This window comes from Dromiciops gliroides, chromosome 3 (assembly GCF_019393635.1).
Source record: "Dromiciops gliroides isolate mDroGli1 chromosome 3, mDroGli1.pri, whole genome shotgun sequence".
In the NCBI taxonomy this organism is placed as follows: Eukaryota; Metazoa; Chordata; class Mammalia; order Microbiotheria; family Microbiotheriidae; genus Dromiciops; species Dromiciops gliroides.
The window spans coordinates 50,835,367-50,979,545 of record NC_057863.1 but is presented as its reverse complement, the minus strand read 5'-3'; the positions used below and the strand labels follow the sequence as shown (position 1 = coordinate 50,979,545).

At 36.7% G+C, this 144,179-nt stretch overlaps 2 protein-coding genes and 1 pseudogene across 2 annotated transcripts; 1 reads left to right on the top strand and 2 right to left on the bottom strand.

Moving 5' to 3' along the window:
- The first annotated feature begins 20,705 nt into the window (after positions 1–20,705).
- Positions 20,706–21,693, top strand: LOC122751705 (annotated as a pseudogene).
- A 10,709-nt stretch (positions 21,694–32,402) lies between these two features.
- LOC122750185 (phospholipid scramblase 4-like) lies at positions 32,403–96,731 on the bottom strand. The gene is made up of 9 exons (XM_043996863.1): positions 96,676–96,731; positions 66,891–66,918; positions 65,614–65,709; positions 62,714–62,940; positions 59,995–60,037; positions 52,562–52,788; positions 49,832–49,993; positions 42,383–42,541; positions 32,403–33,582 (listed from the first exon to the last, which is right to left on the bottom strand). The coding sequence occupies exons 2-9, from the start codon at positions 66,895–66,897 to the stop codon at positions 33,526–33,528; spliced, it is 978 nt and encodes a 325-aa protein (XP_043852798.1). The 5' UTR covers positions 66,898–66,918; positions 96,676–96,731; the 3' UTR covers positions 32,403–33,525.
- A 20,674-nt stretch (positions 96,732–117,405) lies between these two features.
- On the bottom strand, positions 117,406–143,744 carry LOC122747127 (phospholipid scramblase 4-like). The gene is made up of 7 exons (XM_043993334.1): positions 143,654–143,744; positions 138,324–138,502; positions 132,841–132,883; positions 129,515–129,753; positions 127,498–127,653; positions 120,579–120,728; positions 117,406–117,509 (listed from the first exon to the last, which is right to left on the bottom strand). Exons 1-7 carry the CDS (start codon positions 143,742–143,744, stop codon positions 117,414–117,416), a joined length of 954 nt encoding a protein of 317 aa, XP_043849269.1. The 3' UTR covers positions 117,406–117,413.
- Positions 143,745–144,179: the final 435 nt, after the last annotated feature.

Below are 144,179 nucleotides of genomic sequence, written 5' to 3'. Positions count from 1 at the left end.
AACAACAACAACAACAAGGCAAAGAACTTACACTTGAACCAAATCAAGACAATTCTCCTTTTTCTGGTTGGTCTCTGACTCCCTGGCATTTATATAGCTCTCTCAAATGAGAATCTTATCCCTGCCATAACTGACAAAGAGCACAAGAAATTTGGAGTTGCTAAAAATTCAAGAATCATACACTTCTTGTAATATTCACCTCTCAGAGACAATACTATACTTTTTTAAAAAACATTTTTTTTTGTTTTTTGGTGGGTCAGTGAGGGTCAAGTGACTTGCCCAGGGTCAGACAACTAGTAAGTGTCAAGTGTCTGAGGCTGAATTTGAACTCAGGTCCCCCTGAATCAAGGGCCAATGCTTTATCCACTGTGCCACCTAGATGCCCCGACAAATATTATTTTTGAGGCTTGATAATTTCATTCTTCTTCAATTGAGTATTATTACTTTATCAGAAAATTAGCATGCTTTCTTTGAGTCTGTGATTAAAAACACTCTGGATTTCAAAGTTTGGTTTGTATTACATCTTGGTGACCATAGTCTCTGGAAGAATGTATTTTTGATTTTTATAATGAGAGTCAATAAGCAAAAAGGAGTTGATATAGATTAATTTTTCAGAGAATTTCTTAGGAACATAAGTTTTCTCCAAAGGAGATGCAAAATAATTGTACATGTTTATAGAGTTTTTTTATGGTTAACGGGTCATTCATCTTTTCTAATTTCTACAGTTCAGAATTAAGTCAATTATGCCTTTTAAGATTCAATAATTAGGGGGCAGCTAGGTGTCACAGTGAATAGAGCACCGGACCTGGATTCAGGAGGACCTGAGTTCAAATCTGGCCTCAGACACTTGACACTAGCTGTGTGACCCTGGGCAAGTCACTTAACCCTCATTGCCCTGCAAAAAAAAAAAAGATTCAATAATAAGGTAGCAATTATATAGAAAGATTTAAGAGATCTTATCAGTTCTGCTACTATGAGTGGGCCACAACCTCGCTGTACTCTTCTGAAACTTTTCAAATCCATATTTCAATCTGAAATGCTTATTATTAAAGATTAAATCAACTAGGATACCTGAAGACATTTCTAAAGGCAGTGGCCTGGATTAGTGCCTCTGAAAAATTTTCCTGGGAGTAGGTAGGCATGAAAACTATTGGTAAAATCCTGAATTTTATAATGTGTTGAGAAGAGGCCTTCCTCAGTGCTGACATATGTCTCTCTAAGAGATAAATGTAGTTTTCTCACAGTGCAATCACTTTAATTGTTTTCATGATTTAAGTAAAGTCAAAGATAGGGGTAGATTGGAAGAATATCATGGCAGAATTGAGAAGCATTTGAAAAACTCAACGCTCATCTCTATGTAACTTCCACTAGAGGAATACAAAGAATTTTGTTTAAGCGTTTGGAATCAATGTTTATTTGTTATATCTGTCAACAAACTACATGAATTATCTATGAATTCCTATGAAGATAACTTGTTGATCTGACTCAAAGCTTGGGCAATGTTAATTCTTCCCTTTTAGTGCTTAACATGTACAAATCAAGGTCTTTAGTTATATACAACAAAAAGGCTAAAAACTTTTCTCAAGGTTCGTGTAAGGATAATTCCTCATGATGTCCTTTATTGCTTCCCATAATCTCCCCCCTTGTGGGAAGGGGCCTCAGAGGTCATCTAACTCAACCCATACCTATACCCAAGAATACATCTGATCACATATGACAAATATGCTCATGCTGTCTCTTCTTGTCAACCTCCAAACAAGGGAGAACCCACTGTCTTGGAAGTAGCTCAGTTCACTTATCATCCCTTATATCAAACCTAAATTAGCCTTTTTTGCAGATGCTACACATTTTCCCTAACTTTGCTCTTAGAACCAAACAAAACAATGAGAATCCCCTCTTCCAAGTGACAGCCTTTCAACTACTTGATTGTTCTTGTTTGTCTTTCATTCCTGAAGAAGACCACGACATCAGGGTTCTATCATGATTTGCAGTGAATTTAATTTAAGCAAGGGAGGGCTATTCAAGGTCACCAATCTCATTCTCTCCTCCAGAGTCATGTTGGTTCACTGGCAAGATATATATAGATAGATAGATATTGAAGGCAAATGGGTTAAATGACTTGCCCAGGGTCACACAGATGGTGTCTGATGTAAGATCTCAACTACCTAGGCAATGATCCAAGACAATTCCCAAGAATTCATGATGGAAAATATTCTCCACATCCAGAAAAAAGAACTGTGTATCCTGAATGCAGATTGAACCATACAGTTTCTACTTTTGTTTTTGGTTTTTACTTTTTTGAGGTTTTTCCTTTATGCTCTGATTCTTCTTTCATAAGATGACTAATGTAGAAATATGTTAAATGTTATTGTACATATATAACCTATATCATAATGATTTCTGTCTTGGGGAGGAGGGAGGGAGAAAAATTTGGAACTAAGCATCTTATGAAAACAAATGTTGGGAAAAAATCTCAACTACTTAAAGACAGTTATCCTATCCCTCAGCAAGGCTTCTCTTGTCTAGACCCAACATCCCCAAGGCCCTTTAGATGATCATCATGGGTCATGAACATGAGGTCTTTCACATCTCCCAGTCTTATCCCCACCATACCGAAGTCTAAAATGTAGTACTCCTAAATAAGCACAATATTTTGGCTGTGAATAAGGCCGAACATGATAAGTTTATTATCTCCTCAGCAAAATGGCTAAACCCCAGGAGTACAGGAGAGCTGAATCTCCCATCATATTTTATTCTAATTCATTTACAATGTCAAGTGATGAATAGTTTGATTGACATAACTTCCTCTACTATATACAGTCCTACTCCAAAGCCTTACTATGGCATTCTTAAAATGTTACTAATATTTGTAGGTTCTCAAAATAAATTTAAGTAGAATGAAAGTTCTGACAGGTCCAGACAAATTGGAAGGGCCCATGGATCTTCTGCTGTACAAGGATTAACCTACCTAAATTCAGAGTCACTCATCTCTGAGTGAATTTTTCCGCTGCAGAGACTCTTAAATAACCATCTACTAAATTATAGAGAGGTTGCTGTCTGTTTTGCTGAAGGGACCACCCATATTGCCAAAATTATAGATTCTTGAAGTTTTGAAATAATTAGTATATAGCTTTCTTAGATGAATGGGGTGAAGCTTAAGATAGGATGATATGAAAGAGATTTAAAATATGATATTTGCTTAATGAAAATTTCCCTTTCATGGTTATACTAATATTTTCTTACCTTTAAAGATTTATGAGACCCACTGTCTGAATTTCAAACAATTTCTCTTATAAGGATTCTAAACAGAAAGTATGTCTGTGTGTGCATGCATGTGAGAGAAAGAGAGATGCATATATATATATATATATATGTATATATGTGTGTGTGTTGAACACAATAAACGTTAATTTAAGAAATACTTATCAAATCTGGCTTCAGAAACTTGACACTTACTAGCTGTATGATCTTGGGCAAGTCACTTAAAGCTCATTGCCCTGAAAAAAAATTATATATATATATATATATATATATATATATATATACACATCTACAACTACATCTACATCTATAGCTATATCTATATATCTATATCTATATTTATCTATATGAAACACTTATCAAGTGCCTCTTATGAACTTAAGCATCACACTAGCTATTGGGACACAAAGACAAAAACAAAAGCTTCCCTGACCACAAGTGTCTTACATCTTTCTTAGTGGAAAGGATAATACATGTACCCAGATTTCTAAAGGCAAAAGGTCACTTGAGAAAAACGAGAGAAATAATAACTTGGTACACCAGGAATGGGTTCACAAAGGATGTGTTATCCAAGCTGAAGAGGGAGACAAGGTAAAAATTCTGAGAGGTGTAACTGAGGAGCCCTGTATATTTACTCCATGGAAGGCAGTGGCCTTGGCACAAGAATTTCATAAATGAAATAGTACCTACCCTGTCCAAAGGACATTTATGGTCTGAGGAACAGGAGAGAACATACACAAAAGAAAGAATGTCTATAGAGCCTGTAAAACTTCAATTAGAGGCCTAAAAAAAGTACTAGGAAAATCTGGAGGAAGATACTCCTTTTAAGTAGACTAAGCAGCAAAGGCTTCATGGAGTAGGTATCACAAACAAACTGTACATAGGAGGTATACAAATCAAAGCTAGCTAGATATAATAAATTGCAGATAATCATCAGAAAGAATGCATTGTCATTGAAGGGATAGGAAAAGACTTCCTATAGAAGGTGAGATTTTAGCTGAGACTTGAAGGAGGCCAGGGAGGCTAGGAAGGGAAATGAAGGGGGAGAGAGTTTGAGGCATGGGGTTACCAATGAAAACTCCTAGAGTTGGGGAAGAGTGTCTTTGTGTCAGGAACAACAAGGAAGTCAGTGTAACTAGATGCAGGAGGACAAGTACATAGAGTTTAAGGTATAAGAAGACTAGAAGGGAAGGAATGGACCAGGCTATGGAGGGCTTTAAAAGCCAAACAGAAGATCTTTTATTCCATACTGGAGTTTGTTGCATGGAGAGAGAGCTGACACCATCAGAATTTAACAGCTAAATGGATGATGGATTGGAATGGGAAGAGACTTGATGCAGGGAGATGAATCTACAATAGTCCGGGCATAAGAAGGCCTGCACCAGTATGGTGGGCATACCAGAAGAAAGAATTTCTATACAAAATAAGTCGAAAAGATGGAAATGGAAATTAATAATGGATATGCAGTTGAATGAGAGTGTAGAGTCAAGTATAACATTTAAGTTGGGAATCCAGTGACTAGGAGGATGGTGATATACCCCCACACTAATAGAGAAGGTAGGAAGAGGGTAATTTTGGGGAGAAAAACAATGATTCCAGTTTTGGACATGTCAAGTTTAAAATTTCTATAAGATGCTAAATTCAAGATGTCTAATAGACAGTGTTGGAGCTATAAGTCTGGAGGTGAAGTGAGATCTTAGGACAGGAAAAAAATAAATCCAAGAATCAACTGTAGGGAGATGGTAGTTGAATCCCTGGGGACAGAATGGAAAAGATATCAATAGGCAATTGTAGGACTGGAGGGGCACTCCCATGTAGGAATGAAAGGTTTTTGAGCATAGAAAATCACCATTTGAAAGTAACAATTATATTTTGTCCCCCCCCCCTGCCAAAAAAAGAGTTTAGTTGATTAAGATAATGGCAAACCAGGGGGCTAGTTAATGGCATAAGAAAGGACTTAGGAACAAAATCTTATATTTCCCAAAACAAATAATAAGTTCATGGCTCCTGCAAATCCCAAGAGGTAGAAGGATCGAGTGTCCTGAAGATATCATTCATAAACAATTATAGGCCTGGAGATAAAAACCTGCAAGAGATTTCAGAGGTCATCTATTCCCATGTGGCAAAACATGAACCAGAAGACAGGGAAGTGCACACCATCTGAAGAAGCAATTAGAAGATGTACAAAGTATTAAGAGGCAGCATGTAGAATGTCTAGGGACCCAGCCTTGGAGTCGGCAAGACCTTGATTCAATTTTTCACTTCTCATACAAAATGGCTGAGTGACTATGGGTAAATCCCTCATGATGCTGGAACATACATGCTGCAATAAGGATTAATCTTTTTTTAAAAAATTTTTTTGTGTGGCAATGAGGGTGAAGTGACTTGCTCAGGGTCACACAGCTAGTAAGTGTCAAATGTCTGAGACCAGATTTGAACTCAGGTCCTCCCGAATCCAGGGCCTGTGGTTTATCCACTGTGCCACCTAGCTGCTCTTCAACCAGGATTAATCTTCAGGTATCTTATGGTCCAACTGGAGACCCATTTTCTCATGTAAAGGAGGTATAAGGAAGATGTTTAGAACTTTAAGTATTGCATAACAAGACATAAAGGAGTTACCTAAATCAAATGATAAAATAGTACCAAAAAAGCATGATTGTATTGTAAGCTATGACTCTTTGATGAAGGAGACCAGCTACATGTCAGTCCTGGGTGAAGGAAGTAAAGGAGCATTTACATAAATGCCTACTATGTTCCAGGCTCTATGGTAATTGTTTTTTATCAATATTATCTCATTTGATCCTTACAACAATCCTTTGAGATAGGTGCTATTATTATCCACATTTTACAATTGACAAAACTGAAGTAGATGGAAGTTAAGTGACTTGCCCTGGGTCACATAGCTAGAAAGTATCTTAGGCTGGATTTGAACTCAGGTCTTCCTGAATCCAAGGCCAGTGTGCTATTCACTGTACCACCAGTTGCTGGTAATAGTATAGGCAGGGTGCAGCTAGATGGCTCAGTGGTTAAAGCACCGGCCCTGGATTCAGGAGTACCTGAGTTCAAATCCGGCCTCAGACACTTGACACTTACTAGCTGTGTGACCGTAGGCAAGTCACTTAACCCCCATTGCCAAAAAAAAAAAAAAAGAAAAAAAAGAAAAAAAAAGTAGTATAGGCAGGATGGACTTTAAAAGGAAGGTTGGTCCCACTCTGACTCATACAAAAAGAGAACCGTGGAGAAAGAACCCATCTCTCAAGGACTTGCTTCTGCCTCTTAGAAAGCATTGCAGCAACAGAAGCAGGGGCTAGCTCCTCCAACCCTCATCACCCATGTCATCTTAGATCAGAAGCACATGACAGTATCCAGTGCACCAGAGCCAGGTCCTAAGGTACAAGTTCTTGTTCTTCCTGAGAGTGCATGGCAGTTCGGCCTGAAGCTGGAGGCAATGGGGATTATAGCCAAGCACTGAAATAACTGCATCACATCAGCATCCATTGGCATACCATGCAGCAGCGGCTGGCAGAGACTATGAGACTAAAGGGAGCAGGTGCCAACCTAAATGGCCCTGAAGCCTGGCAGCAATGGAAGGATGGGTTGCCTCTTCTTGCATCTGTCTTGGATACGGGTGTTAGCTAATGTGTTCATCACCATTTGAGAACTCTCTCTGTGTCCATACTTCCCACTGATATTTTGTGTATTTGTGGGATAGGGTGCTCCAAATTTATAGAAGAGATTTGTTCTTACTAATGTATATTTATGGAGGTAAAAATTTTCAAAAGAAAGCAGTAACATATAAAAAGTAACATAGCTCAACTAAGCCTCAGACATTGTTATTGGAATTTGAACTCTAATTTCCCTTACCAAATCTTCTGTCTAATTTTCAAATGTGCACCCAAAGACTTACAAAGGCATAAGAAAGGATCACCACCCACCCACACACTTATCCTCCCTATCAGCTTAACAGTAGAAGGAGAAATCGTTCAACCACATTTAGCACCTACTTCTAGCCAGGAATAATTTCTCTGCTTCCAGTTTTTATAGTAACCGCTTGCAACTTGCATTTGCCTACTTGGTGAGTTTACTCTCAGATACTGGAGGCTGCTGTTAGGGGAATGTGAACAGTGTCCTTTTCCGTATCTCTTCATGAAGTGTCACAGCCAATACCCCACCCTCAGACATGCCAGGCAGGGAGTGGGAATGCCCAAAGGGTTCCCATTGTGCAAGGCTTTCTCTCCAAGTGAGATGTTTTGTTGCTACTATACTTCCTATGACATTTCAGTAAATGTATTTTCTTTGAGTTATTTTTGTCTTCTGTCTTCTGAAAGATAAATATGCTGGTGGGGGCTCATAAGCTATAGTTTTAGGACTACAGAGCTGTTGAGTACTTTGAACCTGAGGTAGGTACACCATTCCCTATAATTATTCCCATGATTCCAAGTTGTGAGATAGAGGATCCAGAAGTGATATCATACTGATCTTGGGCATGTGATTAAGCATTTCCTGTAAGTTTAGAATAGTTCTTTTCATCATGGTTTTAGAAGTAATCTCAGTCAGGGGTGATTTTAACAGGGTAGGTTTCAGGCTTTCTTGGGTTGGCTTTGGGAGTCCTAATGACCCATGTGAAGTTTACTTCAGAAATTATGAGAGGAAGAAAGTTCTAGTTTAGAATTGAGCTTAAGAACAGTGTCTACAAGTAGTGAGAGGGTTAATGTTATAGCCCTGAGGAGGTAAGCATGACACGATATCTGCCTCATGGGACCATTGGGAGAAAAAAAAAGTGCTTTATAAATCTTAAAGCAAACTTTAGAGATGAGTTGTTATTTTTCCTTTATAATATTAAGGTTGGTCTTTCAGACCAAGCATTATCTGGGTGACTTAGCATCTAGGAAATGACACTTAGAAAACCTAAGCACTTAATAAATGCTTTTTCATTAATTTATTTTTATCAGATTTTGATGGCCCTCCATTAATATCCTTACGGATTCTGGTTTTGAGTAGACTTCAAAAATTAGTACCATCTTTGAAGAATGGACTGAGAACTCCAGGGTGAAAGGTCAACATCAGGAGTTAGAAGATTTAGGTTTAAAATATATCTCTAGCACTTAGTCCCTTTGTTGTTGAGTTTTCAATCATGTGAAACAATTCGGGTTTGTTTGGGGTTTTTTTTTGTTTGTTTGTTTTTTTTGTTGTTTTGGCAAAGATGCTGGAGTGGTTTGCCATTTCCTTCTCCATTTCATTTTATAGATGAGGAAATTGAGGCAAATAGCATTAAAAGACTTGCCAAAGATCATACAGCAAGTAAATGTTTGAGGATAGATTTGAAATCAGGTCTTCCTGACTCCAGGCCCAGCACTCTATCCACTATGCCACTTAGCTGCCCTTGCTACCCTGGACAAATCATTCAATCACTCTAAGCCTTGGTTCCTCCATTTATACAATAATGGTGTTAGAACCTTTCTACATGGGGGCAACTAGGTGGCGCAATGGATAAAGCACCAGCCCTATATTCAGGAGGACCTGTGTTCAAATCCAACCTCAAACACTTGACACTTACTAGCTGTTTGACCCTGGGCAAGTCACTTAACCCTCAGTGCCCCGAAAAGAAAAAAAAAAGAACCTTTCTACATCTAAGTTTGCCTTCCTACAGTTTTTAAATCTAAAACTTTTTAGCCTCTGGATAGTCACTATCTTCTCTGGCAGTTCTAAGAAAGCTCAAGGCCTTAACTAAACTATTGGATAGTCAAATATGACCCTTATTCGAAGTCAGCAAACCCATCATAGGGTATGCTGTATAGCTACAACCCTTTGAAGTAGGAGTTATTTTTATTTTACACATAAGGAAACAGAAGCTAAGAGAATTAAAATTACATTCTCAGGGTTGGTTAAGTGTATGAATCAGAATTTGAACTCAGGTTTTCCTGACTCCAAATCTAACACTCTATCCATTTAGTGTTCTCCCCTAGAACTGACTTTCTTTCCTAGCCCTCTAATCTAGAAACTTTGGGATCATCAGTCAGTCAGTTATAAATGTATTAAGGGCCTAGCATGTCTCAGGTGGTGCATTAAGATTTAGGGAGACGAAGAAAGACAAAAACATGGAGTCTATTCTCATGTAGTAGCTCACATTCCAACAAGAGAAACAACATGAAAACAAATCTGTCTGCACACAATAGGTACAGTATAACTTTACTCAAACATCATGGAAAATGATTGCACTACTGGGGTCAGAGAGGCATTTCACTCTTTGTGAAATAGTCAAGTCATCATCAGAAAAAAGGTTAAGTGAAAATATGAGCATTATTTGAGAATCCTCAGCCTGTACTTGAGACCTTCTTTTAAGAAGCCTCTGGGATACAGGATTCTGGGAAGTTATAGTTAACAAGCCTTTCCCCCAGGCTAAGCAGAATGGTTGAGATTGGGTCCCTACCTGAAACCATGTTGACAGCTAAAATGAAAGTGGCCAAGTTAGTTAGGGACTGACTGAAACTGGATATGAGGGCTCCAGCAAAGGAAGTTTGCAGAGTTTGAGGGTTACTTGATGCCTATCCCTTCACAATTAGTGAGACCCCCAAAGATAGAGTTTTATGGGTCCTAAGAACTAGTAGGAGATAGCATCAAGCTTCTTAGGAAAGACAGAAACTGGTTTCAGCAGTTCAGGGGACATGGATAGATTAGATCAGTGTTTCAGTGGGGCAAGAAATCGGTCCTAGGGAGCCTTGAAGAAACAAGCAGATTGGGAGAAGCCAAATTCCCCACAGCTAGGCTTCAGAGAATAGACACAGCAGGCATGGGTTTCTGTGGTTCCAGAGAGACAGAGGTAGGCTTCAACAAATCAGAGTCATGATAAGTATAGGGTTTGAGGTTTCCAAGGCATAAACTTTATTCTTCCAAACAAAAGCTTGTCTGTGTCAGACACTGACTTGGTTATCAGATCAGCTGGGATGAGTCTCTTTAAGATCAGAGGGAGTGAAAATGTATAAGGTTAGGGAAATGCTTGGCCAGTTCTAATTGTCCCTGACAGCTAACATTTCAGGAATCTGTTAAGTCGGCTTGCCTACTCAGTGCTAAAACTTGGCCTGAAATTGCAGATTTCTAACTCTGGATCTGCACTTTAGCTTGTTAACTGGGAACCCCACTTCCCTCTCTTCCTGGACCTCCCTGGTTCTCTTTTATTTACCAGCTGAGTGACCCTGAGCTTTCTGGTTCCTGGTTTTCTCATCTGTAAATGAAGATAATAATAGCACCTACCTCACAGGGCTGTTAGGAAAATCAAATGAGATCATGATTAAAAACAACACTTTGCCAACTTTGCTACATAAATGGAAGCCCAACATGGAGACGGCACTACCCTATACAAAGAGAAAAATCAACAGACAGAAGCACTGCCTTATGGGTTCAGACTGCTTTCTTAAAAGCATCTCTTACTATCTGGGTCTCAGGTACCCAGTCTGCTCCTCTAGCTATCTGCCCCACTTCCCAACCAAAGCTGTAATTAGAGTGGGGTAAACAGGGCTTTGCACCGGAGTACCATATTTTGAGGGCTCTGAAATCACTGGTAGCTTTTTAGCAACATAGGAACATAGGAGATTTTGGCACTTCATTATTTCTCCTCTTGCATTCCCTGCCCTACTCAAAGCCTTTGTGGAGCCTCAGAGTCTCCATCCATAATTGCTTAAAAAGTTAACTTGTGGGCACATTTAGGTCTTCTGACCTGGATGGGGTTTGTGTAGCCCCAGGCACACAAATTGCTAGTTATCCCTTTGTTTCCAATCACTGGGTGCTCAGAATTTAGGAAGTGGAAGATTCCAGGGCTTTGGACAGTTTCATTGACTTGGCTTTTACCAATTGGGAGAAATCCATGCTTGTCCCATCTCTGTCCCTATAATATTGGAAACAATTAAAATTTTTATGCAGACAGAAGCTGCTGAATTCATTTGATTTCTCAAGTAATTTTTGCTCATTGCATAAAATCTTGTGTATATCACCGTTTATGGAAGTGCCAATGTAATTATCCTGTAGGCTAGTACCTATATAAATTAGCACATATTTTTTATTAGAGGAGCCTGGATTAGTATTTATTATACTCTATAAACAATATAGCATATGGATAAAGATACTTCAATGCTTCTAGGACCACTTAATTTTTTCACGTGGGTATTTCTTCCAATTCTATCAGGCTGCACACCCTCTTGCAACTTACTAGATGGTCTTTGAGATCATCCTGGGGCTGAAAAATCCATCACCATAAGGTGGCTGACTTGGTGATGAGTCAGACATGAAACTGAAAATGGCTTTACCCAAATCTGTGAATACATGTAAGTCATACATATTTTTCCCCATTTAAGTTACTTGACCAAATAGCTTGCTGGGAGCATCCTGGAGTTTTTGGACCTGACATACTTTAGCTTCAGATGACTTAATGCTACGGTGTAGCCAAAGGAAGGGGAAACTGCTGTTTAACATAGCCACGATTTTCAGCTAGAATGCCAGAGGCCACAAAAAGGGATACTTTTGTGGATTGGCTTTTGATTCTATTCTTTTGAATAAATCAGCGTGTATATCTGGTCTTCTAACCAGGGCTTCCTTTCATCCCTTGAGGGTATTCATGGGTCAGTTTAGCTGTGATGGTTCCTAATATACTCCTCAACTTGGCACTTGAATCCCTTGTCTGGCTCTAGCCTACCTTTTCTGGGCTCATTTCATCCTATTCCCCTTCATATACTTTCGGCTCCAACTGGACTGGCCTACTTTCTATTCCCTGGACATAGGATTTCATCTCCTGATTTGGTGCCTTCTTTGCCCAGGCTGTCCTGCTTCCCTGGAATGCACTTTCTTCTCATGTATGCCTCCTGGAGTCTTTCATAATCTTCAGGGCTCATCTTAGGAGTTCCCACCTCTTGATTCCTTTAGTTACATGAGCTCCCTAAATACAACCATATTGATTTAGTTATGAAATCCTCCCAACCCCCCAGAAGTGTATAAGCTCTGGAAGGATAGAGTCTATTTCATTTTTTGTTTCTTCATTCTTAGTGCTTTGCACAGTGCTTGATGCATAGGATGTACTCAGCAAGCTTGTTGAGTTGAATTGGCATGATGCTTCAGCATTGTTCTTTTATATAAACTATCTCAAAACCATTTCATTCATTTCCTAGATTTCTTTTATCTAAAGGGAAAAAAACCAACCTTTCTTCCCCACTCCACTCCCCCTGCCCAGATACTAACCAACATGGTACCTTCTTTCTCCTCATTCACCTAGTTGAAGATGAAATCCTAATCCAGATTTTATCATGTGTTCCTCATGTGTTTATCATGGTCCTTAATCTTGTTCTATTTGTGATCAGGTCATCCCAGGGAAAATTTATAATTTGTGTGGTTTGTTTTTTGGAACATATCTTCTAAAACTTGTCTCCTTCTCTCAGCTCTAAGTGTAGCTCCCCAGGGATCTCCAGTGCTTTGGGCTGGGGTTTCACTCTACTATAGAGTTCTTATATCTCCACCATAGGTTATACCTGTCCTATGCCCCATTTACTTTCAGCAGGCTAATCCATTGTAAATCATTCTAAACATTCTTATTAAGAGATATGGGCAAGGGGGGCGGCTAGGTGGTGCAGTGGATAAAGTACTGGCCCTGGATTCAGAAGTACCTGAGTTCAAATCCGGCCTCAGACACTTGACACTTACTAGCTGTGTGACCCTGGGCAAGTCACTTAACCCCCATTGCCCCGCAAAAAAACAAACAGACAAAATAATTAAAAAAAAAAGAGATATGGGCAAGTAATAACTACTTCATTTCTTTCACAATTCAATTGGGAGTCAAATAACTCCTGGAAACAAAAAAATTCTTAATCCAAAATGGAGGTGATTTCATTATTGTGGGGAAGCACTCTTCCTCAAATTACAACACAATGTACTCTGCTAACTAATGCCAATGTATAAAGTTTCCATCTATCTACTGTTTTTAGGGAGAAGAACAAGATCTATGATTTCATTGATGTTGGGAATGCCCAGATGAGGAAAATCCATCTACTAATATACATTGGCAACTTCCCTGCAACTTTGAGTATTAGAAAGTTGCCTAGAGCACCAAGGAATTAAATAACTTGCCAAGGTTCAGTGGGTTTTTTTTGTTTGTTTGTTTGTTTTTTTGCACAGGGCAATGAGGGTTTTTTTTTGTTTTGTTTTTGTTTGTTTGTTTGTTTGTTTTTTTGCACAGGGCAATGAGGATTAAGTGACTTGCCCAGGGTCACACAGCTAGTAAGTGTTAAGTGTCTGAGGTCTGATGTGAACTCAGATCCTCCTGAATCCAGGGCTGGCTGGTGCTTTATCCACTGTGCCACCTAGCTGCCCCCCAAGGGTCAATGTTAATATGTGTCAGTGATAGAAAACCAATTCTTAAATTGTCATTTTGGATATTCAATGTAAATTACAGGAGAAGATGATCATAGAATTCCAGATTTGTGAATGATTGGTTAGCAAGTTCAGATGATGGCAGTGCAGAAGTCATGGATAGTGTTGCAGTAAAGATGAGAGGGTAGTTAGAAAGCGAGAAAGAAATGGAGAGGGAAAGAATAGGGAAGAAAGAGATGGCTAGAAGGAGAGGTAGAGTAGAACCATCTTGTAGATGACAGTATCTTTATGGGTTCATCCAAGATCGAGTGTGGTCTTCATTGTGGCAAGTTCATAAAAAACAGGTTTATCAAATGACCCAAGGGGGCTCAGTCCCTAGGAAAGCAAATTCGAATGCCAATTTTTAAATTTGCAGCGAGGGATATATACCTTTTGTAAGAGCCAAATTTGGGAAGAGGTAATTGGGCGGCTCGCCTTAATATTGGAGTAAGAAGAGAAACAGCCTCTTTCAAAAACACAAAACACAAGTTTATTAATAGTAACAAGTTTAAAACACAAGTGAGATTAATAGAACTAGAAACAATGTATAAATATCTGGAGTAAAAAGGCCCCAGGCACCTGAACGTGCTTCTAGCCTAGCTAGCTCTGCCTAAAAAAACTCACAACTCACCAATACCCCAAATCCATAGCTCTAAAGAGAATTAGCTCTAGTCTCTTATGTTTTTGTCTGAAGGTCAAATACCCACAGCTCCTCTAAATGTCTGCCTTCCTTCCCCATTTCCCTCAGACCTCTCCCTAACTGCCTCCTTAACTGTATCCAACTGAATCTAACTGACTCCCCCACAGGAAGGAGAGGGGTGGTTCTTAGTCATGCTGAGTCTCCAATTTGCTCAGCAAACCCACATGGGCTGTCCATTATACTCTGGCCAGACCTAGTTACTTAGTTTCAATAAATGTTCCCTGTAGTCTGAGTTCCTCTTGTTTGTTCAATTATCTCCCAAAGTACACACCCAAGCTTACATTTTTTCATTCTGACCATAATGAAGCAAAGATAGGGTTATGAAAACCCCAAATCACAATTAATTCCTTACACTTTCAAGTGGCAAGAATATTAGCATCATGTCACCTACCATGTTATACCTTCTGTATAACAAAGTACCTGGAAGTGGGAAGAAGCAAGGCATATTCAAAAGACTGGTCAATATGGAATTGGTGCAAAGAAACTTAAGTGGTTCTGTGGTCCCTTACTTTTATCTAGTAGAGGCTGAGAAACTAGTTATGTTCCAGGATTGAGTTTGCTTTTTTGATAACCATAATACTTCTTTCCCACTTTGGACAGTGTTAGACATACCCTGACAAACTTTTATTCATTAGCTCTGTTTTCCTTGGCACCATGAGGAATTTAAGCCTTATGTTTGTTCTTGTCACTCACTAGTATCATCATATCTTCTTAGCTTCCATTTCAGATGGTTGTGTTTACTATTCTTGTTCATAAAATCTAGAGGAAACTAGGAGACTCAGCGGATAGAGCTCTAGGCCTGGAATCAGGAAGACCTGAATTCAAATATGGCCTCATACACTTACTAGCTGTATGACTCTGGGCAAGTCATTTAACCTCTATTTGCCTTAATCTACTGGAGAAGGAAATGACAAACAATTCCAGTATCTTTCCCAAGAAAACCCCATGGATAGCATTGGTCTGTGAAGTCACAAAGAGTCAGACATGACAGCAACCAAACAGCAACAATAAAATCTAGAGGTGTACCATATTTAGAAGCTGCTGATGCAGGTAAGCTTTCCACAAGCTGTTTTTTTCAGACATCCATGTCTACATGCCTCACTCCTATGTAAGTCACTTCTGGGTTCCATAATCTTTTTTTTTGGAGGGGGGTGGGGACAATGAGGGTTAAGTGACTTGCCCAGGGTCACACAGCCAGTAAGTGTCAAGTGTCTGAGGCTGGATTTGAACTCAGGTCCTCCTGATTCCAGGGCTGGTGCTTTATCCACTGCTCCACGTAGCTGCCCCCAGTTCCATAATCTTTTAAAGGCTGCCTGTCCTGTTTGCTTTCTCCCCTGGCATTGCTGGCTCAGCACAAGATATTCCAATGCCTCTGGCCAAGACTGAGCCATTGACTCCCTGGGTAGTCAATTCCATTAACTAATAGCTCTCACTGACAACAAATCTTTCCGGGGTTACTTAAAGTAAATATATGTGTGTGTATATATATATATATGTATATATATGTATATATATGTATATATGTGTGTATATGTATATGTATATATGTATATATATGTGTATATATGTGTATATGTGTGTGTATGTATGTATGTATATGTATATATGTATGTATGTATATGTATATATACATATATATACACACACACACACATATATACATATATATATATTTAGTTCTTGAAATAAAGCTTCTAACTTCCAATTCTAATTCATCGCTCAGTGCCAACTTTAATGTTTAGAGCATTTTTTATTCTATTTATGTTAAAGGCCTTGTAATTTAGGTTTGAAACTAATGTTTATTAATCAAAGCTGACAGGAGCTGAAGTATACAATCCTGAGCTTGGGAAACTGTGAGGAACTTCAATTGTGAAGTAGGAGCTGAAGCTATTATTATAATTATCTCATAGTGAAGCCACTGTGATTCAGAGAGGTCCAGTGACTTGTCCAAAGCCATACAGCTAGTAATTGCTGAGGTAATATTCAAACCCAGATCTCCTGATAGTAAACCCACTAATTTAGCATACTCTGTTACAGTAGATTGCTTCCATTAGCATTTTCTCACATTGCAAGGAACAGAGGATGCATAGATAAGTGGTCCTTATCTATGATAATCTATAATAATAATTAGACTATAAGCTTCCTGAGGCCAACATTCCACACCCCTTTGCTCAGTGCCTGGTAACATGATAATTGATCAATAAATGTCTAATGTTTTATTGATTCATCCATCCTTCATTTTCTGACAACTCCAATTGTTAGGGAAGGTTTTATTTTTGGTTTTTGTTTTTCCCCTTAAGTTGACATCTACGACCTGATGTAATGGTTCTCCATCATAGGAATTTAGAATTAAAAGGGACCTTAGAGTACATTCAATCCAACATCCTCACTTAACTCAAGATCCCACAGGTACTAAGTGACAGAGCCTAGATTTGAACTAAGGCCCTCTGACTCCAAACCTCTTTCCACTATTCATGTTAATTTCTATTTTCACTGAAAGGGATTTGAGATATTAACATTAATTATTTGGTAAAAAAAAAAAAGTCATATATATCCAAGTCTATACCCATGGGCAAAGCTGCTGCATTGGAAAGATATTTTCCCCTCAGTTGGTGAGAGGAACCCTAATTCTGCTATGCCCTTATAACCAAGGACAGCATTATCTAGAATAATTTGGCCTCAGAACACTTTACCTTCTCTCTTTATTTATTTGGGGGTGAGGGGAAGTGGACTGCATAGTGTGTGAGGAATCAAGGTAGAAGTGGGAATCCCAGGTGAGGAAGTCAGTAGACATCATAGTATAGTGGAAAGAGGATTAACCCTGGAGTCAAAAAGCTGGCATTGTGGTTAGGGTGTAGGATGACTTGTGTCAGGAGAGTCATGAGTTTGAATCATGCTTCAGATATTCCCTGTGACTCTGGGTAAGTCACTTCTAGCCTCACTTTACTCATCTGTTAAAAGATAGCACCTGTCTTATGGCTTGTTGAGGACCAAATAAGATATAGAAAGTACTTTACAAATCTAAATTAGCTACTCTAGTTACAACTGCAACAGGAATGTCATATTTATCTTGTCTCAGATTACACTTTCTTTTCAGTGACTACTACTACAGCCTTGATTTGTTGATTTAGAGTTAGCTCTGAGGCACTGGAGGGGAGAGAGATCTGTGACCTAGAACTGAGCTCCCTTAAGATGGTACTCTAGAATGACTGACTGGTGGGGAGAGGTAGTTCAATAACTACACCCTTAGTCCATTATCATTTTCTCACATTGCAAGGAACAGAAGATGCTAGGGTAGAGGACATACTTGATGGGCAGAGTCATCCTGTAATGGGGGAAATAGGTACTCCTTAGGTGTTCATCTTTAAAGAATTTAACTCTTGCACACAATCCAATTAGAATAAAATGGTCTTTTATTTGGGTGCTGGAGAAAATGACCAAGAGACAAGTTAAAGACTTCCCCTTGAGGGGAGTAGATGACTTAGAGACATCTTTCTCCTCCAATGGAAGACAGGCCAAAGCTTTTATAGAGGATCATGAGGTGACCACCTGACAGTGGAAAGTTCCTTTTGGGGATGGGGAAAGCTTGAATGAGGGGTGGTGGTCCTGACTTCTGGAGTTATCTCTGTCCCTTGGTACCGATCAGGTATCAGCCATGCCTAATCTCCTAAGGGCTTATCTCCCTTACTTCTTAGGTATGTCTGTCCTTTGGTTTAGCTAGTTGGCCAGTTTAAACATTAATAGTCCCTTAATTCCTAGATATGTCCCAACGACCATGTTAATCCCCAAGCAACATTTAAAAGTAGGTGAAATTTTTATTGTCTGCCTCTCATCTTCTTAGCCATTTATCTTCTTCTTACTTGTCTTTCTCTGTCCCTATATCTCATTCCCCACCATGGCCTTCTGGAAGCTGACTACAGAGTTCTGAATTTCCGCTAAAATGGTCACCCGAAATGGCATAAACCTTCGAAATCCAAGCTAAGGACACTGTCGGCGGAATTTCTTGCCTAGGATTCCTACCACCAAATCACACTACATAGGCACCCATCAACTTTCCCTACTAACAACGAGCCTGATTTTAAAGCAAGCAAAGAGAATATCTGTGGTACTTCTGCAATTTGGACAATGGATAGGGAATCATTCACTGTCTTCCTGCTGTCAGTAGGTCATTAAATAAAATTATAAAGGTGATGAAAATTGGCAGAGGAACAGGAGAGAAGGAGTTGAAAAAATGCATGCTCCTCGAGGACAGGATGTGTTTTGCTGTTGTGGTTTTGTCTTAGTATTCCCAGCATAAATCGAATACCTTGCAATCAAGCAAGATGAACACATTTATTAAGTGCCTCTTGTGTTTCCGGGACTGTGCTAACTAAGCACAGAAGATAAAAGGACAAATACAAAGCCATCCTTGTCCTCCAGGAGCTCACTTCTAAAAGTGAGGAGGGGAGAGATGATTTGTACATTTATAAACCACCAACTTATGTGCATGCATATAACACGTACAAATGTATGCACAATAAAAACAAGGAAATTTTGTTGGGGAAAAGAGTAAGCAACAAAGTGATCACTAGACTGGAATGGAGTAAAAGAAAAAAAAAGAAACAAACACTGATTCAATAGGATAACAGTCAAAGAGAATTGGGAAATAAAAATATCCACGGTTCTTTTTTATATTTATGAATGCAAAATCATTTAGCAAATGATAGGCACATAAGGGCAAAACACCAAGCATTTGTTTATATTTAACATGTAATATATCTTTAATGATATGATGCTCTAGAATAAAAGCTGCTAAATATAAATGTGACTACTATATTTTAAAAGTTCCTAGGTTATATTTACCAGTTGTTTATCAAGCATATTTCAATTAGGATCACTCATCTCATGATTTATATATTTAAATGACATATGGGTATTTTTACACTTGGAAATATATAAATTTAGTTCTTGGCATGGGAGGAAGGAGCGAGAGAATTTTTAGTCTAATCCATCAGGCAAGTAGCAAATGAGGAATAATGGGAGGCAGTGAGGGAAATCTGTATTTCCTTTCTCCCTTCTCGATCCCACCAAGAAGGTCATCCAGGCCAGACCTCAGAAGGAGCTGCAGGGACAGAAGGAGAGAAATCTGAAAAATGCCTGGGCTGGGGAGGGAGACTCTAAGCCCCAGGAAGCAGACAGGAGATGGGGACATGATGGAGTAGTATTTAAGCAGTGGAGCTGTAATATTGAAGTAACTCAAGGAAATGAAGCCAAGGGCATGTCTGTGCTGCTGGGTAGGCAGGTGTGAGCTTCGAGGGTGTTGGAGAAGAGAATCTTCATCTGCCTAAGTCTAGTCTGATTAAACCCTGAATTTCACATGCACACACCCATTCATGCACATTACCTGCTAGTCAAATGAGCAGAACACGAATCCCTTAAGCACAGATTTAAAAGAACATAACATGTTTCATTTCAAATTGATACTTTTTTCTTCACCTATTTGTTCTGATTTTCATTGTATACCATGACCATCAAACCCTACAGGCAGATGAACCAAGCAAAACATGATAACCTTTGTTCTAAAAGCTAAATATAAGGGAACATGTATGTGGCACAGTGGATAAAGCACCAGCCCTGGATTCAGGAGGACCTGAGTTCAAATTTTGCCACAGACACTTGACACTTATTAGCTGTGTGACCCTGGGTAAGTCACTTAACCCTCATTGCCCTGCAAAAAAAGGGGGGAGGGAGTTATGCATATATTTTATTAAGTGAAATAATGACTTAATAGTATCAATGGGAAAGTATTAAGATAAGGGGAGCATAGGGAAGCTGGGATAGATTAATGAAATTAGTTAAATTATATTCCAAATTCATACATATTTAATTTTAATTTGTTTTTCTCAATTAATAAAAAGCTGTTTTCTCTCTCTCTCTCTGTCTGTCTCTCTCTCTCTCCTACCTTTGCCATTGACAAAATAGAGAAGGACAAAATTCTTGTGACAAATATATATGTTTAAGCATAACCAATTCCCAAATAGACCATGTCCAGAAATGGATATAGCAATCACTTAGCTTTCTGTGGCTCTTCTGGAATCAAGGTTGGTCATTGTGTGTTGATCAGAGTTCTTAAGTCTTTCAGAGTCTTTTGTATTTACAATGTTGCTGTTTACATCAATATTTTATAATTAAGTTTCTCTGAGTAAGGCAGAACTACTTTAAAGTGATAGGACTGGACCTTGGAAAACAATCCGCGCGTCCTTGACTGCCCCTTTTGTGGCTCGGTGCCGCACTGGTGAGGAGCTCCGGCTTCTTTCACCACCACCGCCACCTCCGCCGCCAACCCCGCTCAGAGACTGTGCCACCCACCAACAGCATGCGGTCCAACGGGCCTCTCCAGTCCGTCCAGGTCTTTGGGCCAAAGAAAACTGCCACTGCTGTGGCCCACTGCAAGAGAGGCAATGTGCTGATCAAGGTAAACGGACGCCCTCTGGAGATGATTGAGCCTCGAACCCTGTAGTACAAGCTGTTGGAGCCTGTCCTCCTGAGAGGGACATAGGGATATGACCTTCCACTGAGATGGAAAGTGCCCCCCCACTTCAGCCTAGTGATCTGATCTCAAAGTCTTAAAGCCCCTTAGAGCCCCCTATTTCTCTCTCTCTCTGCTTTTTCTCTAGAGAGAGGCAATAATGGGAAGCTACTATCCCCCTTTCTAAATATAGGCATATCAACTTAAAAATTGCTTCATAGAGTCTGCACCGAGACATTATGTAGACATGATACATTGTTGCAGAAACAGAAAATTTTACAAAATAATCTAAAAACCCAGGAGAGACTTATCGCTGAACATTCCAGGAGAATGATTTATTGCTGATCCCATTTACCGCACTTTGCTCAAATTAGATGTCTGTAAAGAGTATAAAAACTGCTTGGTTTCCTAATCCCGGTGTGTCACACCTCCTGGTTGTCCCAGTGAGTGTGGGGCACCTTTCTTTCGAAAGAAATAAAATCAATGCTTTGGCCTCCTTTCTCCTCGAGTCTCTATTACAGGGGTCAGTGGGTGTACTTCCCATCCCTCTCACTCCTACTGGGCAAGGAACGGTTTACTGGCGTAGATAGCTTGGTCCAAGTGAAAGGAGGAGGCCACGTCACTCAGATTTATGCTATGTAGCAGCCCATCTCCAAAGTTCTGGTGGCCTATTATCAGAAATACGTGGACGAGAAGGAAATTTTCCAAGAAGGAAATCAAAGACATCCTTATCCGCTATGACCGAACTGTGCTGGTGGCTGACCCTCATCGGCTGCGAGTCCAAGAAGTTTGGTGGACCTGGAGCTCCGGCTCCTACCAGAAATCCTACCGCTAAGGCAACTGCTAGGATTGTGGGTCTTTTTTGCAATAAATTTGGTATATGACCTTTTAAGCAGAAAAAAAAAAGCGATTGAGTGATAAAGTCATGGATTTCAGAGGTGGCCCTTGAGTGAGTTTGGTGAAAGAAGGGAGGGTTGGTAATGACTTAGAAAAGATTTCAGTATTTTCATCTTACTTTTTCTAATATTTTTGTAGGCTAGCAAGGATATGATTGTCTATCCAGCAATACCACTGATAGGTTTCTATCTCAAAGACATCTCCCAAAAAAAGAAAAAGACCTATCTGTAAAAAAACAAAACAAAACATTTATAGCATATCTTTTTGTGGTGGCTAAGAATTGAAAATCAAAGAAATGCCCATCACTTGGGGAATGGCTAAACCAACTATATTGTGCTATAAGAAATGACAAGCAGGATGATTTCAGAAAAGTCTGAAAAGACGTATATAAAATGATGTATAGTGAAGTGAGAAGACCCAAGAAAACATTGTGCACAGAGACAGCAATATTGTTTGGTGAAGAACTGTGAATAACTTGACTATTCTCAACAATACAATGATCCAAGACAATCCCAAAGGACTATCGATGAAACATACTATCCACCTCCAAAGAAAGAACTGATATTGGTGGAACAGACTGAAGCCTGCTAATTTTCACTTTTTTTCATTTTTTCTTCTAATCAAGTTTTCTTGTACAAAATGACAAATATGGTGATGTTTTATATAATCATACATGTATAGCCCATATCTGATTACTTACTGCCTCAGGGAGGGGGGACAGAAGGGAAAGAAAGAGGGATAAAAATTGGAACCCAGAATTATAAGTAAAAATGTTTATTGCATTTTTTAAAAAAAGAAATAAAAAAGATCCACAACAATACAGCTCTCTGAGAGACAACCAAACTGTCTCTTTGACACTGGGCAAATAATTAAACTCTCTGGCAATTGTAAAATTAGAGAGCTGGTCTCATTATCCTTAAATGTTTCTTGCATTCCCCCGAAATTCTGATTCTAAATGAAACTTAGTTCACATATGAAAACTCTGAAAGATACCACGTGGTTATGCTGCCCCCTATTGAGAATTTTATTTATTTAGAATGACTTGGCTTGGATAAGAGGGGATAAAGGGTTGACTGAAGCATCTATTTTGCAGAAGCACGTAAGTATTCATTTTTGTCATACTAATTGCTTCTCTAATTATCTATTATGACATAAATATGTTTCTAAACATAGTCTTTCCTAAATGTGCTTACTTACTTTTGCAGCAATGTAAAAAAATACATTATGTATAACAAATTAGCTGCCATTCATTAACTATTCCCCCCCCCAAAAAAAATGCTTTTCATGAGAAAGGAATTGTATTTGTATAATTTACTCAAATTGATTTTCTCTGTGGATGGATTATTGCTGGCAGCAATATCCTGCCATTGGAACTGATTGTTTTACATCTCTCGTGATAATGACAGAAACAATGAAAATGTTTTTTTGCTTTTTTAAGAAAAATGGCAATTGAATAATGTGTTGATGTAATTGCTGTGTATGCCACTGATGAGAAGATGAAAAAGAAAGAATTAAGATAGAAATTAGCACCCCCAACTAGGAATATTTCACAAGTTCAAAATTATTTAACTAAATTTAGATTTTCAAAAATTATCACATGGGTGTCAAAACTTGAATGTGTGTCTTTCACAGATGTTCTTTTTCATCACAAATTCACAGAATTTTAGAACTGAAAGGGACCTTTAATCTAACTCATACCAAAAAAGGAATTTATATTATAACAAATCATGTTGTCTGATGAGAAGTCATTAAGCCTCTGCTTGTAAACCTCCAAAGTAAAGCATAGGCCTGACCATGTCATGTTCCTTCTTATTGAGCCCCAGTGATTCCCTATTAAATTAAAGACAAACTCCTTCGTCTGTCACTTAAAAGTTTTTTTGTTTTGTTTTTGTTTTTAATAACCTGGACCTCTCCAGTCGTCCTCATCCTCCTCCTCCTTCTTCTTTTTGTTTGTTTGTTTTTTGGCCAGGCAATGAGGGTTAAGTGACTTGCCCAGGTCCTCCCGAATCCAGGGCCAGGCTTTATCCACTGGACCACCTAGCTGCCCCTCCCCTCCAGTCTTCTTACACAGCTCCACTAGCCTTTTTTTTTTTTTTTTTTTTTTTTTAGTTTCTCAGACATGATGTGCCATCTTCCAGCAGTTGGCCATTCCTGGAATGTTCTACGCCTTTGTCTCTGCTTCTTCCTTTCCCTGATTCTTTCAGGACTTACTTCCAGTCCCAGTAATTATAGAAGGCCTTTTAACTATTTCCCTCACCCCTTCCCTATCCCCAGATGCTAATACCTAACTCTCTCAGAGTGCTTCCCATCCATTTCTTTTTTCATATTAGATGACTTGTAATTTGTGGGTAAATAGAAAAGAATGTAGTAGAACCTTATGACCAGACTCAGTAACCAAATTCTGATAATCTTCCAAACTCCAATAATTTTTATTATTTAAAAAACGTTTTTTCTTTTTCTTTTTTTCTGTGAGGCAACTGGGGTTAAGTGACTTGCCCAGGGTCACACAGCTAGCAAGTGTCAGGTGTCTGAGACTGGATTTGAACTCAGGTCCTCCTGAATCCAGGGCCAGTGCTTTATCCACTGTGCCACCTGTTTTTAATGAATTACAGAATTTGTTCAAAGAAACCTCAGTGGAGGAAAAACAAAATAAAAACTGCTTTATCACATACCCAACAAGGTGTCATTCAGACTTTGCCTCCCCTTGTACATCTATCTCACTTTTACAGAGCTCTTGTTGGAAAAAATTTTTTTTTTCTTACAGAAAGCTTAAATTTGCCTCTTTACAACTTTTGTTGCTGTTGTTGTTCATCTTTCCTTTTGAAGAGGATGAATGACATTATTAGGGTAAAATCTTGACTTATTTGTAAACTGGATATGAATTGACAATGCTGCACAAAGTCCTCAGCCTCATTTTCTCCTCCAGAGTCATCAAAGTCCAATTTGGCGAGACATGGATCAAGACAACTGGCAATGGCTCAGGATGACCTCAGGGTGACCTTGGTCTTTATAAATTAGGGTCTTTCTCAGGTCTCATTTTATCCGAGGCCATGCCCAAATTCTACCCTGGATCAATCACCATACTGGAAGAGATTCTAAGATGCTATGTTTGTTCTCTTCCAAAAATCAAAGGATTGGGCCTACAAAAGCTCCTGAAAGTTATTTGATTGGGCAACCTTATTTACGGATGGGTTCCTTGAAACCTAGAGAGGTAAAAACATTGACCCAAAGTCTAGAGCCCCTCATACCCAGCCCCTACTGTTTTCAGCACACCACACTGGAACATTAGCAATTGTCATAATGGAAGTAGTTCCACTCACTTCTTATATTCCTACTACCTTCTCAGTCAATTTAATCAACAGGTATTTATGCGGTCTACTCCAGTCACTTGGCTAGTTGCTAGAGACACAAAAATACAAATGAAATTTCCCTGCCTTGAAGATGCTTATATTTTATCAGAGAAAATAGTTTGTCAAAAATAATTTATAGATAGGAATAGGATGAACAAACTTGACTAAGAAGAGGGAACTAAAGGCCAAGATTAATCTAAGGCTCCAGGTCCTGAAGAATCCCATAGTATAGCTGCAGAAGCATTAGTGATAATCTTCCTTTTAAGTAATGTATAATTTAAAAGCTTTGTTTTTTTTCCTCAATTAATGTCTAGATTTCCAAATAATTAGCCTGGAATTATTTTCTAAATCTGTATTCCTTTTTCCTTAACTCTCTTTATGGGAATACTACTTTGTCAACTGTGTAAACTTGCTAATCTTAAGAATTAGAAAAATTAAGAATATATATATTACTTTTTTAATTAACATTTTTTTAATTACCAGAAATCTGTTTTTCTCTCCCTCTCTCCTTGACCACATTGGGAGAGAAAAGAAAAAAATTCCTTTTTATAAATATGTATTGTCATGTAACAAATATTCATAGTCAAGCAAAACAGATTTCTTAATTGCCTGTGTCAAAAAAGATGTCGCATTCTGCACTGTGAATCCATCACCTTTCTGTCACAGGAGGTGAATAACATGCTTCATCATCAGTCTTCTTGAATTAAAAATTAACTGACAGGGGCAGCTAGATGGTGCAGTGGTTAAAGCACTGGCTCTGGATTCAGGAGTACCTGCATTCAAATCTGGCCTCAGACAATTGACACTAGCTGTGTGACCCTGGGCAAGTCACTTAACCCCCCATTGCCTGCAAAAAAAAAAAAAAAATTAACTGACAGTGTTTGATTCATCAACCTCTATGAGGTCAAGGAAAACAATGCAATCTCCCAGCCAAGTTTTATGGCCTAAGGTATACTTTTCTGCCTCAGCTACTTCTATGAAGAAGCCTTTCTTCTGACTTCCAAAGACCATTGGAATACCCCTGCAGACATCATCCAGACATCTAGGGGTAAGGACACCAATGAATTCATTTAACTTCCTCCAATGCCACGGTTAATCTTAGTCTTTCAATAATGTGGACCATTTTATTCAAAGTTTAGCTAAGCAAATGATTAGCTTCAAGCAATATGCATCTCTGTTGTGATCCCACATATGTTTATATTCCCAAGTGTATATTTATATTCCCCATGTGTAAAGGTCATCTGCTGCTAATAAATTAATTGCTCACACATTTTCAAGTTCATGCTTGGAGAATCTGTCTCTAATTCTCCTGAAACAGACACTGTTGCAACTGAACTGTGAAGACAAATAAGCACCAATAGATAGTCTGAATATCCAAGGGATGCTGTCCAATGTCCTCCAAGTCTGCATTTTGATAAATACTACAGTGTGTATGAATGAAAAAGTGAATGAATGAATGAATGAATGATTGATTGATTGATTGGCCCCATATCATCTACAGGCCTTACTACCAGAAAAGGGTCTCTGACTTTCATGTGGATTGAGTTCAATTAGGGGTAGGAATGTGGGTAGAGACCAACCCTAAGGAGAAGAGATCAGGGTTTAACTAATCTCTCTGGCTCACAATGCTCTCTCCTCAGAGTCCCAGGGAAATGCTCATCTACAAAGCTTAAATGTGGCTTATATTAGGATCTCCCCTAAAAGGCATGAACAAGGTTTCTTCTAAAAAAATATTCAATATACAAAGTGAATCTCAGGCAGACAAGGGCCTGTGATTTTATTGGTATAGAGAACTACATCAATCAGAAAATTTCCTCTATCAATACAGGATCAATGTTATGTATCAAAATTTTAGTGCTTTGTGGGACAGAGGGACAGATATTTTATTTTCACCTCAGACCTTCCTGTCTGAGTAAATCACAAGAAATTCACCAAACCTGCTTGGTTAGGTCAAATGAAGCTTGGGCTTGGTTTTGCTTTATAGATGCTTTATAGATCCTTGTGATAGTGGTCATCTCCTCTGAGAAGCAGTGTGAGTTGGTCAAGAAACATTTATTAAGCACCTATTTTGTGTTAAACACTGTACTCAGCATTGGGGGTACAAAGAAGTTAAAAGATAGACCCTGTTTTAGGAAATTCACAATCTAATAGGGGAGGCAATATAAATATAATTATGTACAAACAAGTGACACATAGGATAAATTAGAAAATAAGCAAGAGGGAAGGAACTAGAATTAAAAGGGATTAGGGAAGGCTTCTTGTAAGAAGGAAGGATTTTTGTTAGGACTTCAGGGAAGACAGAAGGCAGAGATAAAGATAATACCAGGCACAGGGGATAGCCAGTGAAAATACTTGTATTCAGGATATAGAATGTCTTATTAAAGGGACAGGAAGGAGGTCCATACAACTAGATTGAATGGTAGCTTTCTGGGGGAGGGAGGGGAAGATTAGGGTGGTTAAAGTGTAAGAAGGTTGGAAAGATAAGGATCCAGCACCAAACCAGGAATGCAGGGACTCAAAAACTTTTGGAGTAGATGCCAAATCTTGGAATGTTGATCTCTGAGGATCACTGAAACAACTAGGTCATGAATTGGAGAGTACTATGAGCCTGGAGTCAAGAAGACCTGAGTTCAAATCCAACCTCAGATACTTACTAGCTGTGTGACTCTGGGCAAGTCATTTAATTTCTGTTTGACCCAGTTTCCTCCCTACCCTCCCCTACCCTCCGTTCCCTTCCCCTCCATCCCCACTTCTCTCCCCTTTACTCCTTTCCCCTTCCCCTTCCCTTTCCTCAAGTTTTCTGTGGTAAACAAATTTGAAACTTGTAATTAAAAAGAAAATCTCATTTTTGGAAGTCACAAAACCAGGTTTAATAATCACCACTGGAATTTAATTGGATATCTGTTGAGAGACAGTGTCTGTGTTAAAACAAAATATGTCAATTTTAAAGAAAAGATCACAATGACTATTTGTTTCAGCTTTTAGATATGAAAAGATTCCTGAATGGACATTCTAAGAAGAATGAACTCACAGTTTAAATGGGAGAGAAAATATCCATAAAGAAGATATGGGAGCAGCTAGGTGGTACAATGGATAAAGCACCAGCCCTGGAATCAGGAGGATCTGAGTTCAAATCCAGCCCCAGACACTTGACACTTACAAGCTGTGTGACCTTGGGCAAGTCATTTAACCCTCATTGCCCTGCCCCCCCCAGAAAGATATGATAGCCATATGAAAAAATTCTCTAAATCACTATTGATCAGAGAAATACAAATTAAAACAATTCTGAGGTACCACCTCACACATATCAGAGTGGCAAATATAACAAAAAATGAAAATGTTGGATGTTGGAGGGGATATGGGAAAACTGGGAGGCTAATCCACTATTGGTGAAGTTGTGAACAGATTCAACCATTCTGGAGAGCAATTTGGAACTATTCCCAAAGGGCTATAGAACTATGCATACCCTTTGATTCAGCAGTTTTATATCCTAAAGACATCCCCAAAAATATTAAAAGTCCTATTTCTACAAAAATATTTATAGCAGCTCTTTTTGTGGTGGCTAAGAATTGGAAATCAAGGGAATGCCCATCAATTGGGGAATAGCTAAACAAACTGTGGCATACAATTGTAATGGAATATTAGTGTGCTATAAGAAATGACAAGCAGGATGATTTTAGAAAAATGTGGAAAGACTTATATGAACTGAAGTATAATGAAGTGAGCAGAACCAAGAGAACATTGTGCTCAGAGACAGAAATACTGTTTAATGAAGAACTGTGAATGACTTAACTATTATCAGCAATACAATGATCCAAAACAATCTGAAAGGACTCATAGTGGAGGACACTATCTGCCTCCAAATAAAGAACTAATATTGATTGAACAAAGACTGAAAAATGCTATTTTTCACTTTTTTCTTTCATTTGTAAATTTTGTATTCTTATACAAAATGGCTAATATGGTTATTTTTTACATAATTGCACATAAATAGCCTATGTCTGATTGCTTACCACCATAAGGAGGGGCAAGGGGAAGGAGAGAAGGAGGAATAGAATTTGGAACTCAAAACATGAACTATAAATATTTATTAAAATAAAAAAATAAAAGTCTGAGACACTAACCATAAAAAAAGAAGAAAAAGAAAGTATGGCATACCAACTACTTGCCAAATTGTATATTCTTTGAAACAAAGAATTAACTTTCCAGATTATAGGAAGAGAGGTACATGATGTAGAGGTCATGAAAGAGGTTGTATTTGAAAGAAATAAAGAAGATAAAACATGAAACTGAATTTCAGAGAATGGAATCCAATTTTTTTATTCCAAATGAGCAATTCTACATTTATAGCACACAATGAGAAATGAATATATGGTTGGTATTACACAAACTGCCATCATACACATGGAAGTACTTTGGAAAGCAATGGTAAATCAAAGGATAAGTCATTATAATAATAGTGCATATAGATTAAAAATCTCACATCTTCTATAGAGAATGCCACAGGGCATTTAGAATATAAGGCACTAGCCTCTGGTGAGGAATATCAACAATAAAATCTCAAGTTTTATTGATATTGTTACTGCAAAATTATCTTTCCCTTTAATATATCATTATTACAAACAGTAGCATGTAAATTTCCCAAAGCTTAGTAATATACAGTTAAACATACATTACTATTCACTGATTTTTAAAAGAAATATATGATGAGTTAATTTCAAAAAATTAAAGAATAAAATATAGTTTATATATAGTATTAGGTATGGTTGATATGCTGGTTAGTTTTATTGGAAAGCTATTTTTGGATTGATTGTACATTCAAGGGATGGCTCACTGGGTAGGGTATAGGGGAGGACATGAAAAGGAAGAACATACTTGGATGTGAATGTGGGATATAAAAATAAATTTTATCAGTGAAAAGCATTTAAAAGAAAGAACTTAAAATATTATAAAACTGTAATATACTATTCTACAGTAAACAGAAAGTATTTTTGAAACCATAACTTTTTATTTTACTTTTTTTAAAAAAAAGGAGGGTTATATTGTAGTGCAATGGGAAGCCCAATGAACTTAGCATTACAGGGCCTATGTTCAAATTTGAGCTTTCCCACTCTATGCCTGTCTGACGTTGGAGCATGTCTCAGTTTCTCTGGGATTCAGTTTCCTCATTTGTAAAATAGATGTTACATTAGATGACCTCAAAGGTCTTTTCCCACTTTAGATCTAGGATTTTATTATTATATTCTAAATAATAGCAGTATTAAAGGTAAAGTGTCTTTATCTATATTCAGACCACAATGTAGAGTAAATGAATTCAGGGTAAAATGTCCCCAGTTTGTTCAGTATGGTTTTTATTGTTTGATATTGACTGTACAGTTGATAAGGATCAGGGGCAGCTAGGTGGCGCAGTGAATAAAGCACTGGTCCTGGATTCAGGAGTACCTGAGTTCAAATCTGGCCTCAGGCACTTGACACTTACTAGCTTTGTGACTCTGGGCAAGTCATTTAACCCCCATTGCCCCGTAAAAAACAACAACAACAACAAAAAAAACCAAAACCCAATTGATCTTTAAAACTATTGATCCTACATGATCCTCCTATGGTTTAGATCTCCTTTAGATCCTCTTATAGTTTAGAGATCATCTAGTCTAATCCCTTAATTTTTTCAAATGAACAAACTGAATGTTGTAGAAGTAAAGCAATTTGTGCAGTGAGCATAATTTTCTAAAGTTGTTTTTTTTTTATGATGTTTTTATTGTATAAATAGTTTTTCTGGTTCTACTCACTTCACTTTGAATCTATTTGTTATCTAGTTTCCCAAGTATGCTTCAGCAACTTAAAAGTAGTCAATGCAGATGAAAGCCTGAAATAGCAAATGACAAATTCCACCAGCCATGAAACTCCAGAATTATTCAGTAGAATGTAGAGACTTAATTACTAGACACGATCAATCCCTCTTAACAAGAGAACATTATTGAAAAACCTTGTCTAAATGAGGGATGACTGACAGATTGTATCTTAATTAATGTATATAGATTGTTTCTGATTTTAAGCAGAAAAAAAAAGAATATAGATGGATAGTTCCTACATGCTGTTAATTCTATGAGCTCCCACAAAATGTAAGCTTTGATGTTTAAAAAAAAAAAACAGAAGAAAGAGGAGGAGGTGGAGAAGGAGGAAGAGGAGGAGAAGGTAGAGAAGGAGAAAGAGGAAGAGGAGGAGGAGGAGGAGAAGGAGAAGGAGGAGGAAGAGGAGGAAGAGGAGGAGGAAGAGGAGGAGGAGGAGGAGGAGGAGGAGGAGAAGAAGAAGAAGAAGAAGAAGAAGAAGAAGAAGAAGAAGAAGAAGAAGAAGAAGAAATAGTAGTAGTAGCAGCAGCAGCAGCAGTAGTAGTAAAGCACTTTGCCCAAGATCAAATAAATGATAAGTGGCAGATCTAGGATCTGAATTCAGGCCATTCAATGTCAAAGACACTGGTTTTTTCCCTCTATTCTACACCATTGCTAAAAGTGGTAAAACAACAAGTGGTTTTACTGAGTTAAACTGTTGTATTTTGGTTTTATTGTTGTTTTGGATGACTTTTTTTGGTAGGGCTAGAAGGAACTTTAGAAATCATTTGTTTTAACCCTCTCATTTTACAGAAGAGGAAACTCAGGCCCCCAAAGGAGACATGATTTGGCCAAGTTACAAAGCTAATTAGTATCACAACCAGGATTCCTAATTTCTAATTGAACACTCTTTCCATTATGCCATCTAACCTCTAATCTAGATATAGACAATGTTTAAGAAAAAAAATATTTATATATATACATATGTGTATGCATATATATATGTATTTATATATCTATATGTAGGTTGCATTTTTATCAAGGGTTATATAAAATTATAGATTTTAAATTGGAACATAAAATAAAACTTGCTTTCACTTACCATTGTGATTGGTGGGGTTTCTTGATAAAAAGGGAACAAATGAGCTTGCTTGTTTCCTCTCAAATGAGGAACAATTGGCATCATGGAATGTTCCAGTTGTAAAACCTTAGAGATCATTTCATTAAAATCCTTCATTTTATTTGTATTGTATTTATTTGATTTGGTATATGTGTAAATATTTGTGTCTATTTCTGTGTGTGTATATATGTGTGTGTGCATGTGTGTGTATGTATATGTATACATATCTGCATTTGTGTGAGATATATACACATGTGTGTATGTCTATACATATGTTACACATACATACATGCATACACATATGTCCAACAGATACCAAGTGATATGTGTGTATGCATGTATACATATATATATAAGATGAAGAGGCTACAATTTTTACCAACAAATTTATAGGATAAATGACATAAATAAGATCAGAGAGATGCATAACTCAAAAAAGGGGTAAGCTGCTAATTAGCAATAGTACTGTCACTTACACCAGTCAATGTTATAAGACTTAGAAAGCCTCTAGAATATTAAATCGAATCCCTGTAGAGGATTTTTGGGAGAGTCATGGGATTAGGGTTCTAGAGCTGGAAGAGGTCATCTAATACAATCCCCTCATTTTACATATAAAGACACAGGAAATGGTTGGCATCCAATGGAGAGAGTATGCCAATCATAAAGGCAGGCTAGTATAATATACAACGGATGACAGAATTATATATTATGGTAGCCATAGAATTAACTTTCAGGAAACTCCAAAGAAAAAGCATATCATGTGGCAGTGGTAGGGAAGTAAGGAGTAAAGCTAGTTTCATGGTTATCATTTAGAAATACAAAGTCTCCATTTCCCCCCCTAAACATCTCATTTCAAAAAATATGGAAGGAGAATAAAAGAAGACAGATGTAAGAAGAGTGTTATATACCAAGTCACTTGATGAACTACTGACAATGGGTACATTAATTATGTTACCAAGATGACAAAGGAGTCTGCTCCCCAAACTGGGCATATATAGGACAATTACCGTAATATTATAATGTTGCTTAAAAGAAACAGAGGCGAGAATATGCAGGAACCTTGTTTGGGGAGTTCAAGGAGGTGAGATTGATGTGATAGCTTTATTAAAGTATTTAAAGAACTCTAGGTTTCTTCAGGTCATTTGGAAGAGAGATTGGAGTTGTTTTTCTGACTGAGAATAATAATAGGAGTATTGAGTAGAAATTACAGAGGATCTAATCAATCTGATCAATATTCAGGCCCATATAAGAAACGAACAAACTTGTTAACCATTAGAGCTGTTCCAAAATGAAGTGGTCTGTTCTTGAAGGTACAAAGTTCTTTATCACCAAAGGTCTTTACATGGAGATGAGATAGCCATTTTCAGGGAATGGTCTATCTGATGATTCTGCTTATGAATGGATTTCACTAAATGACCAATAGGACCCCTTCCAACTCTGACATTCCACTATTCTTACTCGTATGATCATCAACGTTAGTGGGAGCGGTTGTGGTTGGCGGGTTGTGGACGACTTTCAAAAAACATGAAATCCTAGAATTAAAAAAAAACACACATATATTATATAAACAATTAAGTGTAAACAGAAAAATACTGGCATTTAGCCTCCTAATTTTTATTAACTATACTAATAAAATAAAAATTTAAAGTTACTATTTTCTTCTGAAGAAATTTGAAAATATTTATTACACTAGGTGGTGAGAGTTGTCAAATTTTTTTTTCTTTCTTTTTATTTTAAAAGACTATGTAGGGGCAACCTAAAAATTATTTTATAGAGCTAGAAAAAATAATAACAAAATTCATCTGGAAAAACAAAAGGTCAAGAATATCAAGGGAACTGGGGCAGCTAGGTGGCATAGTGGATAAAGCACCAGCCCTGGATTCAGGAGGACTTGAGTTCAAATATGGCCTCAGACACTTGACACTTATTAACTGTGTGACCCTGGCCAAGTCACTTAATCCTCATTGCCCTGCAAAAAAAAAAAAAAAAAGAATATCAAGGGAACTAATGAAAAAAAATGCACAGGAAGGTGGGTTAGCTGTACGAAATCTGAAGCTCTACCATAAAGTGGCAGTCATCAAAACTATTTGGTACTGGCTAAGAAAAGAGGATCAATGGAATAGGCTAGGCACAGGAGACACAATAGTAAATGACTTTAGTAATGTACTGTTTGATAAAGCCAAAGACTCCAGCTTCTGGGATAGGAACTCAGTATTTGACAAAACCTGCTGGGAAAACTGAAAGATATGGCAGAAATTAGGCATAGACCAACATCTTACACCTTATACTAAAATAAGGTCAAAATGGGTACATGATTTAGACATAAAAGGTGATACCATAGGTAAATTAGGAGAGGAAGGAATCATTTACCTTTCAGATCTTTGGAAAGAACAGTTTATGACCAAACAAGAGATAGAGAATATTATGAAATGCAAAATGGATGGTTTTGACTACATTAAATTTTAAAGTTTTTGTACAAACAGAAGCAATGCATCCAAAATTAGAAGGGAGGCAGAAAGCTGGGAAACAATTTTTTATAGCCAGTACTTCTGATAAAGGCCTCATTTCTAAAATATATCAGGAATTAAATCAAATTTATAAGAATCCAAGTCATTCCCCAGTTTAGAAATGGTCAAAGGATATGAATGGGCAGTTTTCTTATGAAGAAATCAAAGCTATCTGTTGCCATATGAAAAAAATGCTCTAAATCATTATTTATTAGAGAAATGCAAATTAAAACAACTCTTAGGTACCACCTGACACCTATCAGATTGGCTAATATAACAAAAAAGGAAAATAATAAATGTTGGAGAAGCTGTGGAAAAAATTGGAACACTAATGCATTGTTGGTGGAGCTGTGAACTGATCCAACCATTCTGGAGAGCACTTTGGAATTATGCCCAAAGGGCCATAAAGCTTTGCATACCCTTTGACCCAGCAATGCCAATATTGGGTCTTTTTCCCAAAGGGATCATAAAAAAGGGAAAAGGACCCACATGTACAAAAATATTTATAACTGTTCTTTTTGTGGTGGCAAGGAATTGGAAATTGAGGGGCTGCCCATCAATGGGGGAATGGCTGAACAAGTTGTGGTATATGAATGTAATGAATTTCTATTGTGCTGTAAGAAATGATGGGCAGGCGGATTTCAAAGAGACCTGGAAGAACTTGCATGAACTGATGCTGAGTGAGATGAGCAGAACCAGGAGAACATTGTACACAATATCAACAACATTGTCTGTTGAACAACTGTGGTAGACTTTATTCTTCTCAGCAATACAATGGTACAAGATAGTTTCAAAGGACTCATGATGGAAAAGACTCTCTAAATCCAGGAAAAAAAACAACCAACAACTGTGGAATATGGATGCAAATTGAACCATATTATTTGTTTTTGGTGCTGTTGTTTTCCTTTTTTGAGGTTTCTCCTTTTTGCTCTAATTCTTTTTTTATAATATGACTAATGTAGAAGTATGTTTAATGTTATTGTACATATATAACCTATATCAGACTACTTGCTGTCTTAGGGAGAGGGGGAGGGAGGGAGAAAAATTTGAAACTAGAAATCTTATAAAAACAAATGTTGAAAACTATCTCTACATGTAACTGGAAAATAATAAAATACTTTTTTAATTAAAAAAAAAAGACTATGTAGGAGCAGCTAGGTAGCTCAGTGGATAAAGCACCAGCCCTGGATTCAGGAGGACCTAAGTTGAAATCTGACCTCAGACACTTGACACTTACCAGTTGTGTGACCCTGGGCAAGTCACTTAACCCTCATTGCCCCCCCCACACACACACACACATAAAAAGACTATGTAAGAGTATTGCTCATAGGACCATAGAGTTAGAGCTGAACAGAAGCTTAGAGAACATCTCATCTATCCCTCTCATTTTATAGACAAAGAAACTGAAGCCCAGAGACATTAACTTGCTTTCCCCAGTTTACACAATTATCAACTGGAAGAGGCAGGATATAAACAGTGGTCCTCTAACTCTAAATCCAGGACTCTTTCCATGAAAAGAAAAGCATAGTCTGTATTCCTGTTTCTCTCAAACACAATATTTTTCCTGTTCTTTTTTATTCCTGAAGTATATTTAAAATAATTTGCATAATACATATAGAAAGGTCAAAAGTAGTGCTCGAATTGTCTCCCACCATATTATGGTTAAGCCTCTCCCCAGGTTTTCATTCACAGATTCATACAATCATAGGTCTAGAGGTTAATTGGATCTTAGACCTCAACTTATCCACATTGGTGAATTTACAGGTAAGTAAACTGAAACCTAGAGAGAGTAAGTGACCAGCCTAATTTACACAGGTAATAATTAGAAGAGCCAGCATTTTGTTGTTTCTACAATGCAATGATCTACCATGTAAGCATAAATGTAATTAATGCCATATGAAAAGAATCTCTTAATTGCAGCATCAATTAAACAAATATTAAATTTCCTACATTAAAGGGTAAAGAGTTATTTCCCCACTTCAGCAATGCTGGAATTCCTATATGCAACATGTTTCCAAAAAGCTAGTTAAATTAAGCAATCCTTGCCATTTCTAAGGCTATGGCTCAGAAGAACTTATTTCATGTCATGATTTCAAAAGTCATGATTTTGTACATTTGTGGGAGACTTCTAGTCAAGATGCCTTCCTAAATAGGATGCATACCACCTAGCTCCCTGTAAAGTTATTATCTGTAATGTGGCTAAAATTCTGGCTAGACTGTCTAAAAATCTAATGAGTGGTCACCAATAAATTAGAAGCTTTAGCAATGGTTTAGACTTTTTTTTTTTTGGTAAGGCAATTGGGGTTAAGTGACTTGCCCAGGGACACACAGCTAGTGTTAAGTGTCTGAGGCCGGATTTGAACTCAGGTCCTCCTGACTCCAGGGCTGGTGCTCTATCCACTGTGCCACCTAGCTGCCCCAATGGTTTAGACTTTTAAGCATTTATTAAGGAGCATGAGAATTTGGTGAGGAGAGAGAAAGAGGTCAAGATGCCTTCCCCTATCTATCTGAGGGAGCCAGTGTCTCTGCTCCACTCCACATGAGGTCCCGATGAAAGAGAGAGGCCCTCAACCCCTCTCCATCACAGAAGCCTCCTCTGAAACAGGAAACAGGGCTGTCCATATACAAATAGCTCCAAGCTGATTGGCTGGTAGCTCTAATTGACAAGTCTAACAAGTGATTCTACAGAAGTAACCTCTGGATGCCGGGCTGACCTTTGAAATCCCAGAAAAGGTAAGTTCTTGGATGCTCAAGCCACATGGCCATTTCTCAGGCCAGCAGGGGGCACCATTTCAACTCTCACATCCCACTTGCCTCTTAAGGAAAGAAACACGAAATATGCACAAGACAGATAATGATGAAGGGAGGAATAAGGAAATACAAAATTTCTCCTACCTAGAACTGCACAGATAGGCAGAAGGCCATAGGAAGTAAGGAAAGGGGGCTACAAGGAAATCTAGTGCCAGCACACTTCAAAAATCAAAAACAAACAACAAGGGCAGTTAAGTGGTGCAGTGGATAGAGCACTGGCCCTGGATTCAGGAGGACCTGAGTTCAAATTCTGCCTCAGACACTTGACACTTACTAGCTGTGTAGCCCTGGGCAAGTCATTTAACCTTCATTGCCCCACAAAACAAAAAGAAAAACAAAAAACCCAGCAACAAACAACAATAAAACCCCCAAACCAGTAGTCTCTAGTATGGAAGGTCAGATATATATCACCTGTAAGGGTCTGAGGCCAAAGATAAAAAGAGTAAAAGTTTTCTGGAGAAAGCCCTAGAGTGTTCAGAAAGTCCATCCATGGTGTAGACCTTGAAAGCCTCAGCGAAGGGAGGTAAAGAGAGCTATATGGCAGCAATGAGACTTGGCCCACAGAGACTCTAAGGTCCTTAAAACTATTGTAACAATTGGAATGATGCCACCTGCTGGGGAGTTACTGTGGGAAAGCTCCACCATGAGGAGAAGGTCTCTGAGGGCAAGCCAAGCGGTCAAATCCTTGGCGTCAGGAAGTGATGTTTGCTCATGGGTACTGTCAATCAAAGCTATCAGCCAATTAGCTTGGAGCTGTGTGTGTGGGGACAAGATATTTCCAGTTTCACAAGAGGCTTGAGGGATGAAGGAGGTGTGGCTCAGGCTCTTTCATGAGGACTCTCATGGAGAGTGGAGCTAAAATGCAACCTCCTTTTGATAGATAGATAAAATCTAGGCCTTTTTCTCTCTCTTCACCAAATTCATATTCTCCTTAATAAATTCTTAAAAGTCTAAACTCTTGCTAAAGCTTATAATTTATTGGCGACCACTCATTAGGTATTTTAGACAGACTAGCTAGAATTTCAGCCCCTTACACTATCCTGAAATGACAGAAAGAACCCTGAAATTCCAGTGCTCTGACCCTCAAAGATCCAGGGGGCTGAACCTTCAGAAAAGGTAGGGGTCAGGTCAGGAGTCAAGGAAGAGAACTAAGCAGGGCTAACTACTCCAACCAAAAAAGAATACATGAAAACTTTGGCAGGAAGCCCCAACACAAGAACTAAAGTTAAATCAATGAAGAAAAAAATTTAAATGGCTAGTATAAATAATGATTATAGTTTTACAGGCTCCCCAAAAGAAGTAGAGTGTAACTTAAAAATAGTTGCAATTAGTGATTCAAAGGGGGAAAAATGAATTTTCTATGATGACTACATAAATATATAGAAGAAATAAAGCAAGAGATGGAGGATTAAATAGAGCTCTTGAGGAATGAAATAGAAGGAAAAGAATAGGTTAAAGAATAAATTCATATCTCACCCATGTAACAGACACTCTGAAAACTAGAATAAATCAAACAGAAATCAGTGACTCCATGAATGAATAAGAAAGAATAAAATCAAAAGATTGAAAAAAATAGAAGTAAATTTAAGCTATCTGGTATTATAAAAAGCTAACGCAGGAAACAGGGCAAGAAATTAAATTTGCGAATCTTTAGACTCAATTTTTAAAAAAATATCCTAGACAGCATACATTAAGAAATTATAAAGAACCCAGCAATGTGACTTCTAGGTTTGTATCCCAAAGAGATAAAAAAAAGGGGGGGAAGGTCATATATGTACAAAAACATTTATAGTAGCTTTTTGTGGTGGCAAAGAATAGGAAATTATGGGGATGCCCATCAATTGGGGAATGACTGAACAAATTGTGGTTGATCATTGTAATGGGAAACCATTGTGCTATAAGAAATGACAATTAGGAGGGTTTCATGAAAAAAAAATGGAAAAACTTATATGAACTGATGCAAAATGAAGTAAGCTGAACCAGAAGAACATTCATTGTACATAGTAAAAGCAATATTGTATGATAATCAACTATGAATGACTTCACTGTTCTCAGCCAATGCAATGATCCAAAACAATTCTGAAAGACTTGTAATGAAAAATGCTATCAACCTCCAGAAAAAGAACTGAGGAGTTTGAATGTGGATCAAAGCATACTTTTGCTTATAATTTATTTTTCTTGATTTTTATTATTTTTGGGGGGGTCTATGTTTGCTTTTGCAACATGGCTAATATGGAAACATATATTGCATTACTGCACATATATAATCTACTTCAAATTGCTTGTCTTCTCATGGAAGGGAAAGAGGATGCAGGTAGGGAAGGAATTTGGAACTCAAAACATTTTTGTATGAATGTTGAAAGTGTTTTTACATGTAATTGTAAAAAATAAAATATAAAAATGTTTAAAAAAAGAAAGTACAAATGAAAGTTCCCCAAATATATTAGAATTGGAAAGCAAAATGGAGATAGAATGAGTGAGTCCAACAATCACCAATTGGAGTAACACGAAGATCAAAACAACAACAACAACAAAAAAAAGGGAAAACTTCCAGGAATGTCATGACCCAGACCCCAAGCTTTCACATCAAGGAAAAGAAAATATTTCAAGCATCCAGAAAGAAATAGTTCACATGTCAAAGGAATAAAGATTGCACAAGACCAGGAGTCCTTGGAATACAATATTCCAAAAGACAAAAGAGTTAGATTTACAACCAGGGGTTCCTTAACCTTGCAAAGCTAAGTTTAATCTTGTGGGGAAATTAGTGACTCTTCATTGTAAGAGAGGACTTCAAAACAGTGATGAAAAGACTAGGGCTGAATAGGAATTTTGAAATAAAAACACGAGAGTCCTGAGAAACCTAGAATGGTAATTTTACTTGAACAACTGGAAAGGACTCAATGAACATATAATCCTATCATTATGATAGGAGAGAAGAAATGTGTCCCTTTGGAGCCTTAATGTATGCACAGATTATTGAGGGAATTAAACAAGAAAAATAAAGTACTCTTAAAGGTTTTTGGAGTTTTTGTTGTTGTTGTTGTTGTTGTGGGGATTTTAGAAGGGAAGGTAAAATGAATATACTTGTATAGAAAGGAAGGCTTATGTGATGAGAAATGTATAGAAACACAGAGAAAGGAGTAGGGAGACTGAACATCAGATGAAACTTATTCTTATCTGAAAAGGACAAATGAGAGCTGAATACACACAAGCAATTTGGTCTAGAAATACAACAATCACAATGGGGCAAGAAGTTGAGAAAGATAAGGAGGGGCATGACATGAAGTGGTAAGAGGAATATAGAATAGCAGCCAGCAAAACAGACTTCCTGACCTTGAAGAAGATATTAAAAGGAGGGAATGTTTGTTTTTGTTTTTTTTTTTAAGCTAACCTAGAATCCAAGGAGGCGGGGTTTGTGTGTGTGTGGTGGGGGTAGGATGCATCAATTGAGAAATGACTGAATAAATTATAAGAATATAATGGCATATTATATTTAAAAAATGAAAAAAGATTATTTCAGAGTATCCTAGGTTGTATGAACTGATGCAGACTGATGTGAACAAAAGCAAAACTACTTTTGTAGAAGCTTGACAACATTGTAAAGAGAAAGAGCCATGAAAGACTTCAGAAATCTGATAAATTCAGTGACCAGCTACCTCTACAGGGAACCTATCATGATCAAGGATGTTATCTATTTCCTGACAGGAGGATGATAGACTCAAGATATAAGAAGAGACATAGAGACATACTTTTTTTGGACAGGGCCACCGTGTGGATTTCTTTTGCTTGACTGTGTCCAACCTTCCCCCGACTCTTCCTCTTTCTCCTCCTTCTCCTCCTTCTTCTACTTTTTATTTTTTATTTTTGGTGAGGCAATTGGGGTTAAGTGAATTGCCCAGGGTCACACAGCTAGTAAGTGTCAAGGTCTGAGGCCGGATTTGAACTCAGGTCCTCTTGAATCAGGGCCTATGCTCTATCCACTGTGCCACCTAGCTGCCCCTCCACCCTTCTTTTTGATTTTGAATAGGGATGGGGTGGGGTTGGGGCAGAGAGGCAAGGTTTAGCAATAACAATCCCTAAAATGAAAGGCATTGAAGTACCATTTTATTTTTATTTATTTATTTATTTTTTAGTGAGGCAATTGGGGTTAAGTGACTTGCCCAGGGTCACACAGCTGGTAAGTGTTAAGTGTCTGAGGCCAGATTTGAACTCAGATCCTCCTGACTCCAGGGCCTGTGCTCTATCCACTGAGCCACCAAGCTGCCCCTGAAGTACCTTTTTTAATGCACAAAAGGAAGTTCAGAAGGAAATCTAAACAAACTGCTTTGAAACTACTATGTTAAATAGAAAATTTTATGTATACATTGAGAACTACAAATTCACTGAGAACTGACTGATCCCCACCTACTCCCCTTTCCCAGACAAATGAATTGTCTGGGACTAACCAATCTTTGTCAATTCCAGACTCTTGATGGACTTATGGACCTCCCCCACCTTCCCTCAAGCAACTTATCCCCTCCCAATGTTTCCTCACGTTAGTCCCCCATCCATCTACATTAAGTAGTTTCTATTTAAAGACAGTAGCATCTATACTTAACTTAGGAGCAGTTCTATTGTTTCTTGTGTTAAAGGTTCATTTACATTAAGTAGTTGTACATGACTCTTGGAGCAATCTTTTGGTTCCCTTTTTGTTCTGTTACCCCATAAAAAACCCTGTCTTCTGTTCCCATCTTTGGGTATTCCTAGCTTCTGAGCTTTCAATACCATGAGCTATAGCTCCTCTGCCCTGATTAAAGACCTTATTTCTCCTATATTGATTGTTTCCTTAATTTCCAGGTTAACAACATATATGTATGTATGCATATATTTAAAGCAAGTAGTATGAAAAAAGGAGATTGACGGTTCCATATATAGTCATCTCTTTGTATTCTCCTTTGCATATGGAAATGCTCATTTTTCTGGTGCTTAAGTTTGGAGTTTCAAAAATATTTAAAAAATAAAAGTAAAGACTCACAATGAGGAAGCAACCCGCAAAAATCATAGCTTTCATCGTTATGCTGAGGTCTAATGGAAAAGTGATCTCAAAGTTGTCAACATCTGCTATTGATGCTCTTAGAAAACCAGGCCACTGTCTACAAATTCTTCCAATATCTTTTCCATCCAATGATTTAACCTGAAAAGAGAAAAATATGATATTAGTGATTTCCTCCAAGGTATTTTATGCTGGAATAGGCAAAAATCCAATGAGTTCAATAAGATAGTAGAGTCAGCCACTATACGGGTTGATTGTAGGGGTACCTTTTAAAAGGTTATCCTATCCCATTGATTTGTGAAATTTTCTAAAATTCTTCTTAATGGAGATTTACTCATTTTGGGCTAATGACATTATTTCAGATAACAATTCAGATTAATTAATTAATTCAGATTAACATTCAGATAACAATAGGAGTCACTTAATTTGTCATACATTCATGTCTTTACCAACTATCAATATCAGAACAGATTAGTTTATCTAAAATTAGGCAATTAGTCATCCTATAAATTCCAGATGGAGCAAAACACAGAACAGGTATATTTTTAATGAAGGAACTGTCTAGAACAAGAGTTGATTAATTTTTGCCTTGAATAACTTTCACAGTTTGGGGAAGCCTATGGATCTCCTTTCAAAATCATTTTTAAATGCGTATAATAAAATATACAGGATTACAAATTGTTTGGGACAAACTGCCTCAGTTTACCCAAATAACTTGAGGAGACCACCAAATCAAGCAGAGACAGGTTTATTACATCCTCACGAGGACCGGCAAAACCCAATTACACATTGAAGTCTTGTAAAGATAGGCCCAATCCTCTAGGTTTTTATAGTAATCTTGAAAAGGACTGTCCCCACGTACACCTAGGGTAGATGAGCTCACAGTCTTACATCCAATCCTGTCTCACCCAATGTGCGAACCCAGCTCATGATCCTTGTATGGAGACATGTCCAAGAACAAAGGGGAGAAGGGGAAGGGGTACAAGTCTGAGGAATGTCAAAGAAAGAGGGAGGCAGAAATCACTCCCTTATCTGACTGCAATTAATCTATGACAGGGACTGAGGTTTTGACATGTGAGAGAGGAGTAAGCCGACTGGTTTATTACTAGCCATAAACTAAGGTGTAGCTGGCATTTGGGAACTAAGCAGAAGTAAAGTAAATAGTGCTAATTGGTAGAACTGTGACAAGAAATAAAACTTACTGGGGGACTGGATATCTCCCAGATCCCATCCCCAAAGTTTACAGAAGTGTCCCAAATCCATTATCTCAACAATAAAACTTAAAGGAGACAGTGAGAATTTGACAAGCAATTAACTTTTAGGCAAAGCAAGAAGCTAGCTATTGGGGGGGGGGGAGGGGCTAGGTATCTTTCAGACTCCATCCTCAGAGTTTAATCTGACTTAAATCCATAATTGTCCCACACACAAATGAAGCCAATTACATGGAATAAAGGTGTATTTTTTCTAAGTTCACAAGACCTTCAAATCTACCCAGTGAACCCCAGATTAAGAATCTTTGATATAACGGTGATCTCTAAACTTTTGTTTTCATACCCCACAAGCAAAAAAATGTTTATGTATTTTATTTATGTTTATTCACATCTATCATTTATTTATCTATCTATGTATCCATCCAAACATCCATTTATTAATTCATTCAGACAGCTAGGTAGCACAGTGAATAGAGCACTGGGCCTTGAGTCAGGAAGACCTGAGTTCAAATTCTATCTAAGAAATTTGTTGTGTGACACTGGGTAAATCACCTAACTTCTGTTTGCCTTAGGTTCTTAATCTGTAAAATGGAGATAATAGCAGCAGCTACCTCCCAGGATTGTTGTTTGAATCAAATGAGGTAATAATTGTGAAGTGCTTAGAATAACGCCTTGAATATATAAATATTATTTACTGTTGTTTTTAAATCATATTAATATTGTATGCATTTTAAAACACTCAAAATATAAATTAAAAATAAAATAAAAGTTAAATATATATTTTAAAATAAAGATTTTATTTATTAACAGTATATTAAAACCATTTCATTCCAACTAAAACATTACTTATTTTTTAATAATTATATTTTATTAAAAGTAGCACAATTGGTCATGCTTCATTATTTTTTTAATATTTTCATTTAGCACTTTGTGATACAGCAATCTCCACATCTAGTTCTAAGATCAATTCACTTCAATATTTGTTTTTTAATGACAGTTATGGATGAAAGTTATGTCACAAAGATTGTTGTTGTTATTCAGTCATATCCAACTTTTTGTGACCCCATGGACCATAGCATGCCAGGCCTTTCTACTCCCTATTAGGGGTAGCTAGGTGGCTCAGTGGATAAAATACTGGCCCTGGAGTCACTTAACCCCAATTGCCTCCCAAAAATAAAAAAAAAAAAATTAAGGGGGCAGCTAGGTGGTGCAGTGGATAAAGCACTGGCCCTGGATTCAGGAGTACCTGAGTTCAAATCCAGCCTCAGACACTTGACACTTACTAGCTGTGTGACCCTGGGCAAGTCACTTAACCCTCATTGCCCTGCAAAAAAAACCACACAAACAAATCACATATCTTCCAAAGTCTTTCCAAGCTCATGTTCATTCTTTCCAGAACATTATTCATCTCATCCTCTGCCATCTGCTTCTCTTGGTTTCAACATTTCCCATTATCAGTGACTTTTCCAGTGATTTCTATCTTCTCGGGGCAGCTAGGTGGTGCGGAGGATAGAGCACCGGCCCTGGATTCAGGAGGACCTGAGTTCAAATCCGGCCCCAGACACTTAACACTTACTAGCTGTGTGACCCTGGGCAAGTCACTTAACCCCAATTGCCTCGCCAAAAAAAAATTAAAAAATAAAAAAAGATTTCTGTCTTCTCTTTATGTGGACAATGGATTGAAACTTCAGCTTCAGTATTTGACCGTCCAATGAATAGTCTGAATTAATTTCTTTAAATATTGACTGATGGGGGCAGCTAGGTGGCACAGTGGATAAAGCACCGGCCCCAGATTTAGGAGGACCTGAGTTCAAATCTGACCTCAGACACTTGACACTAGCTGTGTGACCCTGGACAAGTCACTTAACCCTCACTGCCCCACAAAGAGAGAGAGAGAGAGAGAGAGAGAGAGAGAGAGAGAGAAACAAAAATATAAATATTGACTGATGTCCTTGCTGTACAAGGATCTCACAAAAGTCTTCTCCAGAACCACAATTCAAAAGCACTGATTTCTTGGTGCTCAGGTTTCCTTATAGTCCAAGTTTAAGCACCATACATTGTTGCTGGAAAAACCATAACTTTGATTATATGGCCTTTTATCATCAAGGGGATGTCTCTGTTGTTTAGTCTGCTGTCCAGATTTGGCATAGCTTTTCTTCCAAGGAGCAAGTGCTTTTTAATTTCATGGCTGCACCCACTGTCTGCAGTAAACTTTGAGCCCAAGAATATAAAATCCAATGCTGCTTCCATTTCTTCTCCCTCTATTTGCCAGGAAGTGATGAGACCAGTTTCCATGATCTTTGTTTTTTTTTTTTTTATCATAAGCTTCAAACCAGCTTTTATACCCTTCTCTTTCACTTTGAAGAGGATTCTTAAATTTTTTTTTTCATTTTCTGCCATCAGGATGGTTTTATCTGCATATCTGAATTTGTTGATATTTTTCCTGGCAACTTTAATTCCTTCTTTTGATTTGTCCATCCTGGAATTTCACAATGATCACTGATCTCTCTCTCTCTCTCTCTCTCTCTCTCTCTCTCTCTCTCTCTCTCTCTCTCTCTCTTTCTCTCTGTCTCTCTCTCTCTGTCTCTCTGTCTCTCTCTCTCTCTATATATATATACATATATATATGTGAATATATATATGAATATATATGTGTATATATATATATATATATACACACACACACATATATTCATGTTTATGTTAAATAAATAAGGTCATGATAAATAACCTTGTCACATTCCCTCCCACCCCAATCTTAAACCAATCAGTAATTCCAAGGTTGGTTCTAACTGTTGCTTCTTGTTCCACATTCCTTTGAGGACTTCCCATATTTCAATGTGATCCACACAGTCAAAGACTTTAGTGTAGACAATGAAGCAAAAGTAGTTTTTTGTTTGTTTTTTTTCTTGAACTCTCATGCTTTCTCCATAATCCAACAAGTATTTGACATTTGGTTTCTAGTTCGTCTTCCTCTTTGAAAACCAGCCTGCCTAACTGGTCACAAAGATACTCTAGACTAAATGGAAAAATGCATCATGGACTGCACTCAATAAATCATGATACCCAATTTCAGTATCATCTACCAGTTATACAAAGATTTTTTTTTAAATTGGCTAATAAATTTGCATCTTCCCTACTGTTAATCAATTTAGTTGCTCTTGCAAAGTAATCAGAAGGTGTTGAGTTTTAATATTTTATCAAACAATGGGTATAAAGTATATTTCAATTATTCCATCTGACTGTCTTTTTGACTAATTTCTTTGAGATCTTATTAGACGACCATGATTTTCACCACATGAAATGACTGACAAAGAGCTGACACTAGAAGCAGGAAAAGCATCAGTTCTGCAAGATTTTTATCTTTCAGTTGTGCTTATTATTAGTACTATCTTCAATGTATGGTTTCATTGCAGGAATCTTTTCAAGTTCTTTGTCTATTTTGTGAAGGTTAGTTTGTTTAAAACCAGATCACATAACCTGTATATCTACTTCACCAGGCACATATAAGCTATAATAAATCACAATTTATTGAAAGTAAACACATAAGTGAGGGTGCCATCCATCTAAGAACATTTTTCTATGCTTTGTGGTGCTATGCAAATTTGAGTTATTATGAATATCCTCAAAAGGCACCAATGTAAGTACTGCCTTAAGATCGGTTAATTTGTCTAGTGTGAGTATGTAGGACTGTTAACAGGGGAAATTTGGTGGCTACAATAAAATTCTAGGAGTAAGGTAATTAGGACATTAGCTACAGAAGTGTCAGGGAGAATGGAGAAGACTTGACAAATCCTAGGGACTGTTTAAAGAAAGAATTAGTAAGGTATGGTAATGGATTAGACATAAGAGAGAGGGGAGTCAATGGCAACAGGTAAATAGTCTGGGAGTAAAGGATAATGATAGTATCAATACCAGAAAGTAAGAGGAGAATGGTAGGGGTAGAAAATTTATTGGGAAAGTGGAAGAACCTATTTTGTAACATGTTGAGTTTGAGGTGATAGAGTGCAGAAGTTCTATGAGCATTTGGATATGCAGGGTCAGAACATAGGCCAGAGGCTGAAAACAGGTCTGATAACCATTTGCAAGGAGATGAGAATTGATACCATTTGAACAGAGGAATTCTCTGAGTCAGAAAAAAAAGTTAAGAGGGGCATAAATATAGCCATCATTGGGAGTCTGGAGGAAAAACGGCCATCAAAGGAGAGACAAACAAGCAAGAAATTGAGGAGAACAAAGCAAGTGAAGTATTATAGATTGTAAGCGGTGAAAGTCTCAAGAAATTGGAGGTGATTCACTATGTCCTATGTTGTAGAGAGACTGAGTAGGATGGAAACCTCTGAATCATTATTTGTTTTGGATAGAAGACCATTGGTGATCTTTGATAGAGCAATCTCTGCAGAACAACAGGAGTAGAATTTAATTAGTGAGGAGATTTATACACACACACACACACACACACACACACACACATATATTGATGTCAATGTCTATAATTATCTATATCAATATCTTTAGCTAAATAAATTTCCAAAAATTTCTTTAATTAGACTTCTGGAGTTAATGAGAAAAAAGATGAAAAAATAAAAGATAAATCATTACTCAGGGTTAATAGTAGAGTTAAAGTTGGAAAGCAGTACTTCTTCCTCTAATGAAGTAGAGGGATGGAACCTTAGAATGTGGGCCTTAGCTTACTTCAAAAGAAAAAGATGGTTGGGTTTTCTGCTCCAGCTTTCTCACTCTAGAATCTTTGGAATAAAAGCTGGTCAATTAGATATACATATACCAGCTTAGGTCAGGATGTCAATTACCAGAGTATTTATTGTTTTAAATAGTTACTGAGGGATATTAAATTTAGGTAATACTAAGATTATGTAAAAGGGTAAGCTGACATTTGAGATGGAAATCAATAATACACTCTACCCTCGCTACTCCCAAAGTTTTTATTTCAACTGATATAGAATTACTTTTTCCTGTGGCTACACTAACAGCCTATTAAACAGTACACAATTGTTCACAACTATTTCCATATTGTCATTGTTATGAATTCCATTCCCTTTTATCTGGGCAGCTAGGTGGTGAAGTGGATAGAGTACCCATCCTGGAGTCAGGAAAACCTAAGTACAAATATGACCTCAGACACTTACTAGATTTGTGACCCTAGGTGAGTCACTTAATCCCATTTGCTCATATTTCCTCATCTGTAAAATGAGTTCAAGAAGGAAATTGCAAATCTTTGTTAAGAAAACCCCAAAGAGGGTCATGAAGAGTCAGCCTTGACTGAAAAGGAATGAATAATAACAAGAACCAAATTCCCTTTACCTCATAAAAAATTTCAAGCAATTCATCTGGGGGTGTACAGTCCAAAAAGAGATAAATACTGGCAATATTCAATTTAACAAACATTTATTAAATACCTCTCAGGTTCAAGGCACTGTGCTAGGTGCAGGGAATACAAAGACAAAAAAGAAATAATGCTTATCTTCCTCTTTCTGGCTATTTCCAAACCATGTTTCCTGTATTCTGGTTTTTACCCTTCCACTAGACCTTGAACTCTGACCCTAGGATACTAGGTTCTAATAGGAGAGGTTAAAGTTTATCTTGCCCAATGCTAGGCCTCCATTCATCTCCCTGGCCATTTCCAAGCCATACTCCTGTTACTGTGAACCTCCTTCTCCTCCTCCTAGAAGAACTTACAACTTGAACCCTGGGACTCTGGCCTTTCATACGGGAGTTTTTTCCATATCTTTTCTAGAACCAGTCCACCATGCAACTTCCAAAATGTTTTTCTTTTTTTTCTTTTTTTTCAGGGCAATGAGGGCTAAGTGACTTGCCCAGGGTCACACAGCTAGTAAGTGTCAAGTGTCTGAGGTTGGATTTGAACTCAGGTCCTCCTGAATCCAGGGTCAGTGCCTTATCCACTTTGCCACCTAGCTGCCACTTCCAAGCTATTTCTAAATCATGCCACCACATTCATACCCTCATCTCATGAGGTATCTCATTTTTTCAACTTTAGTTCTCCTCTTTGTGTTGTCTGTCTTTATTCCAGTTTAACATCCTAGAACACAGGGACTATCTCGATGGCTTATATTTTTTTATGCAGATGCCTATGGCAGTGTTTTCTATATGGTAAGTGCTTAATAAATGACTTTTCACTTATTTATTCATCTCTTCATTCATTCCAAGAGTTTTTACATTCTTGCTTATATCTAGATCTTACCTGATAAACAGTGTCTGAGCCACAGATATCAGGTACACATGGGCCATCTATGTTCAATATATGCTCTTTCTTCTCATTTTCAATCCTGAATCTTGTCTTGCAGAAGCCCCAGTATTGAATGATATAGCCAAGACACACACCAGGAGGAGACTGAACCTCAAGCTACAAACCAAAGGGATGAATAAGGTTAAGCTACAGAAACATAAAAGCATTCTTGAATTGTATGGGCTCACATGAATATGGCCACAGAAGATTATATATATGAAGGGACATTCCAAAGACCCCATGCTTTGTAGAATAATTTGGTCTTGTTAAATACCGTTTTCTGAATAATTCTAAAAGATTCTCTACTAAAATTTTCCAATACATAAATCTGTGCAGTGTACTTTTGGGGTAAACAGCGGACATCCCCAATGAAAAAATCCAAAGTTTAAGTTTTCTTATTCAAGGGATTTTTGTATCGAGAGGAAATACTACACACTATTTTCAGGGCAAACAAAATGAAGCCTGAAGCTTGCTCTGAGTTGGCAAAAGAAGGAAAAGACAAAAGACAAAAGAAAAAGAAGAAAAGAAAAAGGAAAAAAATTAAAAAATAAAGTAGGGAAAGGCAGAAAAGAAGCCTTCAATATTGTAGTTTTATTCTTTCTAACTAATTACTATTGGTCAAGTTGTTTCCATGCTGCTGGAGTGTAAGAATAATCAAAGACTTAGGGCAAAGCTTTGATCATCCTATCCTATTTACAGCTTCTAAATGGATCTTCTATAATCTTTTCCAGTTGGTTTATATAAGCAGACCTTTTGTTTTAATTTAAATGGGAAAATCAGGCTCATAACAGTAGTGTCTCATGGACAGATATAAAGCAGAGAAAGAGAATACCATGTGTTATGCTCATATAAACTGTGGCAGGACCCTAAATGAGATTCAGGAAATAATAAGTATGTATTTAATGGCAATAGTTCTTTGGTCAGGTGATATCAATTGTGCATAAATTATCAAGCCTTTGTGGTACTAAATGATATCCAATGAGGTTATTCTGGTCAACATCCTCTGGTTCTGACAATCCATCTTCTTTAGCAGTCTCCTATAGCACTAAAGTCTCACAAAATGTCAATCTTTTGATTCAAAGATAAGAAATACACTAGGGATTCTGCTAATTCTATCCTCTCCCCCAAAGTTTATGCAACCCTGGAAAACTGTGGTTACAGAACCTCAGAAGAGAAGTTTTTCATTGATATTGAGATGTACATAGAATTACCACAATGGACCATAGGGCTGTAATTGTAGAGCCAGAAAAGAATTCATGGCACCATTTAGTTGAATACTCATTTTACAGGTGAGAAAACTGAGGCATAGGGAGATTAAGTGACTTGCCCAAGGTCCCCATATAGGTACATCATAAAAGGCAGAGTTTGAATCTAATTCCTTTGACTGTGGAGCCAATGAGCTACAGTATTAAAGAAAGACCAACAAATTCTGTGTTAACTCATCAAAAGAAAATGCTTTTCTGGGTCTGTTTGAATCTAGTTATATAACTTACAGTAAACCTCACTGTACTTTTGATCTGGTGACTTATTGACATGGTTCCAAGTAATCTGAGAACAGGCTATTCCTGTCATGTGAGAGGCCCTTGTTCATACATTCCTGGATATACTAGGCACAAGTAAATCAATGGTGATCATAACTATCTGGGAAAGTACTATCATATAGGCTGTGGATTCATCTATTGTCATGGAAAGCCATGAAGACAATAACAATGGGGATTCTCTAAAAAAAACAACAACAACAAAAACAAAAAAAAATTATATTTATACTGTATCCCCCCCGCCAGTGGAGCAACTATAGTCCCTTAAGTCAGAAATTCTCTTCTTTTTGTCCACAGGGACCTTTTTGGTGTTTTTATATTTTTAAAGACTTGGTGTTTCTTGGGGGCAGCTAGGTGGCATAGTGTATAAAGCACTAGCCCTGGATTCAGGAGGACCTGAGTTCAAATCCAGCCTCAGACACTTAACACGTCCCAGCTGTGTGACACTGGGTAAGTCACTTAACCCTCATCGCCCTAAAGAGAAAAAAAAAAAATACTTGGTCTTCCTTACCTAGGCTAGAAGTATAGGGGCCACTCATGAGTTTGATCCTACTACTAATTGGCACACAAATTTTTTGCCTGTCCCATTTGGCCTTGGTTGGCTTACTCTTTTTTTGGCTCCTGGCTCCTAGGAGCTCGCCATACTTCTGCTGAATTTAGGGCAGGCACCCACCCTATGGCCCACCAAAGATCAAAACTCCTGAGCTCAAGACATTCCCACAGCTTCACTCTTACCAGTAGCTGGGATTAGAAGTGTGTACTACCACACCTAACAATGACTTCTAAAAACAAAAACAAAAACTGGAGGGAGGTGGCCATTGACCAATATACTGTGGCAGTGAGACAGCATTTTACCTAGTATACTTACTTCTCTCTTATGCCCATGACTGACTCTTTTAGGCTTCTCTCATCTTGATTCCTAAGTAGCACCACCCATAGAGGAAAGAAGGGACCTTCTTATTAAAATTATTAACTCTAAGTAGCTCACTCTTAGTTTGAGTCTTTAACCTATTGAATGACTGGTGATCAGAGAACATCAGCCTACAGGAGCAATTTCTCTCTGATTTTCTGCAAGGGTGAGAGAACTTAACTTCCCAAGAAGATATCATCAAAGATGAAAAAATGGCATGGGACCTGACCCACTAACCTCTTGCATGGCACAAGAGCAACAAAAACAGCAACAGGTACACCTAAAGGGCCTCTGCAATCTCATAATTTCTCGACTCATGCAGTCAATCACCCGAATGACAAAGGGACGTAATGATGAATATGCATTTCTGGTAATGTCGTCAGTGTCCTCAACAACCATGTATACCATCTGTCCCATGCTGTTTTTAACTTCATATCTGTTATTACTTTCAAATCGTGTCATCACTGGAAAATAAAACAAGAAGAAATTTTTTAGTTAAGATTAATTAGCTTTAGCATAAATCCATAGAAGCAGAGTTAATAGAGACCTGTCTTGGAGTCAGGAAAACTGGGTTTAAGGCCTTTCTCTAACACAAGCTAGCTGTGTGATCCTGGGCAAATAATTTAAGCTCTCAGTGTCTCAAGAAACTCTATATGACTGTAAATTATAGAAGGTCCAGATCTCCAGTGGAAGAGAAGCCTCATTGGAAGTCTCCTATTCAAAAAAAAATCATAATTCAAGAAAAAAAATGAAAGAAACTTGCTCCTTTAGTATACATTTCTCTTAATTTTTATTTTTTTTTAAACAGGGCAATGGGGTTAAGTGACTTGCTCAGGGTCACACAGCTAGGAAGTGTCAAGTGTCTGAGGCCAGATTTGATCTCAGGAACTCCTGAATCCAGGACTTTATCCACTGTACCACCTAGCCACCCCTTTAATTTATTTTTAATTTTCTCTTATTTTTTGTGGGGCAATGGGGGTTAAGTCACACAGCTAGTAAGAGTCAAGTGTCTGAGGCTGGATTTGAACTCAGGTCCTCCTGAATCCAGGGCTGGTGCTTTATGCACTATGCCACCTAGCTGCCCCTTTGGTATACATTTAAAACAAATTTTCTTTATCAAATTTGAAATGAATAAAATATTTTAGATACTTTTCTTACTAGCTTATTAATATATAATTTCAAAAGCATTTTTATTCTTTGTGAATGAATTTGTTTATTAAGTTCAGGACAAATAAGAAAATATCTAAAAAAAATTAAGACATTGTACTTCTTCTTATGTTATCATATAACTGAAATAATTTTACCTAGCATCCTTACTTCACCTTTATGCCTGAGGCTGAATCTTTTAGGCTGCCCTCATATTAATTCCCCAATAGTGAGGAAAGAAATGCCTTTTCTATAAAGGTGATTGACTATATAAGTAGCTCCCTCTTAGTGTGAGGCTTCAACCTACAGACTGACAGAGAAGATAAACCTACAGGAGAAATTTTCCTGATTTTCTGCAAGAGTAAGAGAATTAAGTTTCCCAAGACCATATCATCAAACATGAAAAAAAAATGGCACAGAAGTTGAGCCACTAACCTCTTGCACTATATAAGAGCAACGGAAACACCAAAAGCTACACCTACAGAGCCTCTGCATGCTCAAACACAACACATCTAAAACAAGAACTTATTATTTCCCTCCAAAACCGTCCCTCTCTCAACCTTCTCTATTACTATACCACCATTCTCCCAAGTACCCACACTCAAAATGTCAATGCCATCCTTGACTCCTTACTCACATTCATGTCACATATACAATATCTTACTGAGTCTCATTGTTTCTTCTTAGCCCAACATCTCTCACATATGTTGCCTTCTCTCTACCAGCAGAGCCCTCATCACTTCTATTGAAATTGCTTTTACATTGTTCTCCCTGCCTTAAGTCTCTTTCCATTCTAATCTATCCTCCATTCAAATGCCAATGTGATTTTCTTCTTCTTTTTTTTTTTCTTCCAAAGCAGATTCTTCTAAAGTATAGGTCTGACTATGTTATCTACAGTACTCAATGATCTCCAGGAACTCCCTGTTATAGACAAGATCAAATACAAAATCTTCTAACATTTAATGCTCTTTATAACCTGACCCCTTTCCTACCTTTCCAGTTTTCATATAACTTTCCCTCTTCTAGAAATTCTATGATGCCCCAACAAGTAGCTTCATTTGAAACAAAATGGATTTCTAAAACCTGTTTAGGACAACAAGTACATTTGTTCCAGATGTTTTGGCCTTCAATGACTAGAGGAAATAATGAATCAGATGATTTTTTGTAGCTATTCCTTATTTAAGGCCAATTCATATGCAAGCCAAAACATCACCCTTTGTCATGTCATTAGTCCTCTTCAAGAAGAAAGGATAGGGGGTGGAGCCAAGATGGTGGAGAGAAGCCAGAAAGTTGCCTGAGCTCTCTTTCGGTTCCCTCAAAAAGAATATTAAATCAAGCCTCTAAACGGATTCTGAAACTACAGAACCTACAAAAAGACAGAGACACAATCTTCCAACCTGAGATAATTTAGAAGACATCAGGAAAGGTTGATTTCACTCAGGCAAAAGGGAGTTGCAGTGCACCTCAGCATAGCACAGTGTGGAAGGGGGTCAGGGCAAGTCAGCAGGAAGCTCTAGGTCACAGCTGAGCAACTGAGGCCCCTTGATCCTGGCTCAGCAAGCTCGTGGCTCAGTAGGCCAGTGGTGAGATCCACCAGCACCAACTAAGAGGACAGGCTGCCAGCTAGAAGGCCACCCACAGGATAGGCGCAACCAGGTCTGGCCATCCCAGCCAGCTGGGAGGAAGTACAGGGAGCAAGCCCAGGGTGATGAGAAATCCACAAGCCATAGAGGCCTCAGAGTAGAAGGCCAGTGACACAGCCCCTATACCCCAGCACAAGAAGCTTGACACAGAGATGCTGATGCCCCAGGAGCAGACTTTAACTTTAACAAACAAACAAAAAAAAGCTGCAATATGAGTAAGGAACAAAAAAGAGCTCTTACCATTGAGAGCTTCTGTGTCAACAGGGAAGAGCCAAACACAAACTCAGATGAGGACAATACTCTCAAATTGCCTACATGTGAAGCCTCAAGAGGGAAGATGAATTGGTCTCAATACCAAAAAGCCTTCTTGGAAGAGCTCTAAAAGGATTTTTTAAATCAATTGAGAGAGGTAGAAGAAAAAATGGGGAGAGAAATGAAAGCAACACAAGAAAGTTGTGAAAAAAGAATCAGCAGATTAGAAAAAGAAGCACAAAAAATCAGCAGCTTAGAAAAGGAAGCACAAAGATTGAGTGAAGAAAACAATTCCTTAAAAAATTCATTTGGCCAAATGGAAAAGGAGATGCATAATCTGACTGAAGAAAACAATGTCTTAAAAATTTGAATTGGACAGTTAGAAGCTAATGACTCCATGAGACACCAGAAATAAGTCAAATAGAATCAAAAGAATGAAAGAATAGAAGAAAATGTGAAATGCCTCATTGGAAAGACAACTGACCTGGAAAAGAGATCCAGGAGAGACAAACTGAGAATTATTGGACTGCCTGAAAGCCATGATCAGAAAAAGAGTCTAGACACCATATTCCAGGAAATTATCCAGGAGAACTGCCCTGATATTATAGAAACAGAGGATAAAATCATCATTGAAAGAATCCACCAATCACCTCCTGAAAGAGACCCCTAAAAGGAAAAGTCCAAGAAATATTGTAGTCAAATTCCAGAATTATCAGGTGAAGAAGAAAATATTCCAAGCAGCCAGAAAGAAGCAATTTAAATATCATGAAGCCACAGTCAAGGTTGCTCAGGACTTGGCAGTTTCAACATGAAAGGATCACAAGGCTTGGAATATGATATTCCAGAAGGCAAAGGAGCTTGGATTGCAGCCAAGAATCTAATACCCTGCAAAACTTATCACTCTCTTTCAGGGGAAAATATGGATATTCAATGAAATAGGGGACTTTCAAGGTTTCTTGATGAAAAGACCAGAACCGAATAAAAAATTCGATCTTAACATACAAGACTCAAGAGAAGTTTAAAACGGTGAACAGGGGGAAAAAGTTATTCAATAAGGTTAAACTGTTTACATCCCTACATGGGAAGATCATACTTATAACTCTTGAGAACTGTATATATATGGGCAGACAGAAGGATTATTCAAAGAGAGTATAAACATAAATTGTCTTTGATGTGACAATATAAAGAAAATTAAAGGGTTAAAAAACTAGTTTATGGAGAGTAGAGGAAAGGGGAGGTGGAATGGGGTGAATTACATTATATGAAGAGGTGCAAAAAATCTATTACAATAGAGGGAAAGAAGGGAGAGGTGAACATTCTTTCAACCTTGCTCTCACTAGATTTGATTCAAAAAGAGAATAACATAAACATTAATTTGGATAAAGAAACTTATCTTATTCTTTAGGGAATTAAAATGGTAATGTTAAGGGTTAAAATTCTAGCTAGTCTGTCTAAAACATCTAATGAGTGGTCGCCAATAAATTATAAGCTTTAACAAGAGTTAGACTTTTAAGCATTTATTAAGGAGAATAAGAATTTGGTAAAGAGAGAGAAAGGCCTACATTCATCTATCTATTAAAGGGAGAGCACGTTTCTAGCTCTGCTCTCCACCAGAGTCCAAAGGAAAGAGAGTGAGCCCGAGCGCCAGTCTCTTCCTCCTCCCACTAGCCCGCGTCACTTCCTGACACCAAAGAAAAGACTCCTGGTCTTGCCCTCAAAGACCTTCGCTGCATGGATGGAACTCTTCTACAGTAAGTCTCCAGCAGGTGGTGCTATTTCAATCATTACAGTAAGGGGAGAAGGGGGACTGATAGAAGGGAGGGCAGAAGCAGGGGAGAAAGGGATAAAGAAAAGAGAGGGGGACTGATAAAAGAGAGGGCAGATTTGCGGAGGGAGGGGTAAGAAGAAAAATGTTGGTGAGGAAGAATAGGGTGAAAGAAGGGGGGGAAAGTATAAAGAGGGTAAAGAGATTGGAGAGGAATAGACAGTAATAATAACTGTGAATGTGAATGGAATGGACTCTGCCATAAAACAGAAGTGAATTGCAGAGTGGATTAAAAACCAGAATCCTACAATATGCTGTTTACAAGAAACACATTTGAAGCAGAGAGATACACATAGAGTAAAGGTAAGAGGTTGGAAAAGAATATATTATGCTTCAACTAAAGTAAAAAAAGCAGGGGTAGCAATACTGGGTACATGATTTAGACATAAAAGGTGATACCATAGGTAAATTAGGAGAGGAAGGAATAATTTACCTCTCAGACCTTTGGAAAGGAGAACAGTTTATGACCAAACAAGAGATAGAGAATATTATGAAATGCAAAATGGATGGTTTTGACTACATTAAATTAAAAAGGTTTTGCACAAACAGAAGCAATGCATCCAAAATTAGAATGGAGATAGAAAGCTGAGAAACAATTTTTATAGCCAGTACTTCTGATAAAGGCCTCATTTTTAAAATATATTGGGAACTAAATCAGATTTATAAGAACCAAGTCATTCCCCAATTGAGAAATGGTCAAAGGATATGAACAGGTATTTTTCTGAAGAAGAAATCAAAGCTATCTATTGCCATATGAAGAAATGTTCTAAATCACTATTGATTAGAGAAATGCAAATTAAAACAACTCTGAGGTACCACCTGACACCTATCAGATTGGCTAATATGACAAAAAAGGAAAATAATAAATGTTGGAGAAGTTGTGGAGAAATTGGAGCATCAATGCATTGTTGGTGGAGCTGTGAACTGATACAACCATTCTGGAGAGCAGTTTGGAACTATGCCCAAAGGGCTTTAAAGCTGTGCATACCCTTTGACCCAGCAATACCACTATTAGGTCTTTTTCCCAGGGAGATCATAAAAAAGGGGAAAGGACCCACACATACAAAAATATTTAAAGTTGTGCTTTTTGTGGTGGCAAGGAATTGGAAATTGAGGGGTTGCCCATCAATTGGAGAATGGCTGAACAAGTTGTGGTATATGAATGCAATGGAGTACTATTGTTCTGTAAGAAACGATGAGCAGGTGGAGTTCAGAGAAACCTGGAAGGACTTGCATGAACTGAAGATGAGTGAGATGAGCAGAACCAGAGAACATTGTACACAGTATCAACAACATTATGTGTTGATCAACTGTGATAGACTTGATTCTTCTCAGCAATAAAATGGTCCAAGATAGTTCCAAAGGAATCATGATGGAAAATGTTCTCCAAATCCAGAAAAAACAACAACTGTGGAATCTAAATGCAGATTGAATCATACCATTTCTATTGGGTTTTGTTGTTGTTGTTGTTTTTCTTTTTTGAGGTTTTTGCTTTTTGCTCTGATTCTTCTCTCATAACATGACTAGTGCAGAAATATGTTTAACATGATTGTACATATATAACCTTTGTGAGATTACTTGCTGTCTTTGGGAGGGAGGGGAGGGAGATAGAAAAATTTGAAACTAGAAATCTCATAAAAACAAACGCTGGGGGCAGCTAGATGGCGCAGCGGATAGAGCACCGGCCCTGGAGTCAGGAGTACCTGAGTTCAAATCCGGCCTCAGACACTTAACACTTACTAGCTGTGTGACCCTGGGCAAGTCACTTAACCCCAATTGCCTCACTAAAAAAAAAAAAAAACCAAATGCTGAAAACTATCTCTAAATGAAACTGGAAAAAAAGAAAATATTTATATGGGAAAAGAAGAGAAAGAAAAAGAAGAAATGATGAACAACAAAAACAACAGCATTCAGATCCTTGAACATTACATTCCATATCCTATCTCCAAATTAATAAGAGGAATAATAGCTAGCATTTATATAGTATTTACTATGTAACAGGCATTGTACTAAGTGTTTTACAAATATTATCTTATTTGGTTCTCACAACACCCCTGGGAAGTAGATGCTACTATTGTGCTTATTTTCCAGTTGAAGAAACTGAGGCAAACAGAAGTTAAGTGACTTAGCCAGAATCATATATTTAGAATGACTGAATTTGAACTCATTTCTTCATGACTCCAGGCCCAGTGTTCTATCCACTATACTACCTAACTGCCTTCATGTCTGGCTATGGTCCATGCCTGAAATGTGCTGCTCTCTTAGCTTCCCTGACTTCCTTCAAGACTCATTTCAAGTCCCACCTTCACAGGAAATCTTTCGCCATAGTTCTCACTGTTTGTGAGAATTTTCCTCTGAATTTACTTTCCATCTACTCTGTATATATCTTGTGTCTAGGTAGTTATTAACATGTTGTCTCTCCCATTAGAATGTTATGTCCCTTGAAAATAACAACTGTTGGGGGGCAGCTAGGTGGCGCAGTGGATAGAGCACCGGCCCTGGAGTCAGGAGTACCTGAGTTCAAATCCGGCCTCAGACACTTAACACTTACTAGCTGTGTGACCCTGGGCAAGTCACTTAACTCCAATTGCCCTACTTTAAAAAAAAAAGAAAAGAAAAGAAAAGAACAACTGTTTTCCCCTTTCTTTGTTTCCCCAGGGTTTAGAACAGCACCTAACATGTGGTAAGCACTTAATAAATGCTTAATATCTGGAAAGCACTTAGCACAGTGTCTGGCATATACTAGGTACTGGATAAATGTTATTCTCCTCCCTTTTCATTGTTGACTGACAAAATATACTTACATTCTAGAACTTCAATCTGCTGATGAACCATTATTTTGTCTAGCTGTTGGAATAAAACAAAGTGTTATTAAAGATAAATAAAATAGAATTAAATTAAAATTCAAACTAAAAGGTCAATTTATGTTGTCCAGTTAGGCACTTCACTCAGAGGAAAAGGAAGATGAAGATATAGATAGTTAGAATAAATAATGAATATCCAGGAGCACAATCCTAGACTAAAAGGAATTCTACCATTCTTTGTATTTAAGTGATATATTCATTTAAAAAAAAGAATATTCAGAGGCAATGGAAAATTCTCCAGCCTTCTAACATCTGGGGATCATCTGTAGCTAGTTAGCTAAGTGAGACTAAGCTGGTTTCTTGGGATTTAAGTACCTACACATTGGGCTTCACTTCTTACATTCTTATATAAATATTTTGAAAGACAAAATCAGTGAGAAGCTTTTTTTTTCCACACTAACCCAAATTAGGGACCTCTGAGTGTCATAGGGGTGCAGAGGATATAAGCCCTTTTCTCTTTTTTATGAGTATTTCCACTGAATTGCTTTGTATAGGATCATTAAAGTCTGTGATTATATTGACTTAGTTTGAGGTTTTGCATGGGTTGACTGAAATACCTTAACCTGAACAGCCAAGAAATCAAGAACATGAGTGATTAAATAATTTATCATATTGTCCCCCAAATTTTCATTAGCGTAATTTTTATACTGATTTACATAATTAGTTTTTCAAAGAAAATTTGCCAAAAATCCAGCTTGGTAATGAATGAAATAATCCTCTTGTACTATTCATTTATTTTTCTGCTTCTCTCTCTCTCTCTCTCTCTCTCTCTCTCTCTCTCTCTCTCTCTCTCTCTCTCTCTCTCTCTCTCTCTCTCTCTCAATACACAGTAGTTGTCCACATGACAACAGGAGGCAGAACCTTTTCTTTCAAAACAAAGATTAAATCTTAAAATGCTAAAACCACAGGAGAGATAACACAATGCTTTAAATTCAAAATAAAGTATAAATGATTAATACCAAATCCATTCTTCAGGCCAGGTTTTGATAGGGAAGAAAGAAGAAAAAAAGAGTGAGTTGAATGAATATGTCCAAATGTGAGAAAGCAAGAAAAGAGGAAGAGAAGAAGGAGGATGAGAGGGATGGAAGATCCCAATGTCAATTTTTTCCTGTTTCAAACTTTAGCCAAGTATTAGTCCTGTCATCATCTTCAACATATGTAAATATTCAAACACATCCATTCTCTATCTGAAGTGAGCATCAAATGGTCCCTAAGGCCCGGGATCAATTTATATATAAAGAGCTAGACAGATAGATAGATAGATGGATACATGGATGGATGGATAGATCAATGAATTGATGGATCGATGGATGGATTAGTGGATCAATACATAGATAGATCAGTTGATTCATATATATTTCTGTATATGTATGTGTATGTGTATATGTATGTGTGTGCTTATGTGTATATCTATATCTAAAACTATATCTACATTAATATCTATATCTATCTCTATCTCTATATCAATATTATATCTATATCCATGTCTATATCTATGTCTATCTATATATATATATATATGTGTTTTTTCTATCTATCTATCATTTATTGTCACCTAGAGAACCTAGAGCATAGAGTTTGGCCTATAGCTAATAATTGGTATATGTTGAATGAATTAATATTGACAAATGTAAAAGCACCTGTCTCCATTGCTAACTCCTTTTCCTCCTCCTGCCTAATGCAGATGTTCCCAAAGTCTCTATTTTCATACCTCTGTTTCTCTTTCTCTAGCATCTCACTCCCTTGTCTTTAACTGTGCTGAAGTTGTCTACCCAGTCTCTATCCCTCACCCTGATTCACAATCTAGGCCAATATGGCCATCTATCTATCATAACACTTCAAAATCCCCATGCCTCAAACAACAGCAGCAACAATAATAACAATAGCTCGCATTCATGTGCTTTTGGCTTTGCTAAGCACTTTATATATGTTATTTCTTTTGATCCTCACAACAACCCTTTGAGGTAGGAGTTATTTTTATTTTACACATAAGGAAACAGAAGCTAAGAGAATTAAAATTACATTCTCAGGGTTGGTTAAGTGTATGAATCAGAATTTGAACTCAGGTTTTCCTGACTCCAAATCTAACACTCTATCCATTTAGTGTTCTCCCCTAGAACTGACTTTCTTTCCTAGCCTTCTAATCTAGAAACTTTGGGATCATCAGTCAGTCAGTTATAAATGTATTAAGGGCCTAGCATGTCTCAGGTGGTGCATTAAGATTTAGGGAGACGAAGAAAGACAAAAACATGGAGTCTATTCTCATGTAGTAGCTCACATTCCAACAAGAGAAACAACATGAAAACAAATCTGTCTGCACACAATAGGTACAGTATAAATCTTGAAGGAAAGGAATGGGGAAAGAAAAAAGAGTGGAGGCTAGGAATCCTTTCCTAGAGTAGCTGGGGTTTGAGTTGAGTCTTGAAAGAAGTCAAGAGGCAGAAGTGAGGGGTGAGAGCGTGCTGTGTACGGGGGAGAGCTGGGGAAAAGTCAGAGTTGTTTTTTACTTTCCCTTCTTCCTTACCTCCTGTAATTAATTTCACCAAGTCCTATCATTGCTTCCCACAAAATGTCATAACATTGAAAACCAATGCATATATTTATCTAGTGTATACATATTAGAATGTGAATGAACTAAGGATTGAGCAGATTCAACTACCTGTAATAGATATTCCAGACCAGGCGGGCAGTTTGGGAGTGGAGGTGGTACCGGCATCCATGATACTGGGAGAGGATTTGGGTTCACATTGATTCCAGGCTGATACACAACTGGAGGGCCACCACTTTGATACATGGGAAAGCCACCAGGCTGAGTCAGGCCTGGATAGCTTGTAGGGCCAGGGCCTGGATAGCCTGTGGAGGGATATCCAACTGCTGCAGGAGGCCCTGAGTAAGGAAGAATTCGAGTTTTAAAATGAAAGCATTAAAGTCATTTTGAAGGTGATCTCTATACAATTTTTCAAAATGTACAATGCATTTAAACTCTGTAATGACACAACTATTTTTACACAGTTATAGAAAGGGTCTATATCAACATGTCTCTTGCCCTCCTTAAGAGTAGAACCATGGCTTATTGATCTTTCTAATTCTTCTAATGTCTAACATGATGTTGTATGCATCATAATTCTTTAGTGTTTGTTAATTGAATTAATGAATGAAATAATATGCAGATGTCTCTATTTTAAATTACTTTATGGGTCTATTCAAATTTGGGAGAATCAACTATATAAAGAAATAGTTATAACAGAAAAACAAAAAACAAAAATAAACAACAACTTTGGGCTTGGAATGAATCAAAGGGCCTTAGTTTAAATACTGGCTCTCCCATTTACTACCTAAATGGTCTTGGGGAAATCATTTATATTCTCTGAGCCTCAGTTTTCTTACCTGAAAAATGAGGAGAGTTGGATTAGATGATTTCTAAGGTTTATTTCAGCTCTAAGATTATATGAAATACCTAACTTGGAAAATAATATATTGTGCAAATATTTTATTTAATGTAAGTTGAAATCCCAGTTGTAGAAAAATGCAATCACTTATTATCATTATATTTAGCCAATATTGTTATATAAGCTATGAAAATTAAGCATTCTGGAATAAATGAATAAAATTTTAAAGGATACCAAAAGGCTAAAAGTCAATATTTATTTTGGGTTCAGAATTATGCTTCTTTGTATAGTAATTGTGTTTATTAGTTTAGTTTAACTCCCTTTCTTTGTTACAAACAGAGATTTAATATTGGTGGAGTGTATTGGGAAACCACTGCATGTGATCAACAAATGGCTTCATCTTTTTTCCCCCAAATTGTTCTTTATGTTCTGATATTCAGACTAATTCATTTGGGTTAATCACTAGGCATCCCCATCTGTTTCTGCTTGACTACTAAAAACAACAACAACAACAACAAAAATTCCCACACTGCTGAAAAAAAAATTGTATGGATATCATTGCTTTTCATGAGTCACCAAGAAGTTGATGACTTGTTTACTATATACAGTTAATATCAGATAATATAGTTTATCTTTGCATACTTTTAGCTGTTATCACTGGAAATTGTGACAAAAGGGTTTTGTAAACCTTAAAGAGATATACAAATCTGTGTTATTATCACACATGTACATTTGTAGGCACATCACATTTAGAAGCTCAATCTGATAACCTTCACATGGTCACTCTTAGACCACTATATTATAGGTTTGACTGGAGGTTAAAAGAATGAGTCATACAAGCCAGAGAGCCCGTTTCTCCTTCATGTAGAACTAAATTTCAGTAAAGTACATTTTACTACTCATTTACTACTATTTTAATATTTTATTAATGAATTATTAGTATTTTCCCTGTTAAATATGCTACTTAATTTCTTTCATTCTGGTGTGATTTTGAATATTTTTTGGGGGGAGGGGGAAGCATGGAAACACATCTCCAGATCTTGAATTCAAATCAATGAAAAATATAATTACAAAAATTAACTTTACCAATTTTTAAAAAGAATGTATATTCCAAAAGATGTCACATTTGGAATTACAGATAAATACCAATTTCTACCACTAGATGGTGAACACAGTGAATTTTTAAAAAATGAAATCTCAGAAGGAAATTCACTAGACAACAAATCTATGTTTTTAATGGAATTCTTTACAAAACAGATTTTTTTAAAGCTTGTAGAGCTACAGTTCAGATACTCATTTCTCTAAAAGTTAAATTATCATTTTAAATAAAAGGATTTATCAACTGATAATTCTAAAATCTCTATATAGAATTAATTAGCAGTTTCATAAGAAGACTTTTTGAGCTTAATTTTATATAGACAATGTATGTGACATACAAAGCTCAATAATTCATCCAAAAAGAAACATAAAGTTGAAATGAGAATCCCAGGAGCATCAGCTCCATCTGCTGACATATATAGTACTTTATATATTAATATAAATGTCTGAATGTTATAAACAACTATCGTTGTTCAAAAATTGAGAAGGAAATGAGTGCTCCACCCTGCACAGCTTCATTGCTAATCTAACCATCACATCTGCTTTCATGCATTTCCTTCTTTGCTGCCTGCACCAAATAGAGCATATATTATTGTTTTATTAAGAATAACAATAATATACATTTATACTGTGCTTTAATTTTTACAAAGTACTTTTCCACACAAAACTTTGTAAATTTGTCACAGTATGTATTATCTATCCATATTTTACAAAAATAAGAAATTGAGTCTCAGAGTAACTGACCTGTCACAAAGATAGATTTCCTGTTCCAATTTGAGTCCTTTTTATGACACCAAAGAGAAAAAAATGAATTATGACTTATACCAATGGATTCTACTCTAGAAGTATAAGGAGAAAGTGGAGGCACAGGAGGGTGGGATGGAGCTAGCAGAGAATCTGGGATAACTATTCTCTGGGCTAGGTATAACTTGATGATTATGACAGGTAGTTGAGGATAAAACGTGGAGGTTGTCTGGGAATGAGGGTTATGCTGATTATTGCCTGACCATGAATCCTAAAATAGAGTCAAGAGAAGACAAAAAAATGTTACCTTTCTGAAGACTGAACACACCTGGCTGATAATGAGAAGTGTAGGGAGGAGGATCTCCAGGTCTTGGACTGGATGATTTTCCTGTATCATCTATAGGTATAGTAGGAGCAGTGGGGGCTAGAGAAAAATACAAAGTGGAAAATAGAATAGTATTGTATAGTCAACACATTTGGAGAATTTTTAGTCTAAACTTCTAGGAAAAAATGTTTATATAAAACATATTGTGGTATTTTTTAATTTAAAGAAATGTGCCATGGGATAGAATCTAATATAAACTACTCATTTTAGATACTTTTCGAGTGCTGTTTCCAGGAAAAGCAAAGCAAAGTAGAGAACTGAACAATTCTATGAATTGTATTAATACAACAAAGCTGTGTCTTGGATAGGTTGGCATGAAGTTGTGATTTATTACAACCAGCTAAGAGTTTATCCCCTACTCCAAATGGTGGCATTCATTCTGTTAAATGCTGTATATAAATTCCAAAGAAACAGACACTACTCAAATCTCTAACTAAGGTGGGGTAACTGATACTTTGCTTAAGGGTATCAACATTAAGAATGTCCACAATACTTACGCTCTTCAGCAACAGAAACAATTGAGTTTAGGAATATACTAGAAGGAAAATTTCTTCCTTCCCAAGGTTTTACCCTATTTTATCTAGCTGAATTATTATAGATACCAAAATTGCTAATTAAATCTCTGAAAACACTTGTATTGATGTAAATACTTTAAAACTTTAAAGATATGTGGTTTCATCAGTATCCTGAGTTTTCATTCAATGACACAGATTTTCTGATTCTTCCATATTTTAGTAGACACCCAGCATGAGTTGCTGCTTTGATAGGAAAAAAAGTCATCACTTGGAGGCCAACCATCTAGATAAGAAAGTTTGCAAACTGTCTAATCTAAGACTACATTAAAAGTATTTTTAAAACACCTACTATGTGCAAGACAGCAGGGATACTCCCAGAAGAATGACTAGAAGCCAAAATATAGTAAAATCAAATATAAAAATAGAACAATATCAACTTTAATTTAAATCCTAGAAACACTGACATGCTTCAAATTGCAAGTTTCTGTATATATCTGTGACCACTGATATGTATCTTTGCATATACTAGATATATATATGTATTCATTTTAAGTTTTCATATGTTTTCTTCTTAAATTATAAACATTTCCAGATTATATACACTTCAAGAGCATTCTCTAGTAATAATTTTTAAAAATTAAACAAAATTATTGGTAGCATGACTTGAACCTGAAAATGCATTCACTTGAGCACACAGTGACTCACCTTGCATTTCTAGGTGTTACGACAAATTCTGAAAACAAAAAAAAAAGATATTTAATTCCTCCAGAAAAAAACAAAACTTCTTAAAAGTTCATATAACAAATCACTCATAATTTTCTGACTTACCATTGTAAAATGAAGCCCTAATATGACCAATTAAGATCCATACTTGTCAATCCAATGTTTGTTTCTACGAATGTTTGCTTTTATGAATAAATGATCCAATGAATGTGATGCTAGAGTAACCTGAATTGGATCAAACTCACTGTACTTTTTCAGGAAGGCAGCAAATTCTGAATGCCATCTTTGACTATTAACACAGTGGTAAGCATCCTTCAAGAGTTCAAACATCTAAACCACTCATGAGATGGCCTGGCTCAATTCCAAGTTAACTAAAAATGTCTAGTGACTGTGCTCCTCCTCCAATGAGGGAAACTGATCAATGGAATTAGTATAGTACACACACACGCTAATATATATAATTAAAAATATTAAAATTATATTATTCCTATATATTAGACTATATTATTATTCATGCATATTAATATTGTAGTAACATTAGTCCATATATGTGAGATTATAATAGTCCTCAAATGAATATTACATCCCTGTTAAACTTGACAGCAATGTTCACCTTTATTTAATTGCTTTCCCCACATCTATAATTTCATGCTATTAAGAATTCTTTGGTGAAGGAATGGCTTTCATTTATTCAGACTGGCAACTCCTCCTTCACTACAATTTTTAGGAATATAGAGTTGCCTGGGGAAGTGAGAGTTAAATGATTTGCCCATAAAGTCAGCATGTGACAGAACCTAGCTTTGAACCCAAGCTTTCCTAACTTCCTGGCTTTCCCTCTTCCCACTATTACAAGCTAATTCTCATTGGTCAACTTAATCCAGTCGAACCTAATGCAAACTAATACAATCCTCTATTTTATTGAATTACTACTATAGGAACGTAGGGCAAAAATCTCAAGGTGACACATACATATTATATATATGTGTGTGTGTGTGTGTATGTGTGTGCGTGTGTATTTTATATATATATATATACACATACATACACATACATACATACATGTGTAGGTATGTATATGTGGAGAAACAGAGACAGAGAGAATGAAACCCAGGTATATCTGACCAACATACCTCGGGTTTCCCCTCACTAAGATGAAATGGTTTCAAAGCCAAATCCTTTTATATATAACATGCTTAGGCATAAATAGTATTACAGTGACAGGTGGTATAATAGGAGAGCACTGGAATTAGAGAACCTGGTTCAAGTTCTCCCTCTGCTAATAAATGTGTGTGGCCTGAAACAAGTGACTTATCATCCCTAGACCTCAGTTTCCTCCCCTGTAAGATGAGAGAATTGAAGGACCTAACCTTTGAGGTTCTTTCCAGTTCTAATCTATGATCCTATGACTTGTAACAAAGACATATTTTATGAAATAGATGCCCATTCAGTTACTCAAAATGATATTGAATGGGGTCTAAGAAAATGACACAAGAACATTCTAGAATATTTCAGATACTATATGCACAGGTTAAATGAGATAAAACTGAAATGAATGCAAATACTAACAAGTTAACAGTCCAGTCAATTAATAACAAACCACAACTAATGGCTAATATAATGTTTTAAATATTTACAAACTCCTTTCCTCATAACAACCCTGCTGGGGAATTCAAGAAGTCAACTAATTCTTGTAAGGCTCAGATTCCTCATTTGCAAAAAGGGAACCCCAGAATATGTGAGATCATGTGGTATATCTATGATGATACAGACCTGGGATTCTAAGAGACACCATTATTTGGATTCCAAATTCAAAGTCCTTTTCACTACACTGTCTTTTGCCAGATACTATGCAACATTGAAACCTCTCCTCAATCGTGTTTTCCATAATTCTTTAATAATAATAAAAACTCATTTTAATACATGGCCATTTAAAGATTTATGCATATTTTATTATAATAAACCTGTGAGATAGTTTTTAACATCTACGTTTCACTGATGAGGAAACTGATTGGGCTCAGAAGAGTCCAAGAACAAAAAAGCCATTAAGTGAAGCAGTAAAATTAAAGGGCAGCTCCCAAGATTCCAGTCTGGGCACTGTTTACTGCATCACATGGATTTTCCAGCTAAAAATACAAAGCTTTCTTATATAGAGAGTATGTTTTCCTCTCTCTGAACCCTTTTCATAGCCTCCACCAGAAAGCCCTCAATTAATCAGAATAAGGACATGATATAGATTTAAACATTTGAACAAGGACATTTATAGCCTGAGTTGTCTATATGAGATGTGAAGGTTTTTATTGGATTAACAAAGGGATAACTGACTGGCTAACACAATGCTTCCCGTTTAATGGTTTGTGATGATGATCCAAGAGGTTCACAATAAAGATTCTTTAATGGCAAACTAAGGTCGTCAACATTTACCTAATTATGTTACAGATGGGGTAGGGAAAGGACTTTTAGAAGACTGTTGATTAAGTTTAGAAGTGTGGGGTGAATAGATAAGGGAAGATCTTTTAGAGGGCAGAGTAAAATGAGGAATGAGAGAGTAAGGTGAGAAGATAAGGTAACTGGGATAGGGTGAAAAGTGAAGCTGACTAGGAAAAGAGAGAGTAAAAATAATATGGAGGGAACTTTACAAATAGAAATGTTAACTTTTCAAGTTATTTAAATATTATTTTCAAAGACTTGCAAGAAATAATGGAGAGCAAAATGAACAGAACCAAAAGAACATTGGATACAGTAATCACTATATTGTTGTTGTTGTTGTTTTTTGTTTGCAGGACAATGGGGTTTAAGTGACTTGCCCAGGCTCACACAGCTAGTACGTGTCAAGTGTCTGAAGTCACATTTGAACTCAGGTCCTCCTGAATCCAGGAGCAGTGCTTTATTTACTGTGCCACCTAGCTGCCCTCCCCAACTATATTGTTTTAAGAATGACTGAAAAAAAAAAGAGAATAACTTTAAGCGAATAAGTTATTTTGTCTATTATAAATACCCAAATTAACTATAAATGATACATGAAGAGTTGCTATCTGCATCCTGCAAAAGAACTGATAAATAATTTTACATATATATATATGTATATATATATGTATATATACACACACATATGTATGTATATACACAGACAGACAGACACACACCTATTTGTGTCTAATTGTAGCAATCCCTAAGGTGGGGGGAAGAGAAAAAAATACACAATAATTTTATGGTATATTTGAAAGGAATAGCAAGTTGTGCATAGTAAATATGCAGTTTCATGTACAATGGATCATCTTCTCATTGTACTGTTATGGAAATGTTTATTTTATTCCATAAATTCAAAATAAAACTAAAAAATAACTAATTCTGTTACAGATACATTTTCCCTGTGACAACAAACATGTGTGTGCTTTATGCACTATAGGTTTGTTTCTGAAGCATTTCAAAATCTTTATGATAATGCACATGAAGTGTAGTGATGACATCAAACATGGACTGTTTCTGACTAAGCTCAACATGTTGTTTCCGATTTTCAACTCATCATCATTTTGTTTCCAAACTACCACAAGGATATTTGATGGTCTAGAGCATTCAAATGACCTTTTTTGTCTTCTGTACACTGAGGCAGCCTAGCTCACTTTTATTCCCTTCTGTTACCCTGAAATCACACCTTCATACCTAATTAACTATAATCCTGTCATCAAGATAATTAAGAACTTTTTCATCCCGGAAGTGTTAATGAAAAACTGTCTGAAAAGGATGCTCACTGGGCAAAAGACTTATACCCTATCTTTAAATCATCATCATAAAAAAAACCCACAAATAAATTTACTCCATAAAACAAAATTTCTATTGCCTTTTCTTTCAGTAGTAATACGGTTTTACAAATTACATTTTCATTAACTAATAGAAAAGTAAAAAACATTTTGTGATAACTAGCATTCATTTTCATCAACTGGTTTGGTGGATTTTTTTGAACCAAAACCAATTTCTATCCTCTCAGCAAGGAAAATTCTCCTAACAATTTCCTCCATGTATTTATATTATCAAGCATTTTCACTTTGCTCTTGTGTTTTAAATCAAAATATAGAAATAAACTTGATGGGGAACCAGTTTTAAAATTGTCTTTGGTGTTGGGTAAAATATAGCATTTTTTTTTAAAAATAAAAAGCCCAACATCAAAAGTTTAAATATGATTATTATATCATGTTAAACATCTTCCAAAATGTAACTTATCTCATTTAAAATGGTATTCCTAGACAATGAAATTTGAAAAATAAAGAAATTTAATATCAAGTTTTATAGACAATAGTAAGTATATGAGGTCCTGCTGGATTATTTATTTTACTTTTTACAGAATGTCCCACATAAAATATCCATATTTTTTTATTTAGAGGTTTCATAGTTATAGGCAGATTAAAATTTTATATTTTATAATCTTGCTTATATAATATAAATTTAAATTTTTATCCTTTTGAATATAATTATCTCCATAATTATTACAAATATTTAATTAGTAAATAAAAAGAGATTATGTACTATATCAAATTGCACTGGGGATTCACAACACATTTTTGGTTTTTAGTGGTTCAAAAGGGTTCACAGAACAAACAACATTGTGAATCACTAGGCGAAACAAACAAGCTAATCTTGCTTCTGGGGAGCTTTAAATGGTTTGAGGAACTTGGGCCATGAACCAGTCAAGAGATGAGCCAAGCTGGTGGTGGAAGAGCTCTAGTTAGGATGATTCTAGATCGAAGCCCCTGAAAGGTAATCACCCTGGTTAAAAGAGAAGGGGAAGGGGCAGCTAGGTGGTGCAGTGGATAGAGCACTGGCCCTGGATTTGGGAGTACCTGAGTTCAAATCTGGCCTCAGACACTTAACACTTACTAGCTGTGTGACCCTGGGCAAGTCACTTAACCCCAATTGCCTCACTAAAAAAAAAAAAGAAAAAAGAAAAAAGGAGAAGGGGATTGAGAACTTCTTTATCTTTTATCCTTCTCCCAAACATATACTGGAAAGATTGGACCAATAGGAAGCAAAACATCCCATCTGGAACAGAGAAAGGTACATTGAGAACAAAGATGGAAAAATATAGATAAATATGGATAAACATTTTCTCACATGCTTTTCTAAGATGAGATGATTTATACCACTTCCTGCAGATATCATCATTTATAACAGAGTATGGCATATTTATGTCCCATTCTGCTCCCTCTCCTTTGCCCATAGATAGGGTCACCTGCACTCTTGTTTTGTCAGGAATAATATTATTTCCTGAGTCACAATCATCCAGCAGCAGCAGAAGAAGAATGGTGTTATAAAATATGATTTTTGTTTTAGGAAAAAGCTTGGAAAGTGCTGTGTGATCTTCCAAATGCAATCAATCCTGTTTCCTTCCTCCTACTTCATTCTGTACCCAGCTAAGTATGAATCTTGAGTATCTGTCTAAGATACATATACTGGGGAAATAGCTCGAAGAGATTCATAGAATCAGGAGACTTAGAGCTGGAAGGGACATGATAGATCATTTTATTTTACAGATAAGGTGATAGGAATTCTCCGAGGTCATAAAGTCAGTAAGCACCAGAGCAGACATTCAAGCTCATGTTTTCTGACTCTAAATCCAGAGTTCTTTACAAAACACCATGCTTCATCTTCCTTTGGCAAAACTCATTTGCCAAGGAAATGACAAGTTTGGATTCATGATTTTAGTTGCAGATATCTGGGGTTGATACTATCTCAATGCATTCACTATTGCCCACTTTTTTGCTAATCTCTACAGCATTTAGGATGCCTTGCAAAAATATGGTGTAATGGAGAATGATGATGGGGATCCATGGTTATTAAGACTGACTTGGACATCCTTATAGTCTATCTATTTTTCAAATTAATCTATCAAGCACTTATCAGGTGTCTACTATGCACAAGGCCATAGCGTAGTCCAGCCCAATACCCATCTATATAATCATTTACTTCCTCACTAGTTGGGGAGTGGAAAAGAGAAAAAAGGAGAAAACTTTAAGTCACTTCCCATCTCTGGACCTCAGTTTTTTCATCTGTAAAATGAGGAATTTGGATTAGATGACTTCTAATATCTCTTCCATTTCTAAACTGATGAGCTATGGAGAAGAATGCCCATTCATCTCTCCCACTATATTCACTTCCTTCTGTTGTCTCTTAATTATTGATTCAGCATTTTCACATTTCCCTATTTCTGAAGACCTCTATATCCCCACCTCTAAAAATGTCATTCTCAAAGTTTAGCAAGCCTATGAGAATCGACTATATTCATTACTGTGGTGATACTCCTTTTTCAAATTAAGTGTCCATCTGGCATGAAAGGAAAAGCCAGTTGTCTCCAATGCCATGTCACCTCTCTGGGAAGTGATTGGGAAATCCCAAACTATGTAAAAAATGTTAAGGATAGGTTAAGTTGAATTCAACTAGCTGTACAATACTGAAACCCTTCTGGGTTGTATAATATTTCAGTTAATCACATCCTGTAAAATAGTAGAAGGGACCAAGACACTAGGGAAGTAAAGAGAAAAACAACAAAGTCCCTCAGGGACAAAAGCTGCTTAATCGGTGATTTTTATGTTATGCTTTTATTTTTCATCGGTCATCATTCTAGTCTATGGAATGAGAATTCAGCCCTGAATTCTTCTTGATATAAAAGAAAACTATTAATTGCCACTACTTAGTCATAAACCATATTTGCAACTTGCTTCTCTAGAATCACTGGATAGAGGATTGACTTTGAGGTCAGAAAGTATTGTATCTGAACACATATTGGCTATACACAAATGAAGAAATCATAACACCTCTAGGAAACTCTCTAAGAAACACTCAGACTATCAAACACTATAAATTATAGCTTTAATATGATCTGAATTGGTGAAGAGTATTCACCAAGAGGATGAAATCACAGGTCAGAATGGGGTAGGGAATGTGTAGAAAACCTGTAGCCAATTCACTGAAGAAGACAAGATCATTTTTTTTTTAGTGAGGCAATTGGGGTTAAATGACTTGCCCAGGGTCACACAGCTAGTAAGTGTTAAGTGTCTGAGGCCGGATTTGAACTCAGGTACTCCTGACTCCAGGGCCGGTGCTCTATCCACTGCACCACCTAGCTGCCCCCAAGACAGGATCATTTTACTGGTGATTTTTATCACTGTTTTGGCTCCTAAAAAACAACAAAAACCTTGAGGGATCTTAGTTGCCCAACCTATAGATTTTGTTACAGCAGCATCGAACAATGTCTCAAAGTTTAAATGAAAATGAATTCACACACAGCAACTTCTCCCCACCACCCCCACCCCAAGGCCCAAATCAGAACAACCATACCATAGTAGATAGAACACCAGTCTCAAACACTAATTTGCAGGGCAGCTAGGTGGTGCAGTGGATAGAGCACTGGCCCTGAAGTCAGGAGGACCTGAATTCAAATCTGGCCTCAGACGCTTGACAGTTACTAGCTGTATGACCCTGGGCAAGTCACTTAACCCCAACTGCCTCACCAAAAAAAAAAATACTAATTTGCTGTGTAATGCTCCATTAGTCACTTAATTTCTCCATTCCTCAATTTCTCCAGAGGCAAATTGAAGGTGTTGGTCTAAATGATCTCTAAGGCTCCTTCAAGCCCCAAATCAGACATTCTTAAACGTTTTTCTCTCATGGATTCTTGTGGTAGTCTGATGAGTCTATAGACCCCATCTAAGATAATGTCTGTTACCTATATTTATAATTGAAGGAAATGTTAAATGTCAGCGTAAATCATGACTTTTTTGTCCTATTCAAGTTTATGGAGTCTCTGAAATTTATCCATAGACCCTTTAGGTATCAGTGAACCCTAAGTTAAGAATCTATAGTCTGACACTTTGCTTTAGTTTGTGCCAAGGCCCTTCTCAGTGATATTGTTATATAGAGTACTAGAGGGGAAAGAACACTGGCTCTGAAGCCAGATCAAGTCCTGCTTGTGACGTACCATAGTGGTGTAGAGATTGGCCCAATCATCTCTACAGGAAAAGTTAGATAATGAAGACTTCCTATTGCCCATAGTGTGACACAGACTTGAATGAGAAGCCCATTGAGTTAACCCATATCTATCTCAAATAAGCATGACATTTGGATGAAAACGTAAGCTCCTTTCGTGTAAGGATTGCTTCATTCATTGCATTTGTATCCCCAGGGCCTACCACAGAACCTGGAATATAGAAGGCACTTAATGAACGTTTGTTGACTGACTGATGAGAGGCTGGAGTTTAGTGTTAAATATTAGGCTAGTTATAGACATTAGATAATGGCACAACATTTTCAACAATCCTGTGTGACTCCCTAACACAAAAGTCATATTTCAACACTAATATTCTGCTCATATGTGATGTCCATGAACCAGAATAAAATATAAAGAGAGCATGCTGAAGAATTGTACAGGGCTGGTCATGAACCCCAAATACAGTTCAGTATCATTATTCTCTGAGTGATGTTATATGCCTGAGAAACTGATAACTTCACTATCTCAGAAGAATCAGAATTACAGGTGATCCCAATGACAATGGGAAAGGACATGTTACATGAAGTCGGATGCACTGCATTGCCAAATATGGCTTATGTGCAAAAAGTACCATAAAGGACATGTATTGAGTTAATTGGTCAATGCACAATAACAGTAAAAGTAAAAATAACACCTGAGATTTAATTAACACACTCACATTTGTAAAGCATTTTCTATGTGGTATCTCATTTGGTCCTTATAATGACCCTGTGAGAGAGATGATGTTATTATCACCACTTTATAGTAGAGCGAACTGAAGTTTAGTGGTTATGTGACTTGACCAAGGTCACAAAGTTGTTTATTATCTGAGGTAAGATTTCAGCTGATGTCTTCATGAATTTAAGTCCATTGCATCAACTGGCAAACTGTGTATTGCATTGATATCCACAAAATATTAAAAACCCCAGAAAGCCTCCACAACATTAGGTATATTCTCTATAGAGGATTGAAGCAAAGATGTGGACAAGAGCTCCATAAAATGAAAAGGCCCATAGATAAGTTGCAATCTACACAATTCATCTCAATTAAACAAGCATTAAAGCATTTGCTATTTAAAGTCTCTGAACTAGGTTTTTGATATATGAAGCCTAATTATATTTTTATGGGAGTTTTCATTTTGAACTTTCTTTAAGATAGGTTCTATTTTTACTTTGTCTTCTGTTTTTTAAGAGAGCTCAACAATTTTCTTTCATAATTTCTTGAAATATGATATCCAGGCTCTAGGGAGGTTGGGGTATTGGTGGTCAGGTTGGTGGTGGTCATGGCTTTCATTCCAGTGAATCTTAAATAATTTCCACTTGATGTTTTCCAGGGCAATTTAAAAATATATAAATATATAAAATACTTTATATTTTCTTCTATTTTTCAAAAATTTTTAACTTAGTTTTAAAATTTCTTATTGCCTCATAGAATCAGTCACTAACTTCTGTCTTGTCCATTCTAATTTTCAGGGAGTCTTCTTCTGGTTTTGTGTCTTGGGCTTCCCTAGCTTCATAATAGTTCTTTATCTTTTTTTTTCTGTAAACCCAAACTTTCTGAGGGGTCCTATTTATACTATTGGCCTGAGGTAGAAGAGAGGGAAGCTTAATCTGAGTGAGCTCTTGCACTGAGTAAAAGATGTTGGTGCATACTCCATACACTTGCCCGTAGGTCAGATTTGTGATTTTCTTCTTTGATTTCCCAATCGCTATTCAGTTCAATGTCTTTTTCAGATCATTATTCCAATAGTTCTGGGATAACCTAGATGTATTTCTTCCTCCCATTCTGCCATTGTAGCTGGTTCTCTAAAGCACTTCATTTTACAGATGAGGAAACTTAATACTAATATTTTTATAGCCCTCAAATGATTGCAAATCACTCTGCATGTTATCTTTTATGATCTTCACAGAAACCCTGTGATTAGATGCTAATATCATACTCATTGTATAAATGAGTAAACACCCAAGGTCAATACAGCTAGGAAGTATCTGACATTTGAAATTCAGTCTTCCTGACTCCAAATCAAACACTATTAAATCGAAATATCTCACAAATAAGTAACTTGCTCAAGGTAACACAGGTTCTAAGCAACTGGATTCAAACTCAGGTCCTGTAACCCCAGATCCAACTTCCTTTCCAATACAACATGCTAATGGTTCTCCACTTACTGAGTCTTTAAGTAAAGAATGAACATATAATGGAATGGAAACTCCTTAAGGGTAGGGACAATTTTTCTTTTTGTCCTTCCATTCCCTAGAGCTTAGCAAAGTGTCTTTCATATAATAAACACTAAAAATTCTTGTCCAATTGAATTGATGTTGTGGAAAGTAATCTAGATCAGTTAACAATTGAGCTACATAGTCCCCGACTTTCTCTCCAATTCTGAGACTCTTTGTTCCTGGGTTTCCCATTATGTGAAAAGATTTATTAGATGAATGAATTCCTTGTTCCTTAATTGCTGTGAAACCCAAGAAATGCAATTAAGTAATTCATACAGCAATATTAATGAGTGTAAACATGCAAGACCCTTTTGAAAGTGAAATAAAAATGACCAAAAAAGGTCTTTCAAACTGGATTCTTTACTTGTCATTTTAATTTTAAAGGTCAAATATTTGAAATGAATGTTCTTGGAATTAATACTACTAGCATAGCCCTGAAGAGCAGAATATTTATGATTCTTAAAGTAAGAATTTCAAATGCTTCTATGAATAGTCTTTGTCCACAAAATGCTATATAAAAATCTACATTTTTTTTTTTGCAGGGCAATGAGGGTTAAGTGACTTGCCCAGGGTCACACAGCTAGTAAGTATCAACGGTCTGAAGCCTGATTTGAACTCAGGTCCTCCTGAATCCAAGGCCAGTGCTCTATCTACTGTGCCACATAGCTGCCCCAAAATCTACATTTTTTAAAGATGGAAACAGTAAGTTGACATGACAGGAAAAAAATTAAAGTATATTTCAATTCAACAAACATCTATCAGGCATCTAATCCACAAGTTTTAATGTGTGTGTGTGTGTGTGTGTGTGTGTGTGTGTGTGTGTGTGTGTGCGTGAGAGAGACAGAGAGAGACAGAGACAGAGAGAGACAGAGACAGAGAGAGACAGACAGAGAGAGAGAGAGATGGAAACCTTTGGAAATCTACTAAAGCCTCTGTACCCTTATAAGAATAAGTTTAAAAAAAATATTAAATACATAGTATCATAAGGGAAGTTAATTATATTGAAAACATAGTTATTAAAATATATATTTTTAAATTATAAACTCCAAGTTAAGAACTTCTAAATTACAGGATTTTTCAAACTGGAATGTACCCCCAAGGGTGATATGAGATTCTTTAGGGAGTGGCATCATGAAGCATAAAGCAAAGGTCAAAATCATTAGATACTGTTAAATCCAGTTACTCAAAAGTTCATTCCCTTTTCCAAACAAAAACAAAGTTCAAGTTAGTGTCAACAAACCTGAGATTAACACAGTACATTCATTCCCATTGCTCTCAGAGGAGGCCTTGGTTACTGGGTGGAAGGATTGGCCCAGGGAAAAAGGAAAGAGACCTTCCTTTAAAAGCAGGAATGGATGCTTACGCTAGTAGCATTAAGGAGTTTCCCACTAGGCCCAACTTGCAGCAGATAGGATGGGAATTGGTGCCATTTCTCATGGACCAGGAAGCCAAGGAAGTTTCAGGGTACTTGGCTGCCACTGCCTCTTGAATCCATCTAGTCTTCTCACTTTTTACTAAAATATTAGACCTCTTATACTAATGTGCATTATAGGGGCAGCTATGTGGCGCAGTGGATAGAGCACTGGACCTGGATTCAGGAGTACCTGAGTTCAAATCCAGCCTCAGACACTTAACACTTACTAGCTGTGTGACCCTGGGCAAGTCACCTAACCCCAACTGCCTCACTAAAAAACAAACAAACAAACAAAAAAAACCTAATGTGCATTATACATGTTCCTTCCTCAAGGCTAGAGAAGTTTCTGAAAGGATATTCAATAGCCAATACCACACTGAAGCCTTTCAATGGGAGCATGGTGACAACCCTACATCTTTCCCCTAGCCCTGGTCTCAGTTACCTAAACATACCTCTATGAAACTTTAAAGATTTAGAGAACCACCCACCACCTTTAACCTTTGTGAGACATCATACTATATAGTACAAAGAATGCTGAACCTAGAGTTAGAAGACCCTGGTTCATATCCTGGCTCTGGCACTCACTACCTGTGTAACCTTGGGCAAGTTACTTAACCTCTCTGGCCTTCAGTCTCCAAATATGATATGAAGAGACTTGAATTGATTATTTTGAAAGTCTTCTCCATCTCTTTCTGTGATTCTATGACAGTGAATGTATATATAATTTGTGTTATAAAAAGTATACTAAATTATTAAAATTATTTGAATGAATATGGACTAAGAAACTATCCATATGTTGTTTCATAAAATGTGGATTTTTTTGTAAATGAGAAGCATTACAGCATGAAATTTGGAAATCATTTCTATAGCATGCATAAGGTTCTCTGTCAGGTATTATTAGGGATATAAAAATAACATTGTCCCTGATTTCAACCAATTTATAAACCATAAATTGTTAGTGATGAAGCAGGAGCAAGGGATTGTAGAACTTATAATAATAATGATTTTATGATCTGTTTTCAGTACTGTTAATATTGAGATTATTTTTTACTTAGTGACAAAGAATTCCATTATGACATAACAGATATAATTTAAGGTAGAATGAATTTCTTGGAAGGACTTGGGTTATTAGTAATTCCTATTTTAAACTTATTTTTAAAATATATATATACAAAATTGAGGCTGTCTGTCCATATATATATTTGGGGGGGGGCTGGGCAATGAGAGTTAAGTGACTTGCCCAGGGTCACACAGCTAGTAAGTGCCAAGTGTCTGAGGCCAGATTTGAACTCAGGTACTCCTGAATTCAGGCCCGGTGCTTTATCCACTGTGCCACCTAGCTGCCCCCATGTATTTCTTTAAATAGAATTATCTATTTGCGTGCCATTTCAAGGCTTAAAAATGCCTTTTATATAGTAGGCCTTCAATAAACACTTTGGATGGACCGATGAATGACAAAGCACTTATTAATTGCTTACTATGTGCAAAGCACTGCACAAAATGGATGGATGAACCTTCCTAGAAGCATTCATGCTCATGAATAGTACAGCTAATACTCATTTAAAATTAAAATTCAATGGAAAAAATAAAATTCATGTTTGGCCCAATGACCCTGAATTTTATCTAATTCTGTTACAAATAGAACTATTCATAATAATATGAAGGATGATCTAATTAGAAGTTTAATATATTTTTTTAAAAAAAGATATTCTTACATGCCTTAAATGTATTTTAGATCCATTTATCTTCTTCTTGGTGATTCTGTTTGATTTTTTCCTCCTCACTTATTTAGTTAGGTTACAGCTGAGCAGAAATAGATAAACATTAGCAAACAACTTCCTTTACTGGCAAAGATGAGAAACTACTGCTATTAAATCTGCCAGTTTTAATTAACTTACTTTAAAGAGTAATAATGAGGAAAATGTTTTAATATAAATGAGTAATTATGATAGTCATATTAATTAAGCTTGAAAAGTCCTAATGGTTAAAAAAGATTTACTAATTCCCAACCTGCCACTACCCAATGAACTTTTATCTTTCCTTAGGAGAATGTGGCAGTATTAAGAGCATATTCACCCTCTTAGTTCCCCCTAGACAAATATCATACTTCCCAAGTATCTTACTAGATGAATGACTATAAAATGGTCAGAGATAATGAAGAGTTAACCATGGTTTGTTGTTGTTGTTGTTGTTTTTATAGTCAATAGATCTACTTTCTAGTTGGTTATAAAGTAGAAGAGTTCAGAGTTGAGTGTGTGAAAATATTTTTGATGACTAGCCTAATTTTCAGGGCTAATCTGACTGAGGTGACTAATCTGGGGATTTTTGACTGTTTGGCTATCTGACTGTTGTTAATTTAATGTGGGCCATTTATAAAGTTATACCACACTGCTCCACTCCCAAATTGATAAGCAAAATATTAAGAAGCCTCTTAACTAAATAATCAAAGCAGAGTTTATTTAGGAAATACTATTTAAAATTAAGAATACAGGGAAATAAAATGCACAGCCTGACTCCATTGCACTGCATCTCTTTCCACTGCATCTCTTTCCCACCTGCTGAGCTTAGAACTTCTTTAATACAATAAGGGCCTTAGCTGCCTCTCGCCTCAGGGTATGTTATACTTTCCCTGCTCAGCTACTTTCTTCTAACTCCTCTTAATCTTCACTTTCTCCAACCTGTACCCTGTGCTCACCACTTGTGTGTTCTCCGCTGCCTCCTGGTCTGTCTGTCTGTCTGTCTGCCCTTTGCCGCCTTTGCCGCCCCTCTAATCTTGTCTGCCTTTCTTAATCTTGTCCACCAGCCTTTCCTCCTTGCTCCTAGTTCTGTGTTACTGTTACTGTTACTGTGTTACTGTTCTCATCCCCCTAACCTTTCTAATCTCGTCAGCAGCCTCCAGTCCTCTTCTCCACCTCTTCTCATCCCCTTGATGGATTCCCCCCGCCCCCAGTCTATATATATCTTTCTTTACTCCACTCAAATCTTGGGGCTTCCTGCGCCCCCACAGACCAAGCTAATCTGCCAGCCAGGGCTGCAGCTGGGGATGGGGGGGGGGGTGCTCGAGCATCCCGTGCCTCAGCACAGGCTATCCGGGATCTCTCGGATAGCTCTGCTCAGGTCGGAAGGTGCTGGGGGCTTTTTTTCCCCCAGCTGTCTGACCTGTCGTCTTGTATAGCCCATGGGGCTTTTTGGCTCTGCTGAAGCAGAGGGGGAGGGGCACCAGCCCCTCCCACACAGAAGAGACCCTGAGCGCCTAAGGCTTTCTAATCTCAGCCTAAAGGTAGGGTCCCCAAATCAAAATAAATTTCCACAAGTGCAACATTCTGCAGTTTTATAAAGGATGTGAGACTTTGAATAGTTCATTTTCTTATGAAGATATCAGGAAAGCAGTTGAATTTTTTCCTTACCTACACATTTATAGTAAAGATTATGACTTTTCAAACAGGTGGGGACTTCTGGTGCCAAGATGGCAGAGTGAGGAAATAACCCTTGGAAGCCCTCCCAAATTCCCTTCTAAACAAGGAAGAAAACTGCTTCAGAATTGACCAAGGAGCAAGGAAGAAGCTTACCAGGCTTGGGTGGGAGGGTAGTGAGATCAGTAGAAGCAGCCTGCCTCACAGCAAACAGTACACAGCAAGGCACCAAGCCTTGGGCAATCCACCAACAAGGTCCTGCCCTCTTGCAAACCAGCAGTCCCCACTGCCAGTACAAGCAACTAGCTAGGTCTTCACCCTATTGCTGACCAGTAATGAAGTCCCACCCTGGGGCTAGCCAACAGTGGGAACCCACTACTGGGATCTAAAAGCAGAGAAACTCTGTTTCCATAGCAACCCAGCAGTAGCAGCAGCAGCAGCAGGACTTCATTCCTGGGGCAGAACAGCAACAAGATCCCTTCTCCAAGGCCAGCCACCAGAAAGACTGTTACCATAATAACCCAGCAGCAAGGCCCCACACCTGGAGAAGGCCAGCAGCTAAACCCCACACCTAGGGGAGACCTAGAGGAAGGCCCCACCCCCAAATACAAATAAGAATAAAGTGTACCCTTCAGAGAAAGCAAACAGCTAAGCACTGAAGTCCAGTGAAAGTCCGCAGTAAGACCCAGAGCCTCAGTACAAAAAGCTTGGGAAAGTGCAGGGCCAGAGCCCAACTCTTACATAAAAACAACAAGTCACGAAATTTTTAAAAAGAGCAACCCTTCCATCCCCCAAAATATGTTTGGCTATAGAAAGTTACCATGGTAATAGGGAGGCTCAAAGCATAAACTTAGAAGAGGACAATAGTATCAAAATGGCTACATGTAAAACGTCAAAGAAAAATGTAATTTGCTGTCAGGTCCAAAAAGAATTTCTGGAAGAGCTTTAAAAAGATTTTTTTTAAAATTAGAAAAGTAGAAGAAAAATTAGAGTAATACAAGAGAATTATGAAAAAAGTCACTAACATGGAAAAAGATATGCAAAATTTTATCAAGGAAAATAACTCCTTAAAAAACAGAACTAGCCAAGTGGAAAGGGAAATATAAAAGTTCACTGAAGAAAATAATTTCTTAAAATTTAGAATTGAACAGTGGAAACTAATGACTCTATGAGACATCAAGAGTCTAAACAACAAAATTGAAAAAGAAAAAAATAGAAGAAAATATTTAATTTCTAATTGGAAAAACAAGTGATGTAGAAAATTGATGTAGTGGAGATAATATAAGAATTATTGGACTACCTGAAAGCCATGATAAAAAAAAATAAAACAAAACAAAAAAACAGTCTGGACAACCGTTTTCAAGAAATTAGCAAAGAAAACTACCCTGATAGAAATTGAAAGAATCCATGAATCACCACATGAAAGAGATCCCAAAATAAAAACTCCCAGGAACATCATAGCCAAATTCCAGAATTCACTGATCAAGGTGAAAGTATTGTAAGCAGCCAAAAAGAAACAATTCAAATATCATGGAGCTACAGTCAGGATTACACAGGACTTGGCAACTTCTACATTAAAGAACTGGAGGGGTTGGCATATGATATACCAAAAGGCAAAGAGTCAGGATTGTAAGCAAGAATCAAATACCCAGCAAAATTGAATATAATCTTTCAGGGGAAAAATGGATATTTAACAAAATAGAGGATGTTCAAGCATTTCTAATTAAAAGACCAAAGCTGTAAAAAAAATGACCTCCAAATACAAAACTCAAGGGAAATATTAATAGGTTAAAAAAATAGAAAGAGAAAACATAAGAAACTCAACAAAGTTAAACTTTTATAGTATTTCTATATGGCAAGATAATATTTATAACTCCTAATAACTTTATTATTATAAGAACGATTAGAATGAGTATATGTAGATGCCATTGATATAAGGTGACTATGATGGGATGATACCCCCCAAAAAAAACAAAATAAAGGGGTGAAAATAAAACTGCATTGGAAGGAGGGAAGTGATTGAATAGGGTAAATTATCTCACATAAAAGAGGCATGAAAAAGTCATTATACTGGAGGAAAAGATTGGGGGAGGGGGTAGCAGACAAAGGTTAGACTTTACTATCATCAAAATTGGTTCGAAGAGGGAATATTATACACACTCAGTTGGATATAGAAATCTATCTTATCCTATAAAAGAGTTAAAAACCAACAAGGATAATAGAAAGGGGGGTGACTAATAAAGGGGAGGGCATACTGGGGAAGGCAATGATCAGAAGAAAAACATTAGTGAGGAGGAGAAGGGTGGAGTTAAGAGAGAGAAAGGGATAAACAAGCAAAAAATAACATGGAGGGAAATACATAATTAGCTATTGTAACTATAAATGTGAATGGGATGACCTCACCCATAAAATTGAAACTAATAGCAGAATGGATTAAAAACCAGAATCCTACAATATTCTGTTTACAAGATATACTTTTGAAGAAAAGAGTATAAAGGTAAAGGGCTGGAGAAGAATTTATTATACTTCAGATGAGGTAAGAAAAAAAAAAGCACAGGTAATAATACTGATCTCAGACAAAGCAAAAACAAAACCAGATCTAATTAAAAGAGATAAAGAAGGAAACAATATCTTACAGAAAGGTACCATAGACAATGAAGCCATATCACTACCAACCATATATGCACTGAATGGTGTAGAATCTAAATTTTTGAAGAAGTTGAATGAGTTACAGTAGGAAATAGAAAATAAAACTATACTAGTGAGAGACCTCAACATTTCCTCTCAGAAGTAGATAAGTCTAACCAAAAAAATAACCAAGAAAGACTTTCAGGAAGTGAATAAAATTCTGGAAAAGATAGAAAATAATAGATCTCTGAAGAAAATTGGATGGTAATAGAAAGGAATATACCTTTTTTCTCAGTAGCACTTGGCACCTACCCCAAAATCAATCATGTATTAGGATGCAAAAATCTCACAACAAAATACAGAAAAGTATAAATAGTAAACACATCCTTTTCAGATCATGATGCAGCGAAAAATTACATTTAGTAATAGACAATTAAAAGAGAAATACAAATTAATTGGAAATTAAATAATTTAGTCCTAAAAAACAAGTGGATCAAAGAATAAATCATAGAGACAATAATTTCATTAAAGAAAATTACAACAATGAGACAACATACAAAATTTATGAGATGCAGCCAAAGCAGTATTTAAAGGAAAATATGCATCTCTAATTGGTTACATTAATAAAACAGATACAAGGCAGATTAATGAATTGGTCATGCAACTAAAAAGAAAAAAAATTGAAAAAGAACAAATTTAAAATCCCCAATTAAACATCAAATTAGAAATCCTGAAAATCAAAGGAGAGATTAATAAAATTAAAAGTAAGGAAAACATTGTAATAATAAATAAAACTTGAAGCTGGTTTTATGAAAAAATGACAAACCCTTGGTAAATTTGATTTAAAAAAGGAAAGACAAAAATCAAATTTCTAGTATCAAAATTTGAAGGGGTGAATTCACCATCAAAGAAAAGAAAATTAAGAGAATTTTAGGAGCTATTTTGCCCAATTATATACCAATAAATTTGAGAATCTAAATGAAATGGATAAATATATACAAAAAAATATAAATTACCCAGAGTAACAAAAGAAATAAAATACTTAAATAACCCCACTTTAGAAAAGGAAATTGAATGAGCCATCAATGAACTTTCTAAGAAAAAACCCCCAGAACTACATGGATTCACAATTGAATTCTACCAAACATTTAAAGATCAAGTAATCCCAATACTATATAAACTATTTGGGAAAAGAAGTGAAGGAGTCCTACCAAATTACTTCTATAACACAAATACAATGTTGATACCTAAACCAGGAAGAGTCAAAACAGAGGGAAAAACATTACAGACCAATTTCCTGAGTGAATATTGATGTGGAAATTCTGAATAAAATATTAACAAGGAGTTACAGCAATTTATCACCAGGATAATACACTATGACCAGGTGGGATTTATACCAGGAATACAGAGCTGGTTCAATACTAGGAAAACTATCGACATAATTGACCACATCAATAATAAAACCAACATAAATCACATGATTCTCAATCAATGCAGAAAAAGCCTTTGACAAAATAAAGCACCCATTCCTCTTAAAAACACTAGAGAACATAGGAATAGATGGAGCTTACCTTAAAATGATAAGTAATGTTTATCTAAAATCATCAGCAAGCATTATTTGTAATGGGGATAAACTAGAAGGCTTCCCAGTAGAATTGGGGTGAAGAAGGGATGCCCACTATGATATCTATTACATATTATTATACTAGAAAAGTTACTTGTGGCAATGAGAAGAAAAAGAAATTAAAGGAATTAGAAAAGACAATGAGGAAACAAAACTATCACTCTTTCAGATGATATGTTATACTTAGAACATTCTAGAGAATCAACTAAAAAAACTACTAGAAATTATTAACAATTTTAGCAGAGTTGCAGGATACAAAATAAGCCCACATAAATCACTGGAATTACTATCTTTTACCAACTATGCCCAGAAACAAGAAAAAGAAAGAGAAATTCCATTTAAAATAAGTATAGAAGATATAAACTACTTAGGGGTCTACTTGCCAGGAACTATTTGACCAAAACTATAAAACACTTTTTACATAAATCAAATCAGATCTAAACAACTGGAAAAATATTACTTGCTCATGGGTAAGCTGAGATACCATAACAAAAATGACAATTCTACCTAAATTAATAGACTTATTCAATTCCATACCAATCAAACTATCAAAAAATATTTTGTAGAGCTAGGAAGAAATTACAAAATTTATCTGGAAGAGGAAAAGCTCAAGAATATCAAGGGAATCAATGGGAAAAAATGTGAAAGAAGGTGGTCCGGTCATACCAGATCTCAAACTGTTTTATAAAGCAGTAATTATCAAAACAACCTGGTACTGTCTAAGAAAGAGTGGTGGATCTGTGGAATAGATTCAATAAAAATATTATAATAAATAATCATAGTAATCTAGTATTTGACAAACCCAAAGATCTACACTTTTGGAGCAAAATCTGATTATTTGACAAAAAACTACTGGGGAAACTGGAAAACAGTATGGCAGAAACTAGATATAGACCAGCAATCTCTTCAATACAATGATCCAAGACAATCCGAAAAGATTCATGATGAAGCATACTATCCACCTCTAGAGAAAGAACTGATATTGATTGAATACAGACTGAAGCATTCTATTTTTCTTACATTCGTTTTTTCCTTCTATTTGAGGCTTCTTCTTATACGAAATGACTAATATTGAAATATTTTACATAATTGCATATGAATAACCTATATATTATTGCTTATCACCTCAGGGAGGGGGAGTAAAGAGAGGAAGAGAGGGATATAATTTGAAACTCAAAACTTTAAATAAAAATGTTTAAAAAATTAAAAAACAGGGGTTCCCTGAACCTCAGAGTTCTTTCATGATTATTGTGCAAAAAGCCATTGCATAGTTATTGTCTAACATGCAGAAATGAAAATTTCAGAAATTTCCTGGATAATCACAATAAGATATGGTAAGGTCTCTCACTAAGGGACCAAGCCCTGTAACAGGAAGTGTAGTTGTGGATGTGAGGGTGGGCTAATATGTGGGAGGATGCCCAAAAGTTGTAATCAGAATGATGAAATGAAAAGTCATACTATACAGGCATTGATGGAAGGAGCCCATTTATGTTTAGACTAGAAAGGAGAAAATTTGTGAATCAATCCACAAGCACCTAGTGGGGTAGACACTGAGGATCCCCAAACAAAAGCTTACAGTTCTCTCTCACACATACACACACACACACACACACACACACACACACACAGCACATATAATTAGATACAAAATAGAGACAAGGGGTAGCTAGGTGGCACAGTGGATAGAGCACCAGCCCTGGAGTCAGGAGTACCTTAGTTCAAATCTGGCCTCAGACACTTAACACTTACCAGCTGTGTGACTCTGGGCAAGTCACTTAACCCCAATTGCCTCACTAAAAAAAAAATAAAAAAATAAATAATAAAATAAATAAAATTAAAAAATAAAAAAAACATAAGTAAAGTAAGAATTCCCATTTAATCAGATGGGGTTTTTTGAGGTACAGCTAACCTGACTCAAAATAATTACCTTTTCTTGCATCCTAAAAATATTTTCTTTTTTCCCCTTTCTCCCTTATTTTACTTATTTTTAACATTCACTTTAAAAAAATATTCAAAATTCTTTCCTTCCCTCCATCCACTCCCCCACCCAGTGAGGAGGTAAGCAATATGATAACATTATGCATTTGAGCCATGCAAAATATATTTTTGCATGTGACATTGTAAAAAGAAAAAGCAAGAGAAATAAAGAAAGTAAATAATAGTATGGTTCAAAACTGCACTCAGAATTTATCATTTTGCTCTCTGGAGGTGGATAACATTTCTCATCATCAGTCTTTTGCAACTGTCTTAAAACATTGTATTCTTCAGAATAGGAAACCAGACACACTTTTTTTTAAAAGCATTAGCAAATAAAGCAAACTGTAGTTCTCTTCTCTTCTTCATATTAAATTTTCAGTTATTTAATCTAATTAGTGATATCATATAACTGCAACATACAGATCACAATAGTCTTAACTGAAAAAATTATTATCTCAGAGAGGACAATGACAACCATGAGAAGGGATGAGCAGGCTGTCATATATAACCAATGAGGAACTTTTAAGAAGAACAGACATAAAAATAGGTGTTATCAGAGAAATGTATGATGGGAGCAAAAAATTGGCTGGTCATATGGCAAAGACAAGGGAGAAGAGATGGACTGTGAGAGTGCCCCACTGGTTTCTATGGAATGTCAGGAAAAAGCAAGGAAGGTCCTTCAGCACATTAAGTGGACTTTCTGTAATGAATTTATAGGGGAACCTGAGTGAGACTTGCACAGAATGGGCAGACATGAACGGGTAGATATATTCACTGTTGGAAGGCACATCCCAATCAAAGGGGTCACAGATCCATTTGAAGCTATGTGCTCAAGAGAATAAGCTGCAGGGAAATGGTGACAAGCACCTTCTTGATTTGTAAGACAATCTAAGGAAAAAGTAGCAAATAGTCCTTTTATTTTTCTAAGGACAATCACCAGGAAGAATGTGTAGTCCGATTTCATTTCAGAACCGTGAGCTTCTACTATAACTGGAAAGCACAACAACTTAAGGTATTTAAAGGAAAATTTTTCTTTATATTACTCACATATCATCAGAAGTCAAGAGACCTCTTTACAGCTCTGCTAATGTTGTGCAAGTCACCCTTCCAGGCCTCCATGTTTCTCCATGTGTTATAGCAAGGGATTGTTTAGGGATATTCAGTTCAAGCCAGAAAACATAAGAAGGAATTCTTTGAAGACTACTAAATGGGAGGTGGATCCAAGACAGGAGAGGAAAGGCAGTAACTCACCTGAGTTCTCCCCAAGACCCCTTCAAATACCTTAAAATAATGCAATAAGACAATTCCTGGAGCAACAGAACCCATAAAAGGACAGAGTGAAACAATTTTCTAGCCAAAGACAATTTAGAAAGTCAGCAGGAAAGGTAGATTGCACCTGGGTGAGAGTGTAGTACAGTACACTAAAGGATGCACCAGTACAGTCACAGCCTGTATAGACCCAGCCTCACCAAACCAGGAGCAGACCTTGTGAGGCACTAAATCAGCAGTGGCACTGACTGCTTTTGGAACTCTTAGCCCACAGATGGTAAGGCGGTTGAGCCCTTACACAAAAGGAGATTACAGGGGTCTCTTTGCTGGCACTGAGGAAGGATTCTGTTGCTTTGCCCATACTATCATCCAGTTTGCAGTGCTGGGTGGCAGTGCCAGTGTGGGGAAAAATCGCTAGCACACCAGAGTTTGTGGCCACATTGGAGTTAGGATGCTTCTAGCAGTTTCAGGGCAGAAAAACAGGTTTGTGGTTACTCACAGAACAAAGCACAAGCCAAGAGAGTAGTATACACACCTCTCAGATCTTACCTTAGAAGAACAGAAAACATGTCCCTAGAAGTATCTCTGAAACATCTACACAAAACCCCTGAAGCTTAGGACTATGTACTCTCCACTATGGAAACAGCCCTACTTTAACAAAGAGTAAAAAAGTCAAGAAATAGGCTGAGGAAATTAGCAAATGACAGAAAAATTCAGACCATAGAAAGTTACTATGGTGACAAGGAAGACAAAGTCAAGGCTGCTACATGGGAGGCCTCCAAGAAAAAATATGAATTGGTCTCAGGTCATGGAAGGGATCAAAAAAGACTTTGAAAATAAAGTAAGGGGGCAGCTAGGTGGCACAGTGGATAAAGCACCAGCCCTGGATTCAGGAGGACCTGAGTTCAAATCTGGCCTCAGACACTTGACACTTACTAGCTGTGTGACCCTGGGCAAGTCACTTAAACCTCACTGTCCCACAAAAAACAAACAAATAAAAAAAGAAAATAAAGTAAGAGAGGTAGAGGAAAAATAGAATGATAAATGAGAGTGATTCAAGAAAATTATTATTTTTTAAATCAACAGCTTGGTAAAGAAGGCAGAAAAAAATACTGAAGAAAATAACACCTTGAAAAACAGACTAGGCAAAATGGTAAAAGCAAATGAGGAAAAGAATGTCTTGAAAAGCTGCACTAGCTCAATAAAAAAATAACTCCCTAAAAATGAGAATTGAACAAGTGTAAGCTAATTACTTTATGATAAATACAAAATTAATAATGCAAAACTAAAGGAATGAAAAAATAGCAGGCAATGTGAAATATCTCATTTTTAAAACAACTGACTTGATAAATAGATCCAGGAGAAATAATTTGAAAATTATTGGAATACCTGAAAGTGGTGATCAAAAAAAAAGAAAGAAAGAAAGAAAAAAAAAAAGCCTAGACATCATCTTTCAAGAAATTGTCAAGGAAAACTGCCCTAATATACTATAACCAGAGGACAAAGTAGACATTGAAAGAATACACTGATCTTCTCCTGAAAAAGATCTCAAAATAAAAACTCTTAGGAATAATATAGCCAAATTCCAGAGCTCCCAGGTCAAGGGGAAAATACTGCAAGCATCAAGAAAGAAATAATTCAAGTATTGTAGAACCACAATATAATGCAAGATTTAGCATCTTCTATATTAAAGGATTGGAGAGCTTGGAATATGATATTCCAGAGGACAAAGAAACTGGGATTACAACCAAGAATCCCCTACCCAGGAAAACTGATCGTAATCTTTCAGGGGAAAAATAGGCGTTCAATGAAAGAGAGGACTTTCAGGCATTCTTGATGAAAAGACCTAAGCTGAATAGAAAATTTGACTTTCAAATATATGACTTAAGAGAAGGATAAAAAGGGTAAACAGGAAAAAAAAACACCACAAGGGATATTAAAAGTTTAAACTGTTTACATTTCTACATGGGAAGAAAATACTTGTAACCCATAAGAACTCTCATTATTAGGGCAGCTGGGTGGAGTATATTTGCACAAAGGGTACAGGTGTGAGTTGAATATGAAGGGATGATATCTTTAAAAAAATAAAATTAATGAGTGAGAGAAAAATGCAGTGGGAGAAAGGAAAAGGGAAAGATGGAAGGGGTAATTATCTCACATAAAAGAAGCAAGAAAAAGCTTATCGAGTGGAGGGGAAGATGGGGGAGGTGCTGGGGAGTGAGTGAACTTTACTCTCATCAGAATTGGTTCGAAGAGGGAATAACATATCCACTCGATTGGGTATAGAAATCCATCTTACCCTGCAGGAAAGTAGGGAGGAAAGGGGATATGGGGATGGGAGGGTGTGTGATAGAAGGGAGGGAAGATTGGGGCAGGGGGCATTGAGAAGCAAAAGACTTTTAAGGAGATATAGGGTGAAAAGAGAGAGAATAGAGTAAATGTCATGGGGAGGCTTAGGATGGAGGGAAATACAGTTAGTAATGTAACTGTGAAAAATTTTTGAAGCAAGTTTAATAAAGGCCTCATTTCTCAAACATATAGAAAACTGAGTCAAATTTCAGACAAAGTAAAAACAAAAATAAACCAGACCTAATGAAAAGGCATAATCAGGAAACTATATTTTGCTAAAAGGTACTATAGAAAATGAAATACTATCAAAAATGTTTATAGCAAATTTCTCTGACAGAAACTTCACATCTAAAATATATACTGAGCATGGTACTGAATCAAATTTATAAAAATAAGATCTATTCCCCAATTGATACATTGTCAAATTACATAAACAGGCAGTTTTTGGAATAAAAAATCAAACCTAGCTATAGCAATGCAAGTTTGGGTTGTTTGTTTGTTTTTTGGCTATCGTCAAAAAGTCTCTAACTCACTATTGATTAGAGAAAAGAAAATTAAAACACAAAGAGACATAAGGTTACACCTTGATATTTTTTGTTTTTTTGTTTTTTGTTTGTTTGTTTTTGTGAGGCAATTGGGGTTAAGTGACTTGCTCAGGGTCACACAGCTATTAAGTGTTAAGTGTCTGAGGCCGGATTTGAACTCAGGTACTCCTGAATCCAGGGCCAGTGCTCTATCCACTGCGCCACCTAGCTGCCCCACACCTTTATATTTTACTTGAAAAATGTCTATTGCCAAGAGCTAAGCAGAATCCAAGAACTAGGTATCTATTCTCTCACTGCATCTTTCCTACATGGCTTACAGATAGATGACATTCAAGCAGGTAAAAAGTTGTTGCCAGTGAGGAAAGCCAATGACTGAATGAATAATATTTGGGACCAAAAAACCTAGCCACTGTTAAACTAAGGCTAATGCTCTCAATTTTGTTCCTGGAGAGCAAAGGTCATAATAGAGCCAATAGCAAGAGTGACTAAATATTTCAATATTAATAAAGGTCTCCTTATAAGGCCTCACTTAAACACTGGTCCCAAGCATGTGGGGTCAACCTGCATCTACAGGTAAGTGAAATAGGCCTGCTTAAGTTAGATGATATGGATGTATAGGTATATAACACTCAATCATCTCCTCAAGAATACAAAAAAAAAAAAAACATTAAGATTCCCAAGCTGTTGAGGATGGAAAAAAAATATTTCTCATTTTGTCTTTTTTTCTTAATAAGAAATCATGGTTTTATCTATGTCTAACCTAGAGAGAAGGGTCAAGTAATTATATAAAATGCAAAATTTAGTAGAAGTGAGAAGAGATAACAGCAAAAAGGATGAAATGAAAATGGAGGAACAGTAAGGGGTTTTCATCTGGGAGTAGCCAGTGGGATAATCTAAGAGAAACTGGGTTCACTTCACACTGACTCAGTTTCTTCTAAGATAAGGGAGCTGAACTAGTTGATTTCTGAGGTTATTTCCAGCTCTAGGTCTATGGGCCTATGCCTCAGGAGGTGGTGGGTGTCTTCTACCTGGAGGTCTCTGAGAAAAAGCTGCAGAGATCATTTATTGGAGATATTTTAGACAGAGATATCTAATTGGTTATGAGTTGGGTTAAATCATCTCTGAGAACCATTCCACTTCTAAGATTCTGTGGTCTTCTTGACAGCACTCACACCTCCAAACAGAGGATATGGTGGTGCTGAATAAACCATGAGAAGACATCACCTCCCACCTTTCCCAAATTCATCCTTTGAGAAACAATGATGTATATTGCTGTTTTAAGAAAGATTCACAGATACTTTTAACACCTTCATCATGTAAATCTGATACATGATACTGTTTCTGGACCTTGAGTTAGTTAGATAAGGTGCAAAATGGCATAAATTACCATGGTAATATAGTTTCTTGGCACCTAGGTGGTGTATTGGATAGAGTGCTGGACCTGGAGTTAGAAAGACCAGAGTTAAAATTCACCTCAGACACTTAGAAGCTGTGTGACCCTGGGCAAGTCACTTGACTCTGTTATCTCATTTTCTTCATCTGCAAAATAAACTGGAGAAGATAAACCAATCCAGTGGCCAAGAAAACCACAAATGTGGTCACAAAGTGTCAGACATAGATAAAATGATAGAGCAACAATGGCAACAACAAAATAGTTGAGGTAACTGGGGCCTAGAGAGGTTAAGGGATTTGCCTAAGGTTAAATAGGTATGAAATTTCAGACATAGGATGGGAACCCAGCTCCCTGGACTCCAGAGCAAATGTTTTGTCCACTTTACCACACTAAAGGACAGATGGCATATAGAAGCCAACCCACCATTGTTGTTCAGCCATTTCAGTCTTGTCCAACTCTGTATAACCTCATTTGGGGTTTTCTTGACAAAGATACTAGAGAAGTTTGTTATTTCCTTCTCTAGCTCATTTTACAGATGAGAAAACTGAGGCAAACAGGGTTAAGTGACAAGGTCACACAGCTAGTGAGCATCTAAGGCCAGATTTCAACTAAGGAAGATGAGTCTTCCTGACTCCAGGCCTAAAACCTCTTTCCACTGTGTCACCTAGCTGTTCTTCCTCAACTATAAAATGAGGAAATTAGACTAGATGAACTCTAGAATCAGATCTGGTTCTAGAACTATGATGCTCTATGCTAAGGTTGGTATTACCTGCTTACACAGTTAAGGGAATACACAGTTATTTTTTCCCACGTATTAAGTGGGAATGAGTTAGACTGAGCCAATTGATTTCTCTTCTTTTTTAAATTTTTCTTGTGATCAATGGTATGAATCTGTAAGGTAGCTGATTAGTTAGGGGCTTAATCTAAGGTTGAAACAGAAATGCTAAATTAAGGGCTGAACCAGTCCCTCTGGCTTCATTTCCATCATTGCCTAACAAATTAAGGTCAGCAACCCTTGAGTTGAATAAGTTCAGCAAGGTGAATAACATACAAATAAATAAGGAATTCTTTCCAGGAAACAGTGAGGGAAAAATTCTGGCTTAGGAACTTTTCATGACCTTCTCTAAAAAAATATTGGTAGTATTTTTATCTTATCCTTAACTTCTTATGTGCATTTATTTAGATACTTTGTCATAAACCCTTTGGATTGTGGTAAAACCTGTAGACTAGCCAGAATGATGTTTTTTAAATGTGGAAAGTGCACAGGATGAAAAGGAAACCAATTACATTGAAATACAGTTCTCAAAATTTATATTAAAAAAAAACAACTTTACAGATCTCAGATTAAGAACCCCTCATTTAGATTCTCAGAAGTGTTTACTATCTTCACCTGCACAAACACAAAGAAAAGGAATGATTTTTAAGTTAAAAGATAAGTGGGCAGCGAGATGGTGCAGTGGATACAGCACTGGCCCTGGATGCAGGAGGACCTGAGTTCAAATCTAGCCTCAGACACTTGACACTAGCTGTGTGACCCTGGGCAAGTCACTTAAGGCTCGTTGCCCCACTAAAAATACAAACAAAACAAAAAGCAGAAACAAGTTAAAAGGTAAGAAAAGGGGTTGAAGTCAGCTCACACGCAATCCTTTAATTAAGCACAGTTTAGAAAAGACACTATTTTCCTTTCAGTGAGGAAAAAATGCTTTCTCTGGATCACAAATGAGAAGAGAAGAATGCTGTTTGTGGAATATTAGGGTTACTAGGAGTCAAGGCTAATAGTTGGAAGATTTCCAGACTGTAGGAAATGGCACTATGTGATTAGTTCCCTCTCCTAAGAACTAAAAGGAATAGGATAGGTGTGGTCACTTAATATACTTTTCCAAAGGCAGTTATCACATTGAGAGAAAAAAACACCACACAAAAGCACTTGAAACCCAGCTTGGGCATTTTAAAAATAAAATGACGGGGGGAGGGAAGGTATGGATATTTACAGAAAAATTAATTCATGTTTTAAAAATTGATATTTTTTGTACTTTTGCCATTTCACATACAAAATATCTCATTAGCAGAATAGAATGCTGACAAATGCTAGCAAAAAGGGTAGTCAGGGGGAAGCTAGATGGCACAGTGGATAGAGCACCGGCCCTGGAGTCAGGAGTACCTGAGTTCAAATCCGGGCTCATACACTTAACACTTACTAGCTGTGTGACCCTAGGCAAGTCACTTAATCCCAATTGCCTCACTAAAAAAAACTAAAAGCAAAAAAACAAAACAAAAAAAGGGTAGTCAGCCAACAAGTATTTATTAAGCAATGTACTATGTGCCAGGAGGTCTGGCTATTTTAAAAAGTCTTTAAAAAAAAAAAACAGCAAGGAACAAGGCAAGGAAGCCAGAATGAGGGGAGAAAAAGGCAGGAAATGAAGGAGCATGTTTAGGGCAGATTTCACTGTCGTCCTCATTACCAGGCACTGGATTTGGCTTCCCAAGACCATCACCCCAAGCAATTTATACCCCTTTCAAAACCATTTAGCCAGAGAACCAAATTTAGTCCTTTAGAACTACTTGTTAGAACAGGCTCAAACATACACTCAATCTTTACATGTTACTTTTACCTTGGATTTTAAGTACTCAGCATAGAATATAAAAGTAAAATGCAGATCCACATAAATTAACAGAATAAGGAAAAATTTAAACTTTGTAATCAATTTTTAAAAATTTTTATTTCACAATAGCAATGGAAACATGATAAAGTATGCTTTTTATCTGCAGAAAAAACTTAAAAACATTAAATTCCTTTCCACCAAACATGCTTTAAGAGGATCTTTGCCAATTAAATAATTAGTAGGAACAAGGGGTGTTTTGGATGAAGCAGGATAGGGGAGAGGTAAGCACATAACATCTAGGATAGGTCAGCTTTACCTTCTTCAAAGAAGGGTGTATTTGCCACAAAGTTAGCCTCCTGAGGACAATGCCCATGCAAGAAATGCCCAGCAAAATCCTGAAAGAGTGAAAAGCATCAATGCTCCAACTTCAAAGCCTCTGTAGTCTGGGTACTTGCATTTTTCCATACAAGTATTTTATTATTTTCCAGTTACACAGAGATAGTTTTCAACATCTTTTTTTTTTACTAAGGCAATTGGGGTTAAGTGACTTGCCCAGGGTCACACAGCTAGTAAGTGTTAAGTGTCTGAGGCCGGATTTGAACTCAGGTACTCCTGAATCCAGGGTCAGTTCTCTATCTACTGTGCCATCTAGCTGCCCCCAACATTTGTTTTTATAAGATTTCTAGTTTCAATTTTTTCTCCCTCCTTCCCCTCCCTCCCCCCTCCCCAAGACAACAAGTAATCTGATACTGGTTATATATGTACAATAACATTGAATATATTTCTGCTTTAGTCATGTTATGAGAGAAGAATCAGAGCAAAAAGGAAAACCCTCAAAAAAGAAAAACAACAATGACAAAAAATAATAGAAATAGTATGGTTCGATCTGCATCTAGATTCCACAGTTCCTTTTTTTTTTTTTTCTGAATTTGGAGAGCATTTTCCATCATGAGTCCTTGGGGTTTGAATTCCAGCTCTCACTTAACACTACCACCACTGTATACATATAATTTTGCTCTATGCTCGCACAATCCTCATTATTTTGTTGTTATTATTATCCCCATTTTACAGATAAGAAAATATGAGACTCATAGCAGTTAAATAACTTGCCGTAGATTCATAGTAAATGTGTGTGGCAAGATTCTAACCTATGTTTCTCTGGATTCCAAGCCCAGAACTCTAGCTGCCACATCCCCATGCCACGATGGACAACCCAGTTGACCTCTTTTGCCCTCTGTTTCTTCAGTTGTAAAAGGTAGGGCCTGTCTGTACTAGATTACTTCTAGCTTCACTCCCAAATCGACAGCCTCCTAATTAACCACTAACAAAAGTCACCTGAGAAAAGTTTGCTGTTAATCTTCTTTAACCCCTACTAAGAGTAGAAGACTAGAATTGTCATCTTACATTTACTTCCTCCAACTATTTCATGAAATTGATATAGGGTTAGTTTCTCCCCTGAAACCCAGGGCACAGAGCTACATACAGTCATGACCTGGAACCCACCTTCTAGCATCCTAGCAATGATCTCCTAATTGTCAAATTTAATGGCATTTCCTTGACCCTAAACTTTTTAAACTTTTTTTTTTTTTTTTAGTGAGGCAATTGGGGTTAAGTGACTCGCCCAGGGTCACACAGCTAGTAAGTGTTAAGTGTCTGAGGTCAGATTTGAACTCAGGTCCTCCTGACTCCAGGGCTGGTGCTCTATCCACTGCACCACCTAGCTGCCCCAACTTTTTATACTTTTATGTAGCCTTTCACACTGTAGATAATCGTAATCCTCTTCTGGATCTGCTCTGTTCTCTAGGTTTTCCAGGTGCTGTTCTCTCCTAGAGACTCCCTTAACCTAGCAGAGCACTGCTCAGTCTCCTCTGCTGAATCTACATCCAGGTCACATCTTGGGTATCACCCAAAGCCCTGTCCTAGGCTCTATGTTCTTCTCCCTCTATACTATCTCCCTTGTTATGTGATCTGTTGCTAAGGGTTCGCTGATCATATTTATGCAGATCGTTCCCAGAACTATATATCCAGCACTAACCTCTCTTCTGAAATCTAGTCTAGCATCACCCACTGACTCGTGGACATCTCAAATGGGATAGCCTGCAGGTAGCTCAAACTCAACATGTCTAAAAGAACCCATTATCTTCTTCCACAAATCTTTCCCTTTCCCCATTTTTTTCTGTTGCTATTGAGGACACTAGCATCCTCTCAGACACCCAGACTTACAATTTCAGTCATCTTCAAATCCTTCATCACATCTACCCCTCTCCCCATCTCTCATCAGTTACTAAATCCTGTTGTTTCTACAACCATATTTCTAGCTAACAATATCTCTTGAAGTAGAGCTACTTTCTGTATTATACACAGCTACCTTCTTATTCGAAGGCTTCATTATCTCTCACCTGGACTACAAACAGCCTCCAAATTGGTTTCCCTGCCTCAAGTCTCCCCAACTCCAATCCATGCTCAACTCACCTGTCAAAGTAATTTTTGTAAAGCACAGATCAGAACACATCCAAGCTCTGTTCAATAAATGACAGTGGCTCCCCATTACCTCTAGCTAGGTTCAAAGAGAAAATTCTCTGGCTTTTTAAACCCTTCACAACCTTACCCTTTCCTACCTTTCCAGTCTTCTTACCCGTTACTCTTCACAACCTATAACAAACCATCACGTCTCTTGCAATCACTCCAAAATCATGGTCCCGTCTCTAGGCTCTGGGCTTTTTCACTAGCTGTCTCCAAAACTGGAATGCTTTGTCTTTTTACCTCCACTTCACTGATTCCTTGACTCCCTTAAAGACTCAGCTCAAATGTCACCTTCCTCCCTCCGCCCATCTTAATAGTATTTTATTTTCTTTCCAATTACATATAAAGATATTCATTTTTCGTAAGATTTTGAGTTTCAAACTTTTCTCCCTACCTCCCTTCCTTTCCCCATTCCTAAGACAGACAGCAAGCAATCTGATATAGGTCATACAGTACAATCGTGTTAAAGACATCAAATGTCACCTTCTGCAGGAAGCCTTTCCCTCCTCCTTACTCTCCTTCCCTTTCCCAAGGGTACATCTCATTTGCACTGTATAGATCTTGTGTTTACATAGGTGTTTATGTTATTTCCCTCATAAGAATTTGTGTTGATTGAGAGCAGGGACTCCATGTGAGTGAGTGAATGAGAGAGTGAGTGAGTGCGTGAGTGCATGCGTGAGTGAGTGCATGAGTGCGTGCGTGAGTGCTGTGTTTCATTTCACTATGCCTATTATTCTTTCTTCGTATTCTCCAAGCTAAGCACAGTACCTGACAAGTGCTTGCTTGTTGACTGGCTCTCTTGTTGGCAGGCAGGCGCCAGAGTAAACACAAGCTTTTCCAAAACCAGATAAAGTTCTTGGAACCAGGACGGGTTAGGGTGAGGGCTTCAGCAGCTGCCGAAAATCCCGCGCTTCAGTGAAGAACCACTAGATGCTGCCGCGTTGGGCCAGGGAGAGATTCTCCCGAGGAAGCCCACACACTGGAAAAGTTTGTAACTGCCCACGTCCCTAATGCCTTTCTCTCCCACCCCTCCCTTGCCTGGTCCGATGCCACTCCGTTGGAGAAAGGCAAACTAACTCCACTCCTCATTTCTACCAGTCAAATTCTCGGGGCGACAGCAACCCGCTTTCCAGGATGATTACCAAGCCCCACCCAACCTATTTAGGGATGGTATGCTGCTAAACCCCTGGGATGCAGTAACTGGAGGCGGGTGCTGTCCAGTCCTCGGCCCCAACCAGCCCTATTCCCAAAGCAGTGCTGGCCAGGACCCTGTCCCACCCACCCACTCCATCTAGAAGGGCTAGCTCACCTAGAAGTGGCTGGATTCCGCGCTCTCTCTCCCTGGATAGCTCCGCGCTCCCAGAAGCGCCTCTAAAGGGTCAGGAATTCATGGAATAGAAAAAAAGGAATGAGTGTTTTCAAAAAGTAGGGGGAGTGGGGAGCAGCTAGGTGGCACAGTGGATAAAGCACCGGCCTTGGATTCAGGAGGAACTGAGTTCAAATCCAGCCGCAGACACTTGACACTAGCTGTGTGACTCTGGGCAAGTCATTTAACCCTCATTGCCCAGAAAAAAAAACAAAAAACAAAAACAAAACAAAAAAAGTAGAGGTGGAGGAGAAGGTGAGGCAGATCTGGAAAGGCAAAGATGAAGCAAGATGCAACCTAGAGAGCTTTCCTTGGGCTCACGTCCAAAAGCCCAAGATCTTGAGAGTTACTCGTACCTCGGGGGTGCAGCCTAGGATTTAGACTTCCGGAAAGAATGGGCGGGACTGCGGAGAAAAAGGAAAAAAAAAAAAGAAAAAAGAAAAACGAAAACAAAAACAAAAAGCAAACCAAGAAAGCAAATGTGGCTCTGTGGAAGTTACAAGAGGACTGCAGTAGTGGAGCCCCTCCCCCGTGATGTTTTGAGACAAATTCGAAGAGAGGACTGTCTGAAAAGTTCTGCTCCGGAAAAGTGTCTTCTAATGGAGCAGTTTTCAGGGGAGAGTTTTTGGTTTGCTCTTCCCGTTTCCTCACCCCTAGTCACTTAGCTTTGAAGTTTGATTCTGGCTGTCTCAAGTAACTCAACAGGCAGTAAGTAGTTCTTCCCATCCCCACTCCCCACCCACTTTGGACCAGGCCAGGATGATTCAGAAATAGAGGGGGGTGAAGAAAAACAGACAGGAAAGGAGCAAAGGACTATGGGATATTGCCCTGCATGTTGGCATTGGTAGGAAAAACAAGCAATATTCAGCAATTAAACTTTTTTTTTTTTTAACTTTGGCAGGAAGGGGAGGGGGAGCATTTCCAACATTTACATAACCGAATTCTGATCTCTGGGCTGCCAGGAGAAGATGCATAATGCTCTCAGATAAAAGCAGTGGATTATAACTTACAATTGGTCTCACAAGAGACAGAAATGGAAAGGAGTAGTTTGTTGTTAGTCCTTCGTTTTCAAAGGGTACCATGACATCTGGGTGATGTCATGACTTGCACTGAATTGGATTTTTAAGTGAGGGAGGGCTGTGCAAGGTCATCAACCTCACTCTCTGGGTCCAGTGGCAAGAAAACACACACACACAAACACACACACACACACACACACACACACACACACACATCAGGATGATTGGAGATGGCCCCAATGTTCCTATTGTGGTTAAGTGACTCACCCAGAGTCACTCAGCTAGTAAGTGTCTGAGGTTAGATTTGAACTAATGTCCTCCTGACTTCAGGGCTGGTGCTCTCTACCCACTGTGCCATCTAGCTGCCCTTTAAATGTATAAATATTTCTAAAAGCAGAAAAACAAAAGCAGAATGCCACCTCATTATATTTTAGCATTAATCATGATTAACTTTTGCTCCAGGAGGAATTGTTTAACTTATTAATGCAAATACACCATGACCTAAGGGGACTAAGAAACCTTCAGGCAACTTCCCTAACCAAAGAGCCCCAGGCCTTCTGGGATTAGGGTCTTTCTATTTTACTATAGATTCCAGCTGCTTCCAAGGGGTATAGCTTATGTACATGCAAAGACTTGGTGCCTTCCCACCAAACACTAGTTATGGAACAGATCATCAAAAATAATAATTTGTGGGGCAGCTAGGTGGCGCAGTGGATAGAGCACTGGCCCTGGATTCAGGAGGAACTGAGTTGAAATCCAGCCTCAGACACTTGACACTTACTAGCTGTGTGACCCTGGGCAAGTCACTTAACCCTCACTGCCCCGCAAAATAATAATAATAATAATAATAATAATAATAATAATAATAATAATAATAATTTGTGAATATACCTATTTATCCAAGCAGATACCAAAGAGAAGTCAGAAAAAATTCCACAGTTTAGAATACTTGGCCCCAAAACAAGCTGTGAAAAGACAACTCCCTCTTTATCAGAGGCAGGGGAGGGGATCCATGAAAATTAAACATTTTTGTTAGTTTTTTTTAATATACTGATCAATTTTATGAGTTTTTCTTTTCTTTTTCTTTTAAAAACGTCTTTGCTATAAGTGATGGCTCTCTGGGACATCAGAGGAAAAGGAATATAGACACAAAGCAAGGCAATGTAAAAAAAAGATATCAATGAAATATATTTTATTATTTATTTATTTGTTTGTTTGTTTTTAATGAGGCAATTGGGGTTAAGTGACTTGCTCAGGGTCACACAACTAGTAAGTGTTAAGTGTCTGAGCTGGGATTTGAACTCAGGTACTCCTGACTCCAGGGCCGGTGCTCTATCCACTGCACCACCTAGCTGCCCCCCAATGAAAGATATTTTAAAAAGTAGAATCAGGTGTGATTGAAATGATCCGAAGTATGATATCTGAGTAGGCACAGGTGGTGTTCTGCTGGAGCAATTCCTTCTTTCTCTGGATTCTTCGCTACTCTCAAGTTTTCAATCAGCTCTAATGTTTTTCCTCTATCCACTAGATAGTGAAAAAAGTTCAAATGGTTTCTCTTAATGCTGTCTAGCTACTACTGCCTTTTGCTTTGGTAGCTGAAAGACACTTCTTTCACTCTTTGACCCCCGTTCTGTGAGGGAGACAAAACTAGAGTAACCCAAAAGAAATGTAAGACAGGCAAAGTTAGAGACATTTCCATTCCAAATGTTCATACAGACAATTTTTGCCCAACTTGTGGTAGAGACTTCTGAGCTCATATTTGTCTGATCAGTCACAGTCACACACACTGTACATTGACCTTGACATAATGATATCATTTTGATCCTCTGACTATGGAAGACAACAACCAATTAGTCAATGCTTATAATTCATGGATTCCTTATTTCTGAATTCACCTGCTGTCTAAAGTTTATTTGAAATCTCAAAATCTATGCCCATGGCACTTTCAGTCATTCATGGATATGTGCAGGGTGGTAATGTGGTCAGGTGAAGTTGAACAAGGCAATGCCTCATCCTTTCATACTATAACTAAAGATAACACAAATCACATGTGTTGAATATTAAAATATAGCTTTTGTGTCTGCCTGTCTCCTACAAACATCAGAGAAATAATGTTTAATTTCTCCTACATATTAATAAACAAATCAGAAAAATTATAACATCTTATAATATCTCCTACTAACTAGGAAGAACATGATATTCATATCTGTACTCCTTTGAAACAGATCAGAGACAGACAGAAAAAAAACATAATATCAATTTAATATTTTATTGTCCCAAGAAGGTAACATGACATGATCACATGTGATCACATGGAGACTTCCCTCCTAAGAGAGAAGCTCAGGGGACTCCCCATTTCTGGATTACAGGGCATTGTCAGTTTCAATAGTTTGATACAGAAATCAACCCAGAGGCAAAAAGTAGTTTAATAATTTCAGTTATAACAGGATGGAAGAAACACAGAAACATTATGATAAGACCACAGGATTCCAAAAAAGGGTTTGGCAAGGATGAGGATGCCCAGATGTTACCATAAGACAGGGACTTGCTATTCTGAGGGAAAAAGAAGTCACTAGGTAGGGTCTTTTATCTGCTAGCTATCTGGGTTAAGTTTAGAATTCAGTTAAAGGACATTTTGCTCCTATTAATCCTATTAATCCAGGGTTTCATAAAACCATCAAATCCAGGTGATCCATATATTCATATTAACACATGTGACAATTATCAAATTGTGAGACAGTTTCTGGGTAATTTAATCATTTTATTAATAAGGCCAGCAGTTTATTAATAAAAGGATGGTTATTTGGCCGTCTCTCTCAAACCAAAGATCCCTAATTGTGGTGGGGCTCACAGTTTATATGTCCTTCAAAAAGGAGGTAGTTCTGAGGGATGCCTAATCACCTCTGATTAGTTAATCAAATGAGAGGTGGGCTATCTTTGGGTATATGACTTAGGTCACTCAAATCTTGGTCAAAGAGCCATCAATTTCTATATCACCTATCTAGCTAATGGGGAGAATCAACATTTTGCAGAACCTGTCTGAGCAAACACAATGAGTAGGAATACACTCATGAGCCTAAACTTAGAATTTCTTTTACTGTCTGATTAGATCTTGGCCTGGATAAATCTCTAAGAGAAATTTCCCACACTGGTTGGTTTCTGTAGGAAGAAATAGAAAAAAGGGAAAAAACCCACGAATCTTGATCCTAATAAAATGATTTCTTATTAATTATATGAGAGAGCAGCAAAACTCACAGAAGAATGTGCTGAAATTAAATATATGAGAAAGATTCATTTCTCACATGTAAGAATTTATTGCATTAGGAATATTTACCTAAATCTGTTAAAAAAAAAAAAAGAAATCTGTCAAAAAAAAAAAAAGAAATCTGTCCTCCACAAAAACATAAGAAGAATGAATCACTGTTATAAAGACCAACACCCATTTTTATTCTGCTCGGCAACTGGGTTACCTACAATCGTATGGGAAATCTCAAGAGATTCCAGTGAGATGTGGAAGAGAAGAGTATTTAAGCAGTGTGAAGGGAAGGCTGTGCAGTCTCTAGATCAGCTGGGTCAGGATTGATTAAATCTGCTTCCTGAGTTTACAACAGAATGTTCTTCATTTCATTTGCACAATACAAATCAGTTTGATAGCTCACTCCTTGAAAGCAAACAATGTAGATATGAAACAGGAAACCTCTTGGGATTTTTGCAATTAAGAGAAATCCATGTAATCCCCCAATTAGCTCAGGGATGTTGGGGAGCCTAGGCAGCAAACAATATCTCCAGAAAATTCAAGAGAAATCTATTTGGTTTGTCCTTCTATTGTTCTATATCAACCAGGTTCAATCTCTGTTACTATAAGGGACCTTTGATTTGTTAGACTAGGTTTTCATACAGTTCCTCTGGAAAAATAAGGGAATTATATTAAATAATTATCATATTGAACCTAAATCTTCCTTCCTGAAATCTCTAATTAATTGCTATTATTTCTCTCTGGTAGTGCACAAGCCTAATATATCTTAAGCATGACAGCCCTTCAAATATGTGAAGGCACCAATTATATCTCCCCTAAGCCTTTTCTTCTGTAGACTACCTACTCCCTATTCCATTAATTAATCCTTTTATAGCTTGTCTTCAGATCATTTCATCATCCCATTCTAGAAATACTCCTACTTCAATTATGACATATTTTACCCTATATTAGAGTCATTCTTCTGGGCTAAATGTCTCAGTTCCTTTAATTACACATAATACGATATAAGTACTTTCCAGGTCATTCAGCATCTCCAATGACTTCTGGAAATCAGATTCACAGAATGTTCCAAGCCCCTGTTTTCAAGAAAGAAACTCAAGCCAAGTGATTAGGTCATACAACTACTTGTGAGCCTTATAGGGTGAGAACCTAGGTCAAATGACATCTCACCCTGGGGCAAACTTCAGTTTCTCAATGTTCCTTTGAAAATGTGGAAGCCAAAAGTAAAAGGCTAATACAAAATGTGATTTGATAAACATCTGATATGCTGGAATTATTATCTCACTTAGTCTGGACACTATATTTCTATTATCATTGACAAGTTTGAATTAGCTTTATTGAACTTGGTGTCATACCATTAACTCATACTGAACTTGTAATGACTAAGAAAAACAAAAGGGAACTTTTAAAAGCTATTTCAGTGGATAGAGCACCAGCCCTGGAGTCAGGAGGACCTGAGTTCGGATCTGGCCTCAGACACTTAACACTTACTAGCTGTGTGACTCTGGGCAAGTTACTTAACCCCCATTGCCCTGCAAAAAAAGAAGAAGAAGAAGAAGAAGAAGAAGAAGAAGAAGAAGAAGAAGAAGAAGAAGAAGAAGAAGAAGAAGAAGAAGAAGAAGAAGAAGAAGAAGAAGAAGAAGAAGATCAGGAAAGCAATAAGCTTGATACCTGGGGGAAAGAAATGATGATAACAGATTCTGGAATTATGCAATTCTTATTTTGCTTATATTTTTCTACCAAGGAGAGAGACTTTCAGACTGTGAAGAATAACAATAATCATCAGAGGAGTGAAATTCAGGAAGTAAGTAGAGAGAAGAAAAATGTAAAAAGGATCTAGCTGCCCTCAACAAGGTCAAGCCCCAGGCTTATGTGAACTGAAATAATTTGCTAATGTGATTGCTGAGTCACATGTGCTGAGCCATCTTTTTCAAATCTTGAAGAATGGAAGAGGTTGCTGTGGGACTAGAAATAGGTAAAGGTTAATCCCATTTTCAAAAAGGCAAACTATAGGATTTCAATTCCTAGTAAAGCTAAAAAGATGGCTTGTTTACACTTAGGAAGAAAGGTATGATTATGAAAAGCCAGCATGGGCTCATGAATATGTTCAACTTCTTTGTAATTTTTGTTTTGTTTTGGTTTTGGTTTTTGCAGGGCAATGAGGGTTAAGTGACTTGCCCAGGGTCACAAAACTAGTTAAGTGTCAAGTGTCTGAGGCTGGATTTGAACTCAGGTCCTCCTGAATCCAAGGCCAGTGCTTTATCCACTGCGCCACCTAGCTGCCCTTTCTCTTTATTTTTTGATACAATTACTAAGAAAGTAGATTAAGAGGATATCATGGACATAGTCTATCTGGATTTCACCAGGCTCTGGATAAGTCATTCATTATTGTGCCCTTGTGGAAAAGATGGAGAGATGAGAATTTGATGATGTCAGAACCAGTTAAAAAAAAAGAATACAAAACAAAGAGTGCTAGTTGATTGTCATCAACGTTGGGGGAAAAGGGGAGGAAATAATTATGGTAGAGCATTGTGGGACTCTGTTCTCAGTCTTTTATATTCAACTTGCATATTAAATACTTGTTTGAAGGAATAAATGTCATACTTATCATGCCATGAGTCTGAGAAAGTCACTTCAACCCTCAGTGCCCCAAGAAGTTCCTTTTATTTGTTTTTTTTTTAAGTGAGGCAATTGGGGTTAAGTGACTAGCCTAGGGTCACACAGCTAGTAAGTGTTAAGTGTCTGAGGCTGGATTTGAACTCAGGTACTCCTGACTCCAGGGCCGGTGCTCTATCCACTGTGCCATCTAGCTGCCCCTCCAAGCAGTTCCTTTTAGAAGTTAAATGTTTGTTGGGTATGTGTGTGTGTGTGTGTGTGTGTGTGTGTGTGTGTGTGTGTGTGTGTGTGCTCGGGCATGTGAGTGCATGCCTGTGTATGTATGTGTACATATTCATATATATGTGTGTGTCTATGTGTATCTAGATGCATGTGCATATATCCATATACATACATGTGCATGTATATGTGTTGCCTATATAGATTATATATGTCCCTATGGGAATGACTAGATATGACTTGCAGGGAAGTATGCTTAGATATCTTGAGTTTCCTCTTCCCACCTTTGTCCAAAGGTTCTTGTCACCAGGGGAGCAGGAGACTGGGGACACAAAGCCAGCCACTCTGCACTCTCTAGATAAGGGGTACCAGGCTAAAATTATATCTATCCATCCCCCCAAGTTGTTAGTCTAGAAGAAAAATGTTTAGGTTCATGCTGTACTTTTGATCACCATCCTAAATAAAATACTAGCTAAGAGATTACAACAATGTATTATAAAAGTTGTCCATGATAATCAAGTGAGATTTATACTAAGAATGCAAGGATGGTTTAACATAAGGAACACTATTAACACAATTGATTACATCAATAATAAAAGTTTTAAAAATCATATGATTTATATCAATAGATACAGAAAAGGCTGTTGATAAAATATAATGCTCATTTCTATTAAAAACCCTTGAAAATATTGGTATAAATGGATTTTTCTTAAATTGATAAAAAAACATTTATCTAAAACCATCAGGAAGTGTCATTTGTAAAACTAGAAGCCTTCCAGGTAAGATCAGGTGTGAAACAAGGATATCAACTGTCACCAATATTATTTATTATTGTATTAGAAATCTTAGCAATTGTAAGGAGAAGAAAAAAGAAATATATAGAATCACAATAGGGAATGAAGTAATAAAACTATCTTTTTTTGCAGATGATATGACGATACACTTGGAAAATTCCAAAGACTCAACTAAAAAGTAAGTTGAAAGAATAATTTTAGTAAAGTAGCAGAATATAAAGTAAATCCAAAACTATAAAAGAATAGATAGTAAATTTGGATGCAAGACTGTAAGGTATAAGAAATGTAGCCAGCCCTCCCCCTCCCCCCAAAACATCATACTTTTTTATTGGACACTAAGAAGGGCTGGCCCTCAAGCACTAAGAGAATCACTACAATAGTCTAGTGATCATTTGAAAAACTTTTCAGGGAAGGGTGAAAGGCTTGATGAGAATTAGTGCCCCCTTTAGATTTCTAGAGCAATGAAGTTGAGTGTTTTTGAAAGAGACAGAGACAGGCTATTTCAGGGTATGAACTGCAGAAATAAGAATTGCTCTTGTAAGTCTGTCGTTTTCCCTTTAGACCTTCTTAGGTCATTTAATCCCATCTATTGCTTTGCTATTCATTGCTTTGTCATTGTCTGCTTCATTCTAGGACCCTCTGTTAAGACACTGCTGCTTGAGTGGGCAAAGCACTGGCATCTTGTGATTTGATTACATAAAAAAGCACCCATCTCTGTTGCTCTCTGATGGATTTGCCCTTTCTTCAAAAGAGTGAGGGTCCTCTACTGTCCTTTCTAACAAATTTGTATCCCTAAGGACCATCCAGGGGTATGCTGATTTATGGAATATTGTCTGGCATGACTTTAATCTTCAAAATCCCTGCCTTTCCATTCTCAGTTTTAAAGCATCAGAAGGGCAGTGGTTGTCCTTGAAGAAGGTTTTAGTGTGTATGTACCTCATGTGTTAGGGTGTGAAGGCTTGCTCTATCCCTTGTGAGAAATGGGCAGTGACTGTTAGAGGAAAAGAAGGCATGTGGAAAAAGGTGAGGAACCGCTGTTTTTCATGAACACTAAAAATACAAAGGTTACCAATTTTCTATCTTTTTTTTCTTCTCCCTTCTCTTCTCCTTCCTTCCCCCGACCACATCCCCTTGAAGAAAAGGGCGGCACCAAAATGTCATCTTTGAAAGAAGCTTGACTGCAGATGATATGATATGATGGTATACTTAGAGAATCCTAGAGAATCAACTAAAAATTAATTGAAACGATTAACAACTTTAGCAAAGTAGCAGGATATAAAATAAATCCACATAAATCATCAGCATTTTTATACATGACCAACAAAGTCCAGCAGCAAGAGATAGAAAGAGAAATTTCATTTAAAGTAACAGTAAATAATATAAAATACTTGGGAGTTTACTTGCCATCTGGAAAAACAAAAGGTCAAGAATATCAAGGGAACTAATGAAAAAAATGCACAAGAAGGTGGGCTGTATATACATACATACATACATACATACACGATGGTAGCCATATCCGAGGGGAGGGGAGGAAAAAAAGAAATTTACATTATAATTTTGTTCTATATTTGAATGGAACAGTAAGTTGTACAGAACAAATTTGCAGTTTCATGTATAATTATCCTCTTTTATTTTGCTTTGTTATAGAAATGCTTGTTTTGTTACATAAGTTAAAGATATTTTTAAGAGGAAAGGAGCTCTCCAAGCTACATATTCAAGGCTTGATCTCTTTCTCACCAAATATCACCTACCGAGAGACCACACGTGGCAAATAGAAAACTTATTTATCCAAACCAAACAAATCAGAAACATTATATAGAACCGAACATACCAGACAATAAAGAGATTGAATAAATTCTTACAACAAGAGAAAGAAATTATAGCTCAACCAAGAAAAGAGTTCAAGGAGAAATTACCAGAAATCTTTAAGACAGTGAGTCCTGTGGGTATGGTTGAAGTGTCAGCTTTTATTCACATCAGTTTCTTCCAAGAATCTTTCTCTCCTTTCAGGTTCCTCCCCCTGGAGAGAATGTGGAATCTCAAATGTAGAAGCCAGGATCTCTCTTCTCCCAAGTCCTAAACAATTCTCTATGCCCTCGCCAGGCATGGAACATTAGGTAATCAATCTCCACTAATGGAGACAGTCTTATGCAAATACACTTTCTGTGCTCTCTTAGGTTATGGAGTGGATAGTGAATAATAAAGAGAAAGAGGTAGAGAAGTGGTGGGAGGGGGTAGATAACATGTTGAAATGAATGTTAAAATCTCTAAATATCTTTTGTTGTTTTAGTCATTAAAGTCTATCTGACTCTTCATAACCCCATTTTGGGGTTTTCTTGGAAGATACTGGATTGCAATGACATTTCCTTCTTCAGCTCATTTTAAAGATGAACTGAGGTAAACAAGGTGAAATGATATTCCATGATCACACAACTAGCAAGTGTCTGAGGCTGAATTTGAACTCATGAAGATGAATGTTTCTAAGCCCACTGCTTTATCCATTGTACCACCTACCTGCCTTGACTATCATATCTTCATAGGCTAGAATTCTAGATCACCTCTCATCATATAAAATGTAATAGCGATAAATAGAAATATAAACATTAAAAGAACAAAAAGCTATAAAATTACAGGATAGGAAAGTGTGTATAGATCCACCCATTTATGAAAAAGGGCTGGAAATTTTAGTAAGCTTCAGACAGCTTATGTCCAACAATCTGACATGTCAGGGGAAAAAAAAAGGTATTGTGTACTTTGGTAAAGTAAATACAAGTCTAGGATAAAGAAGGTAGTGATCATACTACATTCCTCCTTCTCTCACCCGTGGTCAGACCACAGATTTAAAAAAATTTTTTTTTTGGGGGGGACAATGAGGGTTAAGTGACTTGCCCAGGGTCACACAGCTAATAAGTGTCAAGTGTCTGAGTCCAGATTTGAACTCAGGTCCTCCTGATTCCAGGGCCGGTGCTTTATCCACTGTACTACCTAGCTGCCCCAATGTAATTGTTTTCTATCCATGTTCACTGGCATCTTGAAATCAATGATCTATAGACTAAGAACTCCTAATCTAGATGGACTTCAATTGATTAATCAGAATTCTTTTGTCAAGGATCCTCAGTCACCTACAAATTCTCCTTACAACAACTATATTATATTCCTCAGGCTTGTGTTTAAGGAATTTATTAGGGATGTAATATGTGCATTTGTTCATATATGGGATATCGGGGCAGCTAGATGGCGCAGTGGTTAAAGCACCGGCCCTGAATTCAGGAGTACCTGAGTTCAAATCCGGCCTCAGACACTTGACACTTACTAGCTGTGTGACCCTGGGCAAGTCACTTAACCCCCATTGCCTGCAAAAAAAAACCCAAAAAACAACATATATGGGATATCCCAAATTTCTTTGTGTAATTGTAAGTCTTAATAGCTTAATATAATATGAACTAAATTATTTTCACAGTAGTTTTTGTTTCTTCCTCTGAGCAATTAAGCCTTAAAATCACACTAAGATTTTGGGGATATTCTTGTCCATGGTATCACTAAATATCCCTGAGAGTTCATGGGAAGAGAACTATTAGTGTAATATGGCTCTTGGAGGGAATACCTAATTCAAAAGAAAGGAAATATTTTAGAAAAGAAGTGAGGTAGAGTAACATTATGTATTAGGAAGATAAATGCATGTGGGGAAACACAGGGACCACGGTGAAAGGCATTTGAATTAAAATCGATAGAGTCTAAAATAAAATGGATACTATCATTGAAATTTACTTTAAACAATCTGAACAGGAGGAAAACATTGGTGATGAGTTCAGGAAATGCATCCCAAACCTAACACAGAGGCATAATACAGTAGTGATGGGATTGGTATCTCTGATTCTGAACCTTTCCTTTATTCCAACATCTGCAGGAGCTCTCTTTCTTCCAAAAGCAGAGCTGCCAATTATTTCTTCTCTTGAGTCAATCAAAATTTCATCCTTCAAAAGGTGGAGAAAACAAATAGGGGAAATTGTAATCCTTCCCAAAAGTGGACAATAATTGCTTTGGCAAAAATGATAGGAACTTTAAAGGAAAAATTATGACTCCTTCCCTTTTTATAGTTTATATTGTACTAGAATGTATTGCTTAAATTAAGAATGAGCCAAGGTTATAGTAGAAAGCTAAAAACAACAAATATTTTTAGATATATTGGAGAAAGGAGAAGGATCAAAGATGGGCAACAATCCTTGCTCTGGATAAAGGAGAAAACAGAACTGCTTAATTTCTATTTTACTTTTTTTCTCTCTACCAGGAGGAACGACCTTTGGATTGGAAAGGACAAAAGTAAAATCCTTCGTAAGGTGTTTGATACCCAAGATAAGAGAAAGGATGATAACATAAATAATTGCTTAATAAATGGTTAGTCCCTTGCCTTGTATTTTAGGATCATGTAACAAAGCAAAACATGAAACAATTAAAGAAAAAGATTTTATTGAATGTTTGATTAATTTGTTGTTTAGAATAATTTGGAAAAAAGATCCCTCAAATAATTTCGGACACCACTTTGTAGGATAATACATCAAATACATATTGGATAACTTATTAAAGTATTTGTATTAATAAGAGAAATAAACTAATAAACATATATTTTTAAAATAACCTTTTGACTTAGGATGTCTTCCATTTAAAACTGTTAAGTGTAATTTCAAGAATTCAGAAATTTTCCATTCAATGAACAATCCCTTCTCCCCCCCCAAAGAAAAAAACAAAGAGCGCAACGTCTCTTCTAAATGTTTATGTTTATGTCAGTGCAAGAAAGACACTGTGGATGAAACATGCTACTTCCAGCCAAACTGGTGTGAAAATATATAGAGTAGAATACATATTGACTGTATAGCCTTCTATGATATGTTGTTATTCAAGACATACATCTGCCAACCGGGATTCACATTAGTCATGTATTTCTAGTTTACTTTGCTCTTCTTCACACTGTTCAAATTGTCTCTTGTTACCCTCCCATTTTAGAAAGAAACCTGAGCTCCCATGCTGGTCACTAGAATAGTACAGTGATTAGCTGGAGGCACTGAACCAAGGCAGCAAACTAATTTCTTCCCAGGTTCTTCCCATAGTTCCACAAGTGTTTCTCTCTTGTTCGACACTCTAAAGAAATTTCTCTATGCATGATTCTGTAAGATATTGACTGGTTTACAAATTGCCAATCCATTTTAATCACTTAATAATATACTCTTTTCAATTTGAACTTCTTATTCTTTATGCAGACCACCTGATAATCTCTGTAAATAGAAGAGATAAAATGGATCATTTATTTTGAACTTTGCAATGCAGTCAATGACCCTATCACTCAAGCACAATCGGACAAAAAACAGTGAAGAAAGCAGATTCTAGTGGGGATACCCAAAAAGATGCTGCAGCATCAAGCAAGATGCTTTCAAGATGTAAGCAGATCAAAGTCATCGCACTTTAGATATAAGTAGAGAATATTTATCTGTACATTTATACCTACAGGTGTAATGGGAGTCACCAATTATTTTTGAATAATTCTTCTTCCATGCTGATAGGCATTAAGAGGAAAAATATTCTCAGAGTATAAAGCTTATCCTTTCACACTTTTCTTCCATTGCAATCCATTCCATTCTTAGTATCCCACTTTATTCTTTATGTTTTGTTCATTCAATTCTATTCTATTGTGTTTTGTTCTGTTCTATAAGTATTTATTATGCCCATACTATGCTCAGAGTTGTGAATACAAAGATAGATAAAATATAGGTACTACTCTCCAGGAGCTTAAATTATATGTGTATGTATGTATGCATGGATGATGCATGTATATGCATTATGTGTTTCTATGTATATGTGTTGTACATGTGTGTATGTATGTTTAATTTTACAATATATTATGCATTATGTAAAAATACCTATGTGTGCACGTGTGTGTATATGCACTGTGTATGTATATGTGTGTACATATACAATATACATATCCATCCAAAATTATATAATTTAAGCTCTTAGAGAGTAGTGCCTATATTATATGTATGTACATATATACATGTGCACATATACACACTGTGTACACATACATACACACATACATATATATAATTTCCCCCAATCACATATTGAAACAATTTTTAATTTGAGCTTCCATTTTCAGCCCTCCATCTTTTCTTTCCTCCTCTTCCCTTCCCTGAGACAGTAAGCAATCCACATAGTTTATATATGTGCAATCATATAAAACATTTCCATATTAGTTATTTTGTATAAGAAGCCTTTAATAAAGGAAAGAAAGCAACAAAGAAAGTGAAAAATACAATTCTTCAATCTCTATTCAGACAGTATCAGTTCTTTCTGGTGGTAAATAGCATGCTTCATCATAAGTCCTTTGTGATTGTTTCAGATCATTGTATTGCTGAGAATAGTTAAGTCATTCATAGTTCTTCATTAAACAATATTGCTGTCACTGTGCACAATATTCTGCATTCTTCTCACTTCATTATACATCAGTTCATATAAGTCTTTCCAGGTTTTTCTGAAATCATTCCACTTGCCATTTCTTATAGCACTAAAATATTCCATGACTGTCAAACACCACAGCTTATTTAGTCACTCCCCAACTGATGGGCATTCCTTTGATTTCCAATTCTTTTTTTTTAAGTGAGGCAATTGGGGTTAAGTGACTTTCCCAGGGTCGCACAGCTAGTAAGTGTTAAGTGTCTGAGGCCGGATTTGAACTCAGGTACTCCTGACCCCTGGGCTGGTGCTCTATCCACCGCGCCACCTAGCTGCCCCCGATTTCCAATTCTTAACCACCATAGAAAGAGCTGCTATAAATGTTTTTGTACAAATAGGTCTTTTTCTGTTTTGGGGGATGTCTTTGGGATATATACCTAGCAGTGGTATTGCTAGATCAAAGGGTATGCATAGTTCTATAGCCCTTTGGTCATAGTTCCAAATTACTCTCCAGAATGGTTGGATCATTTCACAACTCCACTATCAATACATGTGTCCCAGTTTTCCCACATCCCCTCCAATATTTATCACTTTTTCTTTGGTCCTAAATTCTTCCCTTATCTATAGATCTGACAAATAAACTGTTCCATACTCTCCTAATTTGCTTATGTTATCACCCTTTATGTGTAGTTCACATACTCATTTTGACCTTAACTTGGTATATTGTATGAGATATTGTTCGATATCTAGTTTCTACCTGTTTCTGTTTTACAATTTTCACAGTAGTTTTTTGCCAGATAATGAGTTTTGTTCTAAAAGCTTGGATCTTTGGGTTTATCATATACTAGATTACTGTGGGTATTTACTATAATGTGTACCAAATCCATTCCACTGATCCTCCACTCTATTTCTATGCTCTTTAGTGTTTTTAATAGGAATGGGTGTTGTATTTTATCAAGGGCTTTTTCTGCATCTATTGAAATAATCATTATTTCTGTTGATTTTTATTTTTTATTTTTAAAATAATAAACATTTTTGCTTATAATTTTGAGTTTTAAATTTTATCCCTTCTTTCCTCCCTCCCCTCCCCACTCCCTGAGGTGGTAAACAATCAGATATAGATTATACATGTTCAATCATGTAAAACTTTGCAAGATTAGTCATTCTGTACAAAAAAACTTGAATCAAAGAAAAACTGAAACAGCATACTCCAGTCTGTGTTCAATCAATATTTGTTTTTTCTCTTCAGGTGAATTTTGCTGATAGTTTTGCCTTATGTCTCCCAGATAGTAATCTACAGAAACAAGATTTGAACCTATTTCCTTTGCCTCCAATGTCAGTGCCCCTTTCTCAATACCACCATATTTCTATTTTAAACATTTGTTTTTAGTTTGTTTTTATGCAATGTTATGTCAATGTTATGTCTCTGTACCTGGGGGAAATCAACCAATCAATCAGCTCTTTTTAAGCACCTACTATGTCCCTAGACACAGGTAATTCAAGTACAATAAAAAACAAACTATCTCCACTCACAAAGAGCTCAGGTGCTAATGTAAGAATTCAATGTTGGATTTAGAATGTACTAGTTCATTAAGTCTGGGTTAATAGCCTAGTTCTAGTAAAGTTTATTGGTTCTTTTCTCCAGGGTATATTGTAGTGTGTATGGGGGGGGGGCAGGCAGTATTTGTCATCTCCCAGTCCATTAATTCAGCTAGCCTATTTATTTTTGATATTATAAGTAGTGTTAGTATTGCTATTATTTAGTATTCCTCTGAAATTCCATAGCATTTTGTTCATTATTCTCTCCAGTGACACCAATCTCAGTTTACTTCATGTTACTATTGTGTGTATCTAATTTATTTTGTACTTGGATCTCATTCCACATAATTATCACAGTATTAAATATTCTTTGCTTTTTTCCAATTGTCTATATTGCAGTTTAGGATGTTATTACATATTTCACTTTCTATTGTTTTCTATTGTTTTATGTTGAGTAATTTATTTCTCCAAATAGAACATAGGAAGACACTCTTATTACTAAAAACAAATCAGGGAGTGGCAGCTAGGTGGTGCAGTGGATAGAACACCAGCCCTGGAGTCAGGAGGACCTGAGTTAAAATCTGACCTCAGACACTTGACACTTACTATCTATGTGACCTTGGGTAAATCACTTAACCCTCATTGCCCTGAAAACAAAACAAAACAAACAAACAAAAACCCCCACAAAAAACCCCACAAATCACCCTTCCAAATTGGGCCCGACAAAGTGGAAGTCACTTAGTAGGTATTGAATAAATCTTTCTTGATTCATTCACTCTTTTCTACAGGGCATTGAAAGTGCTAGCCAATCTGGCACAGCTCAGTTCTTGGGCATTTACTTTGATCTTTTCATATATATTCTCTTCAGTGTGAATCTTTTCAAAATACTGCCACACCGTGACAGAAATATGCATTTACATATTAAAGTTCCTGCAGATGGACCCTCTAGTAGAGGCTCAAACTTGAACTTCTAAATCAGTACTTTTATTATTAGGTGCAGCTCCAACTTCATCCATGTAGATAGGATACCCAGTAGTATAAGGAAATGAAAAAATGAAAAATTACTTGCACATAATTAAGAATTGATTGCATGGGGGCAGCTAGGTGGCACAGTGGATAGGGCACCGGCCCTGGATTCAGGAAGACCTGAGTTCAAATCCAGCCTCACTTAACACTTACTAGCTGTGTGACCCTGGGCAAGTCACTTAACCCCAATTGCTTCACTAACAAAAAAAACATTGATTGCATGAGTAGCTTGATTTTCTGAATTTATTTTCAAAGGAAAACCTCATTGAATATGAAGTCTTTTTTTGTTGAATTTGTTGAATTATTGGACTTTGTCACCATTTTATTTTCAAAATACATGAAGTCCTAGAATTAAAAAAAAACACAAATGAATTCAATAAAACATCTTGACAGAAACTGGAAAATCTAAAGAAGATTATGAATACTTAGTGTCTTCACCATCAACAGTGGAGAAAACAAAACCATTATATCTCCGTTGAAATATGCTTGTTTGTGCCTGAAGTATCTAGGAAATAGAAAGGAAAGAAATATGCAAGAATTTCCTGGAAGTTTCAATTGATGCAGGGCTTATTGAACATAACTGAAAGAAAGAAGAACCCAGGATAGAATTATGTAAAAATGGGGACAGCCAGGTATCACTCAGATTTTAAATAAATAAATCCAGATAGGAAGGCATGGATTAGAACAGGGACAAAAAAAAAAAAAAAGAACATGAGACAACAAATTCTTCTGTTATGGGTGCTAAACTCTCCCCAGTTGGAAGAGAGATAAGGAATTTAAGGGACTGGGCAGAGGTCATGTTCTGTTCTCACATGTTTATACATAGAGTACTTGGGGGATGCTATGAGTTCAATGACTTACCATCACTTTGGTTATTAATTGGTTGTTTTTTAGCCTTGAACTTAGAAACATTAGTTAAACCTGGATGACTTAAAAGGCAATTCTGACTTCACCAGGTAGTAGTGATGATCAAGGCACACATCTGAACAAGAGAGCTTAATGGAATTTATAAATATAATCCTGGAAAGCATTAAGGAGGTATGTGGAAATCTTGTCATATATAAATTGGGGATATTCACTCTGTTGAGGAGAAGGCTCAGGTGGGGGACATGGTTGCTGTTTTAACAACTTGAAATGTTATTATATTGAAAAGTTATTCAATTTATTATTTTTCAAATTAAGGCAGAAAGAATGGGTGAATCACTGGGAAGCACATTTTGGTTCAATATGAAGGCTTGACAACAATTAAAGGTGTCCATAAATGGAGTGTACTGTCTTGTAAAGTAGTGAGCTCCTAAGTACTGCACTGATGACCAGTGAATCTACTGATAGGCAATGAGGTACAATGGATAGGGGCTCAGAAGACAGATTTGAATATCACCTCAAACACTTTTTAACAGTTGGATTATAGTCAAGTGGTTAATCTTTCAGAGCTTCAGTTTCTCAATTTATAAAATGGAGGTAATAATGCTTGCACTATCAACTTTTACATACTGTTCTGAGGAAATTACTTTGTAAATCTTAAAGCACGATGCACAGGAATTATTATGAATAATAGCTGATAATGATCATTTTGACTATTGTTACTTAGGCAGAGACAGGTAGATCATACATCGGGGAAATTGTAGAGAGAATTCCTTCACTTCAGGGAGTGTTAGACAAGATAACTACTAAAAACCCTTTCAATCCCAAACTCATTTTTTCTTTTTTTGAGACATCATAACAGTAACTCATATTACCAGATGCTATTCCTTCTCTATATTGGTAAGATTTTGACCACAGCTATTATATACCCATCGAAATTCTGAAGTAACCAACATAAACTTTTTTTCTCTCCTAGTCAAAGACATAGCAGGAGAATGCCAATGGAATTCCATCATTGCTCACAGTCACTTTCACAGGGAAATAATGTTAAAGCTGTGACTAGGGGCACTTAACAGTTTAACTCTCTTTGGTAGGCCATATCTATTATTTAACTATGGGGTCTAGATGAAATGATCACTTGAATACTGAGCCTTTCTTTCACTAGCTAAAGCTATGGACCTGAGTATCTTCCCCATCCTTCACTCCAACAAATATTTTGTGTTTACTCGCTTTTATACAAAGTGTTTCACTGCCACTTCCCCAACCCCATAAGGTGTATAACATGATCATTTTTTAAATTTCTAGTTCTAGCACCAAATAGAGTGCCAGGGACATAATAAACACTGGATAAATGCTTGTTAAATTGAATTGAAGAGAAAGAGCCAGGATTTAAACCTAGGCCCTCTGGTTCCAGATCCAATTCTCTTTCTACCGCATTATAAACTTTATCTTATTCCATTCAGACCATCGTTGTAACATGTTCAAATGTGTCATCCAAATTGGCTGTTTCCCCTATTCATATATCATCTACAAATTTGAACAAAATGCTATCAGTGTGTTTATTTAAGAGAGCTAAGTGGTATAGTAGATAAAGCATTAAAGCTGGAGTCTTGAAGACCTGAGTTCAAATCCAGCCTCTGTCATTTACTGCTTGTGTGTCATTGGGTAGATCATGTAACCTCTCTGCCTCAGTTTTCTCATTCATAAAATGCAGTTGCAGATGCAGATGCAGGTGATAGCACCAACCCCTTTTGTGAGGATAAAATGAAATACTACTTGCAAAGCACTTTGTAACTCTTATAGCACTATACAGATGCTAGCTATTACTAAGTCACTAAGTAAAATATGGAAGAACAGAGACTATCCCCTAAAGACTGTCTGAGCTGCCAATAGCTCATCTTTGGGTCCAGCTTTCCTCAAGTCCTCAAACCCACTTAACAATTCTCTTATCTTGCCCCTTTCAATCCATCTTGACCTTAAGAAGAGCAAAAGATGCTTTATCAAATCACTTGGGAAAATTTGGGTAAAAGAGTATTTAAGAGTTAACTGAAATTAATTTTTCATAGCTTTGGAAGTTGAAAGATCCTAAATAATTTCAAAATTCCATAATTTTCTTTATTTTATGGCTAATATTAACACTAGATAATATTTATATAGTGCTTTCAGGTTTGTGAAGTGCTTTACATATTAATGTTATCTTCACAATAACCTTGTGAAATAAAAATGATTATTATCCCTACTTTACAATGTGGAATCTGAGGCAGACTGAAATTATTTGACTTGCCTCACACACACAGAGTAAATGTCTGAGGCAGAATTTGAATTCAGTTCTTTCTAATCTAAGTCAAACACTCTATTGACTGTGCTGTCTGGTTTCCAACACTTGAATTGCACAACACACATATCCATCATTAACTACTTTGGACAAGTTGATGAATTATAGGATATCAAATGTTTAAGGAGGCCATCATAAGAAGTATCCACTGTCATTTATAATGGCATCATTAGACATACATGCCACACAATGTAACTTACAAGTAAGGTACTTACAATGAGGAAGCAAGCACCCAAAATCAGTGCTTTAATTCTCACGTCATCTATTTCAAAATGAATGTCATAGGTGTCAGCAGTGATGTTGGTTGAAGGACCAGGCCATTCCCTAATAATTGTCCCCACAATCTGTTGATCAAGTGATTTCACCTTTAAAGAAAAAAATGTATTCCAGTAATGCGAAGTTATAGTCTTTTGAGAAATAATGTCCAAAAAATTATATTTAAAGATATTTTGACACATGATAAAATGTTAATACTTTACTTAAAAAAATAAGAATACTACTTGATAATATCTCAGGAAGCCCTTTTCTAAAATTTATATCATAAAGCTTCTGAATTTTTTTAAAACTTCTGGCTTTTTTGAAGCTCTTTCCTCTGGATGGTGGGCACCGAGCTGGAAATCCTCATAGGAACTCCAATCTAAAACTAAAAGGAACCTTGAAGACTATCTGGTCTGAAATTTCATTTTTTTTTTTCAAATGAGGAAACTGATGTCCATAGTCAATATGTTCTTTGCTCAAGGTTACCCAACTTTTGTCCGGTGTAGAATTTGAATCTAGCTATTCCTGGCTCTTGGTTTAGCACTCTATCCAGTATGCATGGTGTAGTGGTTAGAAAGCTGGCCTAGAAGTCAGGAAGACTATCTATGTCTAATACTCACTGTGAGATTCTGGAAATGACACCCAGCCTCTCCATGTTGTAAGCAATTTTGTAAGGCAACAAGTTGCAGAGAAGCAACTGATTGCATTGCTACAAAATGTTTCCTCATCTAAGAGTTTCACATATTTAAGAAATCTTCATTTTAATCCCTATCTTTATTTCTGGACAGATAAAATACAGGGGCTATGGTATAGTAAAGTTTTAAAAAAAACATATTAATTGTATATGACAATGTATACTTCATTCCACACTCATTTTCCAATAATTTTCTCTTGACAGGAAGTAGGAATGTTTCAAGATCAGTAGTATAAAGTCAAGAATAGTAATTACTTTATTCTGAGTTCTGGTATCATCCATTTCTCCCTATGTTATGGTGATCAATAATTACTTAACAGTCTGCTTCTTTTTTTCCCATTTATTTAGATTTTTTTCCAAATTACAAATAAAAATAATTTTAATGTCAATTTTTAAAAGTTTGTGTTCCAAATTCTCTTTCTCCCTCCCAAGCCTCCCCCCCACTTAAGAACACAAGCAATTCGGTATAAGTTTATACATTTGTAGCTGTGCAAAACATTTCCACATTAGCCAGGTTGAGAAAGAAAACTGACAAAAAAAAAATTTGGAAAAAGGAATTAAAAAAAATTATGCTTCAATCTGTTTTCAGACACCATCAGTTCTTTCTCTAGAGATGGAATGCATTTTAATAAGTCCTTCAGAGTTGTCTAAGATCATTGTATTGCTGAAAATAACTAAGGCATTCACAGATGATCATCTCGCAATATTGCTGTTACTTTGTATACAGTACATTTCACTTTGCATCAGCTCATGTAAGTCTTTCCAGGTTTTTGTGATAGAATCCTGCTCATCATTTCTAATAGCATAATAGTGTTTCATCATAATCTCATAACACAATTTGTTCAACCATTCCCTAATTGATCGAATTCAACTTTTTGTTGCTTATCTCTTTTTGGATACCAACCTAGTAGAGTCATTACTAGGTCAAAGAGTATGCATGGTTTTATAGTCCTTTGGCCATGGTTCCAAATTGCTCTACAGAATGTTTCACTCAGTTTGTTAATGTCTCATTGTCCCAATATCCCCTACAACATTTGTCATTTTCCTCTACTATCCTATTATCCAATCCAATAGGTATGAGGTAGTACCCCAGAATTGTTTTGACCTGCATCTCTACAATTAATAGTGAGAGCATTTTTTTATATGGTTATAAGTAGCTTTGATTATTGCATCTGAAAACTTCATATCATTTGATCATCTGTAAATTATGGAATGGCTCTTATTTTAACAAATTTGACACAGTTCTCTATATGTTTGAGAAATGAGGCCTATCAGACAACCTTACTTCAAATTTTTTTTCACGGTTACTATTGCTAGCTGTATTTTCCTACATCCTTTTCCCTTCCCATGACATTTACTCTATTTTCTATTTTCTTTTACCCTGTTCCTCCTGAAAAGTGTTTTGTTTCTTACTGCCCCTTCCCCCATCTGCCCTCCCTTCTATCACTGCCCCCTACTTGGGCCCTTCCCCTCCTATTTTCCTGCAGGGTAAAATAGATTATGATAACCATTTGAGTGGGTATATTATTCCCTCTTTGAAATCTTCCTTCCTTCCTTCTTTCCTTCCTTCCTTCCTTCCTTCCTTCCTTCCTTCCTTCCTTCCTTTCTTTCTTTCTTTCTTTCTTTCTTTCTTTCTTTCTTTCTTTCTTTCTTTCTTTCTTTCTTTTTGTGGGGCAATGAGGGTTAAGTGACTTGCCCAGGGCACAGAGCTAGTAAGTGTCAAGTGTCTGAGTCTGGATTTGAACTCAGGTCCTCCTGAATCCAGGTCTGGTGCTTTATCCACTGCACCACCTAGCTGCCCCCTCTTTGAGCCATTTCTAATGAAAGTAAGGTTTGTTCATTCCCCAGCACGTCCCCCATCTTCCCCTCCACTGTATAAGCTGTTTCTTGTTTCTTTTATGTGAGATACTTTAGCCCATTCTACCCCTCCCTTTCCCTTTCTCCCAGTGCATTCCTCTCACCCCTTAATTTTATTTTTAAAGATATCATCCCTTCATATTCAACTCACACATGGGCCCTCTGTCTAAATATACTCTAACTATACTCTAAATATACTCCATTCAGCTGCTCTAATAATGAGTATCATCTTCCCATGTAGGAATGTAAACAGTTTAACCTTTTTATAGCCCTTGATTTCTTTTTCCTCTTTACCTTTTTATGCTTCTCTAGGGCCTTGCATTTGAAAGTCAAATTTTCTATTCAGCCTGATCAGGTCTTTTCATCAAGAATGCCTGAAAGTCCCATTGAATACCCATTTTTTCCCTGAAGGATTGTACTCAGTTTTGCTGGGTAGGTAATTCTTCATTGTAATCCCAGTTCCTTTGCCCTCTGGAATATCGGATTCCAAGCTCTCCCATCCTTTAACATAGAAGCTGCTAGATCCTGTGTTATCCTGACTGTGGCTCCACAATACTTGAATTGTTTCATTCTGAATGCTTGCAATATTTTCTCCTTGACCTGGGAACTCTGGAATATTCCTGGAATATTCCTGCTCCACTGTGGCTGCAAGCTCTTGTGTGCTTGTGTTCCTCCCTGGCCTGGGACCACCACCTAAGACTGTGACCTGGATCTGTCTGTGGGCTGAGTCCCAGAAACAGTTGCTGCCACAGTTGATTCAGAGGCTCCCAAGGCCTGCTCCTTCTTCTCTGGGGCTGGATCTACACTGAGGTTGGGTCTGTGCTGGCACATCCTGCACTGGGATGCACTCCACTCTTATCCCGGTACAATAGACCTTTCTTGGCAACCTTCTAAGTTACCTTTGGCTGGAAAATTATTTCACCCTGCTCTTTTGTGGGTTCTGCTGCTCCAGGAATTGTCTTATGCCATAATTTAAAGGTATTTGGAGGTGTCTTGGGGAGAACTCAGGCAAGTCACGGCCTTTTCTCTACCATGTTGACTCTGTCTCCATAGCTTATTTCTTTAGAGTGTCATGAAGTGTAGGAGCTTATTGTCAACCATTAGTTACAAGGGCAGAAACTGGGAACAATGGCCCGACTTTTTTTTTTTTTTGCGGGGCAATGGGGGTTAAGTGACTTGCCCAGGGTCACACAGCTAGTAAGTGTCAAGTGTCTGAGGCCGGATTTGAACTTAGGTACTCCTGAATCCAGGGCCAGGGCTTTATCCACTGTGCCATCTAGCTGCTCCCAATGGCCTGACTTTTAAGTTTGTATTCACCTAGTTTGGATACTAAGTTTTTAATAAATGCTGATCTTTAATACACACATATAGATTTTTCTTGGCAAAGCTACTGGACTAGTTTGCCATTTCCTTCTCTATTACAGATGAGGAAACTGAGGCAAACAGGGTTAAGTGACTTGCCCAGTGTCATGCAGCTAACAATTGTCAGAGGCTGGATTTGAACTCAGGTCTTCCTGACTCTAGGCTCAGCAGAATTATTTTTTAAAGAATCAATAACTATAAATTATTATTGACTACCTACCTATCCCTTCAATTCTTATAGTTTCGCAGATCCTGGCTCCTCATCCCATTTACTGTTTCTTGTGACCTATGTCTTATTGCTTCAATCACCAGTTTCCCATATATGCAGACTTTTAACCATATAATCATCTTTTCCCAAGACTTAATGAATTTTAGAAAGTTTTGAAAAATATCATGCTTCAGTCTTTTCCATCAGTATCAGTTCCTTCTTTGGAGGTGGATAGTATGTTTCATCAATAATCCTTTGGGATTGCCTTGGATCATTGTATTCCTGAGAATAGTCAAGACATTCACAGTTCTTCATCAAACAATATTGATGTCTCTGTGTACAGTGTTCTTTTAGTTCTGCTCACTTCCCAATACATCATTTCATACATGTCTTTCCAAGCTTTTCTAAGGTCATCCTGCTTGTCATTTCTTATTGTACAATAATATTCCATCATTATCAAATACCACAATTTGCTTAGCCATTCCCCAATTGATGAGAATTCTTTCGATTTCCAATTCTTAGCCACCACAAAAAAAAGATGCTATAAATCCTTTTGTACAAATATGTCTTTTCCTCTTTATTTTTTTACATTTTATGATTTAAGTTGCTTGTAAAAAGTGACAAATATGCATGATTATACATGTATAACCCATATCAGATTGTTTGCCACCTCAAGAAGGGGGAGGGAGGGAAGGAGGGATAGAGATTGAAACCCAAAACTATAAATAAAATTAATAAATTTAAAAACAAAATCAAAATTCAAACTTTCATAAAATGGATAAAACACTTAGTGGCTAGAGTAAACACATCCTGAAAAAATTGGGGGTATTGTCTTAGTCTCACCCTTTCAATTAATGTGTATTTAATTAAAGACTCAAATGTAAGTTCAATTATAATCCTATAAATTTCCTATATTAAAATTTCCAGGAACTTTGACAATCAAAATAATAATAATGCTATATTCAAAAAAAAAAGTGAGAGAGAGAAAATTTTGGCTAGCTCATAGGATTTCTTTTCTTTCTTCCTTCCTTCCTTCCTTTCTTTTTTCTTTTTTCTTTCTTTCTTTCTTTTTAAAAGTAGTTTCCTTTTGAAAGTAGATTAATTTGGGGGCAGCTTGGTGGCTCAGTAGATAGAGCACTGGCCCTGGATTCAGGAGGACCTAAGTTCAAATACGACCTCAGACACTTGATACTTACTAGCTGTGTGACCCTGGGCAAGTCACTTAACCCTTATTGCCTCACAAAACAAACAAAAGTAGATTATTTTAAAAGTTTCTTAGTAAAGAGAGCTATTGGCTCAGGAAATAAGTAGTTAATAGATGAATATTTTCCAAAAGATTAATTGTAAACCATATATGATCACAGGAAAAGAAGGCCTCAGAGTTATAACAATTCTGAGGTTTCATGCCCTTCCAGGAAAATAGGCAAAACCCCCAAAATGGAGGGATTATGGAAAGAAAGGTGTATTTCTGAATGATTAATGGAACTCTGAAGTGATTTCTTATCAGTCCTTCTGGATATATATTAGGTATAATAGGGTGAGGAGAAAAATAAAAACTAAACACTCCATATCATTTGATTTAGCAATCCTACTGCCATTCATATAACAGCAAAGGAAAGAAAGTCATAGACAAAAACAAAGGTATAGCATAGATCAAAATATTCATAGCAAATCTTTTTATGGTTAATAAAAACACTGGGGGAAAAGTGTGTGCCCATTGTTTGGGAAATGGCTGAATAAACAGCAGCATATGATCATGATATAATTGTATTGTGCTGTAAGATACAATGAATATGAAGAACTTGGGGAAATAGATTTGTCTGGATGGATGCTGAATAAAATAAACAAAACCATGAGAACAACACTTATCATCATTGCAACCTGACAAATGAAAATATTACTAAAAATTTTTGAATACTGAATAATTGAAAAACCAGTGAAGGGCCTAGAGAATGAATGGTGAAGCAAACTTCCCACTTACGGCAGAGAGTCAGGGAAAGAAATAGCATATACATTGTCAGAAGGGTTACTGTATGGGATGTTGCTGCTGAACTGTCTTTCTTTGTCATAGGGGAGATTTCAGGTCAAAGGGGCTGGGAATAAAAGACTGTAATGTCAAGAGAAAAATATTTAAAATATTTTTAATTTATAAAAGGATGTATTGAAAGCAATCAAACTCAATTCATTTTACTACAATTAATTTCCTTGAAAACCTTGGTCCCCACTCCTTTAAAAATACATACAATCGGGGCAGCTAGGTGGCGCAGTGGATAGAACACCGGCCCTGGAGTCAGGAGTACCTGAGTTCAAATCCAGCCTCAGACACTTAACACTTACTAGCTGTGTGACCCTGGGCAAATCACTTAACCCCAACTGCCTCACCAAAAAAAAAATACATACAATCTATGACAAGTGTTTTTTTAGAGTATCATGGGTTTGTTCTAAAAGTCCTATAGAAAAGACTAAGACCATATGTGACAGGAGCTACTGAGAAGCACTGGTGAAATGATTTGCCCAGGGTCACACAGTGACTATAAGGCAGATTCAAGATTTGAACCTAGATCTTTCTGAGAAAACCACCTCATTATCTTCTCTGTCCAACACAGCATCTTAAGCAAAAGTTCTTCTCATGTTGATGCATTTAAAATTTTCTATTAACAAAAACATAATAATTTAAGTCATTCAAGTCAATTGGACAAAAGGTTTTCATTTAGCTGAGAAATGAACCCCACAAATATCACTGAATATTTCTTACTTTAAAAATGGTGTCTGAGCCACAGCAGGACCAACTGGTGGTGATGTTCATTAAATGGTCTTTCCTCTCGTTTTCAATTCTGAATTTTCCTTGGCAGTGGTTTCCATTTTGTCGCACATAGCCAAGAACTGAACCAGGGGGTGAATCAACTTCCAGCTAAGAAAAGAAAAGTTACTTGAGAGATGCATTGCACAATAATTACAACCTTCATGTGTCTTTTGGAACAATAAAAAGTGTTGAAGCTACCACAACGATAATAGGCAAAGTGTGGTAGAAGAGCATTGAAAGGGGGCAGCTTGGTGGCGCAGTGGATAGGGCACTGGCCCTGGAGTCAGGAGGATCTGTGTTCAGATCCGGCCTCAGACACTTGACACTTGCTAGCTGTGTGACTTTGGGCAAGTCACTTAACCCCAATTGCCCCCCCCACACACATACACAAAGTACTAGTATTACTTCCACACTACCATGTACCAATACATTCTAAGGCATCATTTCACTATTCTATTTTTTTGATTATGGGGGCAGCTAGGTAGTACAGTGGATAAAGCACCAGCCCTGGATTCAGGAGGACCTGTGTTCAAATCCAGCCTCAGCCACTTGATACTTACTAGCTGTGTGGCCCTGGGCAAGTCACTTAACCCTCATTGCCCGGCAAAAAGAAAAAAAAAATAGTAGCGATCTCATCAATTTTTCTGATTATATCTCTTTTTTTTTTCCCCCTTTTTTTTTAGTGAGGCAATTGGGGTTAAGTGACTTGCCCAGGGTCACACAGCTAGTAAGTGTCAAGTGTCTGAGGCCGGATTTGAACTCAGGAACTCCTGAATCCAGGGCCAGTGCTTTATCCACTGTGCCCCCTAGCCCCCCCAATTATATCTCTTAAAAAGACACAACTAGAAGGGATTGTAAAGCATTCTATCTAATTCTGCTTACTTAGTCACTCTTTACCTAGAATTTCAATTACTACTAAATTGACTAGAATCAATCACTATTTTATATTTTAAACAATTTTCTAGTGGTGTCAGTATGTGTGTATTCCTGCCCCCAAACAAGCAGTTACCTCTCTGTTGCTGTAGACATGGTATTGTATCCCTCATATTTTCTGTTTTCCTTTCATTAATATCACAAGGTATGTTTTTGACAGTTTTCTATCACATGTGCCCCCCCCAAAAAAAACTTAACCCTCCTAGAATTCACACTATGGAACTCAATGTGAATTCTTTCAGGAAATTGATGGCACAGTCAACCACAAATTTCTCTTTTGAAAGGTACAAAGCATCAGGTTGATTAAACTGTTTTGTTTTGCAAAGAGGTTATAAACCTTATTAAGAAGGTCATTTTTATGTATTTTGAACAATTCTACCCAGGGGGCTAAAATTATACATTAAAAAGAGAAAAGAATAAGAATCATAACACCAGCAAAACTATCATACCCAATCAGAATCAAAAGATTGACCCCACCAGAAGGTTGTTCTCAGAGGCATAAATAGACATTTTTTGTGCTTGGGTGTGTGTACTACAAACTATTACCATATGGGAATGGCAAAAAGCACATATCTTTAATTATAAGTAGGGGATTAGGCAAGCTCAATGCAGATGCCTGTAGCACCCTAATTTAACTAATTCTTGATAATCAATGTTTCTGTGCTACTAGAGAACTGTACTGCATCAGAGCCCTCTAAACCTGACACCCTCTAAATTTGATAGCCTAGTAATGCCCCAGTTATACCACTTTCGTTCTGGTTTAGAAAAAGGCTTTTAATCTGATGAGTTATGTCCCTACCCCTATATAACTTAAACTGCCTCAGTTACCACAGAGGGTAGACTAGACACTGGTGAATGTTTACAACAGATCCAGGATATAGACTGTTACCATTTGCTGAGAATTCCATGCACATAGGCCCAAGTGCAATAGAGATAAAGGATAGCAATGAGAATCTGTTCACCTGAAATTTACCCCAAAATACATTTTGCAGTGGGATGAAGCAGAAGTCTATATTTTAATATCCACCTCACTCACCTCTTGTATCATTGAATCACAACAACAACAGCAACAACAGCAGCAAAAGCTGAATTTATAAGGTCTGTGAAATCTCATTATTTCATGGTCCCTACAGTCAGTAACCCTCAAGGTAAAAGGTCGAGAAGATCCATAACGATTCCTTATAAGGTCATCTGTGTCTTCAGTTACCAAGTAAATCATTTGTCCAGAATCAGTTTTAATTTCATATCTGTTATTTGTTTCAAAGTCTGTCAAAACTGAAGAGGAAAGATGAAAAGGACATTGTTACTAACAATTAAATTGTAATACTATGAAGAAATGTGCATGGAAGAGAAATTTTTAAAAATAACTCACATAGCTAATTCCATGGGAGTTTTCCAAACTCTTCATATAACTAGAACATTTTCTAAACATTTTATATAAACATATAATTACCTCATTTGATCTTCACAACAACCCTAAGAGGTAATCACCACAGATATTATTTTCCCCAAGTTACATATAAGAATCAGACTGAGAGAAATTCAATTACTTGCCCGGGGTATAAGTTAGAAGTGGTATTTGAATCTGGGTTTTCCTGGAATACATATCTTCTGGGTTCTGGGGCCAGGAATCTCTTACTTTCATATAGTATAGGTGATTTTTTTTTTCTTTCAGGGCAATAAGGATTAAGTGAATTGCCCAAGGTCACTAGTAAGTGTCAAGTGTCTGAGGCCAGATTTGAACTTAAGTCCTCCTAAATCCAGGGCCAGTGCTTTATACATTGTGCCACCTAGTTAATATTAGCTATGGTATAATAAATTATATGATAGCTAATAAGAATCAGAAGTAGGATTTGGACTCAGGTCTTCCCTGATTCCAAATCTGGCACTTTATTCATTATACTACCAAACTTCATCAATAGCTTTCATATTTTACATAAAAAGAAATTATCTTTATTTTGTATGATATGAATTTTTAATTGAATCCAATATTATTAAGAATGAACTATATGGGGTCAGCTAAGTGGCACAATGGATAAAGCACTGGCCCTGGATTCAGGAGAACCTGAGCTCAAATCTGGCATCAGACACTTAACACTTACTAGCTGTGTGACCCTGGGCAAGTCACTTAACCCCAATTGCCTCACCAAAATTTTTTTTTAATTAAAAAAAAAAGAATCAACTATATGGGGAAAGCTAGGTAGCACAATGGATGAAGCACTGGCCCTGGATTCAGGAGAACCTGAGTTCAAATCTGGCCTCAGACACTTGACACTTACTAGCTGTGTGACCTTGGGCAAGTCACTTAACCCTCATTCCCTGGGGGGGGAAAAAAAGAATAATCAACTATACTATATGAGAGTAAGAGATTACTGGGCCCAGGAAGATATGTATTCCAGGAAAACCAGGATTCAAATACCACTTCTAATTTATACCAACTATGTGACCTTAGGCAAATCCAAAGGTGTCAAATACTGGCCTGTGGGCTGCATGCTGCTGAAGGTGGCTTGAACCAGATTAAAATGTAATTGGAAATATTTAATAAAATACAATAAAACATAGATAGTATTGAATTTTAAAACTGTCAATGTGTGGCTTGTAGAGATCCTTGGGTACAGTTTAGTGGCTCCTATTTCCATTAGAATTTGAGACTGCAGTTATCCTTTTCACATCATGACTTTCCCCATTGTGGTTTTGATACACCATGGATCAGCATAAGAAATTCAATTCGAGTTTTTTTTTAGTTTTGCAGAAGACACAGACAACAGGCAAAGGACATAGAAAAAAGGTGAGAAACTCATAAATGCATGAAATATATGAATAATACTGTATAATATCAACATTTTTTATCTTTTAATATCATAATAATACAGACTTGTTCTCCAGTATGAAGGGAGGGCCAAAACATTCTACATGGATTTTCCAGATCATTGGAGCACTGGGTCCTTACCCCTGTGATTTGGAAGGGACAACCGTACTGCTCTAGGCAGAGGGAGTTACCTCACTGAAGAATTCTCTATACCAGTGTTTATACCAGACACATCCAGGTCCTACCAACTATATTGGGTCTTGGAGAAAACTACAAATCCCACCATCCTCTCAAACCTTCAGCTTTTCATTACACCCTACTTTAGTATGCTTTGATACTTGAAACACAACAATAATTCTTGTATATTTTATATGTATTTTGCATGTTTTCCTAAAGAACAGGTCTAGACTTAGTGGGCCAAAGTCACTGGGAGATTAGATTTGCATTAAGTATGAGTTTGAGGGGACAGCTAGGTGGCACAGGGGATAAAACACCACCCTTCAATTCAGGACCTGAGTTCAAATGTAGCCTCAGACACTTGACACTTACTAGCTATGTGAGCCGGGGCAAGTCACTTAACCCTCATTGCACTGCCCCCCCCAAAAAAAAAGTATGTTTGAGTTTCTACTAAATAGAAGCATACAAAAATATGGTTTGTCGCATTAAGTAGTGATACCCCACATTTCAGAAAACATTAAAAATAAAAACCACCCTAAGCATCCATATGCCAGAGATGTAGAACAGATGCCTTCACTGAGATACTAAAAACTTAGTAGTATGGCAGCTATGAATATATGTTCTAATTGAGTAGAGAAGCTTCACCCAAAACCCTGTCCTTCATTTCAGGGCCTAGTCTCTTATCAATAGGAAATTAATTTAACTTTTAATCTTCTAAATAAGAATGCATTGATTTTTTTCAAATGTATTTGTTATTGATGACTTTTTATTCTCAAATATGCATTTCCTTGCTTTCTGTTGTTGTAATGTAGCATTTCAAAGGTAAAAAAAAGTGAGAGAAAGAGAGGAAGAAGGATAGAAATGGAAGTGAGAGACAGAGAGACAGAGAGAGAGAAAAAGAGAAAGAGAGATATAAAGGCAAGCAGGAAGGGAGGGAATAACAAAGGAAAAAAGGCAAGAAGGGGGGGAGGAAGGAAGGAATGGAATAGAATAAAAGTGTTCTGCAAAATTAATTGCTACATGGGTGTTATGTGAAAGCATGTCCAGTGTTACACATCCATAAGCCCCCACCTCTGCCATGAAGATGGGAGTTGCATTTTTCACCCCTTCTTTGTGGCCATTTCTTGGTCTTTATAATTACATAGTGTTCAATTTCGTTTTACTAGGTTTTTCAATATCAATTGTTATCTTTGTGAATATTTTTTTCTGATTATGATTACTTATTTAGATTGTGTTTTTAAATCTTCCATCTTGAGGCCCTTCAAAGAAATAGCAACATAAAAAACAAACAACAACAACAACAAAAACCCTTGAATTTGAGTCTGTAAGATTTTTGCCTTATTCAAGCAATTTGTCCTAATGCAAAATATACATACTTTTCAGAAGTTCAATCTGTTGATGAACTAGTATTCTCTTTGTCTGTTGTAAAACAAAATTAGGATAAAAGACATTAATACTACTACTAATAATAAATTATAAATGTTAACACATGCCTGGTACCTAAAGATAATGATAAAAAATTAAGGCAAATTTTCAGAATAGGTACATGTTGCTGGCCATTTCAGGATGTACAATACACAATTCAAACTGACAACATCTTTAGTAAATCTTTTACTTGAATTAAAGCAACAAACAAACAACTCCATGGATATGAGATCTAAGGATGTGCACTTATTGCAAATGTTTCTGATCTAACCATATCCAATGTTCAATTTTTTAAAATTCACTATCACTTAAAAATTTAAATTCTATAGGAATAAAAATATAAATGAGAAACTTTAATTCAGAAGGGACTGTTCTATGAAAGTTATATTTGATTAACACAAAAGTGTCCATTGAATACAGTTCCTTTTAAATTTTATTTTATTTATTCTGAACTTAAGAAATAAAACAAGCATTTCCCAAAAAAAGTAGAATAGAAAAAAGATGATTGCACATGAACTGCAAATCTATTATGTACTACTTGCTATTCCTTTTAAATATAGTATCATGTAACTTTCTTTTGTTTCCTATTTTTCTTCCCCCCTACATTCTAGAGATGGCTAACAGTAGACACAGATATGTATATATACATACACACAGATACACATATGTAAAACCATTGTATATATCTATTTATCAGTTCTTTCTCTGGATACAGATAGCATCTTCCTTCATGTGTCTTTTATAGTGTATGTAATAGTCAAAATGACTTAGTTTTGTAAGTTCTTCTTAAAACAATATTGTTGTTACTGTATATAATGTTCTTGGTTCTGCTAATTTCACACTTCATTATTTCATGCAGGTTTATCCATGTTTTTCTAAGATTATTAAGCTCATCCTTTCTTATAGCATGGCAATAGTCCATCACAATCATATAACACAACTTGTTCAGTCATTCCCCAATTGAAGGACATCTCCAGAATTTTGAGGTTTTTGCCACCATAAAGAGAGCTACAATCAATATTTTAGAAAATATAGGGTCTTTTCCTTTCCCCCTAGTCATCATAAGAAACAAATCTAGTCATGGTATTGCTGCATCAAATGTTATAGGAAGTTTAATAACTCATTGGGCATAATTCCAGATTGGTCTCCAAAATGGTTGAATCAGTTCAGTTCCACCAAAAGTAAATTAGTGTTCCAATTTTTCCACATTCACTCCAACATTTGTTGTTTTCCCCTTTCTAACATTTTAATCAAGCTGATAAGTGTAAAATGCTATCTCATGATTGTTTTAATTTGCATTTCTCCAATCAAAAAGTATTAAGAACATTTTCTATGATTGTAAATTGTTTTGATTTTTCATCAGAAATCTGTATGTTCATATTCTTTGACCATTTTTCAATTAGCAAATGACTTACATTCTTATAGATCTGACAATGTTCTTTATATATTTATATGAGACCTTTATATGAGCTGTCTAGGTATTCCCCCCAATTTTCTCCTTTCCTTTTGATCTTTGCTACATTGGTTTTATTTGTAAAAAAAAAAAAAACCTTTTTAATTTAATGTAATCAAATTTTTTTCATTTTAGACCTGCCACTTCTATCTCTTGTATATTCATAAATTGTTCGCCTATGCATAAGTAATATACCCCATGTTCTTCTAATTTTTTTGCAACATCTCTCTTTATATCTAGGTCATGTATCCATTTTGACTTTATCTCATTAAAAGATGGAAGATATTGATTTTTGACCAATTTCTGCCAGACTGCTTTCCAGTTTTCCCAACATTTTTTTTAAACAAATTATAATTCTTATTTCAAAAACTTAAGCTTTTACACTTGTCAAAAACAGTGTTACTATATTTATTTGTTGGTGTTAATTGTATGTCTATTCTGTTCCATTGATCTACCTTTCTATTCCTTAGCCAGTACCAGATAGTTTTTCTAATTACAGCCTTATGATATAGCTCAAGATCTGATACTATTAAACCTCTTTCCTTTACATTTTTTTCAATTAATATTTCCCCAATTATTTAAATCTGATATTATTTGTATAAAAAGTATTTTTTTCTAATTTTATTCATACAGTTCCTGGTTTTGTCTTGGCAGATATACTCCCAGGTATTTTATACTGTAAAGTTATTTTAAATGGAGTATCACTTACTATCTCTTCTTGAAGGGCTTGGTTTGTGACAAATAGGAATGTTGATGATTTATGTGGATTTATTTTATATCCTGCTATTTTGGTAAAATTATTCTTGGTTTCACCTAACTTTTTAGTAGTCTTTGGGATTTTCCAAGTATATCATCCTACCATCTGCAAAAAGAGATAGTTTTGTTACCTTATTCCCTATTCTGAATCCTTCTACTTCTTTTTCTGCTATTGCTAGGATTTCCAATACAATACTAAATAATATGGGTGAGAGTGGTCATCCTTATTTCATACCTGATCTTACTGGGAAGGCTCCTAGCTTTTTCTTATTTCAAATAACTGTTGCTGATGGTTTTAGGTAAATATTTTGTTTTATCAATTTAAGTAAAAATTCATTTATACCTATACTTTCAAATGTTTTAAATAGAAATGAGTGTTCTACCTTATCAAAAGCTGTCTGCATTTATTGATATGATTTTTAAAGCTTTATTATTGATGTAATCAATTATGTTAATAGCTTTCCTGTTGAACCATCCCTACATTCCTTCTATAAATTACCTTTGGTCATAATGTATAATCTTTATAATATATTGTAATCCTTTAGCTAGCATTAACTTTTTAAGATTTAAGATTTTTGCATACATATTTATTGATTAGACTATAATTTTATTTTTCTGTTTTTACTCTTCTAGGTTTAGGTATCAGTATCATTTTTGTTTCATAAAAGGTGCTTGGTAGGATCCTTTCTTTGCCTATTATTCCAAATAATTTACTTATTGTTGGGATTAGTTATCTTTAAATGTTTGATAGAATTCATTTGTATATCTGTCTCATCCTGATGCTTTTTTTCTTAGGAAGGCAATTTACAGCTTGTTCATTTTTTTTCTAACATAGGTCTATTTAGATATTCTATTTCTTCTTCTGTTAATCTAGGCAGTTTATATTCCTGTAAATATTCTTCAATTTCAGTTAAGTGTTAAATTTATTGACATATAATTGGGCAAAATAACTCCTTATAATTGCCTTAATTTCATCTTTTTGGTACATTCACCCTTTTGATTTTTTTATACTAGTGGTTTTGTTTTCTTCTCTTTTTAAAATCAAATTAACCAATGGTTTATCTATTTTATAGATTTTTCATAAAACCAATTCAGTTTTATTAATTAATTTTTTACACTCAATTTTATTAATTTCACCTTTTTTAGGATTTTGAATTTAGTGTTTAATTGGAGATTTCTAGTTTGTTCTTTTTCTTTTTTTAAATTGCACACCCAATTCATTATTCTTCTCTTTCTCTATTTTATTGATGTAAATATTTAGAGATATAAATTTTCCTCTGATTACCACTTTTGCTGTGTCCCATAGATTTTGATATGTTGTGTCATTATTCTCATTCTCTTTAATTAAATTATTGATTGTTTTCTATTATTTTTTCTTTAACACACTCATTCTTTAAAATTATTTTTCTTTAATCTCCAAGAAGGTTTTAATCTGTTTCCATGATCCCTTATTAAATATGATTTTTATTGTACTGTGATCTGAAAAGTATACTTTTAATATATATGCTCTTAACTATAAATTTTTATGTCCTAATATATGGTCAGTCTTGGTAAAGGTGCCATGAACCACTGAGAAAAAGATATATTGCTTTCTATTTCCATTCAATTCTCTCCAGATATCTATCATATCTAACATCTAAAATTCTATTCACTTCCTTGACTTCTTTCTTATTTTTTGTCAGATTTATCTAGTTCTGAGAGGAGAAGATAAAAGTCCCCCACCATTATAGTACTACTATCTCATCTGTAATTCAGTTGACTTTTAACAATTTAGATGCTATAGGATTTGGCGTAAATAAATTCAGTATTAATATTGCTTCTAATATACAGTTCTAATCTACTCAACTCAGTTAAATTATGTTTAATGCTATTCAATGCACATTTCTTGTGTTTTTATTCAATAGTTTCTGCCCTCTAAGAGCTTATATTTCACAGTCAAGTCAGTTAAACAAGTTGCATATATTGGCCAAGCCTTAGTAGCAGTGCTATTCTGATTCGTTAGATAGGGGTTCTTCAGCTGGGGCCTATAAACTTACATTTAAAAAATAATAATGATTTCAATATTGCTAGTTTCCTTCATTATCCTATGCATTTTATTCTACTCACTTTATAATAAATAAATATATAGAGATTAGATGTAGATAGAGATAGATATATAAGGTATATAGATATGCATATATGATTCTGAGAAGGCATCCATAGACTTCTCCTGAATTCCCAAGTGGTCCAGGAATCATAAAAAGATTAAGAACTCCTTCACAAGAACTAATACTTCCTATAAATAATATTATTTGCTCCAAAATGATGCCTTACTTGAAGAAATTGGTTTAGTTCAATAAAGTTCTTCTTTCTTTTTTTTTAATCAAATTAACCAATATTTTATCTATTTTATTGGTTTTTTTCATAAAACCAGCTCTTAGTTTTATTGATTAATTCTTTAGTTTTTTTGCTTTCAATCTTATTAATTTCTCCTTTGATTTTCAGCATCTCTAATTTAGTATCTAATTGGGGATTTCTAAATTGTTCTTTTTCTAGCTTTTTAAGTTGCATGCCCAATTCATTAATCTCCTCTTTCTCTTTTTTATTCATGTAAGCATTTAGAGCTATAAAGTTCAATAAAGTTCTGACAGGGTGATGTCTAACTTCATCTCAGCCATCTTTATTCTTCCTTTTCCTTCCTTCCTTCCTTCCTTCCTTCCTTCCTTCCTTCCTTCCTTCCTTCCTTCCTTCCTTCTTTCTTTCCTTCTTTCTTTCCTTTTTCTTCATTTTTCCTAACAGTTTTATATAGCTTGGTCAAAGGGCACATACTGTTTCATAATGTTTTGTGTACAATTTCAAATTGTGTCCTGTCTTTAATCTTAATTTCTTTTAGGAGCATCTTTCTATGTGTCTTGCACTGTGTTGGGTCTTTGGGGAAATGAAGAAAAGAGCAAAACAGTCTTTGGCATTATGATGCTCATGAGGTAGGAAGGTGGTACACTGAGTCAGTGCCCCAAGCAACTCTTTAATAATGTTATTTACTGAGAAAGTGTACACTTACACTGCTAGAGGACAATTCCTTGTTGTTACCTACACTGATGACATCAAAGGTCTTATTAAAAGTTTGTGTTTACTAGCTGTGTGACCCTGGGCAAGTCACTTAACCCCAATTGCCTCACTAAAAAAAAAAAAAAAAAAAGTTTGTGTTGAGAATTAAATTAATTGTGGCTAAGCAAAGATGCTTACCTGCTGTAGATATTCCAGCCCAGGTGGACAGTCAGCCAATGGCAGAGGTGCAGGCATCCATGATATCTGGTTTTCTTGAAAATTATTTGGAGCTTGTGAGCCATTACGTGAAATGTACATGGGCAAGCTTGTGGGTTGAGTTTGGACTGGCAACCTATAAGGTCTGGATGCTTTATAGCCTGTATATGAGCAGATGAAATCATTGAGAGTTATCTATTATTAAATGAGGTTCTACCTCAGATTAATTTTACCATGTTAGGGGGCAGCTAGGTGGTGCAGTGGATAAAGCACCGGCCCTGGATTCAGGAGGGCCCAAGTTCAAAGCCAGCCTCAGACACTTGACACTTACTAGCTGTGTGACCCTGGGCAAGTCACTTAACCCTCATTGCCCTGCAAAAAAAAAAAAAAGAAAAGAAAAGAAAAAAAATTTACCATGTTAGAATAAAAACAGAGATGAGACACATTAATCAACATTGATGCACCTTTTTAGCCAAGGTAAAAATCACTAAGCATTTTCTATAACAATAAAATATTTCATAAAAATATTTGCTAGCAATACTTATTTTGAAATCTCATCCCTAACCATCCCAATAAAGATTCAAAAAATCAAATATATTTCCAGATATATTTATAGTACCATACCAATATGGAAACACACATACACACAAAGCAGATATAAAGTCAGCTAAAATAATCCCCCAGAGCAATATTTATGAAGTTACACATATAGTTACTACTCTTTATGTAGATAGATATAGATATAGATAGATACATACTATATAGATAGATATAATTTGTTAATTGGGGGGGGCAATGAGGGTTAAGTGACTTGCCTAGGGTCACACAGCTAGTAAGTGTCAAGTGTCTGAGGCTGGATTTGAACTCAGGTCCTCCTGAATCAAGAGCCAGTGTTTTATCCACTGTGCCACCCAGCTGCCCCCACTCTAATATATTTTTCGTATTTTTTTTTCCCTGTGGAAAATTGGACTGAACTTAAGAGAGTCAAGATGAAGAGATGAGGCTATATTGTGGCATAGATGAAATAACTACAGAGTCTGAAGAACTCCAGGCTCTCTTCTCTTTTATCTATTCTTCTTGATGCTGCCAAATCACATTCTTACTGGGTTGTTCATGAAGCTTTAATGAGTCCCCACTGCCTATGGAATAATATACATATTTTTATCCCAGCATTTAAGATGTTCCATAGTCAGGCTCCAAAACTACCTTTCCATCCTTACTTTACATTACTCTTCTTAATATATTTTATATTTAAGCCATACTTGACAGTTAGATATTCCCAGAACTCAAGATGCCGTCACCTGCCTGTATGTCTTTCTCTGGACAGCCCCTCCTATCTGGAAGATAACTCCTTTTTTTCACTGTCTTGAAATTGTTCCCTTCCTTGAAAGCACAGATAAAACGCCACATCGATCGTGAAGCATTTCTTCACCTGTTCTACTCAAAGTGTTATCTCCTTCAACAAATTTTTTTCTGCCATATTTTATCTATATCTCTCAATTGTCTTTATCACACTGGACTTTATGTGATACTTGAGAAGTGTCATATTGTGGAATACATTCTAGGTTTTCTTTTTTTTCTTCTTTTTTTGGTGAGGCAATTGGGGTTATGTGACTTGCCCAGGGTCACACAACTAGTAAGTGTCAAAGGTCTGAGGCGGGATTTGAACTCAGGTACTCCTGAATCCAGGGCCAGTGCTCTATCCACTGTGCCACCTAGCTGCCCACATTCCAGTTTTTCTGATCCTCCCCCACCAGCAGGTACCCTCCTTTCTAAACCACCTTGTATTTATGTACTTTGTGTGTGTATATATGTCACATATCTATATAAGTAGATATAGATACATGACATACACATAATATCCATATATATATATGTATAGATATAGATATGGATATATGCATTAACATTTGTGCTTATTTACTTTATATTTGTTGTATATTTGATTTCTCCTCCATTAGAGGTAGCTGCAACAGCGCCAGTTGCAGTAGCTTCATGAGTTCTCAGCCCTGAATTGGTAAGAGGTTCAGATAACTGATTAAAAAGAGATTATTAGATATCCTAAGGAATTAGTTGCTGTAGGGCCTTGTTTCATTGACCATACAGAGTTTCAGATTGCAGTTCTGGGGCAGAAAAGTACTTGCAGCATTAGGAGACCATGTGTCCTGGACCCAGTTCCAAGGTCAAGAGCACTTCTAGTAGTTGTAACAACAGGATACCAAGGGCCCCTTCTGAGTAAAGGCAAGAATTTAGACTAGGAGAACCCTGGGGGTCTCTGGGGTCCAGAGATCACCCCTCTCCTCAGATCGTACCACCTTGGAAGCAGCAAAAACTAATAGACCCCCAAACTAGCTCTGAAAACAGCAGAGGAGAAAAAGCCTTAATCTTAAGCAATGTAGCTTCATCTCCAGACCCCCCAACCAGAAGCAGAGCCCAACTTAACATAAAGTTAAAGACAAGATATAGACTTGAAAATGAGTAAACAACAACAACAAACCTGACCATTAAAAAAGAAACCTACTGTGGTGATAATAAAGATCAAGATGCAAACTGAGAAGACAACAATGTGGAAACACCTACAAGGAAAGCCTCAAAAAATGTAAATTGAACACAAGCTTTACAAGAATTTCTGAAAGAGCTAAATAAAAGAAAGGAATAGTAGAGGAAAATTAGGAAAATAAATGAGAGTGATACAAGAAAATTATGAAAAGAGAATGAACTTGGTAAAAGAGTTTTCTCATTTGGGTGAAGCTCACTATTTGTCCAATCCCTTCCCTTCTTGGCATTTCATCCCAAAATCTCCAATGTAAGGAGGAACCCCTAGGCTATCAATGTTTATTCCTTTATTCCTTTCTGGAACCCACTTTTGATTCTCCAGATTTTTTTTTTCCTCCCCAATCCCCCTGTTTCCAAACCCTCCCACCCCCTGCAGTTTTTCTACTACCTTTTATTTTTTTAGTGTTGTCTTCTCCAATTTGAATATAAGCTCTTTAAGGGGATGGACAGTCTTTCTTCTATTTGTATCCTCACAACTTAGCACAGTACCTGGCACACAGTAATTATTTACTAAATACTTATTGACTTGTTGGCCTGAATTATCTTGGCTATCAGATATTTCTCAATGATATCTAAAGGAAAGATTTTTTTACCCTACACTCAATGGTTTCTTCATCATCCTCATTGATTTTATTTTTGCAAAACTTTTAAATAAATATTTATGAAATCCAAATGGTCTATTTTTCTTTGATAATGATCTCTCTCTTCTTTGTTTAAGAATTCACACCTTAGAAAAGGGCCTACTTGTACAAAAAATATTAATAGCAGCTCTTTTGTGGTGGCTAAGAATTGGAAGTTGAGAGAATGCCCATCAACTGGGGAATGGCTAAACAAGCTGTGATATATGATTATGATTGAATATTTCTGAGCTATAAGAAAAGACAAGCAGGATGATTTCAGAAAAAGCTGGAAAGACTTACATGAACTGATGAACAGAAGTGAAGTGAACATTGTACACAGTAACAGCAATATAATACAAAAAAGAATTGTGAATGACAGCTTTTCTCAGCAATATGATAACCTAAGACAATCCCAAAAGATTCATGAAGAATGCTATCTGCCTCCAGAAAAAGAACAGATATTGTCTGCATACAGACTGAGGCATACTATTTTCTCCTTCCTACCTTCTTTCCTTCCTTCCTTTTTTCCTTCCTTCCTTCCTTCCTTCCTTCTCTGAGAAATGGTGATGGTTTTATACATGGTGGAATCTTCCCAGAATAATTTGATACATGAGGGGATCTTCTTGAGGGAAGCATGCCCATATAGGGAACAGCCAGACAATATTATCTAGTGAATTACATTAACTCAGGAAAGAGAAAAGTAAGTTTTTCAGGGCTAGAGATAGAAACCAGTTTGAGCTGACTCTTGCCTGTGTCCTAGAAAAAGTAGGTAAAAGGTTAACCCTAGTCTCTACTGTGCTTGCTAAATATATCTAAATATCTAAAATCTCCACCCCATTTTTGATCATGGCTCATTTGAAGATGTATGTGTATGGGAGGGATAACATATCAAGGAGCATTTAGCTAGAACTCTTCCAGGAAGATTGTGAACCTGTGCCTAGCAACTTATGGAAACTCAGGGGAGGGACTGATTGTGGTAAGGTGTAGGATAATTACCTAATGCTTGCTTTCAGCATTTTGCATTCACTCACCTATTGCTTATTTTTGTTAGTGCCCATTCTCATGAGAATGCAATAAAGGTTTTTGTCATACCAAAGCTGCCTCTGAAAGAACTTATTTTGAAGCAGTCTACACCTGTTTCTCACCTTTCCTTCCCTCCTTCCTTCTTTTCTTCCTTCCTTCCTTCCTTCCTTCCTTCCTTCCTTCCTTCCTTCCTTCCTTCCTTCCTTCCTTCCTTCCTTCCTTCATTCTTTCTTTCCTTCTTTCTTTTCTTTCTTTCTTCCATTTCTTTTCAGTTCAAGTATTCTTGTACAAAATGACTAATATGGAAATGTTTTACATGTTTGTACATATAGAACCTATATCTGATTACTTGGTGTCTCAGGGAAGGGAGAGGGGAGGGAGGGTGGAAGAGATAGAATTTGGAACTCTAACCTTAAAAAAACAATAATATTTAATTGGAAGAAAAATAACATTATTTTTAAAAAGAATTTTCCCCTTAGCCATATTTGTGAAAGGTGTAATAATGAGAACAATAATAGCTAACATTTATATAGTACTCAAAAGTCTGCAAAGTGCTTTACAAATAACTATTTGATTTGATCTTCACAACAACCCTGGGAAATAACTGCTATTTTTATCATCCCAATTTTACACATAAGGAAAGTGAGTCAGGCCTAGAGGAAGTGTCTTGAGTGGAGTCACAAAGCTAGCAAGTGTCTGAGTCTAGCTTCATGTTCAGGTTTACTGAATTCTCATTGTAGCACCCCCTCCACTATGCCACATAGCTCCCTCAAGGTACCTCCTGTTATCTACTTTTTATGTTAACACTGTGATATTTTATACAGTGATATGCTCTGTAAGAAGCTGGTCTAATGCTCATTTTGGTCCAATAAATTTTGCATTTTCCCAATGGTTCTTGCCAAATAAGGAGTCCTTCCTTGAAAAATTTTTGTTCTTTAGCCAATATACATTATAAAAAAGCTATTATGTCTAAACCAAAGCAATTCACTAATAATCACCAACAATACAATGACAATAGTGTTGTAAGAAAATGTATCTCCCTGAAACTTTAACCATGAATTCTAAAACTGGACCAAAGGGAAAAAAAGATAACTTTCTGAATATTGAACATACCTGGTTGGTAATAAGAAGAGTAGGAAGGAGGACCTTCAGGTCTTTGATTGGTTGATTTTTCTGTATCATCTATAGGTTCTGTAGGTTCCATGGAGGCTAGAAAAAATACAATAGTAAAAGAGAATGTTACTCTATACTCAAAGCATTTGGGGAATTTTTAGTCTAAAATTCTAGAAAAAATAGTTTAGATAAAGTATACTGTGATATTTTTAACTTAGAGAAATGTGTCGTGGTATAGAATCTAATATAAACTACTCGTTTTAGATATTTTTAATTGTTTTTCATTTATTTAGAATTTTAGTTTCCCCTATTACATATAACCCCTCCCCCAATCTGCTCTCCCTTCTATCACCACGCCCCTCCCCCCAGATTACCTTCCCCTCCTGCTTTCCTTCAGGGTAAGATATATTTCTACACCCAATTGAGTGTGTATGTTGTTCCCTCTTTGAGCCAATTCTGATGAGAGTAAGTCTCACTTACTCCCCTGTACCTCCCCATCTTCCCCTGATAACAATCGGAGTGATGC

Excerpts from the sequence above, each read along its gene's own strand:
- LOC122750185 (XM_043996863.1), bottom strand. Across the intron at positions 62,941-65,613 it reads CACTTCTCATTATCAGCCAG|GGCCTCCTGCAGCAGTTGGA; the intron begins GTGTGTTCAGTC and ends TTCCTTACTCAG. Across the intron at positions 33,583-42,382 it reads TTGCGGGTTGCTTCCTCATT|GATTTCATGTTTTTTGAAAG; the intron begins GTGAGTCTTTAC and ends TTTTAATTCTAG.
- LOC122747127 (XM_043993334.1), bottom strand. The coding sequence starts at position 143,744 with ATGGAACCTACAGAACCTATAGATGATACAGAAAAATCAACCAATCAA. Across the intron at positions 132,884-138,323 it reads GGCTGGAATATCTACAGCAG|ACAAAGAGAATACTAGTTCA; the intron begins GTAAGCATCTTT and ends GTTTTACAACAG. Across the intron at positions 117,510-120,578 it reads TGGGTGCTTGCTTCCTCATT|GACTTCATGTATTTTGAAAA; the intron begins GTAAGTACCTTA and ends TTTTAATTCTAG.